Source organism: Patagioenas fasciata, chromosome 12, assembly GCF_037038585.1.
Source record: "Patagioenas fasciata isolate bPatFas1 chromosome 12, bPatFas1.hap1, whole genome shotgun sequence".
Classification (NCBI taxonomy): Eukaryota; Metazoa; Chordata; class Aves; order Columbiformes; family Columbidae; genus Patagioenas; species Patagioenas fasciata.
Window position 1 is genome coordinate 11,989,387 of NC_092531.1, and position 121,896 is coordinate 12,111,282.

The window sequence follows — 121,896 nt, forward strand, 5'->3', positions numbered from 1 at the left end:
TTGGGTGGCCTTTTAAAAATAGCCCTAAATAATATTTTTATTGTGCAAGTGTTAGGGAATTTTTGTGGTGAGCTTTCTAGATTACTATGGTATAACAGTTTTAAATATAGGCAACATAAGCATCACATCTTGTAACTTCAACTGCTAACTTTGAAACCAAAAATCATCCTACGACTACAGTTCTTGGACTTCGTTCAGTCAACCTTTGAAGAAAGAGAATGTGGTTTTTGTATAAATCAGGACCAGACTTAAACACATGGGGCAATTTGCATGCTGAATTTGAAGTTAAGATTTGACATAACAAAGGATATTATGAGAAACTATGGTGAAGTTTAAAAAAAAAAACAGTACAAAGCTGAAGTTTATTGCCAGTACTGTTCTTGCAGATCAAAGCTATGCTAATATGGTCTAGGGTTACTTTAATATTTTGTAGCTTCTCATTCCCTCAGTGCATGTTTTGAGCATGCATATCACTCACTTGCTTTTGTAATAAAATAACTTGAAAAAGCCTTCTGCTTTGTGTTGGCCTTCTGAGGTAAAAAGTCAGAGATGTTAAGTCTCACATTGCTTGCTCCAGTTTCATTATATTTGAGGAAAGAAATATGCAGTACTTCCTCAATAACTGGATTGCTGTAAGGAAGGGGTTTTTTTTACCTGGATAATGAAATTGTATCCTAATTATTTTCCTGGTGTTCTTTGTATGATATATATATAGGAGGTTGGCAACATGTTAACAACTACTGCACAGCATGATGGAAAGCTTTGAAAAGGAATTTTTTCTTTACAGATGGATGAGTGGAATCTTTGCAGTCTTCCTGAAAGATGTACTGTGCAGCTTTTGATTCTCTGTGCAGGAAGAGGTGTGTGTATATTCTGAATATAATTATGGGTCAGAGTGTAAATGTTAGGCTCTGTGAACACCATGACTAAAAACAGACCTATCAATTATGTCAGTGGGAGGTTACTGCCAAGATCAAAAGTAGTTTATAGGCCTGGCTAAGTCTGCACTCATGCAGCTTTGCTGGTGCAGCAATCTCAATCTGCTAGCCTGGCAAAGAGTGTGTTACTGCTGTGGATGCAGCATATTCCAGATAGCTGTGAGTGAAAGGTGCTCCCTAGGAAAAAAATGTTGTCCATATAACTGTCTCTGCACTATGGGTTTTGCTTATGCAAATAGTCATGTGTCAGTTTTGTCTATATTCATGTCAAGAGTATTTACCAGCTCTGATTCATGATCATAGGAGCGGGGCCTTCAGTAAATGGACTAACAGGGCTAAGCTGAGCCCTTGCCCCGTGTCCTGGTGAAGGGGTTGAGCATCCATAAGATTCTCTATGCCATATGGGCCAGGGATAGAAACAATTACTCACCTGAGACAACCCCAAATAATCCCAGGGCATCCAAATCCCCAGTCAGCTTTTAAATTTAAATTGTGAAGTACACTTTTCTTTCTGTTTTTTGTTTTGGTAAGTTAGTAGAAAAAGCAGAAAAAAACAACCCCGAGCAGAAACCTAAACCCTAAAACCATAGGATGGAAATTTCTTGGTCTTCCTCACATGTATAAGACAAAATTACTACTTTAAAAAAAAAAAAAAGGCTTTTCAGTGTACACACCACAATACAGTTACTCCGGTTTATTCATTTTTCCCATACTAGAGGACTGGATTTATAACTAAGGGATTGCAAGGCATTGAATGTAGAAGGATTGAAAGGAGATGGATGCAGAGTCTTTGTTAAAAAAAAAGAAGTAGAAAGTATTGATCAAAAATGCACTGGGGCAAACCAATTAGGGACCCATTGACAGCAAAATGACCTGCTCTTCCATCTTCCAAATGACAGGTAGAACTTAGGTCCACATCATTTGTGGCCATTTTAAACACTTGAACATTTTTCCTGAAGTCTGAATGCTGTTAATTTTGGTCTCCTGGCCAAACTTCAAACCAAATAATTATTCTGCTTACTCCTTTCCTAAATGACAGCAACAGCTTAATTGGGAACAAAAGCATTCATAGTTTGCTGAGCTAAACTGCTCTTATATTGCTATGGACTATTAACTGTTGCTTCATTTCAAACCATGGCTAGCTGCATTTCCATGGTGGATTAAATGACCTCTGGACAAAGCATGTATATCTTTAGCTTGTTTGTAAGGCTTTGGGACAAAAGGCACTGTATGTATAAATGCTATCCTAGAAATAATTTTAGACCCAGAGTGTGCAGGTGTTGAAGTGTGTTCACTGGCTGGAGGAACCTGTTGGCGTTCAGTGATGCAGCTGGATGGACAGAGACTGTTTGGGAACAGAGGGTGTGTGCTCGTGGGTTTGGAAGCTGGAGGCTGCTGATTATCATGAAAAAGGTACTTTAAGTGAGAAGCATTGCAAAATTACAGAGCAAACGGAAAGCACAGGGAAAGTGGTGATTTACTAGAAACAGGAGTCTCAGTGCTTTGTGGGTACCTGTTCCTGTATAATGAAGCTAGCTAGCGGAATGCAGTTAGTTTGTTGTTGTTGTTTGGTTTGGGGGTTTTTTTTCAGAAGTAAATGAGATTAAATTGTTGAGAAGTCGTCTGTTCCAGAAATTATATGCATGGTTTCTTAAGGTCCTATATTTTCTTCTAATTATGTTATAATTTCTTTTAAAAAGGTCCATACTCTGCCTGAAAAGTGAGGGAAAGCCCAAAACAGATATGAGCAAAAGGCTTTACAGGCTTTATCCTCCTACTGTGCTGTCTAGCTACAGCATCATCCTTGGTTTCAAGTGCTCTGGTCACAGCAGAACCTGAACTACTTGCCTGGAGTGTTTTTAAGCTTAGATACTCAACTGCACAGCTGTTTCTAGAAAAAACCCAGAATAGTCTAAACACAAACAGTTAAATGAATAAGTTATGTGAACCTGCTGTAATTGTGGGAGAGCCACCCAACAATGAAACACTCCACAGAATGGCTGCAGTGGCAGCAAGGAACAGATTTTAACCCAAAGGCCTTGGCTTTCATTAACCCTTGTCTCTGTGGTGCAAATAGAAGCTCTATCTAATCTTTTTATCCAGCCTGAAAGCAGACCATGCTGTAGAGCTGGAGAATTTTCTTTCTGTAGATAACTTGAGTTTAGCAAGTACAAAGCAGAGCTGTGCTCCCATTCTCCTTAGTGGAAGCATCTTCTTTCTTCTTCACCAGTTAGCAGATTTATAGTAAGGAAAATCAGAAAATTATTTTCAGCACCAAAGCTATTACTAAAATATTTTGAAGTGGCTAGAAGTCAGATCAGTACTTAGCAAAACTGAGAAGATACAACCTTCAACCGAAAGCTGATGAGATCTGACCCAGTAACTCAGTCCAGTGGCACAGCCAGGGCAGCTGCAGTGCAGCTCCCCGCCAGCCCGGATGAGCAGCTGCAGCCCGACTGCGCTCAGCGCTGCCACCCGTATGGTCATGGCCCAGCTGGGCCACTGCCTGCTGCAAATGTTTGTCAGCTGTAATACTCTGATGGTTTGAGCTCACCAGTTTGTTTCAATGTCAGTAGAGGCTGCTGTCTCCAAACTACAGCTAATGGTTTGAGGATTAGTCTCTTGGCTGTGTGTTTGTAAAGCATAGCACAAACCTGTGGGGAAGTGCAGTATTCAGAGAACAACAAAAATATATATGGATTTTTCAAGTATTACATGCTTTGGAATAAAGGTGCTATATTCAGGTGGTCATGGTGAACCTGGATATGACTATTCAGTATCAGTCAGTTGTTGGATGACTGGTACTAGAACTCTAAATCCCTACAATTTTTCTTTCCTAACATTGAAGCATTTATACCAGAAGTATTCAGTCCATTAGTTGTTACCTGAAATTATTATCGCACTTCTATACATTGCTAGGATCCATTCTTAGTGCTGCTAGTACGTATTGATGCTCTTTCTTTTTTATTTTCTCTCTTATGAAACTGTACTAAAAGTACAGTGTCCTTTACAAATAGGAAAGTGTAGGTTCTTTTCAAAATGTCCAAGTTTGACATCAAGGGAAAGAACACAGAAAATCATATTGTGCACATTACCTGTCAAAGGGACTGCTGACCATTGTGGATGGTCTCCTAGTCCCTACCAGACCGAAAAAAAAAGCATTTAGAGAAACAGAAGCATCTTTGAACAGTCTGCTCTGAGTAAAATGGGTTCATTTTGCAACAGACTTTATTTGCTGTGATAATTTGATGAGCTTTATTTAATTGGCAGACACAACAATAACCAATCATATCGCATTTCCCACAGGCTCTGAATCATGTTAGAGCCCTTTTACACTGTTACATGGTGACTAGTTTTCCTCTTTAAACATCTGTTTTAGTCAATCTTGTCAAGTATCCATTCATTGATATTTAAAATTACAAAACAGCTTTCAAATGGTGCCTGAGCAGCAATTACCTCTCTCTCACTTTGGATTTTTTACTTTGTATAACATGTACAGAACTTAGAAAAACCCCACAGAAATCTATTAGTAAAAGAAAAAGGGAAACACAGTGAGTACATCATTAACAATTTCAGCAGAATTACAGATTCTCATTTGGATTTCAGCAGAATATAGACATCTAAATCACATTGGAAAAATAAGCATTTTTCTATCCAGACAGAAACAATCCACAGCCTTTTCCTCCCTTTCAATAATAGTCCAATTTGCTGATGTGAAATTATGTTGGATAACCTACTACAGCCTATGTAAAATTTGCATGTCAGCAATTCTCATTCTGCTGTAGTAGCCAATGGAGACTCAACACGACATTATTTGGGTCCCAAGATGAGTCAGTTCTATTTGACTTGAAGGACCAGCCCTTGATACTAAGAATAACAGTAGATTCCTAAACCTCTTCCCTGTTCATGAGCAACAAGGGATCTTAAGCTGATTTTTAAACCTTCATTCTAACCTCTCTGTTAAAAGCAGCTTAGTAAAACAACTTCAGTCTGAACAGAATTTGGACAACAATGTACTTATTACATACAAAAAACATGTGCTTACCCAGCTTTGCCTCACTTGATGATATATTCCAGTTTGGCATAGACTGTTTTATAAAATGAAAATTAAAAAAAAGATGCTAATGAAGATTCCCTCTTTAGAAAGAGTAGATAGATATCACAAGCAAACATTTCTCAATTTTATATCCTCTTCAAAAAAAGGCACAACTCTGTCACATGTTTGAATGGCTGTTTTTTCAAAATTGGCATGTTCTTCAAAACATTGCTAAATAAAATCATTGTGTACCACATTCTTGTGCCAAAATACACAAAGTACACTATATAAGTAAGTCACATATGCATTTAGGCATCCAGGATGGGGTGCCAGAACTCGCTTTTTTTTAACTGTAAAATAATAAGCTTCTATTATGAGCTAAATGCTATTCTCTCTGTGAGACAACCGTAACATTTAGCTACCCAAACTCAGCAGAACCGCTTCTTTCAAATTATTGCAAACTGTCAGAGGGAGAAGAGAAAGACAGAAAAGATTTAGGCCCAGATTTGTCATTTCCGAAAAGAAACCAGTATTTTTCCTGTAATTAACAGTTGCTTTGAAGCTGGCTTTATGGCTGAAGGAAAGAATAAGGACCTGTGTATGAAGATCAGATTTCCTGTTACGACCAAGGGTAAGCTGATGTACAGATAAAAATGTGCGCAGTAGTCTTCTACATGCTGGATCTTGTACAGGAAAACGGGTCCATGTAATAAGATACAAATTTTGAAGGAAATAGCAATAAAAATGAAGCCCTGACTTGGGATTTAATTGATCAGATACAGGGAAAAATACAAATCTGCTATTCAAGGAAAGGTTTCTATGTTATACAGAAGCAGCTAGTGGGCTTGTTATCTTACTGTCAGTTGTGACTGAGAATATTGTAGGACTATTTTGCAGGATTTCATGAAGGAATAGGCTGAAAAGCATGATTTTGTGGAGGTTAATCAACCTGGGTTTCAGACAGAAGGGTTCTGCCTCAGCAATTTTCTTGCTTGCTTCAAGGATACAGTGTCACGACTGTGGCTGGCGTGGTTGATACAAGGGATGTAAAGCAGTGCATGTTGAAATGGAAGATGATTCTGTGCTTTGGTGAGAATGGCATAGCAGGAGGAAAAGCATGTAATGGATAAAAATCCATCTTTGAACAGAGCACTGAGTGTGATTATTAGGAAATTGTATGGTTCCTTAAGGATCTGAGAGATAGCTCTTTTATTTATTACAGCATCTAACAACATGGGATGGTGATATCAATTTTAAAATAATCAGTTGCTTACAAAACCAAAACTGAAGGGAAAGAAAGTGCAGAATAGTGCAGTTACGTCCTAACAGACTGACTTCTTTAAGATTATAGAGGAGCTAAATGATCAGCCAAGTACAATGCAGACAAACATATTAATACTCTGAAGTTTACATGAATAGGTACTGCATGTATGAAGAACATGTCACTTTAGAAGTGAGCTAGAGGATTTTATTAATTCTGGCTGCTTTCTTCTTGAAAATAAAACCACTTGAACAGCTGTCCAAGTGAGTTAGAGAGATGAATCCTTCAGAGGGTTTGAGGGGGAAAGGGGCTTAGCTGAAAGTTTCTGAAGAATGTATTTCCTAGCCTAGGGAAATAATATGAAAATGGTGCTTGGCTAAGAAAAGGACATTGTTCTTGTTTGCTGTCCCAGGGGAATCTGCCTGTTGGTTTAGATGAGGGAATCCATGGCTGTTTAACCAGAATTCTGGGGACCTTGCTCCAGCACAAAATGTTCATCTCTCCAAGTTGCAGGTCTGGCATATCCCTGGCATATCCCTTTCCATATCTCTTACAGGCTCCTGTTAGGAGCCAAATCACTGCATGTTTGCAGAGCAAAGTGCACTGAAGTGTCAATCTCTGAGGCACTTTAGTGAAGAGAATATTCACAGCAGGTGAGAGGGAAATAGAATGTGAGCAGGGAGAGAAGACAGAGGAAAAAACCAAGGAGACTGAATGGAAGTGGTAAACTTTCATCTCTAGTTTGTGGGATAAATCCAGGTCACTGTAGACACAGCTTTACCCCTCCAGATTTCATGAAGATGCAGGAAACTCAGGTTTATAGTTTCATTCATATCCTTGGATTTTACTCCCCCCCTACACTGCCCTCGTGTGGTCTCAGTTCCAGCACAAAAAAATGTGCTAGAAGCACAAAAAATTACTGTTGGGGTTTTGAAGTAGCGTAAGTCAGTCACATTAGATTTTAGACCTGACTCATTTGCTTAATTCAGGATATTTTAACCAATCCTGCTGTTCTGGGCTAAAATCTCACACTGAAAATTAGAAATCTGTTTTTATTTGATTGGAACAGTGGTAATGTGATTGTCAGTCCTGTGTTCTGAGAGAAGGCCTTACTGTGATCTAAATGCCAGTTTCTTGCCCTGTTTCAGCCTCTGGGTTTGTCTCCTGGTTGCTGTTGTGTGGCTTGTGTGAAATGACTTAGTGGTTCCAGTCCTGTGCATAGGAGATGGGTGGTTATATGATGAAAATCAATATTTCCAAGCAAATGGCATGATTAGTACAATCAGATCTCCAGAACAGGGGGGTGAAGGCTTTGGGGGTAGTGGGACTGTACCACCTTCTCTCAGATATGACTCCTACACCTGAGTCATTAGTTAATTAAGGTAAAAATCCCCCTAACTGTAGAATGTGCTGAATATGCTTCACTGATCTGTGCAAGAGTTTTGCTCTTTAACAGTTGTGTCCTTTCACAGCTCTAAACTGTCTAGAAGTGTAAAGGAAATTCCATGAGACTGGCAGGAGGCAAGTGTTTGTTGTAGCCTTGTCCCTCAGGCACTGGGGGGTGATTTTGCACTTCCCCTCACCCCTAGCAATGCCTCAACAAGATGTGACTAGAGACAGTTGGAGCCAAGCGGTTTGTGGCTGTGTGTAGGGTCCCAGGCTATTCTCCTCTCTTAAAAAGGCAGGATTGCCTGACTCACAAAGTCACCTCTTCTTCCTCCCCTCTGCTCTTTATTGCACCTGACTGCTGCTGAAATAAGGACGAGGCTTTCCAAGGATCGAGGGCTCGTATTGCCTGTGGTAGAGGCAAATGTAACCCTAATAAAGCCAGTGGCAATGAACTGGCTTATGCTGAATTGTGGCCTATAAATATTTCTCCACCAGTGATTTGCTGAACAGTATTTTACTTTAACTGCTGCCTTAACTAATACTGAAATGCAGCATGGAGAGGGCACTCGGCCAGAGCTCCAGGTTCTCTTCCTGGCTCAGCCACCGTCGTGCTCCATCTGTTTTGCTGTCTGTCACATGGGAATAGTAATACTGAAAGTCCCTTGTCAAGTGCTTGTAGAGCTACAACATGCTATGTAAGAATTAACTGTTATTACTGTAGAATTTGGAAGCCAAATTTTGACCTTTCCATGCACCCATATGTCATCAAATTGCCATAAGCCTGTCTAAAGAAATAATTTAACCAGCAGGCTGTTACAGAGCAAGGACTGCAAAAACCAATCGCGTCACAGATCTAATGGAAGGCTGCTGTCCCACCTTCAAAACAGAACGGGAGTGAACAGATCTAGACAACAGCAGGTCTTAGCAACCGTTTTACACCAACACCTCCTAGAAGAGGTGAAATGATGGAAGTTCTTTTGTGTTTGATTTGAAGAAAAATCTCAAAAAAAACAGGGGATAAAAGAAATGAGTGTAGTGGAACTGAATTTGATGAGGCCTGTTGGTGCCCATGGCCTTGGCTATCTCCTTGAATCCTTTTCTGTTTGTTAGTGAGCAACCCTTTCCTTCAGTTCAGGCACTTTTCTGTTTAGGCAAACAAAAATAACATCTATATACTTTGGTTCTAAGGGAGACAGCAAAGAAAGCAGAAAAAACAAAATGAATTTTTCCATGAGAAACCACAGTCTGATCTTTAACAGGCTGTGGGAACTCTGAGAACAAAATGGGTGATGCCTCTGCTAACAGGTACGGCTCTTACAGTTTTACAAGAGGGAAGCGGCACGGTGATTTTGTGGCAACATACCCCGTGCTCTGACTTCCACATTTAAGGAAAGGTGAAGGGTACTGGTAGAATATGTGAGGTCAATACCCTTAGAAATTAGTAACAGAATGTATAAAAAAATTCCTTTTCAGTTATGAGTCAGGATTTCTCAACAGTGCATCCATTAGACAATAAAATACTACCTAATATACCCTGACTGTCAGTAGATAGGGCCTAATTAATCACTGGGAAGCATTTTAACAGTCATAAAAATGAAGATACAATTATTTGAAGATGATAACTACTGGATCATGGGAAGAAGGTTGGATTTTGGCAACTCCATCCAAAGACAATTCCAACCTGGAGAGAATATGATTTTCAAATAGCAATGACCTGTACCTTCCAATTGTATCAGAAAAGAAGACATCTGAAATCCATGGCTGTGAAAGTAGAGATTTTACAGCTCTTCTATTTGTTCTCCCTAATTTTCTGCAGATTTCCTGTGTTTAAATCAGTGCTCCCCATTGTTGATGTCTGACCCCTTTCCCACTAGTGCTCTCAGATGTACCTTATTTTCTCCTTTTATGCTAAATTATATGCAAATTGCCACAGATACTTCTAGCATCCTCAGTCACAGGGATTACCAACCAATATGAAAGCGGATAAGCAAAGGTTAATAATTAAGCAGCTGCAGAAGCATACAGAGAGAGCAGGCAGCAGGAGAACTGCCCAGCTCAGGGAAAGGTGTGTGGAGAGATGCACGAGGCTTTGCAGCTAAACTACGCAATGTGTAAGTCTTCACTGTGGAGGGTACATTTCATTCATCACTTGTGGAAATAATCTGGTGGCAGGAAGATGAAGAGTCTACCACACATTTCGGTATTACCTAGAATTTGTAGGTATTTGTGGATTGTTTTGCTTTATGTTAAGTTTCTTAGGTGCATGTGAAGGTGTATGTACCTTTGTTCCTTAGAGATGGCCCTTATTATTGGTCCTCTCCTCTCTCGCACAAGCTACCATCAGTGAAAATGGTCAATTCTAATGAAAGAATTCAACTACCATATATTAATTTTAGATGAGACCTCAGATACACTGGCAAGTTATATTCCTATAGATCCACTGTGCTAAAGCCCATCTTTATTGTATCTGGACATTGTGTTTTGTGCTCTAAGAAATCTGACAGCAAAGCTTTTGACTAAATCCACAACAAAGCTCTGTTTAACCCTCAGCAATCTGATCTCCATTATCCAGTTACATTGTTCCTCTATATTGTGCCTGTAAGTTTTATTGCAACTATTTGGGCCTAAACTAGAGATCAGAGTGGAAAGAATTTAAGAGAAAGCAAAGAAAGATCACTACTTTTATTTATAACAGAAGGCATTTTAGTGTGTGCTCAGAAAGGGAACAATTTTAAATTGAGCCTTTCAAGATATAGCTTTGCATGTTACTTTAAATTTGAATCATACTTCAGTGTATTTCTATGACAGTCTATGCACCACTTTTAAAAGAAAAGTAGGTCGTTGCATCATATTCTGACTATGCAGGAGGGAAGCTTTTCTGATACTCTGTCCTGGTCCTACAACGAATTAACAAGCCTGGGCACAAACTCACTTGGAGCTGCAGTTGCTGTTCCTGCCCCCCACATCACACTGTGTGGGGAGGAGGTTAGCGCACCCAAGCATGGGATCCCACTAACGTATCCTCCACCAGTGAGATGATGAATTTGGAAGACAGAAAATGTCCCAAAGCATTTTACCTTTTGGACCACGGGACAAATTTTGCTTGGTTTCCTTGCTGTAAGTCAGAAATGGTTCAGTTACAACAGTGTAAATTGGAAAAGCTCTATTGGCCTCAGTAGGATGGCAGAATTTGGCCTTTTGCTTTACAACTGTGTTATTAAAACAGTCAATCTTCTGGCTGCAAAGAATAATAATAATAAAAAATTACATATGTTGGGATGTGCTCTGGATGGCGTTGTAACAGGATAGACTATCAGACTTCATCTTGTTTTGTACTACAGTGCTGACAACATATGTGTGGCACCACTGGACTAAAAAGCAGCCTCCTCCTCTTTATTCTCAGTACGTTTTGCAGCACACCGAGGCATCTGCGCAAGGAGACTCTCAGAACTGTGGCAGGGCTGGAAAAAATTGCCTGAAATAAGGTGTAAAGATGAATAAAGAATGATTTCCTTGTTATAGCTTGAAGAAGATAGTATTTTTTTCAAAGAGCAGGAAGACAAATTAGAAAGATTTGCATCTACTGTGAACTGTTACATGTATCTCCAATTAACAGAAAAAATACTTCAAAATTTATGATGAATGATACATCCACTTTGCCCTGTTCTCATTATACATACATCTGAAGTGGAACCAATGCCATTTATGAATAATTTAATTATAATAATGACAAGTATTATTTTTGTAGCATAGAAAACTGTAAACATTAATTTAATAAGGCTGAGAATCATGAAATGCAATCTTAATTACTGGAAACTAGAATAATCAGCTGAAGTGAGGCAGACAAGACAATTAACTCTTTAGAAAGGAGTTTACAGCTGCTAGGGTGGAACTGACATCCTAAGAGAGTTAGCATAGTCATTGCTTTGAAGTGCACAATGTTTTAGAATAAACCATAAAGGCAACATAAGATCTCTTAATTCTGCATGTCTTTTGAATATTTTATGGCCCTTAGAATTTCTCCCAATATTTTATGTTTCTGTTGGCCCCAGGGCTTAGCAAAAAATTCCATGCCAGCTCTCCTTCCTAGTGGTGGCTCAGCTGTCATCAGGTGACAGTGCAGACTAGATGATACTCCTGGATGATTGCAGGCATTTCTGTCATGTTATCCCTCTCCTAGCTATAACGATCGAGGTCTGCCTAATTATGAGTAAAGTTTCTTGCATCTTATGCTCTCCTGAGAGGAACTTCACTGACTTTCCATGTAGAAACCTCCTCCTGATTCCCAGGTTGTCCCCTACTTTAAGTTGTGGACATGCTTTATAGCCACTTCTCTGCTCAGGTCTTTACCCCTCGCTCTGGCGTATTTAAAGAAAACAAGCATACCCTTTGTACTACAGGATAAGCAAAGAAGTTGTTAAAGCCTCCTCTTGTAAGATGGACTCACCTTTCCTCCGATGATCATTTCTAGTTTGATTTCAACTTTCTTTAATATCGGTACCAAAATTGTGTAAAGCTTTCTGTTGGCTGTAGGGGAGAATGCTTTTCAAACTGCATCACCCTCTGCAAGGGTCAACTTTTAGTCCAAGTTCAAAGTCAAAAGCATAAGAAAGCTGAGAGTTATCGGTCTGAGGATAAAATAACTGGAGCTTTTAAACCATAAACACTGTGCTTGACAGCATCTCTGTTAGTTCCAGCAGGCTAAAATGACACCGTCTGCTCTGCAAGTGGCAGTGCTTTTTTTCTCAGTGTGTTCATTTCTCTGCTTTTCATTCTCTGGTGCTTCATTTCTGACTCATCGTACGAACTGAGCAGCAGAAGAAGGGGAACTGAGGCTTCGTGCTTTTATTCCAAAGTCACCGCACGCTCACTCTCATAAGCTGTGCTTCCCCAGCATGCCCAGGACCACACGTTTCCCAGGTGTGTAATTCATCACTTGCAACAGAAGCAGAAAAAAAGCAAGGCTATTACTCTTGTGGAGCTAAAATTCTGATCCCAAATTACAAATTCAAATGACATTTACACTTTCTGAATAAGAGGGTGATTAAACCTTTGCCACGCTGTTCTAAGAGCTCAGATTTGGGAATATGGAGTAATCATAATCATTAAATTAGGTAAAATACTAATCAGTATCACCAGTTCTCATTTAAAACGATTTAAAGTGAGAAGGAAATTAAGAAGTTACCTACTAATCCTAATAAAACTCACAGACCAGGGAAAAATCTTAATGAAGTGACATCTAGTGGCCACACAGCGACAGAACCAAGACCCTGAGAGAAGCTGGTCCCAGAGCAAGACTACACAGCCTGTGAAGTTCAAGGCACTACAGGTGCGGCAATAGAAGCAAATGCCATGTAATTTTGAAGGGAAAATACCTGGACATGGCTTTTTAAAAAACTCTGCCGTTAGCTGGCACTTGTCTCTCAGCGGACAGTGCATCCCTGGAACACAGGGCGAGTCATGTTCTAATAGAAGTGAGTCCCACTGCAGTCTGTGAAATATTAAAATTCACTTCTATGGGCAAGGATTTTCAACCCCAAATTTCAATTCTAGATTTAATCCCGACCAACTTAGTTCCTCTTGGCTCGAGTTTCTCTATCTGCAAAGTATGGACAATACAGGGAAAAATTTTTGTTTTAGTATGGCTTTCCAGCAGTGTTTTATTAGGTTAGTTCTTGCAAAATATTTGTCATTTTCAGATGGAAAATGCTACTAAGGAGCTTGATATTGTCAGGCATTTTAAAAATAGTCTTCTAATGACGGGTAATTTAATTGATCATGCACAGGAGATGGAGAACCTGATGTGCTACTCAGACTAAAGGGGAAGAAAGACAAGTATTGGTAAAACAGTTAAATGTAGTCTTTCTCTCTCAGGAGAGGTGCATTTGGAAAACTTTGCAGGGAACAATTCTGATTACAGCACTGTCCCATCTGCACAAGCGGTATTTGTTAGCCAGCGTGATTCACCTTTTCAAAGCTGAGATGGTCATGCTGTGTAGCCTTTTTTCTAAAGCAGCATAACCAGACATCTTTCTCTGTAGCTTCACTAAGAACATCAGCATGCAAGAATAAAAATATTTAATGCACCGTGTACCAGTATGGTAGAGCTGTCCTCTGTTTCAGACAGTGACCATGACCAAAGTCCAGTTTTCATGAGTGACCTGGAGGGCATCAGCCAGCAGATCTGACCCATCACGATCACATTGATTGACACATCTGTTCTGATAGACACCTGGAATGATAGTGCTGCTTCTCTCACCAATGCGCAGAGCAGTATGATGCTTCCAGGAATGGGCATGCTTCTCATCTTTGTATTCTGATGAGAACTTTTTCTTCTAGGTGGTTGGAGTTTTTGTGTGTGTTGTTGGGTTTTTGGTTGGTTTTTTGTTAGTGTTGTGGGGGATTTTTTTTTGGTTTTTTTGAGGGGTTTTTGTTGTTGTGGAGGACATTTTTTGTTGTTTGTGAGGTTTTTTTCATTATTTTGTTTGTTTGTTTTTGTTTTTAATTGCTGGCAGAAATTGTGCTGCTCTGCGTATTCTGTGTGTGTACCAAAGTTCCCCTTCCTTCCTCTTCCCTTTCGATTTTGTGTTTTCTATTTTCTTGAAAGCTAATAGTTTTTCAAATACAATTGCAGTTCAAGGGAATATAAGGAGAGTAGCATTTGGTGGTATCAAGTGCTGAAATACTGCAGATTTCAGTAATATCTGAAATGTGTCTTGCTCTTTAGTTTGAATATATAGTATCTTTATTTGGTTTTATTTCATTCCATGTGCATTCATCATCTTTGAGTCTCTTCAACAATGACAACTTAATAAGTCACATTTGCCAGGAGCACTGAAGTTGGTACATTGCCAAGAACAGTTTTTTATGGAAAATGGACATTCCAGGGCTCTTAAATATAATTTTTAAATTATTACTGTAGCTTACTAGATTTGCTGTTCATATGTAACAGAATTATGTTTGTCTTGGAGATAATTTCTGTAAGAAAACTTTTGCTTTCCCCGAAAGCAAAATATTGTTAAACAACCTTGCACACTAAGGACGGGATCATGATTTCTGGTGGTTTACATGGTGTATCTCTTATTTTAAAAAATTCTTGTTTCCATAGTGGGTTTCAATTATAATCAGTAAGGTTTGACAGTAAGTAAGTTTTAATGACAGAAGATAAAATTCACCTTTATATGGACAGACAACTGATTTCCTTATAAGCAAAAAATATCTGATGACACTTCAGAGCTGACTAATGGGGTTGCATTTGTACAGAATTAATCTATATTGAGCCATATAATTAAATTCAGACTTTGACTCATGTTGAAGTATTTTGGGCAACTGTGAATCCAGGAGGTTTCAGAGGGAAGTCTGTAGAAATGAGGAAATTCAGAAGGGTTAGAAACACCCACTTGACAGAAATGAGAATTCAAACTGCGTGGTGTTTTTTCTTCAAGTGTGAGTTCAAAAGATACAGCTCCTCCTCCTTCTCTGCCTTCATCTAGTATAAGATTATAAATGGAAACAAAGGCTTCATGCTGGCTAGAAGCAAATGCCCCAATTCCAGTTCTTCGGGAAGTCTGGGTCGGGATCATGCTTTCTGTTTCTGGCCTAGTGCTCGATACGTTGGGGTTCTAAGTCAGTCACTTTTAAGTAGCATTATGAAAATAGGATGGGGTATTAGTTTGTAAAGACTACCTACAGAATGTGTTGTAGTGGTGGCCAGAGAATAACCTAATGCTGGAAAACACAGAGAAATTACTTCCTATTTTACCACAGTGTCTTAAATGTTTCTCTGAAGCAGAAAGCCAGTGACTACTGTGCTAAGGACTTGAAGCATACTGGCAAATTGCCTGAGCAAACAAGGACATCACACAATCCGGTCTTCACAATCCCTCTTAAACAGGAGGGAGAAGTAATTTATTGCATTCTGTCATGAGACAAATATTCAGTTTTCAGATATAACAGTACTGAGTATTTTATTGAAACTTGTAGACATCAGCCTGCATTCTCCATATGTTCAGGGTTGTACAAGCTGTTTCCATTATAAAAAGAAATCAATGCTGAAGTTAGATAGTTAGTGGGTTAATCCTTTTTATTTACCAAAAAATGTAGACAAAACACTGTTCCCCTCAACACAGTAGGCAGATTCCTTGTTTTGTTCCCAAACTTGCTTTTCCAGAAACCTCTCTGTTTATAAAACTTCCTCAGAGGAGGATGATTCTTTCATGATCTCTTCACTATTCTGTTATTTTTTTTTTTTTTAATTGCGTCTCATTCATTAGGGCAAGAAGAATGTTTTTCAGCCATCGGTTACACTGCAGGTAGGAGCTTCGACTGCAGCATACACAAGCTTTCTGTACAGCAGATCCAGGAATCGAGGCTTTTGCAGCGGTTAGCCACTTGTGGCATTTGACTTCCCAAACGGCTGACGTGGTCTGTGCCACTGCTACTGTTGGTACCCTAACCAGCTCATATAAAATCTAGATTGCATCTGCTACAGTCACACCTACTGTTGGCACTGTGGAGGAACCAGTGCTGCATCACAGCCTGCGTTTCAGTGACTGCTGGGAGACAGGGACAGGAGATCCAGCAAATGAACCAGAATTTTCAAGTGTGCCATCCTTCCTCTAGAATGTCTGTCTCATAATTCTTTGCCCTGCCCTGGAGTTGGAGCAGCTTTATGTGTGAAAAGCCATTTTGTTTCCAGTTCAAAAAAGAAATAATTGAGAATTTATAAATTGCTAGGTATTTCTCATGAGGCAAATCCAAACATAAAATGTCTCATTACTGATCACAGTGGTGTAATTGCTATTGTGGAGATGTTTTTGTTTGTGTTTTTTGTTTGTTTTTGTTTGTTTGTTTGTTTGTTTGTTTTTGTTTGATGTGTTTTTGTGGGTTTTTTTGTTTGTTTTTTGTTTTTTGTTTTTTTTTTTTAATAAAAAGTGTCCATCTTGTTTGACTTTTCAGGGCTTTATTACCAGCAGAGGCTCAAGTATGTTTCAGAACGGTAATTTTTTCCCTTGTGCTTTTATTCTGTGAAGTGCAAATCAAAACCTGCTCTGTGAAGCGGAATAAGCCAAAGCCACGCTGCCAGCTATGGTCTTGTCTCAACCCTTTCCACAAAGTGCTCTTTGACCACTTTTTAATCTCATCTTTTCAGCACACATGGCACACGCTCTCTCTGAAATACAGGGCATGTATTTCCCATTGTGATGAGCACTGTTGTCTCTTTGAGACTACCTCTGAGTTTTGAAGGTATAATTCTGCCTTGCAAAATTTGAAAAAATAAGTAATATGGTGGTTTTATTTTTTAAAGCAGTATCACAGAATCACAGAATGTTAGGGATTGGAAGGGACCTACCTGGTGCTACAGATAATCTAGGTTCTACATAAGCTACTGTTCTGCTAATTAGTGGGCTGTGAGATTTCCTAGCTGGCTGTTAAGTCATCAATTTATTGAAGTAAAATGGTTCCACAGTTGTTTTAAAATTTAAGGACAGCAGAATGAATTTCAGTAGACAGAATTTTAAATAGTTGTGTAAAAGAAAAAAAAAAAGGCAAGGCAAAGGGTATAGTCATTCCTTTAAACTAACCTCTCCTGGAAAGCTCTTTGAATCTCCATTCAGCTGATTGATACTGTGTGGGAGAGTTTTGTTTAGAAAGGTGCAGCTGAAGTCTCAGTTCGTGTGCTGTTAGGTGTGTGCAGTTTTATTGAAGAGAATGGAGTCCTGTGCAGGAAGCAAGCTCCTAGATCACTGTAGCTCATATTATTTCCCAGTACCTACAGAAGCCCCTCCATCTTCCCTCTGTGTGCATTGCAGAACAAACAGGGAGAGCAAACAAAAAGTACCTTTGACTCTTCAAATACAGGCTGTATTGTTTGCAGTAGGAGAGGGCCAGCTCCACGTCACCTGGGGAGAAGGAAGGAGCACCCAGTTCTCTGCAGATCTTCCTCTGGCTGCACTGACAATCTGCAGAAGGTCACACTATGTTAGATTTTCTTACTCCATCTCTGTGATTCAAACAGAAAACTTTCATTTGTAATGAATATGAATGTTTCAATTTATTTCAATGGTCTTTAAATCAGGAGCTTGTTGTGTAATCAAACATGGAGACAAAATGGGAAGATAAACATTTAACAGCATGGTTTTGGCTATAACACAAAGGCTGAATTATATGTAAAAAGAAATCTGGTTGGCAGTTATGTAAGACTATTTTATGATGTTTGTTTCTGACTTGGGAGAGGAGGAGGGCTTGGCAAGGGAATGTTTTGTTCTGAATCCTGGCAAGCATGTTTATACACCAAAAATGCTGGTTTGTCTGCTTTTCTGAATTCTGTAGACATCAGAAAATGCCCACGTGTTTTTGTGAGCATTTATTCTGTTGTGAGAATGTAGATTCATCATGTGAATATGAAACCAGAAGATTAAAAAATTAGGTATTGCAGCTACTTCGCACATACATGTTGGAAACCTAAGGTTTTTTCAGTATGCATTCTGAAGAGAAAAATACCTGATAGAAATAGAAATATTGCTTTGATTTTCCATTCACTTCTATGAGTTTTACATTAGTGAAACCTTAATGCTTTCATTGGGCTTACTCCTGATTTACCACTTTGCAAATGAAAACAGAATCAGCTCTATATGCTTTTGCAGACTTTCGCTGATTTTTGGTAGGTTGCTGATTTAGTTGGAGAGCCATAATCTCAGAAGAACACTAGTCAAATTATCATTATCAAAACCATCTCAATTTCTCTAAGACATTTTTCATGACTTATTTGGCACCTTGGCTGATTTGTGCTCTGAGTTTCAGTCTGCTGTAGACTAATACGAATGATCCATAAAGAGCTAGAAATGAGGTTTTATTAGAAATTTGAAATTGCATTTACTAAAGGCAGTTTCCTTAACTGCCTTTGCAAATACATCAAGAGCCTGGTAACAGTAATGACATGTCATAGTTTTCTATATGGCCATAAGCATACGCTGAACTGAAGGGATTTTGTGTCTCAGATTTTTTTCACTCCTAGAGCACCTGTAGCAAAGATTAGTGTGAATGACTCATAAGTCATATCTACACAAACCGTTCTAAACACCTTCCCATACACTATGTGAAAAACTGTCTCCAAGCAAATAACATTAGAATTAGTAGAATGGCTATTTTTAAAGTATCACTGCTTTACATGTATTGTGTTTTCATTTTTGTTTTTTTATATGTATGACATACCCTGAAGAGGAGCTCCAAATTCATATTATAGTGAAGGCTGAAAGAAATGACTTGCAGTTCCTTCACAATCAGTGCAAAACTTAAGAAAAAAAAAAAATCCTTCATGACAATGTTAGGGTTTCTCATCTTAACATTGTTTGGGGAACCTCAGATGTAGGTTAGAGAGTTCAGAGTCTGAGATCTAAAGAAGATGACAAGTCTCCTTTAAGATGGATTTAGTGCATAATGTGTCTCACCTAACCTGGCTGAGGGGAACAGTAAGTTTTTGGTGTAATTCCTAGAAATCTCTAAGGGGAATCTAAGAGAGCTCTTGAAAATTTTCAAGCTTCAGAAAAAGTCTTTTGAAGTGCCAGAAAATAGCAACATTGGTTAAAGACACAGTTACCTTTATAAATCTTCAGAAAACATAATTTTTATATCTGTAAGCACAGTATCTTGCTTTATTTGAAAATTTGAGGCTTCATTCTGTCTTAGACATTCTTTCCTTCAATTGTTTTATTGTAAATGTTCTATGTTTCATCATGAGGAATTGCAGTTTCACCATCAGCAGCTTGTGATTTCAGATGAAGTGGAAGAAATTTGAACTAATGAACTTCAAGGAGAAAAAGCTTGCTGTCATGCAAGTCTTCTTAATAAATGAAGAACAGGGAAGTGGGGAAAAAATAATATAGGCTCCCAGCACACTCAGTGAGGTTATTTTCCATGAGAAGTCACTGGTTCTTAATGAATTACATGAATTTATTAAAATATACTGTTCTTTTTTCTGTGTATAATACCCTGACTTTCTGTACAACATACATGACCAGTCTGATTTGAAGTGATTTAGCAGGGTGCCAAAACAAAAATCACGTATAGAGACATGTGAAGGGAAGACGAATCTTCAAAGCAGTGCCTGTCTACACCCCATTATTTGTACCTATTTGTATGAAAATCCATCCCTACCTTTGCCCTCCAAAGTCTTGTTGACTGAAATGTTCTCCCTTCGTTCTTGTGCGACAGCATGACCCAGCAGATTGGGCCCCCGACCGAGTCTCTGCCAGGCCCTGCTCTTGCTTGTGCTCATCCAAGCATGAATTTCAGCAGCTCCGTTTACTTCTGCGTCTGCTTTCCCACTTAGGCAGAGCTCTCTAACCACTGTGGAGCACTGTGAGGTCTGTGAGCAAAAAGCACTACCTGAGTACTTGGTGACTAACTAGATATAACAGAAGGATACCTTCTTTGGGAAGAATTCTATTCATTTCAATAGACTTGTGCCTGAGCAAACCCTGCAGGTTATGCTAATGTGAACATTTAATAAATACATACTCCTTGGGGAAACTAATAACTAGATTTTCATGCCAGTGACTGATGAGTGCACCATAGGGCCTGGCATGGCTAACGGCATTTAAAATACTGGCCATGTTGAATAGTTACAAGCTGACATATGAATCTCTTGGGGCATATTCCTTCTAGATAGGAAGTTACCCATTGTAAATGGTTTCCCTGCTTTAAGGCACCAAACTTTTAATTCAGCCTTTATTGCAAATGCGTCTGGCTAATGTTAAATTAAAACACTTCAGGAAATCTGTCTGTACTTTTCACTGTATTTGTTATTTATGTAAATCTTTGGACAGCATCCACTGCTCCAAAATCAAGTTAATTGGAAACAGAGCAACAGGCATGAACCCAGTCCCAGCAGTGTTCTATATCTGATGCTGAACTGTTCATCTTTATTTTTCTTCTAAGACATTCGTCACATTTCCACACTGTGAAATCTTCAGATGCCAGTTGAAGGCACAGTCTTTTATACTGAAACTTGTCTTTTTTTCTGAAGACTATTCCTATTCAGTGAATCATTTTAAGTAAACGTTGTAAGGTTGACATGTAAAGCTAAATCTACGCTTTGTTGACTCGGGGCTTTGGCCTGCATTTGCAAGGTTTGGGTGGACTCAGAGGTCAGAATCCATATCTAGGGCCACAGATGCTATGCTGATTCACGTGTTGATGACCCGTGGAATGTATTCTCGGAATGACAACCCACCATGCAGATCTGCTACCTCTCTGTGATATTTCAGTCACATTTTATACTGACATAAGCCTTTGTAAACTGCTCCCAGGTTTTATAATAGAACAGCTCTCTGTTGCATGCGACCATTTTACCCACTTCAGATTTGCATAGTTTTGACAAAACATTTCTCTGCTTGGCTGGAACACTTACTTTCAGCAGAAAGCAGCCGAACATGTTTGCCCAAAAAACAGCACAGCAGCATCAGCAGTAACCATGGCTAGGGATACAGAGAATTAGGAACTAATGGATACAGAGAATTAGAAACTATCACCTGGCTACATATTTTCCTCCTATGATGAAACTATTTGAGTGAAATATCATGATCTGCATTGAAATGCTTTTACCAGCCTACTTACATTGATTTTAAGTGTAACAAACCACACGTTACCTGCCAGCGTAGTCAGGCCAGCAAAAGTTCTCATGTATGTGCACTTAACCACAAAGTTATCCAACTGTCTGTGTGCTGAGGCTGCGATAGTTCGCATGGTATTTTGATCAAGTGAAATTCAGGCAGAACAGACCACTGCAAAGTGGCTTTTTGGGACTGACCTCTCCCACATGTAATATGCCACTCATCTATTAATAGCAGAACTGCTTGAGAATCACAAGATTCTCGGAGACAACCAGAACTGAGATCGATCTTAAGTTGGTGTTTGTATCATAAAGTTTCCCATAAGTAGGCCGTGGTGATGACAGCGAGGGAGGAAGTTTATTCCTTGATTGCAGGCATTGCCATGGCAGTTTGCAGATGTTAGTTTTCAGAAACACAAGCTTTCATGGAAATGAGATGTATTTGCAGAAATGGGCTTTTACTGTATGAGGCTGCTTTTGAAACCAGTGCAGGGCTGAGGAGTGCCACATGTTAGACAGAGTCAGTAATTAGGAGTCAGATACTGATTGCTTAATCACGAATTTTAAATAGTACCAACAAATAACAGCATGTTTTTACTTGTGAACACGAAAGTTACCGCAGGACAGCCCAGCCCCCAAACGAGGGCAGAATTATGGTATCAGCAGGGTGTTGCTTGGCCAATTAACTCCAGCAACAGGTGAGGCTAATTAGCCATGGCTGAAGCTTCATTAATATGCCTGTATAACTCCTGGGATCCAAGCTGGTATCTTCAGCCAGGCATGCAAAAAGGTTGGTACCACCACTGGAGAACTGCAGCTTTTTTAGGTAACAAATCTTGCCCAGCTACCCCAGGACACATGTACGTGCATTCAGTCAAAGTTGTTAGCACTTCTGCTTTTGGGAATTTTTGCTCTGAGTCATGTAGTTGTCTGCCTCCCTTTTGGTCACAGCTACATCTTGTTTGCCTTTTGGCAAGTGTGCCTTGTCAGCCTAAAAAAAAAGTGGAGAGGAGGTCTTCTGTATTCACAAGGCAACTGCCAGGCTTGAGGAGGGTATCTGCCTTGTATTTCCCTGGGTTTTTATGCTCTAACAGCTCTTCCAAAATACTTGACAGTATATGAGCTTTATTTTGTCATAAGTAATCACAATTTTAGTGATCACGGTCTTTTTCCACAGATCTCATGGACTTCATTGTGCACTTTTCTTTGTGGATTGTCTTCTGCAATGTGGGCAGCTCCAACGTTGAGGAGACATACATACCTGCATTTTCTTTCAGATGTGATCTCCAATAAAAGGTATGCCTCTTAAAAAGTACTCAGTGCACAGAGTACATAGTTCTTATTTAAAGACTTAGTCCCAGCTTTTGATAAACTTTTCATTTAATGTAGAACAGACAGTGGTTGGTTGATGGCATGGACTTTGGAGGAATTTGAGAGTAAACCACAGGCTATTTCTTAAAAATCAAATTCAAACTGTGAAAGGAAAAGAGAATTTATGTCACTTATATTTCAAAACTGAATTGACTAGATTTTCTAATATAAGTGCATCTTCAGGTTTTGCACTCGTAAGGACCTGAAAGTTATAATCCTGAGAGTACTGGTTAGTTGGTTTGTTTGTTTTCTAGGTAGGGAAGATGAAAATGATATTTGAGGATGTCAAATATGGTTTACATATGTGAGGGCTTAAGTAAACTGCATCAAGATTTTTTGTACCATGTTTCACTGAGACTAAATACAACGTGTCATCGGGTCTTTATGGGCGAACGTTTCTAGAAAGTAGAAATTACTTTTAAATGAGGGCTGTCTGCAGAGGGCTAGCTGTTAAAATTATTTATCTCTCTGTTTAGAGTTTTCCAGATCTGGGTGGTTAACAGAAGTGCAGGCAATTCCTTTAAATATTATGTATTGTCAAAGAATTTGACTGAAGCACACTATTGTAATGAATTATTTACTGCTGACAGTGCTGGCTATTATCATGAGATAGCCAGGTTAAATATTGACTACTACATAATTTGAATTACTATGTTTATAAGTGGGCAACTACTAAAGTATGCAAGTATATCTTGTAGATCAGAACTATCTAGTATGAAAGAAATAATTATCCATGAGATGTGTGAATTGCTCAGAAAACAGTTTTAGCCTTGGAAGTATTGAGATAAACAAAGCAGATATTTTTAGGTGTGCCTATGGAGAACTTGATTCAAAACCCCCTAAAATCAGTGGGAATAAAGTCCTAAATTAATGCCCTGCATCAATTCCTTCAGCAAATATGGACCCAGTCAATTAATCATGACTGCAGTTTGAAATAATTACCCTCCAGTGGGCTCCATATGTTTCAGGAACCTAAAAATTCTATTGCATGTCTTGGATTTGGAAGTATGTTTGGTCCATTTGGTATGGCTCAAGTTTTAGAGCATTTTGAAGTATGTTTTAATTTTCTTATATGAACTTCCAACCATGGATAAGTTTATTTTTAACCATTTACAGAATTTAGAGAATTTTGGAGTATGTTTTCGTACTCTTACATGTACTTCGACCCATGAGTAAGTCTGTTTTTAATCACTGTTATTAAAGCTGAGGCAAATTTGTGAGGACATAATTGGATTTCAATTTGAAGTCCTTCTCTGAACATTATGAAAAAACACCCCAAACTTCTGAAATACAAATACAGAGCTTGCATTGTAACATTATTTTCAGCTATCTTGGGAACTCATTAATTTTTCATTATATCTTTGTTCTAAACATAATTTTCTTTTAAGTAATTAAGCAATGAACTTGCCATGCTCTTTCTCATAATAATATGCTTAAGTATATATAATTGTCTATTGGTAAATGGTACTGTGGAAACATTGCTCTGATTAAAAATCATTAGTTGATAAGAAAGAAACAGAGTGACAAGAAATTGTGGTCCCGCAAGATCAAGTGCCCTTTTGTTAGCAGCATTGTTCAATGTACTAAGACTATACGTTATCTATAGCTTTCAATATTAGTCTACACAATTAGCCTGTATTTTCATGTTGTGTAATCAAATCTCTTGATAGTGTTTTGCTTTCATAGTGCTTCTAATATGACAAGGGTAGAGAACATACAACTCAAACAATCTTTTTTTATTGCCTGGTTTACATAATTTTTCTTCTGTTTGGTCTTTGCAAGATATTTTCTGGCTGTGTGTTACTGTTTAATTCAGTGACTGTTGAGACAGAAGCCCAAGACAGAACCAGAGGCCTGGTGCCAGTTGTACTAGAAAACCAGGTAAAAGACTCAGAAGAAGAAAAGGCTACAGATCCACTTGTAGGCAGGGTAAATATTTTGAATAGATTTTTGTCCTTTGTTTTAAAGCAGCACTGCTCAGTATCTTGTGTTTTTCTAGTTTCAAAGAACCACCTGTTACAGCAAATGGGGTTTTTAGTGCCTTACAGTATTCTGTACCTTTTAGTGTTTTCTGGTTTTGTGACAGAGTAATTTGAAAGGTGTGTGTTCATATGCATATTTTGTTCAGCCATAGTATTTTCTTGGATCGGAAGTCTCTGAAGTGTTAGTGATGTCTGCATGTATGTTAGGTTTGCAGATGGCGTGTGTCTTTGAAGCATTCTTCTGTGAAGACTATTCACAGGTATGAAGACTGGGTTTCTGAGTCAGAGTTTGTCTGTTCTTACTTTCCTCCCCAAAGACTTGGTGGAGCAGCCTTCGCACTTGCTTTGTCCCCTGGGATTCCATGGTAATCTGGCAGCTGGATTAATGTCTCATTGTATTTGTGTTTCTGATAGCTGTTCTGCAGTGCTAGCATCTTCAAAAACATGTGTTGTTTCTATAGCCTGGAAAACATGGACCCACTGGGGATTACACGTGTATGAGATGAAATTCTCTCTGCACTGAAGCCAAACAGGCTTTCTTCCTTATATAGCAGAATGGTTACGTAGCAGAAGCTTTCTGCAGTGTGTAGCCATCAGTTGCCAATGTCTTGAACATCTGAGATGGAAATGAAAATAATACAATTTTGGTCTTGATATTGTGCAGTTTTAATGGAAAGGTCCTTTACTGCCACTTTTGAGGGGCTGCAGCAGGGTTGATAGGGCTGGAAATTAATTTTATAAAGTTACTACTGCTCTTTCCCTTTTTCTCACTGAGATTTGCTTTTTTTGAAATTATTTTTTTTAACTTGGTTACAACAATCTATAAGTGTTCGAATCCTCAAATTTTGTTCCATTACTATGGAAAACAACTCCACTGCAGTTTAGTCCTTTTATTCTCAAATATTATTTCATTTGTAAGTCTATTTAAAAGGCACTGACAAAACACCTGGCTTTAATTTAGCAATGTTTGTTGCCAAGCATGTGCTGCTGCTTTGGCTTCGTGTTTGTTATTTGATGCCTTGGTCATGCTACCAAAAGTGTTGCATCTGTTCAATTCTGGTTGAGATTATTCATTCCCTTCTATTCAGATGTTGACTTTTCAAGTCTTAGTGTATTGTTTGCTTTGTTGCTTTTCCATTTGCAGCCCTGTTAATAACCGGAAGGCAGGAAAGATTTCCGGAGAAGAGTTGTTCAGTGAAACAAAGTACTGTTATTTCTGAGGGTGTGGAAAGCATTCCTCACCTGTGAGACTATTATGTGCCTAATGCTGAGGAAATGATAGTATTTATGTGCACCAACAGGTCTTCTTTGTGATACTGCGAATGTTTGAATTTGCATCCAAGACAGACATGAGTTTTCTGATAGGTGAACAAAAAGACAATTTTCTGATGGTGTTACTTCATATTGTTGTCTCTGTATTTCAGTGTTCCTCAGTAAAGTGTACACTTTTTTGAAGTAACTAAGCATTTATCAATCAGCCTTTGGCTGACCTCTGGTCAAAAGGTCTTACTTTGTTTTACCAGCTTTTGAAGTTTTCTCTCTTATTTCTTGTTGTTTTATTTGCCAGTGTAGCATGATCCTTACTCTCAATTTCTGGACTGTTGGAGTGATGTTTGGATTGTGAAAGGAGAGCTTGATTTTAATAACTTAAAGCAGAGTGCTCAGTCCCTAGGCAGGTCAGGGAAGGACCGTATTATTCTGTTCTCCCCCATCATGGAAAAGGAGCTAACTGGGTCAGCTGGCCACAAAGCTGGATAACTACTGGTGTAAGGAGCTGAAATATTCAGATTTCTTATCTTAGTAACACCTTTTGAAGGAAATTGTGGTCAGCAAAGAGAGAAAAATGGCCTAAGTATGTCATGTCTAGCTTCATACTGCCTGGGTTTCTTAATATTTGCTTCAAATATACAAAGAAACACTAATAGCTAAAAATGTTTACCTACTACTTTGTCCTCTGAAACTATGCCATGAGAGTGTGCAAATCAGCAGGAAGACACTAACTGTCACATTACAATAATTAAAGTGTGTGTTTAACAAGTTGTAAGTGCAAAATGGAAGATAAAAATCCAAACTAACACATGTGCACAGAATACTTTTTTTTTCTGGACAATGTTGCACTATTTTTAATACTAGTTTGAAAAAGGGAGACTATAAAATTTTTACATGTTTGGAAGAGGGAATCTGTTGTGCAATAACTATTGTACTTACTAGAAGAAGAGCAGCTGTTGCTGGAAGTTACAGTTAATTGTTGTATTTTCCAGCACAAGGTTGTTTGGTGGGAACACTGGGGAAAAAGCGCGAGCAGCTGCCAAAAAACAAGTGTGTGAGGTGAAATTTGAATTTGCTCTCATGAGAAATGTATAAGACTCTAAGTAACTGGGAAAAGCATGCTGTATTTCAGTCTCTGGAGATGTGCTGTGTAGAGACAGAGCACAGCACGTAGTGTTGGCAGGAGAAAGAAGGGAGAACAAATAATTGGACTGATGGGAAGGTAGGGGTCCTTAGGATGGACAGAGGATGAAGTGCCTGCTGACACTTCAAATGTTGTGGGTTTTTTTTTTTTTTTTTTTTTCTGTTTTGTTTTGTGTTGTTTGTGTTTGCTTTTTTTTCTTTTCCTGTTTGTCTGGAGTTTGTTTGCTTGTTTCTTTTATGCCTTCCTGAGGGCCCTGGTCGCTCCTTGCGCGGTGCCCGCTGGCCCGACCGTGGCCGCAGCTCACACATGAGCATTGCTCTGCGCTGGCACCGCTTCCGTCCCGCTGAATCTGCCACAGGGCTGCGCTCTGGGAATACAACTTGTTAGTCAATGTGCTCTTCCAGCACACGGCTATAAAACATTGTAGGTCATAATAGGCAGCTATTTATTTCTTAATCTGTCCTTAGTTAGGTGCCAGAGGAGAGATTTTTTTGAAAATAAAAATAGTACTGGAATGCATTTATTAGAGATTGACTGTATTTATTTTGAACCACAACACATTCATTGAGATCCACGGTCAGAACTACAAGAAAGTACAATATCCACTAAACTCTGAGCTCGAGTCTCTGAGCACTTATCCTTGCCCATATTGCCTCCTGTTGTGAACAATTCCACTGGCTTCTATGAAACAACATGCAGTTGCCAACCTTTAACCCAGTACTATTTACATGATCACTCTCTGAATTACTCTAGTACTAAGTTTAGCTCTAAAGAACAAACACATTGCCTCAAAAAAGAAAAATAACAAATCCAGACTGAAAGTCGAGCAATGGTCTGAAAATGAATTTTTTCCAACATTAAAAATATTAAGTCTAATTAATGTTAGTTCATTAACCAGAACATTTTACAGCTGGAAAAACTGTTTCATGTTGCAAACTATATTATATTAATTCAACATGTGTGACCACTGAATATCAGTTGATATTAGAAAATTGCATAGTTTATACGAAGTAAAAATACTTTTTTGTTTTGCACAAAACAGATCATGATGTCTGTGGAAGCTTATGGCATGAAATTATTATTATTGTTCCCATTATATTATATAAATATTGGTCATGGCTCTGTAGCTAAGACTCAACTAAGTTTTGTCCCTAAAACAGAAATTCATTCTTATAAATGAAAATTATGTCAAATCTGAGACAGGGCTATAACACCTTGTTCCTGAATGAAATTCTAGTGTTTGTGAAGTCAGTACAAATTGTGATATTAGTACCACGTGTCTTCAAAGAATTTACAAAGTCTAAAAACCAGTTCTTTAAACACAGAATTGACAACAACTTGTTGAGAGCACAGTTTAGATATTGCTATGCTCACGCTAATGTGTCACTGCTTAGGATTTGCATGTTGATAACTTCAGACAAGTAAATATCACCTATACAGAAAGTCAGAGGGATGGCATATGTAGGAGAAACAAGATTTCCTGTCGATTTACAGGCCAAACCTGTTGTGATCAGAAGGATTTTGAGGAAATATACAGCTATATGTACCTTGGCCAATGCACAGATGCACAGCAAGTGTGGGCTGCTCACTCAGCAGGTTGTATAAATAAACTGTCCCTTTCTCATTCCTGACCTGTATTCTGTTTTTCCCAATGTTTTCCATGGTGTATTAAAGGAAGCAGTCCTGTGAGGCACATGAAGCCTACAGAGTGTGCAAAATTCTAGCACCATAAGTGATAACCTGCCCCTATTATTTCAGACAAAATCAGTTACTAATTTTAATTACTCCTACCAAAATAAAAATCACTCCCACAAAGCAGATAAAATCCCTCCATATAGATGAGCAACAAAAGGCCTCATCAAAGCTTATAGAGACATAGGCCTTCTGCTGACCTCTGCATGGCACAGGCCTATGTTGGTGGCCCATCTCCAGAGGAATTAATTTTCTGCAGAAAGCATAGCAGAAGAGGTTCAGATTAATATTCTAGGTTAGGATTTTAATTTTGAGCAGCATGAATGTCAAGTAAATAGTTTAAAATTAACAGAACATTACTGCTGTGAAGAACTTGTGCAGAAGTACAGCTTTGTCTTTTTGGTGTTGATCTCATAACACACAGTTTTTACCTGTTGCGATCATATTCTTAGTTACTAAAACTCATCACTGATTAGTTGATTGCTTGCTGTTCAATTAGTGGCTCCATAAAAATTCAGTAAGTTATTTAAACCTATTTCAATTGACATTTTGCAACTGGGGTATTTAATTTTCAGATGAGCCGTTCTAAAATAGTGGCTGTAAGAAGTGAGCAGTGCACACATGAATTTAGCACGAACCAATTAACTACCTATGCATGCCATTTTGTAACAACATCTCATCTATTTTCATTTACTTAGGCAGCATGATTAAGATAATTTATTAAATTAACAGGTCAGTGCATCATCTCACTACAATTTAATATAGGAGATATGGCTTTCAAATCAAGTTATGAAAATAACAATTTACCCTTCCTACCCTAAATTCCCCATTTTGAATGTGATCAGCCCCATGTTTCATGGAAAGAGGTCACCTTTGAGCTTGTAATCTACGTAAGTTTTTCTGCATTGAAATATAAATTTCTACTTGAGGCATACAGGTTTTATAAAATGGTCCAAACAAATCATTTGTGTAAAAAGTGCAACAAAATGAGAAAGTTTCTTCTTACTCCACATTGGTCAGTTCATGTTTACCATGCACAGAATTTTCTTCTACTGGCTGCGTATCTGAATGATGAATTTCAATTAGAACAATATATATCATTGCTCCAAGCACACCTCCCAGCATAGGTGCAACTACAGGGACCCACCACCAATTATTTCCAGCTCTGTAAAACATAAAAAAAAAAAAAAGAAGAAGAAAAAAGTTATTTGTTTTTCTAGTGAACACCCTATCTTGTATCTGGCACCAAATGAATATGGTGATGTGACACTCGCTGTACTGCAGACCTTGCTATTTTGTCTCACATTTCTTGTACATGGATGACACCCCTGTCTGTTCTGTACATGCCAAGTAACAACCTCCAGACATGTTGGTCTGTGTGCTGTACTCACACCTTAGAAAATAAGGCCTCTCTGCTGCATGTCTGTTTGGGGGCAGGGGATAATGTCTCCCTTGTGGAAAATGGGATTCATTGACTCACAATGAAAGGAACTGGGACATATTTACTGCACAGCAGTCTTGACTGATACTGTTGCCAGATGCTCATGAATAGGTTTTTGGAAGTGATTAATGCAAATGTATGTTGCAAAAATGGGTTATCTCATCTGCATGGAGACTTGCAAGTTTGGGCCTGCAATAGTATAAACAGTGTTCCTTTTGACAAGTATAATAGATTATACTCAATTTTGAGCACGATTACCTTAAGGAATGTAATAAAACACAGTGACCGTAAAGTGGATTTTACTTGACTAGAGCGGTCAAGATTTAAATTTCATGATGTAGTGCCTTTGTGTTTAAAATATGGGGTCTTTCAGTAAGAGGTAAATAAGTGTTTAGAAGTCTTATACACCTAAAACTTCATCTTTCTTAGAATTGCTGTGTTCAATAAGAAAGTCTGGCATATTGGCTTCACTGAAATGTTTACATTCACTTTGCATAATTACTAGGATTTAATTTTAAATGTGTAAGTTTCTGAACATTTTTAAAGAAACAAGTCACTACTAAAAATATAAAACAATAAATAGCAAACTCTTTGTTCAAGAGACCTGGGCTTGTAGAAATGCCCTCCCTGTCCTGCAGGTCCACATTCAGACGGTGAATTACTAAGCACTGGTTTCAGAGCAAGACTTTCTTAACAGCACTGGTGCATGAAGATGTTTTGATTTGATAACATGCGGTATTAATTGAATATGTGAGTCTGCACTGAAAACCCAACCACCTCTATTTTTGTATGTTTTGATGATAGAGAGGTAATATTTTTTTTCTCTCAGAAATAAAAAGAGACAAATTCACTGTGAGAAGAACTTTACAGGAAGCTTCCAGAGGAATTTTTAAACTCCAAGGATAATTACTCAGCACTCAGTTTTTATAAATTTATGCAGAAGTGAACTTGGGGTTAAGTCACAACACAAAAATAGAACAAGGGCTGATCTCACAGTGCTCTATTGATGATAATATTATTCCTCCTTCAGAAATGCTTTGGTTGTTTATGTTTTGCCTTTGGAATTATTTAGATTTTTCCCCTAGGATATAATATAACTCCCAATATTGTTCTACTAATTTTTATAGATCTGTTTATTGTTTAGTCATGAACGTCTGCTGAGCCCCTGAATTTCTGGAACAAGCATGGACCTGAGGTTTTATTGAATTAATCAGCACAACAGAATCTGTATCAAATACTTGCATATATTCCTCTGTGTATGTCTCTGCAGGTATGTGGGCAGATAATGAAGGTGTTTCTTGGCAGGTTTCTCTTGTCCTGTTCTGTGAACTGACATGTCCCTTGTTGGCTCTGGCATGACCACCTCCAAATCATGGCCTGGATTTGTAGCAGCTGCTGTCAGCTGTGCTTTGGACACCTTTCCAGAGGGCAATGCCAAAGCTGAAATGGGATCAGGACACAGCTGAGTTATGCGTTTCCATGACACTTGATCCTCCTTCATCAACACAGGAGCAAGAACTCTTTGTGACAAACAGAGATAGCTTCACTGAAGTCACCTTGATTCCATTACGCCCTAGTTTACAACTGTGCTGCCAAGTGAGCAGAAAGACATCCAACTATGCCTTTGTCATTGTCAGGTGGTTTTGCGGTTGGCAGAGCGGGACAGAGCTGGCTGTGGAGAGGAGGAGGCACAGGCCTGGCAAGTGGCACTTCAGTCAATGGCAAAAACTACCAGGAAACCACAGTGGCCCATTTTAGACTTGCAAATACACTTCTCACCTACCCAGCTGCTGCGGAACGGTGAGATAACACCGTTTGCTAGCAGCAATGCCAGGGTAGTTCAGGCATTCAGCAGAGTGGAAGGTGTCTGGCTCCTGTCCCGTGCTCTGCGAAGCACGCAAAATATTTCAGAGGCCACTTTGCCATCCAAATCCCTGTGCAGATAAGAGGTGCATCTCCCGAGCCTTTCCAAAATGCAGTTCGGCTGAGTCCGGGCGACGTGCCTCCGGCGGGGCCGGCGGCCACGAGGTGTCAGCGTTACCGCGCTGGCGGCGGCCGGAGCGCGTCCCCGAGCCGGCCAACGTCGCGTCCCCGGCCTGCCCTGGGCAGGCAGAGCCGGCAGCGCTGCGCGTCAACCGCGGAGAAAGATCCTACGGCTGGCTTCTCGTGCTGCTGTGGAATACTGTTCGGTAGAGCTGGTTCTCTCTCTCACTGCCATCTCATGCTCTGCTACACTTGTCAAAACCCAGAGTTGGTTGTATGCAAAGCTCTGGTGGTTTTCTCACTACAGACAAAACTTTACTATCCAAAACTTTTCTTAGACTTATTAGCATATTAAGCATGTGCTTAAGAAAGAGTGCTGGTTACCTCTGTGGTTTTAGGACAAATCATTACAAACACCTAGATCTCTAAAGTCAGCAGTTGCTCTCTAGTGATGAGGGCAATTGCGATATGTGGCACCTGCTTCCAGGAGGCTGAGGAGCAGTTGGCAGGAGCAGGCTACGGTGCTGACTGCATCTGTTGTGTGCGCAATGGTGCTCTCCATAGGGTACTGGGCAGACATCTTTCCACCTGCAGTGGGTCAGAACAGCTTCTAATGGGAGCCTCTAACCAAAACAAATCCCATTGCACTGGCTAGGGAAACCACACCATGCTGAGAATGTGATAAAACCAGAACTTACTGGACCTGCAAGCACAGAGAATGGTAGAGGGGATTTTCCCACTGAACTGCTTATCTCAATGTTTAGAGCAGTTGCTTGGGATCAGGGTGTAGTGTCTCATCCTTCTGTATCTGATATATTCTAAAGTGAGGCTTCCTGATGATCCCTGGCTGATTTGTAGGCAGCACTCAAACACCTTCTGACCCAGACAGAGTATGACTCAGTCACCTTGTGAGAGGCTTCCATCCTCACTTCGATGAATGTTCCTTGTCTTTTCAGTATTTCCTATTGCTGGGTTTGTGCAGCAATCCACGTCACTGAGGATGTTTCATGCTTAGGTCCCAGTTCCTGGACATACCTTTTAGTAGAGGGCTTAACCACCTGCCTCAGGTTGCGAATTCCAGTTAGGCTGAGACATCCAAGGTTTAGCTGTCAACTGTTGCTGCCTCACTCAAGTCTCTCATTCACATGTAATGCCAGCAGAGCATTTGGGATCCCAGTCACAGTCATTCAGACTCCTCCCATGACCTGTAACTGTTCCAAAGCTTCCAGCTACCTAACAAAAAAGTTCTTCCTAAGTCCCACCTGGATCTGTGCTGTAAATAGATAAGAACATATTCCTCTTGTATCATTCCCTTGAACTTTATATAGCTGTAACCTTATAACTGAAGGCAGGGAAGAAGGCTTCTTCCTCCATTTATACATCCCTGAGACTGCTGTAAGTTTATTCTGGCAATGGCCAGAGATCTCTTATCTCATTTTCTTATGTTCCTATTTTAAGATTTCTTAGTACAGTCTTTACAGTGATGAATTTCCTCTCTGCATACAAATCCTAAAACTAAATCAGGGAAGAACCCATATTGGTACAGATGTAGAGTTTTCTTGTAATATCTTAAATGTAAATGAGTAAGACCTTACTTGTGGAGAGGAGGGGAGTTTACAGGTATTCTGTGAATAGACCACAGTACAATCAGGCTTCCAAACTTTTTCAGCAATGTAATAGCCAACTTCACAATATATTGCAGATTATAGCACATGACATCATAATCAACATTGCAGTCAACGACTACTTATAATTAAATAGGCATGTGAGAGGAGAGTCCTAGGTGAGATGTAATTCTGTGGGCTGCTGGTTTTTTAAAAATTACAGTCTAATCTTACAGTGATAATAGCTGCTGGGGAAGAGGATTTTGGAGGTAACAGGGCTAGAGAGCTGAGCTCCCACCAGCGGCCAAACAGAGCTGAGTTACAGCTGAGCTTTGAACCTGGTGTGTGGTGTGGCTGTGTGCCTGTTCCTTCTATGCCCTGCCTAGCTTTTTTGTACAAGAAGAGCCTTGCTACTGCTCTCCTCTACTGAGACACATGATTTGTGTAGATAGAAGTCATAGTAAATAACTACATATTATTTGTACTTGGTGAAGTAGCTAAAATGAAATCTATTAACTAGAGCTCTCTGGTGGTCTACAGTACTTCTGGGGATTCCTACTTATAAATAACTGGAAAAACAAACTACACAAAAATAAGCCAAAATATCTACCTCCTGATGACAGATTACTCTTACTTAGAAGTCCCAGAGTGCCTCTTACACTGCATGGGTGTAAGCTGTGGATTTGATGTGCAACTAATTAGCTGTGCATTTGGCCAGCCAAGAGTGTGTGTGCGTGCACACACACATGCACAGGGACTGGAGAGCATGCTCTCAAGTGTGGGAAAACGCGGGGAGCGTTCCTGTATTCACTCCTTTGCTTCCAGGCAGGAAGTCAGGCTTTCAGATTGTTGTATATTTCTGCAATAACTCAGTAGTAATAATAGGCTAAATCAATCTGATATGTCTGTGTTTTTACAGCACTCAATAAATATTCCCACCTAACTCTCTCACGATTTCATTTTTTTTCTGAAGGTTGCAGGACAAGAGAGGAAAGCACTCTTATATTTTCAGTGACCTCTAAGAATCCCTAATATTTTGGGAAGGTTCTGCTTGAAACGATGATTGATTTTAGAGATAATGCTCATTTGATTTGCCCCGGGAGCAGGAAATCCTTTTAAAGCCCAGTTCCTAGAGGATGTCTGGCTTAAAGTGCGTGAATAGCTGCTTGTGGTATGCAAAGAATTACCTATATGTATATAAAGTATGACTTGGTACCATGTTGAATCAGGATCTTGCTTTCCTAGGAAGCAATTTTAGCCAAGAGCATTTTACTTCATATCCAGGGATACTTACGTGAATACTTCCATCCCCCATCCTGCGATGGCTGTGAAGAGCCTTGGGCCCAAATCCCTGGCTGGGTTCATGGCACAGCCACTGTTCATTCCCAAGGAGAAATTAAGAACAATTATAAGAAGTCCTACTACAATTGGCTCCAGGCCCTTTGGTACACCGTTATTTCTGGTGTCAGAGATAGCAAATACAGCCAGAAGAAGAACAGCAGTTGACATCACCTGGCCAATAGAAAGAATATTGAATGAATATGTGCAGATTCCTTCCAATAATGAAAAGAGGCGGCATGGCAGCTCTGTGGATTGTGGTGGCTTAGGGCTGGTATTTAGATTTCTCCCACTATACAGAATAGCAAAATTTGGAAACCAGTGCCTCTCTTCTTCACAGTAATGGAAAGTTTTGATACCTATGCTGAAAGAACAAGACAAGCAATGTGCTGAGGACACTTGGAAAAAAAAAAAAAATCTGCAACAGCCTGTTGTGGAAAGAATAGAGGATTTAAAAGGCATCTCCTGTGTGAGGTCTAATGCTTTGTTTCCACATTTTTTCCTATCAATTTAATAGTTCAGTTTACTTGAGTTTTGGTAGTTCTGCTATGCCAAACAACCAGTTACATTGATATGAAAGTGTTTTATGCGACTGTAGCTTGCAGTGATAAATTAGATTAAATATGCACTTCTTTATCCAGGCATTGCATAATGTGAGAAAAAAAAAAAAAAGTGAAGTCTACACAGTCAAAATCGAGCAGCTAAAAATTAGGAGTTACCTAAATTAGGGTTGCACGTGTAACTGTAATGTGAACTTTGTATTGCATAAGCTAATAGAGCTGATGAAGGAAATTTTCTTGGAATTACTTTGATGGAAATGCTGCTCTGCTTAAATCTAGTGCTTTGTAAATGTTGGTTTTGCTAATAATTAACTTGGGGGAAAACAGACAAAAGTTTCAGCAATGTCAAAACATTCAACTTCTATACTGACTTGATGTTCGGGTGTTTTAGAAATTATTTTTATTTCGTCTGGGTTTAATTTTAAAATATCCATGGGCAAAAAGATCTTATGGAAAAGTCTGACTGATGCAAAGCAGAAATCAGATTAGTCTTTCTTACAAAAGTTCAAAACAGTGTTTCAATTTTTTTGAAGCCAAATTTCACAATCTTTAAGACCTGTGCTCCAGCAATCTCTAGTTGTTCATAGTTTACTTATGCAGTATATTTGTTTTATGTATGCCTGAAAAAGACAGGTAAATTGGTTAGAAGTAGATAGAACATATGAAACTTCATTTTTCACAGTTGGATAAGTGGGATTAGAGGATACAGATTAGAAATGAAGTTTTTTTTCAGACTCAGTTATGTAAAAAATAATATATTACAAATCTATTTGCAAATAGATGGTTAGTGAGGAGGCTTATAGTAGCAGAAAACTCAGTTGTTCAAGGCATGTTAATTTGGCTGCTTACATATTGCTTAAGGAATAATAGGTCTACAAAATGGGCTGGACTTGATGTAAGTGGACATAGCTCTGCTGAAGTTTATGGAGGATTTATGCTGATTTATGCTGAGGAAAATCTCTTATATATATTGCATTAAAGAAGAGTAGAGTGCAACAATTAATATGATGTATGTGGAAAGAACTGCTTGAAATTATCTTGATTGTAAAATATGACTGAAGTGTAACCCCCCCACAAACAGCATTGCATTCTCATTGCTATTGTACACAGTGATGAATGACCAAAATGGTGAGATTTGTCATACCCATTAGAAATCTAGGTATTTTTTTTACTACTCAGTTTTACAGGTTTCAGTGTGTTTAATTTGTAGACTCAAGACAGCAAGTGCCCTTACCTGGTCTGCAAATCCATTAATGAGGGACAGATACGGAGCTGGATATGTTGCAAAGATATGTGCTGTTGCGTTAGGTCCTGTGACTTCGAGTATTCCATTGCTGTACTCCATAAAGGCATCTATAGAAAACAGCCATTACCTGGTTGTACTTCTGCATAAACACTAGGTTTTCTAGGACAAGAATGTATGTGATAGGTCTGTGCACTTCACGTTCTCAACTGAAGCAGATCATTTTATCTGGGAGCTTAGTTAATGGATTTGAGGTGATATACTAATTATACTTTTGTGTCTCATCTCTCCTCCTATACCTTGTTTAATGTATCACAGCTTTCAAATTGGGCTGTTTTATCCCCTGCTCGTTCCTGCACACTCAATGCCAGGGAGCATTTTCTGATCCTGGACCCAGTTGCATTATTCTGTTAGAGGTGCTATATTTGGCATGATGCCCTGAAAAATGCAGAGCATCCTGCTTGTACTGTTGTGTATAACCAGCACCAGGCCTTAGTGCTGTTCCATTTGACAGTTGTGCAATGACTTCTGGGAATGAACTCTCCTCAGAGACCACCTCTTCTAAAGGAGATTGAATTTTTCACTCTGCTTGGGCTTTACACCCAACTGCAATACTAGTCATCTGAGGGGAGAGGCTAGTTCTTAGTACATCTAAGTTAGTGTATATTTATATCTATAGTAGAGGTTTCTGTATATTATAAATACATGCATAGTTATGTTATTTTAAGTAGTATAATATGACTTCCATGTCAGAATAATTTGCTACTTTGACAAGCCCTGAAATGTTAGACACTAAGAGGAAGCACTCAAAAATCTACATAAACAGATGAATAACAAACACTGTGCCCTTATTTCATTAATGGATTCAGTGATGAGGTGATGCTTGTGAGTAAAGAAAGAAGCTCCCCATCTCCCATGGAAGTCATGCTGAGGGGGGTTAGCTTACTCTGAAGCTAGCAAACAAATCCATTACACTTTGCCCCTGTATTTTCTAGGTTTGCTCAAGGCTACAGTGTGGCTGCAGAGAATATTTAGTTGTTTACTTTGGTCAGGTTTCCTCTGTTGCAGTATCAGATTATTTTGTTGCATTTAACTATTAGAGGGAAAAAAAAAAGGATAAGGAAAAGAGAATTTCTCAGCTGTGAATTACTTTGTACACCTTTACAACGGCCTTCTGTTCAGCAGCCTAGCATGTACATGGCCTCACTCTTTCAGGGGTATGGCTGAAAAGGAAAGCATGTAGCTCAGGCACATGTGCATGGGGAAGGTGGAGGTGCTGAGCTCCAATGTCTGTTTTTCTACCAGTGAGTTTTCAGTGGACCTCAATGAGTACAGAACACTCTGGCAAGTTGCAGGAAGGAAAAAGCACAGAAGAGGTTTGGGAATTAGTAAGAACAAGAAGAGGGCGAAGTACTTGAGCAGGGATAGGGATATGAGAATATCCTGCACTTTTGAATAACAGGAAGAAGTCTGTAACCCTAACCCCAGCCCTGGGTCCCCTGTGGTGGCTCCCTATCTGCTGTGGCAGGACACAGTGAACCCGCCCCTAACCCCATGTGCATGTTGATGTACTGCTGCATCCCAGCCACAGCCCCAGTCCTGGCTGTCTTGGCTAGAGGAGGACTGGATTCAGATGGAAATTCTGTTCAGGAATCCCACAGTTTCCAAATTCTAACAGTAACACCTCCTCCTCAGACACAAACAAACCAACCCCACCAAACCCAAAATAGTTACCACAGTTCCCGAAGATTTTTCTGTTTGTGATTACTACTGATACTGAGTACCTAACTAGTCTACAATAGGCATTTCCATTTTCTTTTTCTCTCTGTTGCACCTAGACCCATCACTGTGTGGAGACATGGTGTCCATAAAAGAGAGGCTTTGGAGGGGATGGGCTGGGAAAGTAGAAGCAGAGTTTTGGAATAGGGGATCCAACTGATAAATAAGTGATCCAACTCTGTGGATTCTTCAAGTCAGGGAGCCAAGTTTTTTCCTTTTGTGGCACACTGTGGAAAGGAAACTTGCCTCAAGGATAGGGGCAAGATTCCACCCCACCCCCATCCCCTTCTAATATGTGACTGACTCCTTTATCACTCTACCTTGGAAAACTACCTCTTTAGGGTGGTCTGAAGTTTAGTCAGGAGGGACTTGATCTCATATCCTGTAACCTCAGTGAGCAACGCTGGTGATACTTGCCTACAGGCACTTGGATCAAGTCTTTAATGTTTCTAATTTGCTTGGAAGATGAATAGCCCTATACCCTGGCTATTAAGTAATTTAAAGTCCTTACTGAGAAATACATGATCTCAGAGTATCTGATTTCCCATTAATAATTTTTCTAAATTTCAGAACATTTCCTGGCATATTAGTGCTTCAGAAAAGTTGTAGGATACCTGGAATGTTTGAGTCATTCTTTTTTTTCATCAGACTCTTTATGCTTCTTCCTTTCTTCTTTATGGCTTTAGCTCCAGTCCTGCCATTAGCCCTGTATGAACAGTCCTCTGCCTGCTTGGTGTTTATTGAAAAATTGGGGCTTCAGAGACTACCTGACCTCTGGTTTGTCCTCTGGGTGTGTCTAAGGTGTACTCACCGTAATAAATCCCAAAGACAGCCACTGCTCCAACAAATGCTCCCAGGAATTGTGCTAATATGTAAATTGGTAATTTGGTCCATTTTAATCTTCCAGTCACACACATGGCTAATGAAATGGCTGGGTTTATGTGACCACCTGAAAAATAGATCACAAAATAAGTCATATCAGTGACTCAGATAATGAGAATAGGTGAAGGGTTAGTAAAAGTGTGAGCACTTTTGAGCACAAGATTAGTACATGCTTTTCTAGATGTTATTTTGCAGTTAAATGTTGACTGCAATTAAACTGAAACAAGTTGGACAAAGTTCAGGGCAGGGGAAAAGCAAGTATCCACCAAGATCCAGCTTCGTGCTTCATGTTCACAGACCATGTTACCTATCAGACTGCTGTCCTGCAGTATATAAACTATAGATCTATAGACAGCTTTTCTAGAAAAAGGCTAAATCTTCCCTATCGGTTGTGTTGAGAAGGTCCGTCATTCTGCACATATTCTCGTTCTTCAAGGGCTTGTGCCTTTATTTTCAAGGGAGTCCGGGGGCAATAGAACATTCAGTTTAGCAAGCATGTATTAACATTAAGGACTGTTACTGGCTTGCTCATATATCTTGAGGCAGAACTGGACTGCCCTGGATTTTAGTCATGTTTATGTCCCTGTCTTCAACCTGGGGTTACTTAGGAACTCAGTTTTCATGAACATAAAATAATGTATGGGCTGTTCAGCTTCATGCTGACTGTAGGTGACCTATGTCTGGATGGGATCTGAGGACAGCAACGTACAGTTCTTCATCACACATTTTCACCAAGCTTTTACACCCCCGTGATGGGTCCACAATAAGGAAACTGATGAAGTAGCTGTGCTGAAACAGAATTTTATTTCCTGTGGAGTTTCCTTCCTTTGTATTTAGGAGTAGCTACACCTAAATTCACACATGGAAAAGATTTCAGCAACATTGGAACTCTTCATGACAATTTTAGTTTCTAAAATGTATTTATTATTATGTCACATGCCAGTCACTTCCCTCAACATCTTTTATCAACATGGAAAAGTGTTGAATGGTTTTGGAAAACTTTGGTTTTTTACAAATGTGTAGTTTACACTGAAGAAATACAAATTGCTAAATAAATAAACAAATTAAATGATACTCCGCAGTAAAACCACAATAAGCCCCAAGTTTTGCAAGGACATAGCAGATCCATTGCTTATCATCCAGGTAAAGCTTCACTTCAGCCTGTATGGTTATCAGAAAAATATGGCCTTTGTCTTTAATAAAATAACTAAAAGAGCATGACCTTTGTCTATCAAAAGCTAGTGGTGGAGAAGGAGCCTCTAAGTACAGTTTCTGTGTTTGCTTGCACTTCAGGTCAGTGAGTCATTATCTTATGAAATTCAGGCACCTTTGATACATAATGAACAAACACAGATAACAAGCTGGATAAAACCTTCTTTGTATCATTTCCAAAACTCTGACCTAGTAGCACCGGTCTTGAATTAATTTTGAACTCCTCACTGTGTTTCAAATTCTTCAGCACGGAGCAAATGGATGGCACCTTATTTAACAGCCTTCATATGAATTTTGATAATTTTTTTGTCTTGTCTTTTGTTTTTTATTCTGTCTGGAATTAATAATTTTCCTTTCTTTCAACACCTGATATTGTTCCCCACCTGTATACAATACAAGGTGATTATGACAGCCAGGAAAAGTCAAAATAATGTTAGAGATGTCTGATTAACATTAAATCTGGAAAGGAGAAGTCTAGTTGAAGGCTCTCATGCTGACATATGGAAGTTCCTGTGCCACTGGTAGTTTCCTGGTTAAAAAAAGAAGTACACTTTGGACAGTGTGTTCCCCATTCTTTTGTAGTTGCAGTGATCACAGTCATGAGTTTGTGGGAAATTATCTAGACATTGAGGAAAGGCAAAAAAGGGAGTTTTCCTAGATAAAAGCTCAAATTCACCAAGTGTGCAGACTTAGACAAGAGACTTCATGGCCAAAGAACCACAGAATTTGCTAACAAATTCTGTATTGGAACTGATATTCTAAAGTGCTCATTAATAATCATATGTTGGACAGTCACATCCTGTTGGAATATCTATTCCTATTCTTCCACAGAGAAAATGCACTGCATGAAGAATCCTTTGTCATGGGAAAACAACAGGAAGCACAATACTGCAACATCTGCAGCTGCTCTGCCCTGCTGGGATTGAACTCTAATCTTCTATATAGTAGAGATGAATGTCCCTTAAAGATGCAAATGTAGGACAGGTAAGTGTGTTTACAGGTTTTTTTCATGATACTGCATTAGAAGAGTTTACCTGCCTACATGTAAACCAAAAGCAGTATTTCAAAGTTGTTCAGATAATAGAAATGAATTAACTTTGTGTGGTATTAAGGAACCATTCAACTTTGTGTGGTATTAAGGAACCATTCTGCTCTCTTTCAATGGCAGGAACAAGACTGCCTGTTTTGCTAGTATCTTGAGTGCTTTCTAATGGGAACTTAGAAACCTCTTCATGCATGGTGTCTCTAAAAGGATTTGTAAGAGAACAGAAATGGCCACAGTGGTTTCCACTACAGCAACTATTTATAATGGTCTAGTTACACCTAGAGATATCTGCCCAGATTGACTTTATGCACTTTATGAAGGGCAAGAAATGCCTCTATGAGAACTGAGTATCAGGATTCTGTAAGCTTTTCATGGTTATTTCCTTAAACGCAGTGCCTGTGCTGTCTGGGATCATGTCTATTGACAGAGTTTTCAGAGCAAGACCAAGCAGCTTCTGGTTTGCACAGGCCAGTTTCGATAAAGGCCAGAGGTCTGCCGACATTTGCACACTGTAGTTCAGACCAGAATTTGGTGGAAGATTTTGTAAAACTCAAAGAACAGAAGGAAACAAGAACACGAAAGATTTACTAGCGAAACTTTGATGCAGATTCTGCTGTAATTGTGTTTGCTTTTGCTAGATACATAATTGTTTATACCATGAAATGGAGGTAACTTAATAGGGTAGCCTTAGAACAATGGTAATAAATGCTATATAAGAAAAAAGGAGTCACTTACCAGAAACCCCTCCAGACACATACACTGCTATGGTGACTGCCATTGCAAATCCAAGTGATACTGTCATGGGCCCACCATAGGCTCCTCGGCTAAGGACATCCTGTCCCACACACCCACATCCAAGTGCCTGTGTTTTAAAAGAGAAATGTAAAACTGAGAGTGTGTCTGTCAAATGTTATTGGTTGATTTGCAACTCCTCCTGCTGTCCAGGAATAGCTGAAAATGCTGTTAAATATTGAAACAATGCTAGAATTTGAAATTAGCGGCATGTGTGTCATTGTTGCCTTTGCAGTGGACATTCACTCTTTATTTTCCCCTCATTTGTGACCGGGGATAATGTCTGCTAATAAGGACCTCTCCCTTCCCAGAAAACCATCTTCAGGTACAACAATGGCATACAGGTCAGAACTTGGAGTCTAAACAAGATCTGTCAGCCTCTGCAACTAAGCTCTGCATCTGAAAGTGAAGAGGGAATTAACTCTGTGTGGTAAGTTTGCAGTTCAAGATTGTTGTTATAAGCAACAAAAGGAATACTATAAATGTCAGGAAAGATATTTCAAAAAGCTTTTAATGTTCAATGCTGAAACTCTGGAATAAGACAACTGTTTGGAGATAAGTGTGTGTTCCTATTTTGCTGCCTATTGCTCTAACAAAATATTTCACTGACTCTGCAGTTTGAACAATTAACTGAAGTTGGGATAACTGAATAGTTCACATTGGAGTATTCTCAATGGATTTAAACTAGCTTCCAATTTGTGTTGGTTCCTCTCAGCCTGAAGTTCAGCAACACAATTAAATATACGCTTAAGATCATGTTTATTCAGTTCTAAAATTTCTGTTTAGCTTCAAGCATAGGTTTAGGTCCTATTAAAGTTTGTGGGAAAGATTTTTCAAAGGTACAAAAGGTTTTAGTTTGAGATAGGCTAGCTGATTCATTTCTGGCAGAAATCAATTAGCGTCCTTGAAAATCTCCTTTTACAATATATGCCTAAATGCTTCACTGAATAAGGACCCAAATAATATCTGTACTCTGAAAACTTCTGCTTTTCTGCAACTGTAAGTGATCTTAATAACACAATTTCTGGGATGTGACTAGGTTTACCTTGAGCAACCTTAATTACTTTGATGTTAAATTGGATATATATTTTTATATGTATATTCCTCCTTTGATGGTACATGAGAATCTGATTTTTTTTTTTCCTGTAAAATCATTCCATCTTAGCCAATGCAGTTGCTTTGGTTGCTTCATTTTAGTGTTCTGCATTACTGTGTCACCAATAACTGTATTGCAAATATTCTTCCTAACTATGCATATTTGAATACACAAAATTTAGTTCTTTTAGAAATGCCTGTTTTCAGTTACATTCAGAAACTGCAAAAGTAGTGGCAAAATGTCTCCTCTCAGAAATACAAAAAAATTTGTTGATTGCAGTTTAACAAGCAAGTCTTACTAAAACTGATGCAATTTAAACAAGTGAAATCATACTTTTGTTTTCATTATTTCCCCAAGGGTTTTAACAAATACCAAAAGGTGACAGAAAATCTCTCAATAAAATTACGCTCTTAACCAGCTTTGCAAAGCAGACAGTGTCTCTGAATGCCCTGAGACTGTGTCATGTACCCAGGTGCAGTTCTTGCCTTGAGGTTTTAATCATGCAAGCAAACAAAACTGTCTGGTGCCAGTTACAGCTGTAAGGTTGCATAAGGGTAGGGTGGTGTTAGCAGTGGTTTGTTGGACTGTGTAATTGAGAGCTACAAGACATATTCCATGCTGCAGCCAACTGCTGTGCAAGGGATGACACACGCTTACGTTGGGCGTTCTCTCCTTGCTGTTAATATCATGTACCTAGCAATTCAAGTTGTCAGCACAGATGTACATACAGATATACATTTTAGTTGTTCATAGCTGAGATTACAAGGCTTTTTAAAGCTTCATTTAAGACAATTTATGCATAATCTCTTTATATGTTTAATTAATACAGAAAGAATGGGTGTGCTGGAATTTATAAAGTTCAAGATTAGGGCACAAGTCTAGAGGAGGTGGAATTGGCATGCCCTAGCCCTCATTTTCCAGATTTCTCAAAGGGAGTATTCCGAAAATTGCACCAAGCAAGATTTAGTGAAAGACATGGCTCAGAGCTGGAGTGAGTTCAGTGGTTGCTCTGGGGCCCTGAGTACACTGAGGTGCAGTTTGCATTCAGGCAAGCAGATCCACACGTGTGCACTTGTGTTCTGAATCTGCACAGACAAAACTTTGCAGATTGCAAGAAATAGTAATTCTTTTGAAAATATTACTTTCTGTAAGGATGATGAAAAAACAGAACAGGAGTTGAGGAGATGGGTATAGAAAAGGAAGCATGTTTGTGTATATCAACTACAAATTCACAAGAAAAGGGAAGGAAATAACAGAGGAAGGCTCTGGCCTCCCCTTGCTGATTGCCAGGGCTGAGGAGAACGGTACAGAAACAGCTGTGTAGTCCTCTGGCATAGTAGCTTCTGCCCTGCACATCATAGGGAAATATGCAGCTCCAGACACTCAGTTTTTGTGTAACCAGTCTCAGCAGACTGACTCTACAAACAAGAGGGCATACAAGCCAGCTTCAAACAGCTGCACTGGCGTCTTGCTTGGTGGATGCTGGTAAGTGTCTGTCTGCTCGTGTCTGGTGAATGAACACTACTGCAGGCACAGCCAGTGTGTGCCCATTCTGGGATGGGGAAACTGGGAACTGAACTTGCAAATCCGAACCATGTTATGGTAATATTTTCACCTTCTGCTGTTGTTTTAAGAAGGAGAGGAAAAAAAAAATTCTCATACGTACTGTAGCTAGGTTGACATAACTGGAAACTATCACCTAATCATGTAATTACATGAGCAGCAATTTAATACCCTGTGAATCTTTGGTTGGCTGAACTAAGACTAACTAGATCACCAAGTTGTAACTAAATATTCTAAGTTTCTAGGCCAAGCTCAGCAATCAGCTGCACCCACACAAACTCATTGATAGAAGCACATGGAGTTGATGCGAGTTTAATTTACAGTAGAATATAGCCAGATATCTTTATCTTATGTTACCAGATTTTCATCTTAGCAGTTGTCTATAGTCTGATCTGCCTAAATTTACTGAAGTTCTGACTTTTTGTTCACAATTACATTACTGTCATAACACATTTGGGTGTGGAATAACTGTCTATACATTCTTTGCCAAAAAACTTGCTTCATAGACATTAGATCCTTCTCTTTGTCCTGAGTAACAAGGGTAATATTAGGAAAGGAAAACAACCGGCCTCCAATGAGCATAATGTGCTGTCACTGCCTGGAAGTTTGCAGATCTTTCTCTCTATCCCACTTATCAGGGAGACTGAAGATAATTTTGCCTCCTTCTGTGCTATTTTCAGGATTTTTGCAAGTGCTTGTAATAGCATTTTTTCAGTGTAAATAGGATTTCTTGCAAGATATGAATTCAGAACTTTATGGAATCTGTTTTTCTATATGGTCTGTAAAGCTTTAGACATCTTAAAGCAGAATGCTGATATAAAAAAGGCCCCTTATCAAACACATCTAGTGGTAGTGTGCATCCATAGCCATGCACTCTTACTGTACATTAGAGAAGCAGCCAAGTCTCCTGCTTTTTAGCAGTACAGAGACTGCTGTGTGTTTTGTTGCAGTTTGTACATTGGCAGCTGCCAAGCTGGGGTGAGTTACATGCCTGCAGTGGGTACCATGGGTGTCCCTGCTGACAGAGTTTGGCCTCAATGGCTGCACAACTGGTGTTGCTCTACAAGATTACAAGAATTCAGCACGCTACAAGGAATATGAAGTCAGCAGCACTTTCAGTCAGGAAATGCTAGGAAAATAGTTCAGAATTTCTATTTTAGCCAGTCTTCAGGGCAGAACCATACTTAAACAACCACAGCTAATTATGAAGAATCTCTAAGGATGCCCCCACCACTTCAGCATTTTCTGTGAGGATGCTTTTGCTCTGGGAAGGCAGCAACCCTGCCCCTTTCCCCCACCACACTCCCACCTAGGTTCTCCTGCTCATCTCCAGACAGGCGTTTCCTGCTGGCCCACACCTTGGCTGCTCCCTGTCTGCAGGCTGGATGGACCTGCAGCACTGCTCCTGGTTCTGCCACCCGTGCAGCCGTTCCTACGCAATGCTGTGCAGGGGCAGGTGCTTGGGCAGGGCAGCGTGTTTGACACTGGCTGTGTGCTCATGCTGAGTGTCCTGCTAGCCTGAAGTTGCCTGTTTGAGCCCTCAGAAGCAGAGAGATACTGCTGGGACACTCCAGGACATGAGAGCAAGCCCTGGCATTTCACTCCTTAGGGAAACCTCCGTGAGTTTTCCAAGCAGCAGCCAGACTTAGCACTGTGTATTTAGGCTCTTAAAAGCGAGTATACAGGCAGGAAGAGCCACGGAGTCCTTTGGATTTGGGAGAGGTGGTTGCATTTGCTCTTCACTGCAGGTAGGGATCTCGTTGACCCAAATTACCCATGAAAACATAGAGGGTTGGTTGTCATTTTCTGTAGTCTTGTCAGATTCTCCTTATCCCCCATTAACATTTCCATATAAGGTTAGTTTGGGTATTGCTTATAAAAGTGGTAAATAAACTTTTCACATGAGAGGCTGATTACAAACTTGATGGTGTCCTTCTAAAGGTCTTTAATTTAGAGTATATTTTAGAAATTAATTTCATTTACAATAACTTTATTTGCAAAGCAAGTCTGCTTAAGAATTTCCCTGTTAAATTTCATAATAAGTTGGTTTATAATGAATTAGAAACTCTTCCCAGGCAAAACCATATTTTTGCTAGTTCATGTATTATGTAGGGCCTTAATTCCGACTGGGCTCATAAGCATTCTCTCAGTAGGAATGATATTGTTAACAGCAACAAAACCAGAGACACATTAGATCTACTAAAACTCAGGGCATTAATTCTGCAAGAATTGAAGTTGCAGGAAACTCCTTCCAGGAAAGAGCAATTTTCATCTAGTTTTATGTTTAATATTTGCTGTCTTTTGTTAAATCAGATAGTACTTAAAATTTTTAAGGTGAGATAAAAATACAGCTTGCCAGTCAAGTAATTTTTAAATACTTTAAAAACAAATGGTTCTTAATTTATCATTAATTAAATATTTCAGTGGGGGCAGGGGAGATTTCTTTACATTATGATTTAATCAAACTTGGAGTAATAAAAAATTGCTATATCCATTCTCCTGATGATCTCCCGGGACACAAACAATATCCTCTTGGGTTCTAATGGATTTCCCTTTATTTTTTACAGACTTGCTATCTAATAAATTAAGGGTTTAAAAAAAAACCCTGAAACAAACAACTTATCATTTAGCTAATTAAATAGTATAGACATAAGCCTTAAAATGATTGCCATTTTGAAACCATTTTTTTAATGACAGAAAGCATTACTACTTGGAGACATGAATGTAAATTTAATAAGGCTTTGGATGAATTGTTTATGCAAAGCTTTTAAAACATAAAGATCTGGTTCAAATTGCTCTATGGGAAAATATACAGTGAAAATATTGAGGGACAGACTATGCTGTAATATATAAAACGATGCTTTTAAATTTTTATTATTGCTTTTGCGCACACAATAGGAGACAAATAAAAGCTTGAAATCACCTAGAGAGAATGCAAATGTCTGCATTCTTTCGTATTTTATTATGATTAATATTACCCTCTTCATCTAAAAATGCTGGTTTTCTTTCCTGAACTATATAGGGCAACTGGCTTGAGTCAGTTTCTTCAATGAAGATTATTTTTATTCTTTTACTCAGTTTTAGAAACTCAGGAGAAAAAGGAAATTAAATATTCAAATACAAACTTTCAGGAGTGAAATGTGGCCTCTTGCAAAGGGGCAAAGAGGTGGCTGGGTCTTTGCTGTGCCCTCATGTTTGGAGGCACATGGTTCTGAGCAATTGAAGCTGGGTTTTGTTCAGGAAAAAGAAGCTGAATGTCTTAATAGTAAAGAAGCCTTTGAGGAACAGGTTAGAGGAACTGAGTCAGGTTTGCCTTGAAACCTGACCACAAACTGGAGAGCTCACTAGAATTCGCTTTTAGCCAGAATGGTTTATTCAAGTGTTGAGATCACAAAGATATAAACTTCTGTATGGCGTGAACTGCGTTTATTGTATCTTATTCTGTTCTCCAACTGTTTATGACAGTTTTAAGAAGTTATTACTTGTATGACCTACTTTTTTCCAAAACTTTTGAAAAGACAGTCTGTAAATTCATGTCTGTAAAACATTAAATTCAAGTTTTGCACTTGCAGTTGAATGTTGGAAGGATGCAAGTCTTCTGTGAGGCTCAGGGAGAATGCCTACACTTTGGTCCTGTAGGTGCAAACTCTCTGGAAAAAATGCATCTGCAGAATAAGGTCTTAGAAAATTAAGTTCAAATTACTGGAACCTCTTGGTTGAACAATTAGAGCTGAGTTACATGTTGGGGCTGATGTTGCAGAGCTGGAGATAATTCTCTCTTAAAACTTTCATGCAACACAGAAGATCTGAGTCACCTGAAAGTTTAAAATGTCATATACTTGGAAAAGTTTGTATTGAAAACAAAAGCCTTCCTGTGACTTTTCAGAATTATTTGCTGTGATAAACATTTCAGGGTAAGAGAACAACTAGGTAATCTTCCTTTCAGTTCTTTCACACTGCTAACTATTCAGCAGAATTAAAGAATGTTGTCTAGGAAAATAAAAATGTTGATTTTGATAATAGTAAAATTGTAGAAATAATAGCAGTGTGCAGGAACACCTCCTTAACCTCAGCACAACTAAGGGTCTTGGTTACCACTTTGACTTCTCTGTTTGCAATGCTGATTTAATACAGCAGCAAGAAAGAGGAAGAGTTTGCACATCTTCAGCAGAACCGTTAGCAAAATGTCATGCCGCCAAAATGTATGCAACTGGTATGTTTGCAGAAACAGAACTCTGAGTCGATGATCATGGGGAAAAGAAGCATCTTATTCCCATAAAAAGAATGGTTTTGGTCTGGAAGCGGAGGGTTAAATTCTATGACATTTGGTTCATGAATGACTTCTATTGCTGTCCAATAGTATTGCTGCTAGAGATCCTAATGTATGGATCTTTGTGACATATGAGCTACCTTTCAGAGTGCACACATTGCTAAGGCCCATGGTATTCATAGCATTATAGAACATTTGAAAAGCTGTTGAGTGGCATAGGAAAATACCAATTACAAATCTGTTTTCATAACCTTTTTTATCTAGCTTTAACAAATATAAGTTCCCTAAGAGCTAATTATACCAGATTATGTACTCTGGGAAATTTACTGCTGATGGCAAACAAGGTAGCTGTTAGAGGCTACTGCTATTTAATTTCGTACCTTAAACAAAACTCATTGTAAGCAGTTTCATCACGCACAAAGAAATAGTAATTTTGTATTAAATGCTAAACACTTATTTAAGGAGTAAATGATCAAAAGCTGCATTTGCTTTCATGTAATAACATCGTGTAATGAGGATTCTAATGCGTGTTTGGAATAAGAGATATATATTACTGTACAGTATTGTAATTAACATGCATTGGACTGTAGGGCCACAAAAAGGAAGATAGAGACAGGTTGTTTAAAGTTTCATCTCCTGGACTCAGCAAATCTGCGGAGTGTCATACTTAAAAGATTTTTCAAGCAAGACTAAACTCCTCAACAAAGCAGGAGTGATAACTTAGATAATGAAGTGGTCAGAATATGAAAACAAGATGAAAATATTTTAATGAGCAAAAGATAATTAGCTTTCCTTCTCTTGAGTTGGACTGTTTGCAGCATGTGGTGTCATGTGGTCCATTCACTTCCATGCACTGCATCCTCTATGCACACACAGACATTTGCTTCAGTGGGAGTTTTGCAAGAGGCTGCCACCTCCACCTGGAGACTGAGCTTTGGGATAGGAATATTTCTACTACCCACTTGTCGTTAGATGCTAAATGGAAGCCTGTGTTCTGTTTCAGCAAGGAAGCGTACACTGCTCTGGACCTAGGAGATACTGGCTCCTGCACAGCTCCTTTCTGGGAAACTGTTTAGTAAGATGCTCTTGAGAGTGAAAATTAAATACAAACTGTGTCAGCAGAGAGAGGCTATGTCTGTATTATCAGGCTATGTCTGTATTATCGAGTCCTGCAGTGCAAGCTGCTGGTTCAGAGAACCTGACTATGGACATCTTGGGAGGGATTACTTAGGAGTATCTCCTCTTCATCTGCTGGACTGAGCATCCAGTAATGGTCAGCACATTTGCTGTGATTCTGGAGCTCACCTTCCACTTCAGTTTCATCTGAAAAGAATTCAGTTTATGTTCTCTGAGACTGTGCTGCAAGGCAAACCACAGCATATTAAGTAGGGATGACCAAGAGATGTTATCCTGTATACTCAGTGACTTTCTCAAGGTTTGTTGTCTCAAATCTTTTCAACATTGCAGGTGGAGCCCTTCTGACCCTCAGGCTGTTGCCTAATGAGCTATCTCACTTTCCAGATGTGCTGAAATTAATCTTACAGTTTGTGTATTTTTCCAGTTTGGAAAATTGTGTTGCACGGCTTGACAATTACCAAAGATTGTAGTTCAAGTTCTTAGTAGTACATGGTCTGTGATGTTGTTCTCCAGAAAAAATAGAAATAGGTAATTTGCGGGGGGGTGGGGGGGGACACCACAGAATTTCACCCAGCTGATGCCCAGAGGTGCCAGGCTGGCTGCAGATTTGGGAAGGATCAGGTAGCACTGAATTCCAGATGGAGCCTGTGGGTAACAGAAAGGTTCATCCCTGCCTTGCTCCTTGCTACAGGTGCTCCCCACAGGCTGTAAAACCCATCACAGGGACATGAAAAGGCTTTCAACAGAGAGCTGAATCAACTGTGCTTTAGGCCCTGAACTCTCATTTTCACTTTGTAGTAGAATTAAGACACAGCAATAGGGTGGTAGAAGAAAGCTGTCGCTTTTGCATACGTGGTGTCTGTTTTTCAAGGATTTCTGCCCTCTGACTTACCAGGGTGTCCCTTTCATTAGTTCAGATTTAAGTGAAGGGTTTAATATTTATCTCTTCTTAAAGAGAAACTACTTACTAGCTGACACAGCCTAAAAGCAATAGCAATCAATAACAGCAGAAAAGTCAGTTTCTTCACAATAAATACTTTGTACTGCTGCTATGCAGTCTCGACATAAATTGAGGTATCCAAGCACTGAGAAAGCTGCATTTTAATCCATGTGAGGCTCTTTTCTGCTTTAAACCAAGGCTGAGACTAGAAAGGGTAAAATAGAATTGGGAAACTCAGGTTATCAACAATGATTTTGTAGCTTCATTTTCTACTATATTCATATGGTGAATATACTAGAAAATGGGCTCTGGGTTTGCATTTCCTTCTACTCTTGTGCAGCAGGACATTAAATAATAGCATTTGCGGTCTAATCTGCACTTTAATACGTTTCCTTCATTTGCTTAATTGTATTAATGGAAAGATGAGGATGATCTTGTGGCGAGGACAGAGTACTGGAAGTCAGGTGATCTGGGTTATATTCAGAGTCTTGCCACAGACTTCCTGTGCAGTCTGCTGTAATGAGGTTTGCTAATATATAAAATGAAGATAATAACATTTCCCCTTCTTACCAGGGTGTTGTGACACTTAATTAATTACTGTTTGTAAAGTGCTTTGTGCTCCTTGCTTCTAAATGTTCTCCTTACTGTAAAATGTCTTATGGATGGTACTAAATTTGAGAATAATGTTACTTTAGTGCCTGTGCATTTCAGTTGGCTGAAGTGTAGTAAAGACCATTATTTTCATGTTATTTTATGAGCTACTGGAATTTTTTAGATTACTTACTTGAAATCTAGCTAATATAGTTACAGTTATAAAATATACTAAGTCACTACTATGCCTGCTTCTTATTTTTTTCTGTCCTTTCACTATGATGAAATATTTAGCAATAAGCAAGACTTGTTCAGAATAAAAGGAGGAAGAAGGTTTGGCATAAACATTCTAGCTGCTTGACTTCCAACTCTGTACTGAGCCTGCTCTCTACCCTGGTTAATCGCAGGGCAGAGCTCTGCGTCCCAGTGCAAAATGTGCAGAAAAATTGAGCAAGAAATTAAGTAAAACAAATCTGGAGATGTGACAATGAGGAGCTTTGGTGTTTACTTAAATTGTAGCAGTACTACAGGACTGAGAACTGTATAATTTGTGTAGTACAGTTAAAAACAAAACAAAAAATAGTTAACTTAAAAATCTCTGAAGGTTCAGCAGTGCAACTCCCAATAAATTCACTACACATCACACAGCTAAATTTCTATATTGCACAGGAAAATAAATCGGCTAAAATTCTCTTAATGTGCAAAGCAGTATGTTTGCTAAAGCAAATGGAAGTTGTGCATAGAAGTGAAAGTAGAATGAACTGTTAAGCTTTTAAAAAACAAAACCGAGAGTGTTATTAACATTCACTGTGCATATTGGCATTTTTCAGAATGTGGTAGTTACTGAAATTCTACTCCTACATGAAATCAAATGCTTATCAGATGTTTGTAATACATAAAGCTATCTGTTTTTTATAGCCAGTGATAATTACATCAGGTGAAAAAAGGAATTACAAACTTACCAGAAACAGGAGCAATTCATTCAAGGCTGTACAATGTTTGTCAGACAGTAACCACGCTGCTGGTACAGTACAAGAAAAAGCAGACACGTCCCTTTACAAGCACTGTCCAACATGAGATTAGTAGGAAGAAAGGAAAGCAGCTGACACTTACTATCAGTATAAAAGTTCCCAGGAATTCTGAGAGGGCTTCTTTAGCCAAGCTGTTCTTCAAGGCAAATTTCTCCTTTAAACTCCTCTTGCTTTTCCAGCTCATTTTGACTTCCTCTATTGCTCTGGTGCCCTAGTTATAAACACACACAAAATTTGTTCTGTATTCGTCCCTGCTTCAGCTGAACTTTGCCACTTTTACTTATACAGTGAAATATGAGATTTCATCTTGTACAGCCAGTGAAATCATCTGACTGCAGGCATTGACAGAATCAACAACATGCCCTAACAATTCATCATTAATTTTCCATCCTGTGCCTTCTCTGAGTACACTTCTATTTATACTGATTAGATAATACAAGCAAGTTCACGATCAGAACTCCTCTTTTCTTTCTTGCAGAATGGATTAATCATTACCTTTCCTGCTATGTTCCTTTTTTTTTTTCCTTCCAATGGTAAAAATGAATAAAATGTTGTTCCTGTCACCCTGGTCACAAAGAAAGGTAAAAAGAGAAACCACAAAGTAAGGAACCAAAATACGGTTAAAAATTTCTCTCTGACCTAGATTGGGATTTGAACAGTGCCGCTATTGGCTATCCAAAAACTTTTCAAGGGGAGACGGTAAAAGAGAGTGAATGCTTGCAAGAATGTTGTGCTGTATCCTGTAAACAAAAGCTCCCATCATGTCACTTCTAAGGGACTGCAGTGGCTAATGAGAAATCTTGCATTGGTAGTATGTTGAATTTTTGTATTAATTCACAATACTCTTTTTGAACTAAATGCTTTGCTCTGTAGTGACCTGCCCTCTTTACAGAAGAGTAGCGAGGCAGAATAGATTAGGAACATTTAATGAAATCTGCTTGGGTCCAGTGGCTCCCTATAATGTGGTGTGGGCACGCGAGGCCCTGAGTGACTATGCATTTCTAATACTTTAGCTTAAAAGTGCAGAGGTGCTACCATGGGAAGCATTATAATTTTATTTTTGGTAGTCTTAAGACACAAAGTTGCTGAATGTCTCAAAGAATTGGGCCTACTAGAGAAAAATATTACACTCTTACTCTCTTGAGTGTCTTGAATGATTTTATCAGATGTGATACTGACTTGACTAACACACTGTCTGGTTGATTTACAAGTATTTTCTGTCATTTGACTTTACACCAAAACATTAGCCCAGTTCTGGTAGATTATTTTGACACGTGCTGTAGATGCTCGGCGCCTTGATTTGTATCTGTCCTAAACCTTTTTCACCCTCACAGGAGTGGGCAAGTGGGCTACTTCTGGCATCCCATCAGTGCTCTCCCTTGCCTCAAGCCAGGACCTGATCCGTGTTCCTTGTAGCTGGAGTCACCACCAGCAGTTTCATCCCTTAACCACCCAGTTCACACCCACCACCCAATTTTAACTCATAACTGTTTTTCTGTGTTCACCTTTCTCTACCCCTGCTGGCCCGTGGCAAGCCCCATGGCTGGTAGATGATGCGCTGCCTGCCTGGGGCGGATGCGGCACGAGCCGTGCGGGCAGCAGTGCAGTGGCCAGCATGGGCAGCTGGAGCAGAGCTGCAGGGCCTGCCCGCGGTGTGTGTCCACGCTTGGGCAGGCAGCCGGGAGCTGCCTCTGGGAAGCCCTGGGAACGGCCTGTGTCCAGCAGTTTGAAAACCTCTATCCTACACCACTGCAAAACAAAGATATTATTCAGACCTGTAATTATCACAGCATGCTAAAGTATATGTTTATTATGTTTGTGAAAGAAGTCTTTCAGAATTATGTATACAGCAGAACTGAGGGAGGATGCTAGGGAGGCCATTCATTACAGCAGGAATGAGATAAACCACTTCCTCTCTTCCAGGAAAATGAGAAATAAATACGTTTATGAAAGCAATTTTTAGTCGTTTGTTCATGGCAGTTGTTTATCTTATGCGGATGCAGGTCTCCCTCACCAAGTAGAATGAAGATACCTCTTAGTTTAGTCTCACAACAGGTGTGAAGGCATTAATACTATTTTTCAACTAACAATAGGGCAATAACATGCCAGAGACAGAAATCCATACACATTTGTCCAGATCATGTTGCCTGCCTTATAACAATTTTATGTCTTTAAAGGGTGAGGAACTGGCACAACTATGTATATTTTCATTTGCTTTCTTCATATTTTCTTCAATACTTCATAGAAATCACATGATTTAACTACGTTAATAAGAACTGTGATGCCAAGTTAGACCAAAGGTGGTACTCAGCTCCATAACCAGATTCAAGCAGATGCTCTAAGAAAGTACAGAAGAACAGAGTACACAGAGGGTGAACGCTCCCTTGGTAAATCCTTCCAGCTTTTGATAACTGGCCATTTCAAATCAAGTTCACTTCAGAATAATTTTCAAACAGAAAAGGAGGCAACACAGAAACTTTTAATAAAGCTTATCCTTTTACTGTATTCAGAAAGAGGTTCTAAAGACATTTCCCAAATCTAAGAAATATGTACATAGCATTACAAGAAAGACAAATAAAATGTAGAGATAAGCAACATGAAAACTTTGACCTTAACTACTATCCCATGTGATCCATGTGTTACTGCATTTTAGTCCTAAGCAGTGGAACACCTGGTTGAGCAATAGAAAGAAAATACACTGCGATTACTGTTCTCTGCTGATCTCCCTCACCTGAGCCTTGCTCCCAGAGTTGTAACAGTGAGGTTACTGTCAGTGCTTATCCATAAATATCAACAGCTCTGGCATCTGAGGGAAGAAAATTCAGACATCCTTCAAAAATGGAAGTCATATATAGGCAAGGAGCATAGAAAGAACATAAACTCTGTCACATTACATGTAGAACCACAACAGAGCCTACCAAAAATATGTTAAGGTTTTGCCAAGAATGTGGAAGTAATAATATAAACTTTTTCAAATTCCTTCACCAGAGGAGTCCTACAAGACAGTAAGTAAAGCTCTAGAGGATGAAAGTGTAGAAGGAGCATTCAAGGTGGCTAACTCCGCAGCTAAAAAGCTAGAAGAATTATTTGCTGTGCTAGAGAACCGAATGTTTGGTGGGCAAGGTGGAAGGAATTGTCCTAAAATTGATTATCAGTAGGAAAGACTTCAAGAGAAACTGGTGAGTTAAACAGTAACTAATTGCTGGAGCTGTGCAGTGTTTCCACCAAGAGATTAAAATGTTCAGCTACTGAAGCACTAGTGCCAGTGGGTTGTTTCTTGCTGAACCCAATCCTAATGCCAGCAAAATAACATAGGAAATGCAGCCTCGATCCACTGGTCTTTCAAAACTGTTCTCTAAGGGTGATCATGGGAATGACAAAATTGTCAATGTGATTTCCATGCCAGGAAAATTAGATGAACTGTTGTAAAGAATAAAATCGATAGACACACAGATAAATCTGTTACTCTGTAGAAGCATCAAATGGATTATGTTAAGGGAGGTTATGCCTCACAAACTTATTGGCATTCTTTAAGGACATCAAAAAGCACATTGATATTATTGTTCATGCTTGAATGTGTGATCAATGTAACCTTAGACTGCAAGACTAAGACCCTTGGGACTTTTACCCCAAGGCAGTTTGGACTGAACTATTTCTTCTCTTCACCTGGATTCAAGCAGAGCAGGAATTCACACAGTGTATATAACCTAACTATTTTTATAGGAATCTTCACTCCTATAGAAATAGCGAAGTAGATAATAATACTTGTAGCTCCCACAGTTTACAATCCCATAAGTAACAGTATATACTGCACTGAATTTTTAATAGCACATTATTCAGAGTATCACATAAATTGTTTTACTGATGTAATAAAACCTAAACCAACACAGCTGGAGAGACCAAGGCTATAAATATACTATATTTTTTTGGTATTGTAATAATATGGACCAAATTATTTTTAGGTCTTAATCTGCTGATTTCAGTTGAATTAGACGAAGTCTGAATGTGTATATCTACTATAATTCACGTCCCTGGTCAAATGTCTTTTCCTAATCTATATATTTATGTTTTCATACAGAAACCGCTGCATCACCCTTAAACAACATTCTCTGTTTTATGGATTGATCCTGCTGCTGGGGAACTCAAAGAAAAAAAAAATCAGGTGAGGAAGATCTGAACACGCTGTAATCCAGCATTCTAAGCTTTTTGAGTACAAAAAATTGTATTTCTTTAGTTCTTGTGTTTTCTGATCATCCCTCTGTCTTTGCTGTAGTCCCTGGTGAAAAAGTGTGCACGGAGGCAAACAGGTCTGGCTGAGGCCACCTTGGAGGAGGGGCAGGGCACACGAGGTGACCCCTTGAGAACGTCTTTGTTCTTTCTTCTCTGTTTCTGTAAACTCAGTGTCTAGATAAAACATTGCAGTCCGGATCATGAATATGAGATCAAAATCACACCACGTATATGTGTTTTAAGCTTTTTGCCCCAGTAATCTGTAAGGCCTGTTTCAAAGCTTGTTGATGTTGTTCACTGTTGCTGACACTGATTTTCACGGAGAATTAAACTGGACTTCCTCTAAAGCAGGACCAGAAACTTTTCTTTGTTTTTGATTGGCTGGGCACGCTGTCAGGCCTTAGTACATAACTGATGTTACTACACCTGTATATATTACATATAGTCATATAATCGATGACAGTAAATTTTAGAATATATTGTACAAATCAGTCTGTGTAGAACATAGGCCCTGAGAGTTTCCAAGCCATTTTAATCTCTGAAATAGCCATGCTGACATAGTGGGGCACAGATAACATTCCACAGCAGAGGCCTCTGTGACAGGACTGTCAGTGCTGGCAAAATGTGAAAAGTGTTAGGGCAACGCTGTACAGAGGGTTGTGTGCACCAGAGCTGTCTGATCTGCTTCCTTCTGAATGTGCAGGATACGCTCCTAGTGTAAACTTATCTGGTAGCTTGCAGTATGGGTAGGTCTGAATTTGTGAATGCATCTTGAAAAAGGCTGTTTCAACACATGAAGCATTTTGCTTTCAAGGAATAAATCAATTTAGTACAGACAGATGCTTTGTTGCAGCCAATTCCCTGCTCTTTTTTTCTTCATAGCAGATTTTTCTCAAGCAGTTAATGTAAACAAGAAGTAAGTGTAAGGGAAGATTATTGTCTGTATTCTTTTTAAAATAACTCTTTCCTTTTCCAGATTATTTATAAAAAGCAGTCAAAATGGAGAAAAAATTTTTAAATTCACCTTTGCTATTACAACCAAAAGATCTCTCAGTAAATATATCCATGCGCCATGAAAAAAAACCTTGAAGCATATCCAATGGGCTCTGCCGTGATCTGAGCCCTATGTTTTCATAAACTGAGTGGGATACACTGTCAAAACCTTTCATCTTTCTAGCGGGCACAGATTTCCTTTAGCAATAGACACCCTGAGACTTATTATGTGTACCTGTAGGGTTGTGAAGAGCAGGAGATCTGAGCCTATCTGCCTAATAAAAGACATTTAACAGGAAAGCCAAGGATAATGACAGATTTGACTCCACTGACACACAAAGGGCAAGTAGAGTGTTTGGCAAACAAATAGATGTAGCTGAATAGGACAGCCAGTTTATGGTTGTGAAACCTGATTACTGTCAGGAAGGTGAGTGTTTCCTGCATATGACTTGCCAACGCATCTACCTTCAGCTGTCTCTCGCTCGATGTGGGCCACCAAGGATGCCATTCAGGCACATTTCGACTCTGCTGAAGAAGCATTTTCTGTGAGAGCTGCTGTTCCTCTCTTGCACAGAATGTCAGAGTTCTGTCCCCTCCCCCCCACAAGAGCGTGCATTTGTTTTGCCTCCATGCTCCAAACAGTCATCCCTTGTCCTTTAGTGAGGTGCTGGTCTGCCTGGTTTTCATTCTTTAAATTCACTTTCATTCAGAATGATTCACATTTGAACATCTAAATCCTCTGTCTTTCCAGAAGCATAAGCTTTGCTTCTGGGATTCCTTTTACACGTTAAATATTAACAATATAGATGATAAATTTATCTCAGGTGCCCGTATAAGAATATTGGATTGCCAGGCCCAGTTCCTTTGGAACTCCCCAGTCAAGATTTTTTAATTTAAAAAAAAAAATTGTTCTGAGGTTCATAGCAGACCCTTTGTAGGGTATACTTAGAGCAGGCCCAGACAGCAATCTTTCGTCACTTCTGTATGGTATCTACATTCATTAAGGTAATGAAACTATTAATTGAATATGTAAGTTCAGGTAATTAAATATAAGACTTATTTCTTTAGTTTCAAGGGTAATAATAAAAAATTTAAACTTGCAAACTATATCACACATTTAGTGATGATAAATGTGAGCTGGGAAGTGCAATATTCCAATATGAATTAGTTAATTGCTTCCATTCATTAGGTGATATACATTAGCAGAAGGTCAATCCATTTGAGGCTTGATGTGTTTTACAAATAATAAATTCAAACAGGTAAATTGAAGAGAAATTCAAAATAGAAAGGTGTTTTATATATTTTAATTTGGAATAGAATCCCTACAACCAAGAGCACATTGCCTATGTCTTCATGGTTACTGACGTGTTCTTTCCAGTGCTGTCTCAAGGCGCTGCCATCCACTGCCAGGTATGCTCTGCAGGAGAAGACAGGTCCTGGTTTTTGGGGACCAGGCTGAACCACCCACAGCTGTGGGCTACTGTGTGTCACCACGCACATGGTGGTGACCAGCCAAGGGGCAGCTGTGTGCTGGATGGTCCTGGGAAGTCTGCAGACAAAAGCAGTGCTACCCCAGGCTCTCTCCATGGCTAAACCAGCCTTCTGCACAACAGTCTGCTGAGGGACATGTCACATCTCAACCGCTGGCTTAAACTATAATATTAATTTTTGAAGCTGACCCAATTATAAAGTGAGTCAAACACTGATAGTCTTCCCAAGCATATTGTGCTTTATCACTGTCACTGAATTATTTGTGGCTTGCTTAAATCCTTAAACTTGCGTTTCAGTTTAGGGCTGAATTTACCATAGCAGCATTTTACAGTTCTACTGGGTGTAAAATGGCCAATATCACTGGTGAGACAACTGATCAATTTGACTCATTTATAGTAAAAATTATGTTAAATCAAGTTTTCTTCACCAGCCATTCCTGGATTTTCAGTAATAAAAACAGTTGTTCTTGATATCAACATTTATATCAGTTTTTACATTTAAGGTAATGTAGAAATAAGGAAAATAAAAGTAGATTTTATTTTGTTTCTTTAGAGCTTAAAATATATCCAGAGTAATTCTTAAACAATTATTAGTAAGACTGATAATATTAAGAGAATTAATTCACTGGGATATTTGAAAAATTTCTGAAATAATATTTTAATAGAATCATCATAGTATTGTGGGTGATGCTTTGCAGATAATATTGCTTATGTATATAACAATATTTTTACTTTATATGTATAAAATATCTTTGTCTGGAGCAAGGACTGATACCATCCTGCACACAATTCAAGGGCCATAATTCTTAAGAGATTTCAAACAGTGAGCCTCTTTCAAATGATGAGGCTTAGAGACATTTAGAGAATTGATTCAATTAACCTAGGGGGGAAAAAGTGCTATAATGTGTGATTTATGTTTGCAGATAAATTAAAATACAAGTATCTCCTGAAGAGCATTTGCTGCCATCATGGTCAGTAATTAAAATAGCAGGTAATTAAAACAGGACACCTGAGGCTGAAGCTTTTATTCTATATATCAGAAAATGAAGTTCCGATTTAATAAGTGGAAAGCTGAGTTGAAAAATAACTTAGTGGAGGTTTCTTTCTGGTACCCTATTTTTCTTCCAAAAGTGGTTTCTAAAGCAGATCAGAAACAGGAAGGACATTTACTGAGTCAGGAGACAAAGGGTGCAGAGGAGTAGGCTCTCTCAGTCAATACTGAATTTGTGTGAGGAACCAGGGATATCTTCGCTAAATGGTAGTGGGACAGCTGAGAGAAATATATGAATATATAAAAAAAGAACTTATGGGTCAGATTGAAATCATTTTGGGGCAGGTTTTGAAGTTGATCTTGTAAGGAATCACTGGAAGTATCTGGCAGAACGATGTGGTTCAGTTCCTTCACGTGTGACAAAGTGCTCAGATTCTAGAGCTCACTGTGGAGTATAAGAAATATTCACAGGTGTGAAGTGGTGAGAAGGAAGAGTTCTGTGTTGGTGGAGGTGCTGTAGCCACTGTCTGTTTCAGTGGTGTGTCAGTATATCCCTTGGTGCAGCTCCTCTGCCCAAAGGAGGTATTTGTGATACAGTTTCACCCAATCCTCTGGTTCTATGACTTCATTTAGGTGATGGGATCACAGTAGTATAGAACAGAAAAATACCAGTACTCTGACTGAGCAGCCCAGGAATGCCTTAATTACATCTGTATTCTCTTCAGCATCACAGCTCTGCCTTTCACACCCTCTCTAGCTACCAAAGGTCCTGTTTCCATCAGAGGGTGTTTGTGTAAGCAATGTCTATATCCTTCTCTATAAATATTACCAGTTCCTGAGGGTGAGTGGAGAAGCGAGACTGGTAAATGAAACAAAGGTTATTTCTTCAAATTATACATTCAGATTGATCTAAATATAAAAATAAAACTCCTCAAGAATGATTTTGGTCTTGGCTATATACTAGCCTAAATTGTAACAAAGAAGTAAGAAACAGACTCACTTGATTTTTTCTTCATTTTTTTGACAGCCGTTTATTCACAGAGCGTGAAGACAGTAATATCTTTGTCATTACAGTCTGAAACAGAACATATTTGTTTCCTGATTTGCTAAGTCAGAGTTTAATTAAAACCCACTCATGTGAGAGAAAATAAGCCAATCTGACTTAATTGCCAGTGAATTTAGTATTGCCAATTCACAAAAAAACCCACCCAGAAACTACAGGACTTCAATAAGAATAATTGGTTTCTCTGCTGTATGTAGGTGTTTAGCGACTGCAGAACTTGGGCTGAACCTGGGGTATTGTTTCTGTTCTTTCTCATCTTGGCAATTGTTGGACTGGCTTTTTTTCTTTCAAAAATTAATTACTTTACTGTTGTATTAATTGTTGTTACTAAGCTACTGTCCTAATGTCCAATGCAATAAGGGTATTAGTCCCTTCCACAAAGAAATTGTATTAAATATTCACCTGTATGATTTGAAGCCATGACTCGATTTGCTATCACAAAGTAGCCTGTGTAGTGCTGAACCGTTGAAGCCGTTCCCCAAGCTGGGCTCATCAGCGTGTCCAGCACAGCATCACAGACCTTGCTCCTGTTTCTGTTTGGCAAAGCTGCTCCTGTACTTGATGAGAACCCACCTGTGCTCTTGGCACTAAGGCCTATGTCATTGTCTTCCCAGGTGGTAGAGCAGGAACTGCAGTTGGTCCCTTGCTGTCAGGAAGAGCAGCGGCACATATCCACCATGTTCTCCTGGGGAGTGCCCTGAGGCTGGCCGCAGAGCGGGACCTGCCCAGTGGTGAGTGCAGCGCCGTGCTCCGCGTGGGGAACGCCAGCGAGGTGCAGGCAGCCCTTAATGTAAAGGTGCTCAGCTCTGAGTGCTTTTGCAAACTGAGCTGCTTTTAGCTGTAAAAGGAATGTGGTTGTACAACAAGGAGTTGATGGAGGTTGCTTAAGTAGCTCCAGATTATGTGGGTTTCAACTGCATCTCTGGATGCTCTGGAATCCCTTCTCACCAAAATCTCCTGAACTTTATTCACTTGATTTAATAATGAAACTGTTATACAGTCTCCTCATTCCTGAAACCCGTTTAAATGCAGTCCCCTTTTGAAGGAGCACATCCTCACTCTGATTTATTTAAAAACAGCTTTTAGAAGGTGTCGTCTCTGTGATGAAGTGTTAGGTCTGTGTTGCCAGTGTGCCATTAAAAATTGAATTTCTGATGTTTAAAAGTCTCACTCATCCCAAGTGTCACAGTTTGACAGCTCCGTGTGTCACATTACAGCACAGTATTATGGATCCATTTCCTGTGTCAGGGGAAAAAAATTATAGAAAAGAAAAAGAAAAAAGAAAAATGAAAGATAGCAAAATCTGCAGTCTCCTTCTTTATGATTGAGCTGGAAATTTACAGAAATATGCATGTTAACACTGAAATGACTTAAATGGTACTCTGTATCTTCTACTGCCTGTACCTGCAGAAGCAACTTTAGTCCCGTGCTCTTGTACGAACACTAAGAGAACGCTGGGACAGTCTTTTCAGTGTCCATAAACCCGTAAAACACAGAGCAAGGAATATCCATAGAATCAGCAAGTGGATATTGTAATAAAATCAAAACATGACCAGATTCTGTTGTTTATTCTTGACTAGGTCAATAAAATGATCAGGTGATATATTTCTTGCTGCTTTGTTTTGCCAGGTTTAGACAGCTGTAGGCTTTGGTGTCCTTTCTCTGTTTATCTATCTGCAATGTGATAACTTCAAAACATGACATCTGATCGGTTTCAAAATGTCGGGTGTGTTTGCATCAGTAAGCAGAACTTCATTTATTTTACCTAAAGTAACAAAAATGGTCAGAGCTTCATTTGTTTTCTGCCTAGCAGTTTTGACCGGAGAGAGCGTAGGGCTGTGATTGTACATTTCCAATGTCCATCAGCCCGGTCAGGATGCAAGCTCAAACCATCTGCTGCTTCATCCAGCAAGCCAGGGCAGATGTCCACCACACACGCGCTGCTTGCCGCACACAGGATGAGTTTGAGACAGTGAGTGGAGGCATCTGGCTCTGTTTGGCTGCTGGCTTTCCAGTAACCTGCTGTATGGCAGGCCGACCCTCTTGCATGATGTGGCCTCCTGCTAGGAGGTCCACTCAAAAAAAATACCTGGGAACAGGTGGTTGTTGCTTTAACAAATTATTCTGTCCTCAGGCCCCTTCTTTTTGCAAAGAACTTTCAAGAAAAGAGAAAGCCACAGCTGAGCTGTAGGACTTTCCCGGGCAGCAAGCACCTGCTCCTCCTGGTGGCTTTGTTTCCTGAGAGCAATTTGGAAACAGAGGTACACTTGGGTGCCCTCGCTGGAGTCCCAAGCCTCTGGGCTTCCACAGGGGCTGTCCATGCCTGCAGCTGCTGCAGCGCCCGCGGCCGTGCACCCACCTCCAGCCCTGGAAAATGGGAGAGTCTTGTCTAGGAAGGGGGAAAGACAGGACCGTGCATCCTGTCCCTAAGGCGGGGGAGACAGGAGTAAACGTGGGACCTTGCAAGGGGCAGCGAGTGAAGGGATACAGCGCTTTTCCGTGAAGGGAGGAGAAACCCTGGACAAGCAAGAACCCCATTTTGTGGAGATGGCCCCACGGACCCCATGGCAGCGCGGGCCTGCGGGAAGCAGGACAGGGAGCGCACCCGGCCCCGCCGGGAGGAGCGAGCGGCGCTGGGCGCGCCGGCGGGACCGCGAGGCGAGGTGCGTGCCGCGCGGCCGTGCCTGCGGCGGGCGGGGCGCGGGCGCGAGAGGCGGGCGCGCGATGGGGTCGCGTGCCGTAGCGGCGCGCGGCGGCCGGCAGGGGGCAGCAGGCGGACGGGGATGGCGGCGCGGGGGCGCAGGTAGGGCCGGTGCGGGCTGTTCGCCGCGCATCCGCCGCTGGTACCGGCGACGCGCAGTCACTTCGGTGTCAGTTGCCGCAAAAATAAAAGGGAGGCGGTCCGGGGAGCAGCGGGAGCGCTGCAGGCAAAGCTGGCGGGGACGGGCCCCCTGCAGAGCGTCCGGCGGCAGGAGCGCAGCAGCGCAGCCGTCAGGTGCTGCGCGGAGCCCCTGGCCGGGAGAGCGGGCAGCGCGGGGAAAGTAACGGGCGGCGGTCGATGGCCGGGGCGGGGGCGCAGCCACGCTGTCCCGGAGGCTTCGCCCCAGCGGCAGCACTGAGGGGCGGCCCCGCGCCCTGACCGCGCCTCAGCCGGAGACCCGTGAGGGGCCGCCTGCCCTGCCCGGCCGCCGCCGCCCCGCCGGCTGCGCGGCAGCTCCGCGCCCGAGGCGGAGCCGGCCGCCCGGCGCCGCGCTGTGAAACGATGCTGCTGGCTGGTCGCCGTCTCCCAGGTCCCCCCGCCCAGCCAGGGCTTCCCGAGTGTGGTCCAGCCTCCCCTCGGGTGTCCCCCGCCGCGGCCGGCACTCCCGAGGCGGTGACGGGCCGCGGCTGCCAGGGCTCCCCGCGGGATGTCCCGGGCGGGGCGCCGCGGGGCCGGGGCTGGTCTCTCACGGACGCGGCGCCTCCCCGCCGGACCCCGCCCGGCATGGGGGAGACGAGGGGACACGACAGTTTTAGTGACTCCCTTCGCCCCCACCTCCCCGCCGGCGCTGACCGGGTTCCCCAGTCCCGTTTCTTGGGCGGGAGGCAGCGGCCCGCACTGGGAACTCCGTCCTCCCGCGGGGTGGCAGAGGAGTCCCCAACGCCCGTGACGGGACGCGGGGGTCGGGGGGCCCGGCGGAGGCCTGCGGGCCCGCGGCTGCGCTGGAGTGAGCGGGGCTGTGCTGCTATCGCCCTAGGTAGGACGGACCTGCCCCCCTGCCTCTGCCCCCATGTCCAATGAGAAGAGACCCGGCTTGACACCTGCCTATATACAGGGGACGAGAGCAACATCTTCAGCGCCGGTCCTGGGGGGGGGGGGGGCAACCCAAAACACATCAGGTCAGAGCGGGGGACTCGGTGCTGCTATAAAACCCCCCCCAAGAGTATGACTTCAAGTAAAATCGAGATGCCAGGGGAGGTGAAGGCAGATCCTGCAGCTCTGATGGCATCTCTGCATCTGCTGCCTTCTCCCACTCTCAACCTTGAAATCAAATACACCAAGGTAAGTTGTGTTCGTTTGTTCTAGTGGGAAAATTCATGGCTTTCCATCCAAAGGAGGCATTTTGCTTAAAATCAGTTTTATTTGTCCCTACCCAACTTAAATGCAGAGATAAAAAACTACTAGAAGACTGTGTTGAATCTGAAGGAAATAGATTTTTAGCCCTGTAAGCATCTGAAAAAAACCCAGGATAATAGAAAACCAAATTAGATCTGCTGGGATTGGCTTTGTCACTACTCTTTAAACATGGCATTTTCTACAGAGCTGCTGGCGTTTATTTTCAGTGTAAAATCAGCAGTTCTCTAAAACATTTGTTTTTTATGTACTTAAGAGGTAGTTTCTATACATACCTGTATATCACAATCAGAAAAGGAAAGTGATTTCTTTCTTGAATTACCCTGTGTGCCAAAGGTACTCTTTTTACAATTCCTGGAGGACTCCTAATACTACCAGGTTGTTAGAGCACTGGAACAGGTCTCTACTAACTTCCGTGATACTTGAATTCATCCGTGAACAATGCTGGAAGAGGGCACATTTTTTCCTACTAGCTTTTACGACTAATTTTCATAGAGGGTTAAGAACAAACCCATGGGTTAATGTAGAAAATTCTGCTGGTTTTCTATGGTGTATTCTAGCACTAAATTGTTTTGTTTTGTTGTTGGTTTTTTTTTTTTTCCACTTAAAATGGGGTTTAAGAACAGTTATTTGTTTGTAAATGCAAGTTGAATTTTTAAAGTTGTTCATATATTTTCAATCTTTGCATCTTTAGTATCTTTAGTTACAGAATGTTTTCACTTCTGTTGGATAAGTTTCAAGTGTTTTGTACAACCAGATTACAATGTGTCTGACTTTGTTTCTAATTACTAACTTAATAGCAAAATATACACATCAACACTGGAAAAAGTGATAACATTTTTATCTACTGGAACTGCAACTTCAGGAGCTTTAAAGCTGATTGGAAACTCATTTTGGCCGATGTAGTGTAATTTTTTCCTCCATATCATCACTTTCAAAGCTTTTCATCTTTTCTCTTTTTTAAGCGGGTGCCAAAACCAATTTGTCCTCTAATTTGTTACAGCAATTCCATGTCCTAGAAGAATGTTTCAGAGGAAAGCCAACTATTTTAGATTTCATTACATTTCTATGCAAACTGTTAATATGCAAATTAAAATATGCATATTGTTTCTTGCATATGATTTATTTGAAAATAGTTTAAATAAGGAATGTAGTTACTTGATGTTGTGTGGTGTTACACTTTGGGAGCAATCCTATTGTGCAAGTAGTATTTGGCATTAATTTTGTTTATTGCTGGTTTGAGTGTAAAATATGCTGCAGGAGTGTTTGGTGGGTAATAGTTGAGAGTAATATCAGAGTCAGTCTGCACAGTAAGTGTTCTTGTGTTTCTCTGTTCTAGAACTAGAGAATTGGTTCTAAAAATCTTTGACAAAGATAACAGTCATCAGCAATCTTATCTTCCTACCTGTGAGAATGTAAGCTGGATAACTAACTTTTAATAATTCAGAAAATATAGTGCCATCATGTCAGAAATATGTAAGACATTACAGATTTTATGCTAATGGAACAAGTAAGTTAAATTTGTTTTATTTCAATATCAAGCCCAAATCGACAACAACATGTTTCTTCTAAGCTTGGTTTTGAGGTATCAGGTAACTCCTGGTTGCTTTTGAGAGAAATTTGGTTTAGGACAGGTATCAAATATTTCACTTGGCACATCCTCTGTCTCTGTTTTTCTGTCTGTCTTGCTCTTCCCTCCTTTTTTCGCTGCAGGAAATACAAGTGATTTATAGATAATGGGAGTCTTCAGCTTGGAGTCCTGTCTTGGGCAGGACTTTTAACTAGGATCCACTTTCCCACCTATTACAAAGAAAAACAATCAAAAATGAAATAATAGAATGTAACTGGATTCTTTCTTTTGGGGGAGTGGTCACTTCATGTCTTAAATGACAAACAACTTCCATAAACAATAAATAACATTAGACTAAAGCACTTTGGGGAAAAAAACAAACCAAACCCAAACATTGTAAAATCAGACATCTGTAAGCATTCCTAGCAGCCTCTCTCCTGCTTGTTAGCTGAGAATTTTAAATACACAACCAGGACACAGAATTCTTGAACTCTTTATTACAGCTGTCTCTGAGTGTAGAATCTTAACCATTTGGGAGTTAATTCTTTATGAAAAATAGAGGTACCTGTGAACATTTAAACTAAGTGAAGTAATTTTAAAATGTGTTTTTCCAATTAAATTCCATTTCTGGAATTCTTAAATGGGGAAACAGACAGTTTTGTAAAGATAGAACATGTTAAAATTCCATAATATGTACCAGAAAAAAGTAAATTTATTCATTAATCTTTAAAACACTCTATTGTCCTTGGAATTACTATGAAAGCTCCTTCCAAGAACATAGATAAAACAAATACTACCCATGTAATTTTCATGTATTTGATTGTTTAGCCAAATTATTGAAACTTGTGAAATATTCCCCTGGTAAGTTTACTGAAGTGAGCAGAAAGCTGTGTGTTCAGTTGTTCCGATCTGTACACCCGATGCAGCACACAGAGGCAATGTCATTTTTCATTGGTCAGAAAAAATATACTCAGTGATGAAAATTACATGATGCCATGGCTTTATGTTAGATGTGCAACAGTATCTATTATGACTTCAATATTGTGAGTCAGAATATATTTCTTGTAAAAAACAGCCATTAGAAATATTTTTCCCAGCTTTTTAATACCTTGGCATGATCTCTGTGAAAATACAAGTGCTTTAGATGCATGTAATAAGAATTGGTGAACAGGATGTGAGGCTGGCTAGTACTAAAGCTCCTACAAGCAAGATTATCTCTCTTTTCATTGTGATGGCTCTTTAATTCTCTACTTCTCAACATTAACATTTGGGGAGGCATTGCATCTGCAGAACAGGGGATCTGCCAGTATGGCATGGGATGATGTTATTCTAGAGCGCTGTGGCACAGCAAGCGCTGCTCAGACTGGGCAGGAGGTGTTGGCAGCGCTGGGCACCATGCGTAAGGGAGCACACAGGTAGGAAGGGGATCCAGCCCTCTCCCTGGCAACAAGTCATATTTCTACAAATGTCAACTTTATGCCTGAAATTCTCCTAGAATGTGCTGCTCCAGAAATATCAGATGTGTGAGATAAGCTGTAGTATGACATCCAGTAAAGACACGCTATTAGCATGTTTTATACAGGAAGCACAGCCGTCTGGGTTGATGGCCCTGAGAACCTGATAGCTTCTGAGGGTCATCAGAGGGTTCTCAGCTCAGCGTTATATTGATGCCTCCCTCTTTCATGCTCCATTCTCCCTCATGAGACTCGAGTGTCTCCCAGGATTCTGACAGTAGATGAGGAATCAGCCCAAGGGATTGAGTCCTTTGCAGTGTTTTCTTCCTGCTGTCTCCATTTGAGGGGCTAATGGTGTTTTCTGCAGGATGTGGTTAATCCTTCCTTTGTTATGGTATAATCAAATCTGCTTTACAAAGTATTTTCATAGTGGTTTTAGTAAGTCACATTGACTTTGAAAGACAGCTGGGTATAAAATGAGGGACCCTAGGGTTCTGTGCTGTCTTAGCTCTGCCACTACATCGTATAACTGAGTGAACACGTTCCGTGTTTGCATTATGTTGGGGACACTGATCCAGCTAGATGGTTTAAGTTCTGTTTCTTGCTTGCAACTGATTTAAGTCTGAGAAAGATCTGAAGGACTTTAGCATAAGGAAAGGTTGAAGAATGGTGGTTTTGAGAGCTTTTTATGAAGAGGTGCTCTAAAGGGGTGAAATTACAGTGCTGTGGCAGTGAAGAGGTACAGAGCAGTTGTAGTAATAGCCTGTGAATTGACTCACGACTGTGTTTTTGTCCCATGTAAAAGGGTTTGCCTCTACTTTTACACCATAGGCTAAAATCAGGTCAGCTTCTAAACACAGCCCAGGTGAACTACCCAGCACTGCAACAGAAAACTGTATGCAGCGGTTTGGATTCCATGCAGGCAAACTGCTATCAAATACATTTTAAATTCTCGTATGATAAGCATTTGGGTTTGAAGTGTTTTGTTATTAAGATTCTGTGTTTTCATTCCCATTGTGCTTTCTTGGCCTTGCCCAGAAATGAATGCTTGCAGAACACTATTACAAATTCTTTTCACCAAAATTTCCAGCATGTGTTTTCCAGATAGAATCCTAGACTGACATTAAGACAGGAGGCAGGAGATCTATTTTATTTAGAATAATATGCAGAAACTTTTAAAATTTTTTAATTGAAGACAAGCTTTGGCAAAACTCAGGTAAGTGTAGAACACGTGCTATTTCCCACCTGTCTTTCCTGAATGAGCTCTCTGCTGTAATGCCTTTTGAAGTCAGATTCATTGAGTGATAGCTGAAGAAATTAGCTCCCTTTTTTTGGGTCAGTTCAGTGACTACTCTTTAGTTACAAAAATGCGGCACGTTAAATTAGAGATGTTTGCATAAAGAGTAGACTAATAGAACAGCTACTTTTCCCCTTTGTAGAACACTTCAGCATCTGATGCTAGTGTCAGGTATGTCCCTTTGTGTCGCCGTATATATTGTATTTAGATTTACTGTTGTTTAATTCTGCAGTTTGAATTCTCTTCTACTGTGTTCATACTTTGTGGTTAGTATTACAACCCATATAGCAATTGCAAACTATTTATGCATTTGTTTCCAACTAACAGCCTGAATATAGGATTATTTCTTTCCTCCCAAATCTTCAAGGTCTTCTGCACAAACCCAGTTTACCCAGGTTTGCATGAGGGATCAAGAAGCAACTGTAGTCTTGTGCATATCCAATCCTCTGCTATTGTTTACTCCATTACAGCTGCTATAACCATGCAAGACCATTACAAATATGTAAACTACGAGGCTGAAACTGGCAACAACTGGTTACTACTCCAGATAACTGCTATATTGCTATATTAATGAGTAGGTAACTGCTGTAGCAGTTACTTACTGTTACTCTTACTGTGCTGAACTTTTAGAGAAAGAAAAATCTTTAGAGAAAATGCAAACTACCTTAATACATCAAGCTGTACAATATGATATTGTTGGTGAGGGGGAAATTTTCTTTCGTGCAGTCCATAAGGTCAGATGATACATTGAAAGACAAGGTATGCAATTTGTGTTTTTCTCATCTTCGCAAAAATGCTTACGATTGTAAGTATTCCAGTACAAAAGAGGCACAAGCAGAAGGTCAGTAATAATCAGAGCACTTGCCCAAGTTGAAGAGCAGCCAGATTCATACCTCTGCCTGCAGAGCAGAAACTTGAATATAGATCCCTACTTTCCGATGGTGGATAGGTGCCAGTTTTGGATGCTGTCCACCTCTGGCTGTCCTGGGAAAGAGTCTCACATTCCTTCCTGTTGGATAATTCGCTTGTATTTATGAGGCCTGAGAGATATCAACTTTGTAGCCCAGTGGGAAGGACACTCATGGAGGAAAAGTAGGGTTCAGGTCTTTACTCCAAGAATACTCATGATGTTGGATAGAGCAAGGATTTGATCCAAGATGTATAGCTGTCTAGGCATTGATCCTAACTATTGGACTATTGAACTACAGAGTTGGGATAATGCACCTGGAATATACACTTTCATTCTGACAAAACAAACAAACAAACAAAACCTAAAACAAAACAAAAAAACCTGCTCTTAAATTTTCCATTCCATTCTGTCCTTGAGAAACATTTCCCTCAGAAGTTCACCAATCCTGGTACATTTTCATATTAAATTTCTGTCTTGATGCATCCACATTTGCTGATTAAAAAACCCCATCAGTCCAAAAATTCTTCATGATTTCTGCTCAGTTTCACCATCTCCCTGTCCACGCAGAATTGTTCCCCACAGAACTTATTGGGCTCTGCCGGTTTGAAGTTATTTGCTGCCATAAACTGTTTTGTTCTTGAGAGCGCCACACAATGGAACCACCGTATTCATTTGTCTCCCCTTCTTTACAATGCACATTAACAGCTGCCTTCAATAAGCTGTCCATAGACATTACAAGTCATTGGAAACATGTCAGCATCTACAAGTAACTTGAACCCTTCCTTCCAACAGGCTTTGCTTTGCATTTAGTACCTTTGGCAAATTTCACCTACCCTTGAGTTGCCCAGTTGCCTTTTAACTTCAGCTCTTGTGATATTTTCTTCAGTATTCTGATTAGTCTGAATTTTTTTATCTGCAAACTACATACTTTACTATTAATGATCTGCAAAAGCAGGTGAACCAAGATATCGATTGCTAGTCACATTAATGAAGGGGCACCTTGCTATTAACCTCTTTCCAGGGAGAATTATCCATTTATTTCTAGTCTTTTTATCTTATCTCTTAACCACTTTTTAATCCATGGCAGGACTTTATCTTTCACCATATGGTTACTAACTTTCCTTAATAGCCTCTTGCTAAGGACTTTATCATCAAAAGCCTTTTTAAAGTCTAAATAAATTATATCCACTGATTCATCTCGGCTCCTCATTTCACTAACTATCTTCCAAGAAATCTCACAGGTTTACAGGGATAAACGACAAAAGATGAGTTCAGTGGTCTATATCATAAATTCTTACTCAGATCCTGCATAAAGTCACATTTTTTTCGTTTACAGTTTTGCAGCTATCTTTCCTAAGGCTGAGCTGTAACATTTTGCTATTTATTTTTTGCAAATTGTTTAACCCCACTTCTGAAAAACCACAGCTTTTATCTGATTGTTTAAAGAGCAGAACTCACTCTCTGAAACCAGTAACCAAAACATCAACTTTAGTTCAGCTGAAAGAAACAAGAGACAAAAAATGTATTAATACAGAGACATAAAGAAGCTATGTAAATATAATATAAGCACAGATGTGTAAAGGTTTAAAAAAAAAAACCTTCAGGAGGTTGGAGTTCTGTGCAGTCCTCTAGAGAGGAATCCTCAGACATGCAATGGCCTCCCCACTCAAGCACAAATAAGTGCATAAATAGCAATGTGAAGACTTACTACTAGACTATGAAGTCTGAGAAGTGATTGCCATCTGAGGGCCCCAGCATGGACTGCTTTCATTCTTACGCAAATGAGCAGAGGAATTCCTATTCAGACTGCACACACCTAATTATATTTTCCCCAAAACCTAAGTTATTTATTTCAGAATTTGTCTAAAAACATAGTTCTACTGACCAGCATTTTCAGTTACTTCTCATAGCAATCTACCTTTGTGACATGAATATAACACATAATTTTAAGTTATGCAGTGTAACTAAGCTTTAAATATAGGAGCACTTCATTACTTAAAGTATGGTACGTGAAGCCACATCAAAGTGTTGCTGCAATAGCATTGCTGAAGCATTCTCCAACTGACAAAAGAAAAAGAAAGGACTAGATTTTTACCTTATGACTTGAAACATAATACAGTCCAGCTTTGTTGGACTGAAATGGGAAAATACTTCAGAGCAGAGAACCATCCACATCAAATTCTGTGACCCAAATGAAAAAGTTTAAGGTCAGCTCAACCTCAGTTGACCTCGGCTGGAAGTTAAAACAGGGACTGCGCTGACCACTAGAGTATATAGACCTTAATCTGTGAGGGATTCGTAGGTAATGAAGACCTGGACCTGAACTCAGAATCTAAAGGGATGCCAGTGGGACAGCTGTGGAGAGGCTGACAGCAGATGCTGCAGTTACAGAAAGGATACACTTTGCTAATTTCCGCGTGGGTTTCCAGTATGCCCCAATTTAAAATAAGTTAGTTATACAAATCTATTTAGAAAGTCACAAAGGTGTAGGAAGTGCTGCACAGAAGAACAGGCTGCAGGCTCTTTGCTGAACTCGGATAGGAAGAGGATGCCAGGGAGACACTGTTCTCTTACCATCTCACAATGATCACACAAAATCCCTGCTTTGACTCGGACACTATCAGAAAGTGCCTTTTGCTACAGAAATTCCAAGCACACGTATTTACACAGGTAAAGGCTTTACTCTACAGTGAAACTAATTTATTTCCAAAGCAGATCTATTTACTATTTCAGTTAAATACAGGTATTATTTGACCATCATATAAAAGCTAATCTTATCCTCCTGTGAATAGGTCAGCATGCCTTAAGTCTGGCCTCAAGTGACTAAAGCTGGTCACAACCTCAGGTCTATGTTTCATCTGAAATACGATTTCTCCAGTCGGAAGGTCCTTCCTGGTTTGTGCTGTGACATTGTGTTCTCATGCTTCAGTGGGAAAAACACCACTTAATACCTCATCATCATGACCCCTACCACCACCCTGGTATATTCTTAGTGGCTTTTGTGGAATTCCTGATACCTCAGCTTTTGAAAACTGGAAGAATTTAGATGTGTTAGCATCTGGGATTTCTTTGAGCAACTTCATTTCAACTCTTTGCAGCACAGCTAGGACTGAAGCACCCTTGTGTGCTGGATGTGGCCTATTGCTGGTATTACAGTTTTAGTAAAGACGAGTATTTTACTTGTCATATTCTAGTGTTCAAACTAGTAGCTTTGCTTTTCTGCCCTTGGCCCTACAACACTCATTAGTTTTTTGTCAGAAATGTCATCTATTTCGGTATTGCCAAATTGAGAATCCCCCCAGTGAGCAGCCACTTCTGGAAATATTTTCAGTCTCTGTTTTATACCTTTCGTGGCCAGGTTGTTTTCAGAATCCACTGACTCTCCCACAGCCAATATTTGGTTATTTATTAAACTTAGGCTTCTCTTGGCTATTTTATCTCTGTTACCTTTTTGGTATTTTTCTTCAGAATATTTAGTAGCAACTTCCAATTTTCATTTTGTGTTTTGCAGCCTTTTAAAGTTAGCACTTTGTTCGTTTGTTGGTTTGCGTTTTTTGTTTGGCATACATTTCCTCTTGTATCTTCCTGCTTACCTCATTTATTCTCTTGCTTGTGCTTCCCATTTTTAGCCTTGGGAATGCAAATTTTCTTTGACTCTCTCATTCTTCAGCCTCCATGCTGATTCTATGGATTTTAATTTCCTAGCTTCAAGCAGGGAGTTTCTAAGTTACTTCCTCTCTTAAAAAAAATTGCTTCTTGATGTTTAGTATCCCAGAGAGTAGGGCTTCTTCATGTGTTTCTCTCCTGCAATGAAGCTGAAATTATTTATGTGGTAACCATTTCTCAGGGGTTCAGACACAATTTTTCGTCCTTGACAGGACTATGTCAAATGTTGTTTAGATTAGGAGAACTGTATGTTCTTTAGACACTATCTCAATGCAGCTCTCTCTGGACTAATACGCAGCTACTTCTGCACCAGTCTTATTCCCCTCATATTCTTTTTCCAGTTCAGTGCCACTTCAATGTCACTTCAGTTGCTCTTATCCAGAAGTCAGTACTTCACCCCTGCTATCATCCTCCATGATCTATGCTGCCCCTCTGTCTGTGGGTCTACATTCTTTGTTACATTTCTCTTTTAAGAAATATCCACGCAATTCCTTGCACACAGAGCTGCTCCTCCCTCTCTGCATCCTGACTTGTCCTCCCTATGTGGCTTATACCTGGAAATTGTGATATGCCTCTGATAATTCTTGTTCCCTTATGCTCAAAACAATCTAGTCTCCTTCATCTCCATGATACTGTCCAGAGCACCCATTTTCACACTCAGATTTCTTTTGCTGGTTTATAGGCACTTGCACTTTTATTTCCTAACTGTAAGATGACCTAGATGAAAATTAGGATCTAGCTGAAAAATCCTGTAAAGTCTTTTCAGCTTAACCACTAAAGCACTTCTCACAACATTGTAACTTATTCTCATTTACCACTCTGCTAGTGTAAAAGGTCCTTAAAATAGAAATTAGATTTAAACTTGCTTTAATACTTCTTTGCACTTTCAAATTGATTTGAGAAGCTATTTATGTTATTACCAGTTGTATACATAGATTTTTTTTTTTAAAGGAACCACTTAATTTTGTTCTTTGAAACATATTTGGGGTTTATTTTATGTGTTCTTTGCATCCAGGCATAAAAGCACTGTCCTGATTCCACTGGGTATTTTCAAAATCTACCAGTATACCATAACATATGCATTTTACATTTTTCAGCTGTAACAGAAATAGTTTGAGTTTACTCTCGAGTAGTTAGAAACTACCAAGAAATTACCACCTGCCTTTCCAAATCAGGGAGTTTATTTTATTCTCTCCAGTTGTGACGCGTGGTTACAACAGTCCTGTACCAGAACAGCCTGCACAGACCCTGGGAAATGTGCACATGTGTTTTTCAGGACATCTGGCTAAGCCTTCACTCCCTCTTCGATTGGTGCTTGATGGTTTTTTGTTGGTCTTCCTCTTTTTGTCCTTGTCACACTTTTCTTTTTTTTACACCACTGCTACTTAACGGCCTCTTCTGTCTTTTGTGACGTCTACGGGATGCTGTTTTCCTGAGAGATGAGAATCAAGCTCTGCTTTTTCACTTCTCCATCTGAAATTGTGATATGAGACTAACACTAAATGGGATAGCTGTGCTGATGACATAGTCTTGGTAGACCTGTCCTTTGACAGTGATTTTAAAATCTGTTTGTTACGTTACTGAAGACATCTTTAGCTAGTGTCACTCAACTGAAAGTGTTAATATTTTGCTCCTTCATCAAAGCTTTTAGAAAGCATTTAGTGATTCAGTCTCACTGTAAAACTGGTGACAAGGCTCCTTCACAGATGGGGGAGTTTAAATTTGTGGGAGTGTAACCATGACTAACTCAGACAGTAGGTCACTGTCACAGGCAGGATCTCTTGCTAAACAAGCCAGGATACTAGAAGATAAAATCTGTTCTTCCGTATGCACTACTCGTGAAGATGGAAACAGATGAATTTCAGAGCCAGGGTTTACATGCGTATGTGTGTCTTCAATTCTATATGGTATTAATTGTACACTTTTCTATGTACTCACCTATACATGTGCACACAGCCTAGATGAAAAGACCCACTTTATCAGGAGTTGTCTCTGTTGTGATTCCCTTGAGCGCTGTGTGGGAGGCAGTGCCCTCCTTGCTGGCAGATCTGCATAATGAGTTCAAACGAAGCTGGAGCTTGCCGTGCTGCTCCCCCCTGTGCTTTTCTGTTGGGAGGAGGAGTATTTATTTCCATTGGCACAATGCAGTGACAGTACTGCAAGTCCAGGTGGTTGTCTCTGGTATTATTTTTATTCACCTTTCAAAGGTTTTGTTTTAGTAAGGCTCTCCAACATGGAGGGAGAAGGAAAGCCCTGCTACTTAGATGAACCCAGTGCAGAACATGCCCAGCATGTTCCTCCCATCAACCAAGACAATTGGTTTTAATGTTCGGATTCTAGCTGAAATACAAAAGTGTTCAGGCTCTTGCTCTCTGTCTCAGCTCATTTCTCTCCTTGAGGGAGAGAAAGTTCTCCCTGATAACTTATTTCCTGGTTAGAAGCATTTACCTGCTTTCCTAGTGTGGTTCCCTGTGACTGGGAACCTTTGTAGTCAGCTCTTCCAGCTGTTTGCCTAAATGGTCTTCAGGGAGACTAAAAGCAGTGAACCTGGAATAACAACATTTTACTTCAGCTAGGTCCCATGAGAATTTAGTTATTACTTAATGGATTGAATTGGCGACATACCTTACACCAGATAACTGCCAAAGGTTGCATGAAATTAACCCTGGCAAACAGCTGGTTATTGGTATACTCCTTGCAGAAAGCTGGGCACGGGGTGACGTGTTTGCTGTAGTTAATATGGTCTTTCATACCTATACATGCCAATAGTATTTGCAATGTCTGGCTGAAAAAACTCTCAGCTTAAAGTCTTGATGGTGGTTTTAGCCATTTAGTGATTGTGTGTCATGTTCACCACACTGAGCATAAATCCTGTCTTGTAAACAGCAGGGAAACTAATGAGAGTTGCCCACATTCTGCTATCATTATGAGGGGTTCCAGCAGAGAAAATGGGAATTTGGTTAGAGAGGGGAAGGGAAAAGAGAATTTTAAAGGAAATAGTGAAAAAAAGAAATTAGGACTGCAGATATTAACATTTGTTTTCAAGGAAGGCTTTTTATTGATAAGGATTATAACCTACTTTGCTCATTTAAGGAAATATCTGTACAGTTAGGTTTTGGTTTTGCCTTAGTCCATGTTATTAATACTGCATGTTTCACAGAAGGTGAGGGTCATGTTTTCAATTTACATACTCAAGTTATTAGTCTGCTTCTATTTAAAGGTAAATAGAAGAGCTCATTTTTCATGCAGGCCTACATCTCTCTACAGAATAGCTTGCCAATCATATATAAAAATGTTAAACTGTATGAAATTTTGGCATTATTTTGCTATACCCTGAAGTGTTTTATTTCCTTGGGACTGTAATCAGCTCTTGCAAGAACGTTTCACATCCAATTTTAGTCTTAGCACCACAGTGTACTTCAGGGTGTAAATTTGTCAGGTATCCAAGCACAGCAGGATACTTCGACAGCTTAAGCCCAGTTCTCCCAATCAGCCTTATGAATACTAAAAAGTTGAATGACCTGTTCCAGTTTTGTATATGTAAAATCAATGGCTTATCAACAGAAAAAAAATGGAGGAGAAATCAGAACTTAACTCTGAAGAAAGGGAATCTAGTTAAGGGTTCTTGTCTTCAGAAGACTATTCTAAAGTAAATAAATGAGTATTTCCCAAGATTTTTATTGAAAAGAATTTCCAGCCTGAGGGATTTCACTGCAACATTGAATGAGAGGTGTTGGGTTCCTTTGCATCTTCTTGAAGAGCAAAAAGGGTTTATAAATCAGACTTCTGGGAATTGTTATCACACAGCTTCTCCTAACAAACACAACAATTTGTTTTAAAGGCTTTCACCAAAGATGTCATAAGTGGTAATCTCTATATTGTAAGTGGGTCCTTAATGTGGTTTAACTTAATGCAGATGATGCAAAAGCTATTCTCTCCCAAAGCCCATTAAAAACATCCAATTTTCTGGTAGACTAACACTCCTGCTTACTATCATAGAGATAAGTGACTGTTTAACCAGGACAATAAGGAATAGTTTCAAACCAAGGCCACAAAATTGAGTGGCCACAAAACTGCTCTTAGTCAGAGTTCAGATTTTGAATGCAAATGCCACAAGCTGGATTTTTGTTGGTTTGTGTTTTTTCTAGGACAAGTTTGAATTTCTGTATGTACAGACATGTACATATAGGCACTTTCAATCACCTTAATGAGTAGTACTAGTGAATATCATTATTTATTATATTAGTAAGCATGGTCTAGATAGAAGGGGGCCGGTGCAAGCCATTCATGTAAATTAAGTAAGAAACTGATAAATACTGAGTATTGTTTTATGTTTTCCTGGAGTGCAGATCATTCTAATAGTTTATCCAAGTTAATGCTTCTCATGCTGCATGCTTATTTGGTCGTTTGACTTTTTGTGGATTCTGTACATGCAGAATGACATGAAAGGAAATGTCACTGGTACCACTTAGCAAAAAATACTAACGTTAATATTTGAAAATACTCGGAATGCAAAGTAGAAGTGAAAGCAAACTTTCCAGGAGCTTATGGTTGCTCACTTGGGTCTAATATAGAGTTAGCACTTTGCAGGTCAGTGGCTCTGCTATTTGTCTCTGACCTAACAGATCTGGAGTTCTTCACATCAAAACCAAGTCTTGCTGAGCTGAGATCAAACGTGTTAAGGTAAGGATCTTGCCAGTGATTTATCGTGCCAGGGAGGGTGATCAGGCCATAAGGGGCCACTGCAAATGAAGCTGACATTCCAGCAATTTCTCATGTGTAGTTATAAGGTAATTTTCTCAGAAAGAGCTTTTAAGGAAAAATATATTTGCCTATTGTATTTTTCTGTCTTGCCTTTAGTGTCGGAACTCGTAGTATTTATTTATGCAGCAGCACAGCTAATTTCTAGGTAAGACCTTCTTGTTCTTTGGTGATAAACATTTAAAATAGCAGTTACCTACATGTGATGATCTGCTAGATTCTTTCAAATGGTAGAACACATTTCCCCGTACAAATAAATAGATCACGCTCTTCTATGTCACACATAATGAGCACACAAGACCTGCAATGCACAAACGGTGCAAAACACAGGAAAACTATACACACTAATACGAGTCTTGTTTGTACAAATCTCTCCTCATTCCTAGCAGTTCAAATGAGTGCTTGTGGAATGGTTTCCAGGATCAACATCTTAATAGCCACAACTTCATTAAAGCCCATTGACAGCCCAATAACTGATTCTGTAAACAAATACTCCCTCCTCTCCACTCTTGATTTAATGGATTTTTAGAAATCTTTCATTATTTTGTAAGTTGCAGTAAGTGACATCAAGGATCACACTCCATTAAAAAAAATAGCCATCCTTAGCTAAATCATTCAGTGACAGCTTTTCTTTGTTACTAGTGGAAATGCAGAGCATACTTAATTTTGAGTCATCCTGGCTTCAGAAACAGTGTCTTCTAATGAAGACAGTAAATGTTCTTCTCCAGCAATTCAACAGAGCCCCCTTAGTGAAAGGATAAGTAAAGTTTAGGAACTTAGTTTCTTAGGAAAACATGAAATATTACCTCAGCTATGGGAAAATGTTGTTGTGCTCCTGTGTTGTGCTACTAACAGCAGATAACTTCTTCATTAGCTGAAAAAGGTAATAAGGCAGCCAAAAGGAGTAAAATGTTTGAGGTGCGTATAATTCAACAGACAATACAATCTGAAGTTTCTTCTCTTTGGATTAATTTTCCTTAAAAAACAAGTGCAAAAATAATCCCTTTAATGAGACTGAATTAAAATAATGGATGCTATATCAGCATGTGGCACAGTGAGAAACTAAAACAGAAAAGGTACCATCGCAGTTTGACAGCCTGAGTTTTTTGCAGGAAATACTTGGGCGGGAGGAGGAAAGTAAGCATGCTACTGCATGTTTTTAAGACTTATTTAATCTTCTTAACTAATTACTCAAACTTCCTAAATCAAAATCATACAAACAAAAACGTTTAGATAAGCCGGGAGTTTTTTCAAATGGGTGCCCCCTACAGCTCAGAAAATAAACATGACAGGTTTCCCCTGTCTGATGTGCTGCCATTTGCAAAAGAACAGACCCAGCTCCCAGAGAGAAGACTAATTAAGACAGGAAGACAGGCAGGTCAGACATTTGGTGTGAGGGATTTGGGACATTGGGGAGAAAAAAAATCATGTTACATTCCACTTTCACAGCAGACTGACAGGGACTTCAAGGCCTTTCTCTGATTCCATTTGCTGCTCAGAGACCCTGGATTCCCCCAGTTTCTCCTCCTAGTCACACCCATTTCCTAGGGTACTGTTCCCCAAACCTATACTGACTGAGCTGGCTTAGCAGGGTACTCGCTGTATCTTCCTTTAAGCACCTCAACAAGATGTCTCAATGGCTGGGCCTGTACAACAGGCACAGAGGAACAGACCCTTATGGGGTGACAGCCCTCCTGAGGGGGGTACTGCTGCTCCTCTCCTCCCACCCCACCAGGACTGGAAAGAGATTGAGCTTCTGCATCAGATGCCAGCATTAGGTGCTAGATCACATGAATCCTCTTCCAGTTGAAGTATGGCTTCATTTATGCAAGCTGAAATGTGACCAAGACCTTGATGTATTCACCCGTTTTAAATACTTGGTTTCTGATCCAATGTCCACTGATGTCAAGGACTGGTTTTTATTTCAGCAGGCTTGGCTCAGGCCTTGCTACTTGGAAGTTACATCCAGAGAAGCTGATTGGTCTGGTCTTCTCATCCAGACATGTACCCTTGGCCCAGGACTCGGGTTGCGTAAACATAATTCAGCTAGCTTTTGACGTACTGCTGTGGACAGCGAGACCAGAGCAGCCTTGTTGGCTTTCTGTGCATTTTCTTTTCAATTTCACTTTTTTATTCTCCTGCTGTAGTATGTTTGTAAATGTTTAAAATTTTCCAGCCTTCTCAGTACACTCTGAAGTTTGGACTCTAGGTTTCTTGAATGAAATTTCAAGCTTGGGATTTTGAAGGAAACTCCCATTTATGGTAGACCATGTCTAAAAGCCATTGGCTCTGAGGTCCAAACGAGTTTTAAGCAAACCAAAAACCACAGTTTTAGAAAAGAGCTCTTCTTTCTTTTCAAATCCATAGGTTGGTTGGTTGGTTTGTTTTCCAGCGGTGGGGGGTGTGTGCGAGGCAAGGAGAGGAAAAGAGCCAGGATAATAATCCAGCAGCCAAAGAAGAAATATAAAAATCAACATGTTCTTGTCATTTTGTTTGGCCTTTGCAGACCTCGCAGGCTCTAGAGCAGACATCAGTCTTCCAGTGAAGCGGCTTTGTCTCCCAGTACAAACATCCCTATGGAGGCTGTTGCCATTGCTTCCTTTTCATCAACTGGGGCCTGATTCAGCTCCCACTGAAACCAGTTGAATTTTTCCTTTTGTTTTACTGTGAGTTGGATTGGACCTCTAGTGGCTGAAAACCAGCTATGTCCATAGGAGCCTGCTTGCCAGAATTAAATTTAGTGCCTAGTTCAGTGTTACGTACAGTTCAGTTACTCTTCTTAAAACAATTACAGTTCCTGCACAGTTGAAAGGCATCTCATTCCAAGAAACAAAATCTGGGTAACTTCTGAGGACTTGTACGTGCTGTGGTAACTCAAACTACACGATGACCATTTCTGCTAGTGCGCTCGAGGCAGACAGCCTGCCCTGCCGCAGGGAGGTGTAGTGTTGGAAGCCATGCGGTCACTGGTGCTGCCTGGAGACAGGCTCATTCCTGGACTGCCTCGAGAAGCAGGATTCTGCATGGAGAACGTATGGGGCGGTTGGCCTCAAAGTCTGTGGCTGATTACTCAGACTTTGTGACCTGCCAGCAAGCAGCAGTGACTATTGCTGCTCTTGCCTGAACAAGCCTCTTCTAAAAATAAAAGAGAACGGCACTGCTGGTGAGTTGCTGGGCAGACAGCGATCACTCTGCTGGGGTTGACTTTTGCTTTCCTAGTGCCTACTCATAAACCAGGTTTTTGCTGATTCTGTAGCCAGCTGTTGGTTTCCAGTCACTCCCAGGAGTGCCCCTCAACACGCTCTGGCTAGAATGTGAGAGGTTTGTTGTATCAAGACAGCCATAAAAGTGAAGGAAAACAAAGCTTGAGAAAATAAACAAGCTGCACCTCTGACTGGTAATCCCTTCTGCTTCATTCCCTTACAATTGTACTAATCGTTAGGACTCTTGAAATGTTTCCAAAGGAGAGGAAATGAAGTTGCTGAGATGGGAAAGGATATGAAATTTCCTGACCAGACTGAGGCACAGGTGCCCAGTATCTGTGATGTTATGCAGTATTTACCAAGGGAAATGCTGCTGCTGGATTTTTTGCATGCCTCTAAAATTGTATGCCCCCTCCTCCAAAAAAGAGTACCATTAAGTATTTCTTAATGCCTCCAGCTATGAGAAGTTGCTGAGGGCTGAACAGCTGTGATTCTTTCATAAAGTACTTTGGCATCTGATGCCCCTTCCCCCAGCGTTGCAGATTTAACGTCAAAGGCTCTCTAAGGAGTAAGTCACATATGAAAAAAAGATCTTTGATGGAATGAACTATAATCAGCTACTAAATCAATTGAGTTAGGAAATTCCCATTCCTTCCTCCATTCATCCAGAACCATATCTCCTGTGGGAAGCCATTATTATTTGGATGTTAAAATCCTCTTCCTGTACTAAAAAATATTTCTGGAGCTGCAACAGCACAAAAACATTGTTTATTAAATCCATGGGAAAATAATTCCACCTCCAAAAAGCAGAATGCTAGGCCACTGTCTGGCCACTGGCTGAAGTTCTTACTTATACAGCTGGGGAGGCTGAAGAAAATGTCTGATGACATCATCACTAAGCAATAACGAATTAAGAATTTAGGTCATCATTTCACTCCCACATCATCTGAGAACATTTTCAAGAAAGGAAATGAAAAGTTACATTGTTGCCACCTGTGTTGATTACTCTTATGAATTAAAGGAGCCCAAATTACTTTTTTCCTTTTGTTTTAATGGAAGACAATACAAAACAAGAGGGGCAGTGAGCATGCAGGAATCCCCTGTGAATTTAAAAATCAGTTTATTTCCCAAATCCAGCACTAGCCCCTGGTGAATGTCAGAGGGATTTGTAGTGCCATGAAACCAAATCTCATTCATTGAAGAGGTGCAAAGGAAATACTAGTTCTGTGCTGCATTTGAATTAATCGTATTTATACACACACTCATAAAGACAGTTGGTTTGTACTTCCTCATTGGTAAATAGTGATAAAAACACAAAATCCTATCCATTTTTTCTCTGCTCTGAATTTTGCTGCTACTATATTGCGGATTAGATTGTTCAGCCTGGTTTTGGACACATCCCTTTCTCTTTAAATACTTACCACTGCAACTACCTGCATGGTTTGAAATGAACGTTAAGTAGTGAATTATAAATAAGCCAACCGGGACAGATGGTTACTTAAACAAGATACTGGAGTTGTTTATTTGCAAAGCTTAATTCGCTTTGCTTTATGCTAAAAACATTTACTCTTGGCTTGATTTCAAAATCGATGAGCATCCAAAAATGCTATTGAACTCAGTGTATAACGCTTTTGAAATGCAGGTCTTATGCAAAATGCAATCTATCATTTCCTTCCAACTACGTCGGCAGAGTCTCAAAGTAACTTGAACTGTTATGTAATAATGTTGAATTTTGCTTTTTCTTTGCATACTTTTTTGTGTGATATGGTAGCTCCAAGGCTCTGAACAATCATGTGCCCTGTAGGATGGGTCATATGGCTTCCTTGATTAGTCTGTGGAACTCTGTCCACAGTGGCAGTATGTAATTAACCATGGGCAAAATTTGAACCTAGCAAATATGTGGTAGGACCATATTCTTGCAAAGTTCTATCAAAAGCTCTATGAGAGCATGTGTGTGTGTGAGGATGAGGTTATTGTCAGCACCAGAAGGGATGTGCCTGTTCTTTCAGGAAAATGCCATGCCCTCTCTACATTTCATTTGGAAAGGAACAGAAATTACCTAAAGACCTTATGATGAGATCTCATGAGAATGATGACACTCCAAGGGCATGTTCACAGGGGCAACTGGGAGCTTCCAACAGCACCTATTACGCTGCCAGGTCTGCTTGAAGCTTCCCCAGCGCACGCACAGACAGCCCTCAGCCCCCGCTGCCTCTGCTGCTGGCCTGTGCTATGGCTTGCCTTAGGCAGTGTTGCTGGTGAACAAACAGTATTTGGTGTCCTCCTCAGAGCACTGTACCCAAGCACAGCCAGATTCCTCACTTGCAAGAGGTGTTCATTGTCTGTTTTGCTAGTTGGGTTTGTTCTTGGCCAGATCACTGTCCTGACGGGACACCTCAGTGAAATGGGAAGGTTTGCCTTTTTCCCTCCTGCTCTGACCTTACTGCAGTAATTTGCTCTATTGAGAGTAAATGGCAAACTAAATGTTCGTTTGTTCCAAAATCTTTCAAGTGTTCCCTTCTTCACTTTCCATTTTGGCACAGTTTTGTTGATAGCACCCAACAGGCCAGATTATTTAACTACTCACAATACCACATAGCAAATACATGACACACTATGTGCTTTTCCTTACTGCAAATCACAAAAGGTAACACTAGGACTCAAACAAAAACAAATTACCTCAGTAACTCCTGGAAAACTCAAGTGGTTAATCAGTTACCTTTTATTTACATATATATGCTTAATGCTGAATTAAGCTGTAAAAACCAAAGGCTGATTTATAGCCCCAGTCAGCCTTAATTAACATTGATTCCAGGGGAATAGTAAATGTGAATAGCCTTCACAATTGAGGTTGAACAATGAACTCACTGGGTGTTGTCCAATTTGTAGCATGATTTACATGGAAGAAAGCCCTTCTTTTTTTCTAGGGTTACCCCTTTTTCATCTGGTGTTTAGGATGGGTTATATATAATCCATAGATAGGAACATTTGCTGTCAAATATTCTCCCTGATTTAGAGTTAGCCTTTACCATGGTCACTATAAATAAGGCAGGAAAAAACCCAATTTGAGGCTTTGCAGGGATTCCTTTTTCTTGCAATGTGTCATCGCTTGTCCATTTCATGGCATTTTTACGAAGTGGCCATAATGAAAGTCAGATTAAATGTACAGGATATATACATTTAATCAACAGCCATTGGAGTCTGTAGTGCCTGAAGAGTTATAAAAGCCCCCGTGAATGCAAATTTATTGCAAAAGAATATGTGTCTTGGTGGTAGGAATATCTGCTGAATGGTACTACCTGACACAGAATACCTAAAACTTTCAAAAGTGAATTATTTAAGTGTAAGGTTTTGCTTGTAAAGCTGCCAGCTGCTGGATTTCAAGACTTGAAACTGTTCCAAAACATGGGACTAGGTACTTTATTTGTGCACGAGAGTAAATACTCTGATTTTACTGCCAATTTAAATGTGCTCAGTTTACAGTAATGAGCTTGTATAGGCAATACCTTGTTTATACAAAGTGGAACAGGAAGAAACTAACATTAACCATTAACAGTAGCAATTTCTCTTGCCTTCAACTCTAACTTTATGCCAAATAGATCCTTCCCATGTCCTATATGAAATATTTGCTATTACTGTTCTTTTTCTAAATTTATTGGATAAATGGAGCATTCAACAAAATAATACCTTATAGTTCCAGTGAACTTAAAGTGCAACACTCTTCTGTAATTCCAAGGCACTATTTCTTATTCCTACCCTGAAATGTGTTTTAAGAACAAATATGTGTCTTGTGTACTAGCAAACCTGACAATTGGTGTTCATCCCAGCAGAATGTAGGTAACATTTTAAAATGGTTTTAAAAAGAACACACCACTTCTCTAAGGGAAGACAACTGAATTGCGGTTGTTACCACATCTCAGGTTGTTGTACTCAACCTGTTTTATTCCGTCAAGACAGATCACACAAGGAACCAATGTGTTTATGTACATATTGTAACCCTAAACAAACATCATTACATTTCCTTTGACGGCCTGTGCCTGAAGCTGCAAGCTTTTCTCCCTTCCCTCCCTCCTCAGCACACCCCCACATACTCTGGGCATGGAGTTAACTCCACCAAACTCAATGGAGAGGATGACAGTAAAATCCTACTTCCACACGTCACTGATCTCGGAGTTTCTTTGTTTCACTTACAGTCTAGAAAGTGACAACAATACACTGGAGGATTTTGGCTTATGGTGTTAACCACTAGAGACCATACCGGTGATTCTTTCATTTTCTTAGTTTGGCTGGGTTAGCTCCAAAATGTCCTAAAGGGGGCCACTACTTCGGTTTGTGAAGCAGCGTAATCACGGAGCAGGGAGACACCACCCACGGTCTGAGGAGCTTACAGTCCAAGGGCACAAACAGGTTCAAAATAAGTACAGTGTGCAGAGAAAGTGGTAGGCGTGGTAGGCCCTGGGTCAGCTACTTCTGAAAACCAGAACAAAAAGGGGGAGAAAGCAAAGAAAGGACAGACTCTGGAATGGATGGAAGCATGCACAGCAAACTGGCTTGTGCTAGAGGGACCACGGAGATGAGGAACAAAACAGAAACACATCCATAAAAGCAAAACCAAATGTAATTGTTATTTCTATGCACAGTTGTTGTATCACCAGGGTCTTTCACAGGTTCCTTCTGCCCATGTCCTGTGTCAGCGAGACATGAGTCAGCTCTGAACCTGGAGCTATGTCACTGCCGTCAGTGTGGCACTGAGCCTGAGCTAATAAGCCCTCCTGAGTAGAACACAGCTGCATTGCTTCTACTTGGCTTGGAGAATAGGTTGAGCGAACTCAGGTCTGGTCTGTCTACAGATGCATCTTTGCCTTCATGTGCAAATGTGAGCGTACAATTACTTCACTTTCTTTAAAAAGCACAGGCACACCGGTGTCCTCACCGTGTTCTGTTCTTTTACAGATGCTTTTACACTTTGGTGTTGCAACTGTTCATCTTGAGCTTTCTGACTGTATTTTCTCTTGGCTGTTTTTTTTTTTTTTTTTCTATAATAGAATAGCGTTCTGGGTTTTTTCCTAGCTCAGTTTCTTCTCATCAATTTATGACTAGCTCTCTCCTTGTTTCCTTCCTTCCTTCCTTACAGCTATGCTAAATCTCTGGTGATCCTCTTTCCTTAAACACTGAGCATTTTCATGCTGATGCCTTTTTTTTGCCATCGGACAAGTTGTAAACACTTAAGTTATAGTTAGTTTTAAACTACTTAGTTGGCAGGCTCGTGTGGCTATCCTCATTGTACTACTTCAAGCCTAAAACAGCAGCAGCTGATCTATAATCTCATCATACTATTCTTTTACTAGAAAAGACAGGCATTACATTCCATCCATTTCCACATGAAAAACACATAATTTTTTGTCCTGGTTTTGCCACATCAAATTTAAGCAAAGTCCTTACATATGAACTGTCCATTCCTTTGTCTCCCCGTTCTCATCTGGCTGACCCGACCATCTACCAGTACAAAGGTAGCAGCTTCTTTATTGCATGGCAGTAAGACAGCAGTAAGTGCAAGATTAAAGAGGTGGCAAAGTACTACTCTGGACAAGTTGGTTGTGAGGTTTAGTCTGCCTCATTGGTGGGACAGATTTTTGACCCAGCATCTATGGTGGTTCTGTGAAGGAACTGGACCAATATTTACTATCTCATTCATTCTTGTTCCATAGCTATGATCTAAAAAGATTGGCCTGTTTCTAACACCTGAGTATCTCTGATTGGAACTGAGAGTCCTGAATCTTTCAAAGGGTCCCTCAACTTTCTGCTCATCATAGGATCTGTATGGGTATGGGGCTGTGCTTTGCTTCAACCAGAAGAATGGCCCTGTCTCCATAAATGCAACTTAACCCCTCATGCAAAAAAGGGTGGTGAACATTTCTTCTGTCTAGGGGCAAACTCCTGCCTCCAGTGAAATCAGTGGTAAAAATCCCCATCGATTTCATTAAGGCCAGAACTTCCCCTTACACATTTAAAGTTGTACTTCATGAAATACAATGAAAGAACATTGATACCTGAACTCCAAGGAAACCAAATGGTGCCTGGACTTTTTGACCGCTTTCGTTCTTGGAAAGATTTCAAGGGCAGGAAGAGTCTGAATACCTGGAAAACCTTTCACTCAGTCATTCTACTAGAGTGACTTATTTCATATTTGCTCAGAAATAACTACATCCTGTTCTTGAAAGTCATTCAGCAGAAAATACCTGGGCACGTGCAGCTACCAGTAAATATCTACTTTAAATAAACTCATCTGTCATTACCTCTCTCAAGACAGCTGTTGTCAGCACTATTAAAATTCAGATTTGGTTTGCCCATGACAATTAAAATGATGTCAATACTGAGAGAATTTAACAATTTCCATTGTTACAAGCAGATAACAAGTTAATTCTGTGCTGCAAGCCATCACTGTAGCCATAATCAACTGACTGTGTATTGAAGAACTGTGATGTTTGAGATTATTCAGCCTTGACTGGGTTGTATCAGTGACCAAATGTTTACTTACTGAATTGAATGATTACTCCAAATCCTTCTCTTGTCTCTAGCAGTTTCAAGGCTTTTTGTCTGATACAGGTATTTCTTTTTTCGGTTTACTTGTTACAGTTTTTGAACCAAATGTGAATGTCAACCAACTTATTTAGAGTTTGATGTTGCTGCTATAGTGATACTGCCACAGAACACAGACAGACATCAGGGGCTGACCCTTAGCCTGAACTCTTAAAAACACTTCATTTTCACAGGCGTAAGTTTCAACTTTCTTGTATTAGAATCTGCAGCCTTTCCTAGGAGTTTGGTGTTATATACATTCCCGTTTGTTCATGCAGGAGCACTGATGACTTTTTCTTCCTTTTCTAGATTTTTATCAACAATGAGTGGCAAAATTCTGAAAGTGGGAGAATATTCCCAGTATATAATCCAGCAACAGGAGAGCAGATCTGTGAGATCCAGGAAGCTGACAAGGTAATGTATCTCGTGAATGGGTAGAAATATATAAATAGATCAAAGCGATAGCCCAGAATAGCACTGTTGGACAGTTCTTTTATTAATCACAGTTCTAAAACCCATAATGTGACTAAGGATGTACAACAGCAAATTTCATAAGCCTGGTAATGTTATTTACCTCAATACCTTTCTTCTTTTTTCTTCCTTCTTGACAGGCTGATACGGACAAAGCCGTGAGGGCAGCTCGCCTCGCTTTTTCTCTAGGTTCAGTCTGGAGGAGGATGGATGCATCGGAAAGAGGCCATCTTTTGGATAAGCTAGCAGACCTGGTCGAAAGAGACAGAGCGATTCTTGCTGTAAGTGGCACAGTCAAATCACCTGTCAGTTTTACATTCTGAGAGCAAATTAGTTCATAACTCTGCTAATAGGGATTATATTTGAAAACTATATTCAGCTTGATGGCTAAGATGGCTGTCTACTTAAGACCTGATCCAAAGCTCATAAAAGTCAACAAGAGTCTTCCAGTTGACTCCAACGAGCTTTAAACTGGACATCAGACAAATGAATGGGTGTGCACACACACATATGCCTGTTATGAACACTTGTAACTTTTCTAAAATACAAAATGGGAGACTGCATAAAGTGATTTGTGCAGATACTAGTGAAAAGGCAGGTGAAATGCTTACTGATACTCAAGTGGTAACATGAATTCTGGGTACCACACTGTTTCGCTCACGTATGAAGCCATCTAAACAGTGGCATTGTTAATGTTGTTTTCCGCATGTCAAGTGCTTTGAACTAAGCTGGTGAACATCTTAATTCCAGCTTTGTCAACGCTTAAATCATCTTACCACCAGTGTGTACTGTAAAATCACCACAGGGAGAAGGAAGTGCACAGCAAATCAAGTTTACTCTGCCTGTCATTTGATTTGTATTTCTAGAGCCAAGTTCTTTACTGAATTGCACTGCAGGCAATGCCATTAATTGCTCTTGGGGATAAAAGTCAGTGCAGAATTAGGCCTCCATTCTTCTCTGTAGAAACTCATTTGATGGTTGGTGTGTTACACATGGGCGTACTTTGCCCATTCTTAACGATTTCTATTAGACAGCTATTGAGAATGAGTTAAGCTACTCAGCATCTTAGGATATTTTATTGGATTCTTTTTGCTAAATGATCTTAGGAACCCCTAAGAGGATAGCTTATAAGATACTTTAAAAAATAGGAATATTAACTTAAAAATAAGGACATTAGCTTGTTAATTTATCAGCTTCCCTAGAGGAGAGTTTGTTTATTTGATGGCAATAAATAAACTGGCTGTACAGTACAGATATCTCAGACCTCAGCAGGAGACTTGGCAGCCACATAGAGAAATTTTTATATTCACATCAATTATATAAAGAGGGATATGTCCATTCTTCTCTTTATGGATTCAGATCATTAATATGGGGTTACAAGGAGCCCCTTCTCAGCTGTTATCATTAACATAACAGAACCTGGTTTGACAGGCATTTTTATCTTGGCTCCTGATGAAAGCAATTTAGCATTTATATAGCTGGACCAAACACAGTGGCTATTAGGTCCAAAATACACACAGGCACATGTACGTGCATGTGGATACACAGACAAACCCACAAGACAGACAGACACACGCACTCATGTACACATTCTTAAAATCATAGGGGTTTTTTTAAGGAAAATGCTTTTTGTTCACATTTGCAAAAAAGAAGTAACAAAAGGGATAAGATAGTTGTTCTGAATCTTTTGGGTTAAGACTACACCAAGGCGTAACTGGTTGGTCTTCACTAAAATCTGTGTCATAACTGAAGAGCTGATAAGACACTGAATACTTAAGTGCAATAATATAAAATGCTACTGTGCTTATATTTCTTAACTTTTTCTTGTTCTGTAGACTATGGAATCACTGAACAGCGGCAAACCTTTCTTGCAAGCTTTCTATGTAGATCTCCAGGGGGTCATAAAAACCCTGAGGTATTACGCTGGTTGGGCAGACAAAATCCATGGAATGACCATTCCTGTAGGTAAGGCGGATTAAAGCACAGGTATGCACCTACCCCTCCTCCTGCCCAAATTACTTCATAGATTACAGCTTTGTGAAAGGTAAAGGAGGATCTTGGTTTGGTCTCAGAGTGTGAGGTATGTTGCTGAAGCAGATGCTTACAAGTTGGCAAGGGCTAGACTAGACGACCTGCTACTGTTCTGCCCTACAGGCACATGCCAAAGAGTGTTTCGGTTTTTTTGCATATGTCCATCTGAGAAGGAGATAGCCCAATACCTACATTTAAATATTGGTACACTTAAAAAAAATGGGTCCAGTATAAACCTGCCAAAATCCTTGGAATACATGAAAATATTGTTAGCTGCCTGTTGAAGAAACTTTATGCTTATCTTGTTTATATACGTCTTCTTACTACCTATGCATATCATTTACTTGGGACTAACACTAGATCCAAATTCATTTTATGCTTGAGAGAGTTTGCAGTGTTACTACAGAGAACTGTACATACATATCAGATATATTTTGTTATATATACTTCTTCCAGTTGTTCAGTGGGATGATTTTTATATTGTATGTGTAAGATAAATCTTTGAGAGTGCTAGGAAATTATTCTGCTGGTATCTTTTCTAAAGAGATAAGAAAAAAATCCTTACTATTTTTTAAAAATTTATTTAATGAGTCCCTTCCTCCTGTCCCTCCCACCCAGCTTTTTAACAAATACAGGCTGCATTTTCTGTTGCAAACATATACATTTGTAGTCTCGACTAGATCTACCAACTGTTACAATTGTACAAAATGGCACATGATAGCCAAGAATGATTTTATGCAGGTGCAGTCATTGAGACAAATATACTAATCTTTTACCTGCATAAAACAAATATTTGGAAAAACAGTAAGGAAAACAAACGTTTATTCTCTGGGTTATTTTTAGCTTCATGGTGCACACTACTCATTGCACATGCATGTTTATTACACTTTACTGAAGGAGACTCACAAGTAAATGAATGTTGCTGTTGCCCATCTATTTCCATAAAATTACATTATGCAGTATGATATCTGCAGTACACTAGCTTGCCTCTGTACAGCAAAGCACAAACCTTTCAAAGTTAGGTATAAATTGAAAATGTGGCCCCAAATTCTTCCAGAGGAAAACAGATCATGTAATTCTTACTGCAGTGTTACTCGTTGCAGTGTTTCACCTTATTAAAGCTGCAGTGCATACTGACTGATGTTTATCATCACGAGTATATTTTCACCAAAGAAATGAAAATATTAATATTTCAGGTGTAGACTCTCCTGCAAGTACTCCTTAAGATTTGCACAGTCATTTGGGCTGAGATTCATAAATCCTGGTTTTGCTGCTTGCACTTCATATTTAAACATGCAGAAGTGCAGAGCATGCCATAAATTCATATATTCAGCAAATTTCCTGTTCCCTAATCCCTTTCTCCCTGGTCAGTGAATGCCTCCTTCTCACTCGTCAGCCCTGCAGGTACACAGAAATTAGGTCAATCACCAATGAGCATTGCTGGGTTGAGGAGAGTAAATATTCTCTGCTTATTCTTGTCCTCAAGTAGTGTATCAGATGAGAACCCTAATTTTTTTCCAGTGAGATGGGCTACGCTGCTGCAGAAGGCACATTTTCAGCAGGCCCTCCTAAATGCAAACTTCAGTGCTAACACAGTTATCAGTAGTGTAGAAGCGTAAGTCCTCTCACATTGTCGGAGTATCCATTAGTTCTTCCTCTTGGTTTAACACTCCTCTGTATTCCTCTAGTTTCACACCATAAATTTGTCAGTCTCATAAAGCTATTTTAGAGCAAAGTGCTTTCCACATTCACTTACCATCAGCTCATTACAGGAAACCAAACAAGATGAAAACCCCAAAATCTCCTATTAAATCTCCTCCTCTTTCTGCTCAGTGTGCTAATAAATCTGGAACCTCCCAACCTTTCCTATATTTCTGTTGAGGTTTTCTTTTCCTCTAAAATAAAAATAGGCAAGTGATAGACAAGTAGAAGAACACTGTGTTTTACAGTCACATTCTTTTTTGTCCCAGAGCTGCTAAAACCTTCAGACTGCCCTTTGCTTGCTCTCATGTGTAAAGCCTTGATGATTTAAATTAAAACACAATGAAGTTAGACTAGAAACTGTTAAACTAATAAGCTGAATGCAAGCAAAAATGTATCTTGAAGTCAATATATGATATGATACAGCTTAAAGACTTAACACCCATTTGTTGGTTGTGTCCTGCTATTTGAGACATGTGACTGTACTATGATTGTTACACAAAATATCCGTGATGGAGACTCCTGATGGAAATCTGAGCAAACACATCTGTGGAAGGTACTGCTGTCCCAAAGTGAGAGATCCCTGGATAAATGTGGCTTGCTTTCTGATTAAAACATAAAAAATCTTTGGGCCAGGTGCTAAGCAGCTACAAATTGATTTGGCTCTATTAATATCAGTGATGACTGAAGAATGACAGTTTACATCAGCTGAGAATATTTAAAAAAAAACTTTTAAGACAAATATTTTAGATTGGATGAGGGATCAGGCTGTCAGAGCCCTCTCAGGCTGCCAGCTAGTAGCAGGATAAGAGCAACAATCATCAGCAACAGCATCTTGGAATATGTGTCATTAGCATGACTTTTAAAACATTTTAGAGTTTTAAGATTAGTTTATACAAGTCTCATATTTAATTTCTGAGCACAGGGAAGCTTTCTATGCTCCCTGTTCAGAAAAAAAAGGGATTCACTACATCAATCCTGAGTTATTTTGCTGTGGTAATAGCTTATTTTACATTCTTGACAAGTTGGCTCTTAAATACATCTTTGGCCTGTCCAGAGACATCTAGAGCTTCTGAATAACTTCAAGTCACAGAAGTTCACAAAGATATTGTTAGAAAGCAACCTCAAGAACCCCATCTGAACAGTAAGTCTGTGGATGATGAACTTTGGAAGCAGGTGTCAGAAAGGGCAGCTGTCTAGAGTCTAATGGAAGAAAGCAGGGCAAGTAACTCTGCATGGGAGCCATCGCTCTGCAGAAAGAACATTCTGCCTACGTTTGGTAGAATTAACCACCATTTGTCTGCCTTGGCAAGCAGGTTCAGGTTATCTATAACTTTCTGTTATGAAGCACGCAGAGACGTGGCAATGATTATGCAGTGACAATCTAAAGTCAGACAGTGCTAACCTGTGTTACTGTTACATTGTCACCATCCTTCTGGCTGAGAATCCACCTCTCACAGTATCACCAAGTACACGCTGGTATTTTTAGCTGTCTCCTCTATGTGCTTCTTGAGCACTTAGACAGTTTTGCCTGTATAAATTCTTTCTATTTTGACTTGTACTCTACTTCTGTCTGGTCTGATGACTTTCTGTGGTCTGTGAACCACTTCTGGCATCTGTAGAAGACAACCTGGAAAATCAAACTGATCATTTCAATTTGTGAAACAAATATTCTCCATCTTCACTGGGAAGTTGTGAAGCATCTAGAGATCAAAATGGTGCAATGACATTTTGTCAATGCAAAGCAAACCAACGCATCAGCTATTTTCATCCTCCTTTTCCTTATATGAACCTTTTCTCTCTCCTCCTCCCTCTTTTATTTCCTCTGTTCTGCTCCTTGTCTTGGTTGCAGACTATTGTTACCTTTTTTCTAATTATTCTGTATTAGCTACTCTGGCTCAGGTTTCTACTGAGCAAATCCTGTAAAGTAGATGTACAGAAATAAGCAGGCATGAAAATAAGTTATTTCTAATCGAATACAAGTTGGGGTCTTTAAACCCAAGGAGCTTTATGGACTAACCACTTTATTGTTAACAGATATCTAGTACAGGACATCGCAGCATGTTTCCAAAATGCACTCTCTGTTGTCAAATTTAGGTCTTTCCCCACTACTGAACAGGGCTGGCTGCAGCTCCAGCCTGAATGGGGTGAGGCCACAGGAAAGCACATACCCTGCATCAGACAGTGACCATGGGAGCAAAAGCACTGTAACTGCTCCTCCTGCTCCCTGCCTCTGTCTGACCCCTTCCTGTCCTGGTAAATCATCTCCTGTGATTGAGCCGAGGTGACCTTCTCATCATTCTCACATACTTTGTTAAAATGATTTTTCTAAGTAAAGATATTCAAGTTTTTCTAGATGGCCAAGCACTACCAGATACTACTAGATGACCAAGGGGCACATTCAGTTCATGCCTTTAGCGTAGCCCTTCTTTCAGCTGTAGCCTCACCAAAAAATATTTGACCTAAATTCAGAGGTGGTTTGAGTATGGGCTAGTTTATACAGCTACAAGAGTCAACTTAGATACAAACTGCACAGATGCAGGCCAAGCACACTATCAAAACTGATGGTCAGACAATACCTTAACTGGCCCCCACACAGAGCAGGTCCTTTTCCTGCTCTTTATCAGTTGTGAAGAAACCTCCATCGTATCACAGCATGTGTAACCTCAGCACGTACTCCCAGACCACAGGCAAGTGCTGAAGCAGCAACAACCACGCAGGTTTGTGAAAGAGCACGAACTCCATCAGCCCGTGGCAGCACAGACCTGCCGCTCTGAGCGGGCCAGGCCACCTGAAAGGCTCCCCCAGACCACAGGCCTGACCCCAAATCACAGATGTGTTTATTTTGTGACCTGACTCAGGCTGCCCTGAGCTCAACAGTGCTTTAGTTAAGGACTGCAGACCTAGCACAACACTCACTTTAACTAATGATACCTCTCACTCCTCAAGTTTTTAGCTTTTTTTTTAACCTTAAAAATAATTCCCAGATCAGAGGATCAGAGTTAATTAAATAATTCCTTTTAGCCTCATACCATCCACACGTGCTATTTGCAAACATGCAGTCTGCTTTTTCTGCATCTTTGTTGTTACAATCTTTCTTAGTCCATATTCTTATTTCTTTCAAAAGTCCAGTGAGACAAAAAAACATTCTCTCAAAGTTTACAACTTGGTCCCTCCATTTATTTCTTCATCTCTACCTTGCCCAAAAGATTTGTGAAAACTTTTCTTATTCTCTCTTATTGTGTTTTCTAGCTACGTCCAACTTTTACCTGTCAGCTTAAATTGACTACCTGTGTAGCTTGACGCCATTTCTGATACAGGCCTTGTCCTACAAGTCAGCTATCAGAACATGGCTGTACAATGACCGCTGTTTTCTCCTCAGTGCTGTCTCCTGCAGTAAATTATGCTCAATTACGCATCAGTCACAGGCTTCCTCTCTCCATTCCACATCTACAGATTGTGGTGTATCATTCCATCACTTCAAATGGAGAATGAGTGAGATGTATGTTACTCTATGATCCCTCATCTGCTTGTGTATATACCTTTACATTGCTGTGTTCCCGTCATGCCTTTCAGGAAATTGCCTTGGTGACTCTTCCTTCATTTCTCTCATCCTGAGCAGAGGCCAGTAAGTGGCTTCCTTGCTGCTCCCCTTTTTTGTGTGGTACAGCTTGTTCTCTTTCCCAAGGAGCAAAGCAGGTTGCTTTCTCATGGGACGCCTGCTTCCTTTGTTCTACAGAAAGAACAATTAGGTTGCTCCTGAACCTGGGTTTCCCATGCTGGCTCATGAAAAAACATTTCCATTACTTCTTTATTTCTTTTACTGCCATCAAAGGCTGATCCTTAGAGCTTTCTCCCTTGCTCCCTCTATTTTATTTTTTTTTTTGTTCTGCCAAGTAAAACTGCACTTGAGAGTAACCATGCTCATCTGTTTCAGATGGAGATTATTTTACGTTTACAAGACACGAACCCATCGGAGTGTGTGGACAGATCATCCCTGTGAGTATCTCTACTAGCGCTTTCTATTTATTTTCATTTGAACCAGCTCTCTTTAAAGGCACATAAAACATGGTCCTCAGCTATGTGTGTTTTCCATTACGAAAAAAGCTGAGCTCATATTGTTGACATATCTTTAACAGCCTCCCTGCAAATGCTTATTTGAACATGCTAATAGGGTTTAGGCTCTGTTATTAGGAGTTAAGTTCTCAAGTCATAGAATTCTCATGATTAAAACAAGCAAAGCAAAACACAGTGTTAATATGCTGTCAGTGGTTATGGATGTTCACACAACTTATGGAAAATTGATGCTTTGCTGTGGTAGTCTTTTTATTTATTTAGTTTTTACTGTGATTTAACAGGCTCCTCAGTTCCTGGGAGAATGTGATGCATTTTAATTCCACTCTTTGCTGCTATTTCTTTTACAAGGCTGGAGGAGAAAGGAAACTCCAGGAGACTTATCATTACAATTAACATTGTGTAGCTAATAAAAGACATGTTTATTTTATTTGTTATAAGATAGAAACACAGCATTTCATCAAATCTAATACTCCCCTTACACCCCAATATACATCCTTAATATACTCTTGCTGAACACTGCATGGGAATTACACTGAGAAGCTAACTTTCTCAGAAGAACCAGTTAACTGGCTTTGACAGAAGTTTCAATGGGAGGCTCACATATAGCTATTACAATGTTGTCTGGAAACTTTTCTCCTCAACAAAGCACTGGGGAACTAATCAGGACATTCTCTGAAATTTTTGTTGATGTTGGTTTTTTATTTTGTTCACATTAACCACAAAGCCAGCAAACAGCAAAATGCAGCAATTCCATTAAAAGAGGAGCAGCCAGGAAAGATTAACCATGTTAAGTCCTTTTTCCCTATTTATATTTGCTGTTATTTCATATCTTTGTTAAGGGGTGGCTATTGTGCTTGGCACTCCATAGAAACTCAGAGAAATGTGCAAGCAGCTTAGAGAGCGTGTGGCTACACCTGCCCTGCAAACACCTGTGTGCTCTCATAGCTTGACCTGCAAGTGGTCCTTAGGAAGGAATGATTTCACGGCTCTGTCCCCACTCTTCAGCCAAGCACATGGAAAAGCATTTGCAAAATGACACCCTCAACATCTAACCCCAAAGCTGCTAGACACCCTCTTGGCTTGTCTCATTGAGCTTAACTCGCAGATATGTTGGAGAAACATGGCCGTGGGCTGAAGATCATGCCAAAACCAGGATTTATTTCATTTAGATTTGTAAAAATCTTTGTTCGGGGTACCCTGTCATCTACCATACCTGTTCATTTTTTCCTCCAGAACATCAACATGGCTGTCACACGCATCTATTGTAACCCTGCTGCTCATCTGTTACGTATTTCCTTCACAGCTACCAGTCAGAGTACAGCCGCTGGGCTGCTGCATGCACTTAGCCATTACACTAGAAAATATGTTATTACAAAAATAAAATTAAACAGCAAGCCTTAACACTAAACTCCTCATCCTCTTTCACATCCTAGCTTCCATCAAAACATACACTCCTTGGTAGCTTTGTAGCATAAACAGGGCTATATACTACCCTATAAAACTTGTCAGAGCTATCCTTGCAATAGCATTAGAAGTGCAGGCTGTCAGCACACTGTTGGCCCTATAGCTCCCCTCCCAGGTATACTGGAGATGGAATTAAAACATCACTTTGTCTCCAGAGTTTATAAACAACGGAGCAAGTAAAAAATTGGGTGTTCGGTGAAGGAAAGACAGTTGTGTATTTTTTCAAGCTAGCCAGGGGCTAGAGGGATGTCGGTGAGAGTGGCAGCTGATATGCATCAGGCAATAACATGTTCTGGCCAGTGGCTGACTCATTGTGAGTGATATTTTCAAGTTTCTTTCCAAAGAAGATTATTATATACATTTATATACGTTTATAAGAGAGACTGAGCAAACGCAGTTATTTTATTGCTCTGTCATGTCCACTGAAATCAGGACTACGCACTTAACCTGTTAGGATCAGGCCTTCATGCAGAAAGGCTGGTTACTCTTATCCACAACTTGTTTGTGCACCAAATTAATATAATTCACTACATCATCAGCTCCAGTCAAATGAAGTTTAAATTAATGATGATACAAAAGGCTATATCAGCGAAGTGTTTCTCAACTTGTTTTTTACTCTTTTTTGTCATCTTCCAGATAAATTGCTCAGTAAGATGTTTTCATGAAAATTAAATGCTTTGATTGAGCATTGACATTTATGGGGTTTTTATTGTAATCCTGTCAATTAAGGATTATATAATTTTGAGTATAAATTTTGTATGTTAATGTGTATTCGAGGTAGGAAATTTACATCCAAAAATGCTTCAGCATAAACAAACAGTGCTTTCCAAGAACTATTTGTCATGGGGAAATTAAAAGTGCCAATTGCAAAACAGTAACTGAAATTAAAAAACAGTGACTAAGGAAAATTAACAGATAACAGAAGATACTTTTAGGAAGACTGCAGGTGGGGCCTGTATTTCTTTGAACAGGAGAGAAAACTAAAAGGTCACTGTTGTTGCCTTCTTAATTGCAGTAATTAAAGAAAAATCCTTTCTTTGTGCTAGCAAAGACTTAGGCTGAGGATCAGCCTGAGAAATAATTGAAGTAGCAGCTTGATATCTTGAAAACAAACCACCACTGCAATATTTTTCCATCTATCAATTTTTTTTTCTTCCTACAGTGGAACTTCCCCCTGCTGATGTTTGCGTGGAAGATTGCTCCAGCTTTGTGCTGTGGCAATACAGTAGTTATTAAACCAGCAGAACAAACACCACTCAGCGCTCTCTATATGGGAGCCCTCATCAAGGAGGTAAGACTAATTGACAGAAATAATGCCTGTCTCTCCTTGTGGAGAAGGATCTACCAGCACATGCCTGCTTTAATGTGCTCTGTCAGTTTTCATAAATCGTGCTGCCCCTCATTCATTTCTATTTTGACAGGCTGGCTTTCCACCAGGCGTTGTCAATATTTTGCCAGGATTTGGTCCAATTGTTGGTGCAGCCATAGCATCTCATGTTGGCATTGATAAAATTGCTTTTACTGGATCCACTGAGGTAAGAGGATTCACAGATATGTTGCTGTAAAATGTGAATGAATACTTAGGGCAGGGCTGTGGGGCTGATGTGGCCCCTGATGAAACTGCATTTGACACCCCTCACTTAGGGCGACAGTATTAAGTCCTCGTGCTACATTTGTCACCAAGTAAAAGAGCTACATCTAAATAACAGTGGTCTGTCCTTGCCAGCTAAGCTTATGTAGCACAGTACTTCCAAAGCAGAAAGCCTTTCCTCTGGCCCCTGCTGTGCTCAGCACCTCAGCACAGGAGATATGCCTGGAAAAATATTGCTGGGATTTCCTGTGGGCTTATGGGGATGTGAATCACATGCAAGTAGGCAGAACATCCCATGTATATCACAGCACACATAAATGCTGCTTTAGCATCCGTAATTTGTGTATCTTGGCGCACTTGGGGAAAAAGGGAGAGGAAGGGGGCAAACGTACTTCAACTTTGGTGCTGCATTCAAGTACATTGAGGATGAGGAGGAGGTCTAAAAAGGAAGGAGTGCAGGGACAAAAGGTGTCTGTTCCCAAAACGAGGGAAAGAAGCTGTCCAGAAGATGAAGGGAGTCAGTTGTGTCCTGAATGCCAAAATGTCTTGCTATGAGTCTACAATGCAGATGTTACAGAGGAGGTTCAGTCTGAAGCTGAAGGCTGTAATCTAGAGAAAGAGTAACAAATCCATCAAAACTCAGATCCTGTCTTGCTCTCAAATATGTGCAAAGCCGGCTGTTATCAGGGTTGGGGTGGGGATGATAGAGGTACTCCAGACTGAAGTCACAGGAGAAGGGGCCTTATCTCATTGTCTGAAGGCAGACAGAAAGGAATCTCAGTGGGAGTTTCAGGGCTGGTTATATTTAGAGAGTGCTAAACCCAGCCCTTTTCAATTCAAAATCTGACAAACTATTGTATGGAGGGAGCTAAACCCCAGGGATCCAGTCTGTCTCATATCTGTGACTCCCACTCGTGGCAGTGGGAGGCTCTGGGCATCCCAGGGACACAGCTGTTCACAGGCAGTCAGTTTGGGTTTGTTTGAGTGGATCAAGCCACTGACCAAGCAGCCCTACTAGATAGGTGTGGGGTGGGTGTCTTCCTAGTGGGCCGAGGGATTGCAGAGACCAGCTCAATTATTTCAGATAAATTATTCTGTGGAATTATCCTGTAATCGAGTTTGGAAGTCACCATACATGAGCCCAAATTCCCAGTAAAATGTAGCTGCAGTCATATTGATTTATATACACACAGTTGTTTTGCAATTACTTTATACTTGTGCATGAATTTTTTATGGCAATTTTAGATTATAATACACACAGGTTACATTCTAAGTCAATGGTAACATCAGTTTTCAGATTATTCTGTGGAATTATTCTAGTAATTACACCTCCTGTAACCAATTTATTTTAGCATCCTGGAATACTGAAAACTCTAATATGAACTGATTACCCCCCATAAATTAAGTTGAAACAATTGTTTTCATAAAGATATGTGGTCTCTGTTTAAGATAAATATTCTATTATACAGGATGTTGCACTGTTTGGAGGAGGAAAAATACAGATGGGTTAGGTTTCAAAGTTGTCTTTTGTAGCCAAAATAAATTTTTATTGTAGTTCCAGACAGCTTTAGTTTTAATAGGCGTTTAAACTCCAAAGCTGTGGGTTTTGTACAAACTCAGTGCCTACCTTTAAAAGCCTTACTAATAGGAAGTGAAAAGCATTACAGAGATGAAAAAGCAATTCTCTAAGAACCTAAAGCAAGAACAGATGGAACGTCTTAATGCAGAATTAGTGTAAACTATTCCATATTGTTTCTGATTTCCTGTAACACTGATTTTTTGTAACAGCAAGTCAACATTGTAACATTTTAAACACAACGCTGTGATATGAGCTGTACTATAGAGTCTTTGGCTTTTCCAAAACATTTCAATTTCTAATGAAATAATAACGGAAATATTTTGTCTCTTTGGTCTTGTCTGCAGCATGTCCAATAGCCATCAGATATGTAAATGCCACAATACTAACTTGCATTCCCCCATTTCATCCAGGTGCTCATTAAGACAGTTAACACTTTCAACTTGAGCAAGTTAATGATAAAACCTATCAGCACAAAAGCAAAGATCTTCGAGTTTAGGTGTTCGAAGCACAGGTTTTTCCCAAGTTTTCACCATGAGGTTCTTTTGGAAAAAAATAGGAATTCTTTAACTTTGAAGTATATACTTATGGCTAATGAAAACTCCTTATTTGCCTGTAAAAATCACAAAACTCAATCTACTATTATCTATTTTCTGCAGAGTCTTTTTAAAGGCAGAAAACAGGTTGCTCTTCCTACAAAAAATGTGATGTTAATGTTTTCCAAAATTTATAGAACCTAATCCATAGAAATATGAGCCAAAAGGCCAAGTTCATGACCTTAACTCAATAAAGCCTGACACAGCCACACTGAAGCTTCATCCAGCCTACCACCCTGTCTGGCAACACAACCAGTACCAAGTGCTTACAGAAGAAGAGAGCTGCCCTCAGCCCACCTGCTTCTTATGGAACAGCCTCCCATGGCTCACCCCTCTCCCCATCCCCTGGCGCATGGATCTCAAAAGTCTGGCATGGGCATTTTAACAAAAGTATTTCTGGCTTCACTGACCTTTCTTTTCCCCTTCCCTTCCCTCACATGAAACTTAAACTGCTAAACCAAATCTTTCTTCCAGGCAATCTGATCACATCAACACTTGCTCCTGTCCCTTTCCTACTTTCCCTTCAAAGCCCATAATCAATTTAAATATCACATTATGTCTTACTATATTTCTCCTTGATCTTTCTGGTCCCTAGCTGTGAAACTCTCGCTCACCAGGACCCTGGGAGTGGTTCTCTAAAGCTCAGCTTCCTCCCACACTACCCCAGCTGTTCAGTATGCACACCTTTCCCTTTTACTCTGCCCGCTCTGCTGCAGCTTCTTCACTGTTCAATGTACTCCTGTCTGATTTCCTTCAAAAAATTACTGGCAGCAATTTAATTAAAATAAAACTCAGTCATTTATATTTTCAGAGCATAAGAACAGATTCAAGCTCAGGATGCCTGGCTTAGCCATGTGTCTGCTGTTGGGCTGCAGAGCTCAGAAGTACAGGAGGGGTTATAGAAGTCTCTTCCCCAGTTAAATGAACAGCGAACCTTATTTATTTCCAGAACAAGTGCTGATGAGAGGACAATTTTTACACACATCAGAAATACAGAGAGGTTCTTCATATTACCTTATTTCCTGAAAGAATTTCTACTAAGTAAGAAAGGTGAGAGGCCTTCAAAGAGCAGAGAAAAGCAGCCATCAGAAACTGCTTTATTCTTCATTTGCCTTTATTTCCACTCAAATCTGTGAATTCAGTTACAGGCTTTGCAAATACAGCCATTTTGACAGCTGTGAGCCGGCTGGCCATGTCTGTGTATGAGTGCTCACCTGAAAAGGAACTGGGGTACTCATAAGCTCCTGGTGCATGTGGCATAGTTGGGTGCAGCATGTTCTGAGCTTAAGGTCAGAGATTATTATGGAAAGCAGGAAGTTAAGCATTTAAAAACATGTGCATTTAACACATCGGCTGGATTAAAAATTGTATTTTGCTTGTTGCAAAATTTTAATTAGTTCTTATAACTTCTGTTCAAAACCAAATGTGTTACCTCCAAATCAGAGTGGCTTACAACTCTCTTCAGTTGTTAAACACTTTCAGGATGAGAATTATAGATAGCACACAAAACATTTGAAGCCCTAGCCAACAAGAAATGTATCCTAAGTGGCTGGTTTTCACTTTGTTCAAACTATTGCCCATTAAAATGCAGACAGATTAGAGATAGGATTCAGGTCTGTGTTCATAGAGTTCTGCAGAGTAACCCAAATAAATATCCAACAAATTGGTCTGGATGCCTGTGTAAACAAAAGGTCTATAAACAACTGCAATAAACCCCAGCAAAAGAGTCTGCATTTTGCTTGGCAGAATGTTTGCTTTATGCACTTAGATTAACAAACCATGATCTCATCATTAGTCAACAAGATACTACAGAGAGCATCAAAGCAAACTACAGGAGAGTCAAGATTGATTCATGCCAAACAAATGTTTGTAGCTAACAGCTGTATTACCACTGATTCTAATTTACTCAGCAGGATTCTCCTTTCATTTCCGAAGTGAGATGAATGTCACAGTGCATGATGTAGACAGGATGTCTACCTACTGCACGAGCAGTGAGTTGTGTCAGCTCTTCTGGATCACACAATCTCTTGCTGGTTTTAGATATCATGAAGAATTACACCCTGGCATTTTTCGACATTAGCAACAAGAATCCTAAAGGTGACTTGACCTGTTCCAAGGAGTCTATTAACTTACCATGCTACACACATGCTCTTCTTCATGTCAATATTTTAAAATTCACTTGTCTTTGCTGGAGACACACCCTGAACATGCTATGCAGTCCTAAAATGCTTCTCAGAAAAATTTTGCATACAATCTGGAATTAAAAAAACAAACAAACAAACAAAAAACCAAAAACTAAAAATCAGAGAGACTAAGTGAGCAGTACCGTGGGTTTGAAGGTTTAGCCAAACACTGACATCCAGTGCCTCAACACCTGGAGAAAGAAAAACTGCAATTCCAGAAAATACAGAAATTTTCTGTCTGATCATATCATCCCCCAAAATTTAATTAATCTCTTGTAACTTAAAACACTTACTGTTCTTCAGATATTCTCTCAATATCCCAAGAGAGGTAAACCAGCAAAGATGGGCAGCCCAGTTACTCAAAATGCCTATGTCACTGAAGATGTGTATCTGTCAATTTTTGCACTGTTCATGGAACCATTCAATCTGCACAGCTCCCTGTGCAGTCCTACCCTCAGAGTCTTGTCTGTGGCAGCAGGCAAGAAAATCACCTGCTGTTCAGCTGGACTGCCGTTCCCATTCAGGTGATCCTAATGACTTAACTTGTATCTGCAACCAAGGAAGGTTCAAGCAGAGGGAAGCCAGACATTCTGATGGAGCTGTAGAGGAAGTATTGCAAACCTCGGTGGTTTGCTTTTGACTCCTGAGGCTTCCAGTGCTTTAACAATAACAGGCAAACCCACCTGTACCATTGAGAAGCAGATTTCTGTCTGAAAACACAAAACTAGGCAAGAGACTTTTTTGAATTTCTGTACAAAGTATTTAAATGTGACTGCATTAGCCTCCTCTTGAAAGAGACATTAAACTTCCAAATATGGGAGGCATAAATAAGCAACAAACAAGTGTTTTATATCATGCTACACTCTCAATGCCTAACGTTGTGCAGTTCATAGTCCAGAAACAGACCCTTCTAGAAGGATTCTTCAAATAGCTATTTTGCACAGGGGTGCCACAAAATGCTGCTTTAATCTTTGTTGTTGTTGTTCTGAATAACAAATTGTTTTCTTTGAGATGGGCCAAATTACATCTGCCTCACCCTCCATGCAGCTTACAAGGTTAAGGTACTTCACAAGCTATCCAGGGATACTCCTGATATCAATCTTGAAGCCTATTCAAAACAAGGATGGGGAGTCAGGGCTTTCTCTGCCAACATTCCTGCTGAATAATCGCACAGCTCCATTATCTGTGGGGGAGTCCTCTCTGCCAGTGTTCCCTGCAAAGCTGTGCTGCCTGGTGGGAGCTCACACAGAGAGCTGAGAGACACCACAGGAAGCATGTCCTGAAAGACCATACAGATTGCAACACTATCACTTATCCCTTTCATGCTGTCTTTCTCCATAAAGGGTCAGTCACAAAAGGCTGCCTTTGTCACTAAATAATCACAGTTCTGGTGCCTTCCCTAAGATTTTTCTCAACCTGTAAGTGCATAGGGCACAACAGGAGCACAGTGCACAGAAATGCTGAGCAGCATGAGCCCCACCATCCTGATGTCTACGTTTACAGTGAAGCTGTCAAGTGTAAACTTGGAAACCTGACAACAACCTCACTGTATTAACAATATTGTCAATCATATTTTTCCAAAAGAACATCATTGTCTCCAACCCATTTGGACTTTAATATTTGTCATGTACGTAATATTTGGCCTTGCATATGTGCCACTCACTGTCTGCACAGAATCCTTTCAAAACCTTTACCTACATGGACAACAGAGTTTTGCCATTAAAGTGGCAGAATGGAAGGTGAAGAGATGGAGGGCTGGACACATTGCTCTCATTTCCTTGGTCTTTTCTGCTCTGCATATTTTTGAGGGGAAATAGGTGGTGGCTTTTCCTTGAGAGAGGGAGGTTCAAGGCAGTGGGGGTGTGAATGGCATTGGCTGGCACTGGCTATAAACACAGCACTCTCACTGCTTTCCCGTGTACATTTTCAGCACAGTTTGAGAGGCTGGAATTTCCAGATGACGTGCTCGATGTATGTGGTGGGGGTGGAGGGCAGAAAGGGTCCTTCTTTTTTTGTGTTCACTTCTGGCTGTCAGTCAAACATAGCAATAAAATCAGCTCCAATTAAGAGGATATGCAAGGAATTTTGTGATAATGTCAACACCATTCCACCAATAACGGGGTAAAGAAGCTATTTTATTCTTTTTTCTTTTTTTTCTTTTTTTCTTTTCTTTTTGAAGTAAATAACCTCTATCACACTCAACTGTGGTAGCACCAGATAAACAGTTAATTACAAAGGTACAATCATTATCCTGTGGGGTTTTTGGCTTTTTTTTTTTTTTTTCCCCTGTGGGGGCCCTGGTTGGTTTCTGTTTCGTTTGCTTTCTGATTACTCCAGTGCTGACTTAACTTTCTCCCGCAGACTGCCTTCAGTTCTCTAAGAGGTTCAGTTTCTCATCCATTAACCCCTTACTGCAGGGAATCTCACCCACCTGACTCGGCAAACAGAAAACAGCCAGAGAGAACAGACTATGACACGGCGAAAGGAGTCCAGCTTTGGACTCACTCCCATCTCACTTCACATCTGACTTTCTGTGTGATCTTAGAACATGTCCCAGATAAAAGAAAGCACTTATCAAGGTTTTCAACCTTCTCAATCTTCAACAGATACTTTTAATCCTGTGTTCTACCACGTAGGGGCCGATATCTACTTGTGATTACTTCCTAAACTGCAAAATGGGTGTAGTTACACTGCAACAGTATAAAATCTGATCTATTTTGGATTCATTGAGCCAGGGAGGCACAGCTGCCTCTCCAACTGTACCGATGTGGAAACATGTCCAATATGTAGCTGTCAGATTGCTGCTCCATTTCATCTACCCTCATGCTCGTTGGTGAGATCTGCAATTTACGGCTGCTCCAGCCACAGGGCTGACCCCACAATCTACAAAGACGTTTTGGAGGTGCTTTTGACCTCCTCAACCCATATTATCTGTGGTGCAGCTCAGGGTCAGGTCTGGGATGGTGCTTTTGTAACTTCGTGCCCTACTTGGTATTTTGCTATGTTCTGTTAATCCTGCAGAAAAAACTGATGATTTCATCAGAATTTGACATATTCTGGATCACGATTTCATGGTCAAATTACTTAATCCTTTGGGAACTAAAACCTGTATTTTGAGGAGAGCAAATGCCCTCCTACAAACAGGTTGCCTAGCAGTTCAGTAACTACAAGTAGTAAGAATTAAATAAATTCTAAACGCAGTGACCATCTGGGATTACTAACACCTGGACTATATGAGAGCAGTTATTACTAATGAACAGTAGGAAGTTCAATACATGCTTAATACATACTCAGATATCGGATTTTTTTTTTTTTTTTCACTAAGAAGTAAATAACTAAACCTCTTAATAGTATCTAAAACCTTGTGAACATGCCACTAGTTTGGCTGGAAGTAATTCCACTTACACCGGTTTCAGATATTGAACTCAGCCCTCCCAAAGCACCCTAAAAGCAAGCCCCAAGCCATTTTCACAGAGACGGTCAGGTGAAGGGTACAAAACAGTGTGCTGTGCCTTATCCACTCTCAGTTTCTAGAAGATACCCTGGAAAGCTGTCACTGCTGAGGAGAATCTGTCTGGATTGAAGAACCTGCTGGATTACTTAAAAGCTCTGTTCCAGTGATAGCCAGCATTGGCTGTTAAAGTGAACTGTATGACTACAATCCCTGTAAAATGTGTCTCCATTTCCTTTCAGGTTGGGAAGCTGATCCAAGAAGCAGCTGGAAGGAGTAATTTGAAGAGAGTTACACTGGAGCTGGGTGGGAAAAGCCCAAACATTATTTTCGCAGATGCTGATTGTAAGTCAGCACTTCCATATTTTTCTTAAAAACATGTTTGTGTGGTGTCTTTTTTTTTTTTTTTTTTGATTTTAGGGCATATCTTTCATATAAAGTGAAAAGGACCAGTATAGCTGTATCTAATTGCACGTTTTAATCTTACAGAAGCAGCCTAAACTGTGATATTTTTTTAGAAAAAGACAATATTTGAACCCACAGATTCACAGACAACAGGCAAACTGAAAAAAGTTATAACCAAGCATATGGAAACAGTGTTATTTACAGTCATGGGCCCATACACATTTGTCATCCTAAACTGCAGCAAGGTAGTTTAGTGCTTTAAATCTGGAAATTCTGTGACTTTTTTTGCTTCACAGCAATTATAAGAAGGAAGGGCTTTAATTGATACTTGAGTCGCTAATCTAGTCAGTGCAGTATTCCTTTGTTAAGGCATTCTGACAGTAGCTATAAAATCCATTTTTTAAATTTCCACAACTTAGGAACTGTGTACTGAAATATCCTCATTGCCACTGCCAGCAGAGAGCTGAAGATTTTGGCAGCTGGATGATGTTGTGCAGCTGAGATTTTTGGCACCTGAGAAGGTACAGGACAGCAGTTTAGGATAGGATAAAAACACAAACTGGAAGTTTCTGCTGAAATATCAGCGATGAAATAGTTAAAAATGTTGATATCTAAATTGTCAGCAGGAGGTTTTGAAGTTCACACCCGATTAAGATGAATGGGACAGTTCACACCTTGCTTTGAGCTATTGTTTCAGGCTGAAGCACAGGCACACTGTACTCAATGCATTTTCTGAGAACTTTGTAACCCAAATAAATACACAGATAAGGATTTGGTCTTTTAATTTAAAAGGGGAAAGTGAATAGAAGAATTATTCTGAATAGCATGAATTGCAAGAGTTGGTCACAGTCATGTATTCATTTTCAAAGTTACCAATATCTGAAAGACCAGGGAAAGCTTGGGAACTTTGGGGAGCTTTTCTACCTAGAAATGTTATGAAGTTGAGGTCTAAATTACAGCCACAGTCATCCTGGTAAGCTAAAAAGGCTCCTCCCAGCTAGAGTCAGATGCAGATGTTACAGCTTTCTACCCCAGTTACTCATCTCCATCTCCCATCTGAAATCACCACATCTCAAACGTCCCTAACCTACTAACTCAAGCTGGATCACCTGAACACTTCTAGCAGAGTCATGCTGGGGCAGGTCTGTGTTATGGCCTTGCACAGGGGATGGGGGACAAATGCTCCCAGATGCTATGCAGAGCTGTACGTGATCTGTGACTTGCCAAATACAGTTGAGGACCTGAGGAGAAGCTGCAGGCAATGAGGGAATAATAGGGCATAGAGGTGAGCACAGTCTTCTTCAGGACTGTCTGTTCCACAGTACATCATACTAAAGCTCTCTGGTCTTCCTATAATTACAACTACCAGCACTTGACCTAAGATTCAGACTTCAAAGTCCTGATTATTGAAGAACAGCAGACAATTTGCTCACCATTTCAAAGGGGCTGTTTGTTCTGCTTGAGGAACACCATGTGCCAAAAGTTAGCAGAAAACATGACAAAGCTGTTGAAAGTTCAGTACGCCTAAAACCAGAGAAGAATGGTTAGAGCCCCACATGGAGAAAAACTGTGTTAACAATAGAGGAAGAAACATCAGTTAATCAGTTCTATCCACTAGTGTGTTAATTCTCCATAGAGCTGCTTGGGAAAATTTGAATGTGGTCCAGGGAACACCCTATGTAATTTTTTTTCAGGACCACACTGAGGACAGAATAAGACCTTTCTGTTACATGAGAGTTGTCTAGGATGTGCTTAAAATAAAGCACTGTTGCCTTGTTTATGCCATAAAATATTATACTTTAAGCAATGTTCCAAACTGCTACAACTGATAACAAACGTATTACAGTGCCATGTGGCATCACTTTTTAAGGATTAATTCAATATTCTTGTCTAGTCAGCTATTATACCTAATGGGAGAATTTAGCTCTGAATGTCTATATATGACAGGACCCCCTCTCCTGCTTAGATAGAGGATGTGTTAGTTGTACCTCCAAGGAAATTAACAGTAGAAATCAACGGTTGTTTGTCCTATAATTGGCCTGTATTTTTAAAGCCATACTCAGTCATCTGTATAGGCCAAAAAGATGTTTTCTCTCTTGCAGAAGAATAATCTGGCTTTTTGGGAAAGACGGGTCTTGACTTTATCCAAGTCAAATTTTTTCAAGTTCTTGGTTGGCTGGAATTCCCACACATGCAGTATTAAATCAAGTGCAAACTTGGTATCACAGACTAATTTTCTCCTCCTCTACTGGTCCCAGTCAGATGGATTTCTATAATGTGGGGCACAATCCATTTACTAGGGTCTCTTAACAGTTTTAGTTGATAAATTGCATGTTGCTGGCATATAAGACATTGGTGAAGTTGTTCTTGCATACCCTACTCCTATAGACTTCTAAAGCACTGTATTGATTTAATTTTTGCAGTGGGATATTAAGAAATATTTTGTGGCTTGTGTCACGAGAGGGCATGTGGAATGTATTATGTATGGACCTTTCATTACAGAGACGATGCCTGAAGTCCCAAGTGGTCCCTTGCAATCTAGTGTTTCTGAAACAGTTGTTAACACTCCTAATATCTCCCCAGTATAGCTGCATTCAGGTTGGAATACATGGGGAAAAAAATCAACTTTAGACATGTTTAAAAACTCTGTATTTTCACAGGAATTATGACACAAAATGAAACAAATAATCTTCCTTTATGACCTAACACAACAACAGTATGTTTTGATTTGGCTGCTGTTCTGTTGTTGTTTGTTAAACCAAATCCGACTTCTGCTTTTAAGTTTTAGAAATATGGCACTATGGAATACACGACACTGGTGCAATGGCAGATGTGTCTGTGATGTTTCAGAGCAACATTTGCTGTCTTGGTTTTTTAGTGGACTACGCTGTGGAACAAGCTCATCAAGGGGTCTTCTTCAATCAAGGTCAATGCTGCACTGCAGGCTCACGGATTTATGTGGAAGAATCAATCTATGAAGAGTTTGTTAGAAGAAGTGTAGAACGCGCAAAGAGGAGAGTAGTGGGGAGTCCTTTTGACCCAACTACGGAACAAGGTCCACAGGTACAGAAACAGTGCTTTGGCTCTGCAGCCCAGAAAGTGGCTGGAAGTGTTTGACTTTTATTAGGACAGAGGTCAGTGTGTACTCACTCACAGTCCAGGGCAGCTGACATGATAAATGCTTTCAAGATTAAAATTCTAAAGGAGGAGATAATCTGTGCAGCTCAGAGGTGTTTCTTGTTAAGTAAGAACTCTCATCTTAACTAAGTTTGCCTCCCAGCTTTAACAGCAAGATTCTGATCTTCAGCCCCCAAGATACAGCTGTAAACTGTAAGAAGCTCTCAAAAGTCTCTGTGGGTACTTTCAAGAATTGTCTACAATGATAACTGTGCTTGTAGACCACTAGAGAAATAGGAATTCTAAGCAAAAGAGGCAGGATTAGAAATAGGTCTTCAGAAAATGTTCCTGCCACTAAAACCAGCTTGGCTTATACCATTTTCAGGAATTTAACCTGGGACAAAGAATAATTATTTACTTTGTACTTATAAACCAGATAGCTTAGCCACATACATAAGGTGACACATGACTGAGCCATAGGTTACAGTCAGCAGCTATTTGTAGATTTTTGGCATCTCCAGCCCAAGGAGTAGTGAACATCAGCATGCGTCTACTCATGGGGACACAACTTGCCCAAAAAAACTATTTTGACTTGATTGTCAAGTGCATGATCTGCAAGTCAAATGACTGCTTCTCTCTTTCAGATTGATAAAAAACAATACAACAAGATCTTGGAACTGATTCAAAGCGGCATTACTGAAGGAGCAAAACTTGAATGTGGGGGTAAAGGCCTGGGAAGAAAGGGCTTCTTCATTGAACCCACCGTGTTTTCCAATGTAACAGATGACATGCGGATTGCCAAGGAGGAGGTATACACACACACACGGGCAAGATCATTTTAGAATGTCCTAGACATGACTATTTTTCTTTTGTTTACCTCCTGGGACAACAGCTTTAGAGTTAAAAACACCACTATATCAAAAAAAAAAAAAAAGAAAAAAAAAAAGAGAATATTTTCAGAACTCGTTGCGCACACAGCAACATCAGCTGGGTAAGGAAGTTCAATTTTTACCATTGGCTTTAAAGTCTCAGGCCTCAAAGAAGAGATGAGGGAAGAATGGATGAATGCCACTGAGTCAAATGCCTTGGGAAATTCATGCAGTTTTACAGACAGCTAGTATCACTATTACACTTTGCTGTGGTAAAGAGTACAACAGGAGAAGACAATTAAAAAAGCAGAATAAAACAGGAATAAAATGCCTCTGAGCGGGTTAGTTTATTAATTAATGATTGATCTTTCTTGCAGATTTTTGGGCCTGTTCAAGAAATACTGAGATTTAAAACCATGGATGAAGTTATAGAGCGAGCCAACAATTCTGATTTTGGGCTGGTAGCTGCTGTCTTTACAAATGACATAAATAAGGCCCTGACAGTCTCTTCAGCAATGCAGGCTGGGACAGTCTGGTAAGGCAGAAGTTATCGCACTCCTGCTCTTGGAGATAAAGACTTTGACTCATTATCATTATGGCATCTCAGTTTTGCACCCTTTGTCTGAAAAGTGTTTATCTAGGCCATCCTAGTGGTGAATCGCTAACCATGATAGGGAACAGCTGCAGGGTGGTGCTGTCACTGCTCACTGCGGGTGAACTGTTGAAAAGCGGCGAGTGCCTTAGGCAGCGCTGCCAACGAAGCAAGCAGGGTACGAGCCATCCTTTCTGTGGGGCAGGCGAATCCTGTGAGGTTTCTGCTAAACGCACAAAGAATCGCGTACTTCTACAAGATTAAGGAACTGAGGGGACACCTCTAGTCTTTAGTCCTTGGGTAATGCCACTTTTAGAGTTTAATAGCTTGCAATTTGGTATATCAAGCCTCTGTAAACGAAAGATCCAAGAGAAATCAGGGAGAAAAAGAACAAATTCACATCTAATAGCTCTTGTGTTATAAACTGGCACTGAGGTTTGTCAGCAGATTAACAGTTCATTACTGAAACTGTGTCCAAGTGTTCGGTGCCCTCCTCCAGCCCTCACAGGCCAAATCCCATTCTCCTGATGAGTAAGGAGCAGAATGTTGTTTTTGTGGCATAAATCCCTCATTTCCTTTCAACACAAGACAAGTTTGTTATTACTCAGAGTTATACAGTTTCCTTAGCTCCCCAAGTGTCAGCTTCTCCCTGAGTTCTCCAAAGGTCTCTCTGACAGTGCAGTTGGATTTAATGCCTCTTCCTGTTACAGGATAAATTGCTACAACGCCTTAAATGCCCAAAGTCCTTTTGGAGGATTCAAAATGTCTGGCAATGGGAGAGAGATGTAAGTATTCCACTGCTGTCTTCTAAACTCTTTTCAGTTCTAGAACTTAATAAACATAAGTGAATCCTTCCATGCAAATTAAGATCAGAAAATATTCCCATCTGAGGATCAGGGCGTAATATAAGATGACTGATAATGGGTTCTAAATGCAATTGATTTGCGTGGTAAGACCATTTGCTTTTCTTTTTATTTTCCCTTTTTTTTTTTTTTTTGGACATAGTAATACAAGTTACTGGAACTACTTATTATGAAAGGAACTGAAAATTTCAGAGTCTTTTTCTGAACTTGAAACCTATGTTTTCTGTCAGTTTTTCTTTGCCATATTAACCAGCACTTTTACAGAGAGATTCTCTTTTTGGTACTGCTGTGTGCTTGTTGACAGGTTTGGTGTACTTGTTTCAGAGTTGTTTTGCCATATATTTTGCCTCTCTTGCTATTTTTTCTTTTCTTGACTTTTTCCTACATTTATTAATATAGGTGCATCTGAATTTTATTAAAATGTTATCTATCTCTTCCAGATTTATGAACAATGTTAAATGAAATCAGGCCTAGAGAAGGACAGACAATTGTGCTTACATCCCTTTCAAAAATCACCTTCCATTACAAAGCTTTCTGACTTCTCTTATTCCATTTAGAACCAAGTGCCAAATATTTTGAAATGGAGCTCTACACTCAAATACTGTCCCATGTACCTAATTTAAAGCTGTACCAGTTTTTAATTCTCATTACAATCACAGGGAAGTTTAGCAATTGCATCAGCCCCAGATTGGTTACGCGTACACAGGATTCAATTAATTTCTGTGCAGGAGGCATGTATACCAGATATGTGTCACCTAAGCTTTCAAAATAGCTTATGGCTAATGGCAAACCCAGCAGTAAAACTAAAGTAAGGTCAAACTCTTTAAAACTTTAAATATGTGGAAGTATACAACTTGATCTATAAAATCAGCTCTGTGTAGTCTGAAATATTTTCCCTCATTAGGGAGTACTTTGAATAACACATTCATACTATTCTCCACATTCATGAGTTATGAGGTGATCTCACACTGGCATAAATATGTCAGCTCATCTAACTCTTATCATTGTGAAAATATTCTTAAACTACTAAGCTCGATAGAGCATATGAGTAACTTGACACCCAAGAGTGACCCCACTGACTTCAGGCAAGTTAGCTGAGCAAGCAAAATATTCACATATTGATATCATAGAGTTTTGGAAAGGGGGGGAAACCAGGCAGCACCCCGCTCCCATGGAGAAGTCTATGGTAGTTGTACACTTGATTCCTATCTACAGCTTTGAAAATATTAACCATAAACAACACATGTTTGGAATGGCGATAATCTCTGTCTCACAAAGATGCCTGAAAACCTACTTATGAGTCATTATTCTACTCCTTTCAGAATCTCTTTTAGCAGATATCACTTCCTAATTCACCTCCTCCCTGCTTCCACTAATATCTGCATACTTTTAATTAAAATGTTGTGCTTTCTTAGATCCCTGTTTTTAGGGCATTTTACAGCACAAATAATATTGAGTCAGGCAATTAAAGTAACAAAAAATAAAGAAGGGAAAGTGTCCATACATATGCGTGTCATTGCTAAGCTAATACTATGTTACAGCCAGATCATAATTGTACCGTTTGTGCTAGCACTCTATTATCTGGGACTTGTTTTGTTCCTGCATTTAAACGCAGAGATTTTTATCACACATGGGGAAAAAGAATGAGCATAGAAAGTTGAGATCTGCTATACTCTTTTTAGACTCCCACAAAATGTAGCAGGGTATGTGCATACCAGTAGAGAACCAGAAATCATGTGCATAATACAACTGATTTCTGTTTACATTAAAGCTACTTATAATAATCTTGTATTCTTTATAGAGTCTAAAAGAGGGATTTTTTTTTTTTTGTTACATTTACACTTCTCTAAAGCTTTTTATCACTACCTGAGTGGTATAAAATATAACTCCTGTAACTAAAAATCAGGTGACTCATCCCAGATAGCCACATGTGGTGTTTTATATTAGATAGAATCCCCCAAAATTCTGGTCTCTGTCCAAATGTTTTTCAGAGAAGGAGGTGTCATTCTACTTCAGAGCTATCCTTTAATGTCATAGGAATGATTATTGTCTGGATAGCTCTGAGATATACCAGTGCATAGTTGCATTCCCCAAAAGAAAAGCAAGCAGGAGAGTGGCTTAGAGTTATAGTTCTTTTCCTTTTATTTTTTCTCTTGGATTGAGGGAAGAGAGTATGTAATATTTCTTTTTGAAGAACAATTTGCTCCCCTTCCCTCACACCTACACAACCAAGAGACAGCATCATGCAAACTTGACCCATGGGCCCTTTCCTTTTCACAGACACAACCCTCGTTTTCTCCCTGATACCAGACTGCAATACAAGAGGACCCAAAGTGGTCATAGAACAGGATGTTATTGTTCCTTACTTCCCTGTATTAAGCTGAACACACACTGGCTCTTCTGCTCTACATGTCTGGAAGAATCCATCTTCCTATTCCACAATAACAACTTTTTAACTTTTGAAAAATATTTGCCTTAGAATTCATCACAGTTGTCCACTTCCAAACTTTTGACCAGAATACAAAACGCGTAAGGCCCTGAAGCCTTCAGCTGAAGAAACAGGCAATAAATAGATATAATTTTGTTTGCCGGACCAAGATAAGAAACCAACTGCCATCTAGAACATACATAAAGGCACTGGATACTCTGTTGTCTAGGTGATCTATTGACTTGCAAAAATGTGTCCAGGAGGTGCCTGAAGCCCAGCGCAGCCCTGTGGAATCAAGCAGGAACTTCTTCCACCCAGATCAACTCACCAGCATCAGTTACTGGGCTTCATTCAGCTCCCAGTGGCACCTTCCCCTGAATCATAAGGGAATTGTTCTGGGGCTCAGCTCAGGCTGATAAATAGCTACAGTTTTTGGTCTCTCTGGTGGTGGTGTGGTCCAAACCAACAGGAACTTTTCACATGTCAAAAAAGTCTTTATTAATTTATTTCCTTGCATGTACTTAGAGTCTGGTAAATCTTAAAATGCCCACTGAATGATCAGCCTGAGTTAAATATCAACCCCTATATCACATGTAAGGCTCACCAAGTTTTCAAAACTGCATGTGGAGTGAACTGGCCTGCTAAATACTGATATTTCTGCCCAAATGAATTGACTTTCCATGGAAAGTTACAGGAGTTCCATCAGCGTTATATTTTGTGTAAAATTTACAGTGTAGTGGTAAATACAAAGCAGACTACGCAACACCAGAGGCATGCACAGGGGTTTAATGGCTTTGAACAGTGGCCCCTCACTCCATTCTGAAAACAACACTTATTAGAAGGAGGTTCTGAGGAATTCCCCTGAAATGTTCTTTATGGTGCAGTTGGCATGAGATTCTGCACAGGGGATCCAGAGGGAAGGCAGTGTCAAATAGTAAACATGCTAACATGATATGCAATTCAGTGCTTTTTAGATTTTAACATAAGTAAGGGAGCAGTATAGTGTGTGTTTCAGGCATGGAGATAATTTAACAAATGTCTGTAAGAGCTTCACTTTAACAAGGAATCACTTTGCAGGTTTTTGCTCAATAAAGGATTCATGTTTGGTGTAAGCTGATGCTGCAATTTGTTTTTTTAGGGGTGAATGTGGATTGAGAGAATATTCTGAAGTTAAAACCGTAACAATAAAGATCCCTCAGAAGAACTCCTAAAATGATGAAGGACCACGTTGTGCAGAAGAGCACATGATGCCACCCTCTCTAATCCTTATGGAGATCAGCACTCAGGAATCAAAGTGTTACACAATATATATTTAAGAAATTAAGTTGCAACATATATACTGGGCACATAACTCCGAGCGTAATGCAAACCAACTCTGCATGTTTTCATAAAACTCTCCTAAGAATTGTTACATCTTATGAAACAAATCATAACAAGAGAGAAAATTGGTACTGGGCATCATTTAATAACGGTTCGAGCTATAAAACTGTTAAATGCAAATGCATGCACACACACATTTATCTCTTCTTAAAACAAACAAAGTAAGTCTTAATGCTTTCAGGTTGCGTTCTCAAACAGACCTGCTTGTACTTACATTCTAGTTTCAATTAGGGCTTTACAAGCCAGATTTTACCCGAAATGCTAGCAATGGACAACATAAAAAAGTATAATTGACGTTCCTAAAAAATAAAAGACTCTGAACTGTAACAAGCCCGAAGCTGGTATACTGGCAACTTTCCAATTAGCATGCTCGCATAAAGAGGTCAAACTGGGGAGGGAATTAAACCATTATATTGGCAATGAAATCCAAGTACTTATCAGTGAGATTTGGCTTTCTTGAGCAAGGTAATTTGGTTTTCAAAGCTTCTTTTCATAATTACTTTATGTCTCGCTATAAGCAAAAATCCTCCCTCACTTCCAGGAACTTGAAGGGTTTCACCTGCCTGCCAAAAGAGCATGGTCAGACAGGGTGGGAGGGTGTTAAGGAGAACAGGAACAGATTCCAAGACTTCACAGAATATATCAGCTTTCAGTGCTTGTCTAGTTTTGTCGTTGTTGTTACTGTTGTTGTTTTCACCTTCTTTCTTTTTTTAAACCAGTATATGCACATGCAGACCTCACTTATTTGTATGCTATTAAACTGCCTGTGATTACACTGGGAATTATTATGTGTTCATTACAGCAGGAAGAACCCAGCAAAAGCCCACTTGATAAGAAGTAAGCTTGAGTTAGTTTTCATACTAAATGCTGGCTTCCCATCCTTACCGTGCTTGTGAGCCTCAGGTGAGCTTAGTGGCTGGCACTGACTTTCCAACTATGTCTGTTCTTTTTTTGGCCCAGGACAAAAATATGAGTAAGTTGTTTTAGAAGTGAGGTGTTTAAAACCTGTCACATTATTACCTGCTGCCTACAGAATCTCTTCCAATGTGTAACTAGCAAACTAAACACCATTTGTTTCTTCTTTCCAGCTGCAGAGCTCACCGATTCCCCAGACTTTTTTTAGAGAGGTTTCACTTTATGTTTTAACTTAGAATTAAGAAAATTTATTTTAAAACTACAGTAAATCATCTACACCGTGTAGCTACATTATCTGGGCTGTCAGGACAGAGTTATGGCCTCAGGTGTAACAGCATTCCGAGCTGCAGAGTCCATGCTGTGAACCATTGAAAACTCCAGACCTGATCAGCAAATCATTTCTACACATTCTTAACCTCCTTTACTCTCCAAGGAATTCCTCTTAAGATTTGAAATTATGTGTGTCCTTAAACATACTGCTGGATCAGAACAAGAGTATCCAGCACTTTGTAGTGTGGTGGCCCTCAATATTTTGTATATCTAACTCATGTCCAACTGTGTATGTGTTTTTAAAGCAATATGTATACATCATGTTATTCAGAAATGACAGTACACTCACAGACACAGAGATGAATCGAAATATTCCTGAGTTGTTAAATGCAAATGCCAGGTACTTCTACTGTAGTGTATGTCAATGAAGAAAAATTAAATACAGCAAATAAGAGATTAGTTATCTTTTAAACTGCAATATAAAATATGAAAAAGGAGATTTTACTTCTTTTCTCCTATTTACTTAAAAAAGAAACTTTCTGTGCTAACAGCATTTACACCGTGTACCCTTTTGTATTCTTTTTGTGTATTTTGTATGTCTGTGCTTTCTTCTGAGTACATTCAGGTAAATAATATAGAGATGCCATTTTTTTTCAACCCTGTCACTGCAGCTCCATTTGATGTACATGGATTTGTAAAATCCTTTTTTAAATGTACCATTTGCATGGATCCAACAAAACATTCTTCCAGTCCCTGCAGCTTTTTGTTACAGTTTTTAATCATGTATATAGTTATATGTTATTAAAAAGTAAAAGAATATTTTCTATGAAGTTTTTTTCCATTAAAAAGGTTTAGAGAAAGACTTTAGACTGTGAGACTCCTTTATTGTTGACAGAGCTATAAAAATATTTAAAAAAATATTTTGTTAGCAAAAGATCTGCTCTCACAGTAGCTTTATTTTCATTTGCAAAAGTGAATGAAGTAAAAGGCCAATTACATTTTCTGCAATATTATTGCAGCTGTATGAAAAACACTTGTGAATTGCAGATCTAGGTCATAGCCAAAGTTCATCCTCACCCTCATGGTCATAAAGTTTAGCTATTGGGGAAGGTCTGAAATCATCAGAACCAGTGGGGCACCCTTGCAAACTGCTGCATCACAGCTTGAGTTTGGGATAATGTTTTACAAAATCATTACACCTATTTTTTCTTTAGTAGATGAATCACAGAGATGATTAAATTTACACTCAGATCTTTTATGAAGTGATTTTCTACTTGCCTTTAATTTCAAAATGCTAAAACAGGAGAAAAAGACAGACTAGATGTTGACGGCCAGTAAAATTCATATGGCCAGGTAGTACACAACTCTCCCTCAAGCAATCCCTTTATTCCAGGGTTACTTTCATAGCTGGGAACAGCATTCCTCTTTTGAAACTCTGCCTATTTAGACAGAGTAACTACTCAGTTAATAAGGCCAAGTTACTTCATTGTATGGCAAGGAATTGTTATACCTCAGTGTCACAGAATAATACTGCTGGTTTAATCAACACTCTACAGGCAACCACAATAGACAAAGTAACTTGACTAAAACAGATGGGATAAAAGAGAATAAAACTTAATAATAGGAGTGAAATTGCATTCTCAGAAAGGAGTACTGTTCCTGAAAGTCTGGGATATCAGGAATATGTTAGGCAGAGTTTCATTTCTATTTAGTTAGTGGCATGCACAACACTCTGTCATGAGTCCATGGGTGGACAATTCCGTATTCTCCATCTCTCTGAACTGTTTGCAGCCTGTCTCACCCCTCCAAGGAGTCACATAGACACAAGCAACAGAATGCTTTTCTGAAAGCAAAATGAAGGAAGGTTGTTCTGGAAATCACTTGAAAACAATGAGTGTTATCATCTAATGAAACCAGTAAAGTTCAGTCCATAGTAAATAAGCATTCTGTGGAGCACCAGCCAATGAAAATATATGTATCGGCAAATGCGGATACAGATATAGTAAAGGGAGTTTGGAAATAATAGTGCATTTCTCTGGGAAAAGGATCTGATAAAAAAGCAAAAAGATTTTCAGTTCTGTGGCCTTCAGACAGAGCGATGGATATTGGTACTCCTTGACCAGCATTCATACATTCATTGGTGCCCTGCTATGAAGAACGCTCTTCCTCTTTCACCCCACAGAGGCCAGGATGAAAAAGCTCGCCTTGCACACGCAGAGGCACCGTGTTACAGTGCCCTCTTATTTCTCAGTTCTGTACTGTAAAAAAGAGAACCAACCCATAGTAACACTGACTTGGGGGCATCAGTTCAGCTAGAGGGGAAGTCAAAGACAAGTGATACACTGTACTGTTTACTTATGGCTCTCTGCATCGTCACACCTAGAGCTCTGGAGA

The 121,896-nt window shown here is 39.8% G+C and overlaps 2 protein-coding genes and 1 long non-coding RNA gene across 6 annotated transcripts; 1 reads left to right on the forward strand and 2 right to left on the reverse strand.

Moving 5' to 3' along the window:
- Positions 1-27,521: 27,521 nt before the first annotated feature.
- On the reverse strand, positions 27,522-53,801 carry AQP9 (aquaporin 9). 2 transcript variants are annotated; one of them, XM_065847043.2, is made up of 7 exons: positions 53,697-53,801; positions 53,284-53,412; positions 42,517-42,643; positions 39,454-39,591; positions 36,855-36,973; positions 35,017-35,234; positions 27,522-29,859 (listed from the first exon to the last, which is right to left on the reverse strand). In XM_065847043.2, the coding sequence occupies exons 2-7, from the start codon at positions 53,383-53,385 to the stop codon at positions 29,697-29,699; spliced, it is 867 nt and encodes a 288-aa protein (XP_065703115.1). In that variant the 5' UTR covers positions 53,386-53,412; positions 53,697-53,801; the 3' UTR covers positions 27,522-29,696. The 2 variants fall into 2 exon arrangements, with proteins under 2 accessions (XP_065703115.1, XP_065703116.1); XM_065847044.2 differs by lacking the exons at positions 53,284-53,412; positions 53,697-53,801 and adding an exon at positions 53,133-53,261.
- Positions 53,802-65,444: 11,643 nt separating this feature from the next.
- ALDH1A2 (aldehyde dehydrogenase 1 family member A2) lies at positions 65,445-120,364 on the forward strand. Of its 3 annotated transcripts, XM_065847041.2 has the most exons (14): positions 65,859-66,010; positions 89,580-89,718; positions 89,832-89,936; positions 90,134-90,274; positions 91,829-91,958; positions 97,663-97,724; positions 100,429-100,557; positions 100,688-100,801; positions 108,906-109,008; positions 111,947-112,131; positions 112,830-112,994; positions 113,432-113,589; positions 114,357-114,431; positions 118,076-120,364. In XM_065847041.2, the coding sequence occupies exons 4-14, from the start codon at positions 90,200-90,202 to the stop codon at positions 118,146-118,148; spliced, it is 1,269 nt and encodes a 422-aa protein (XP_065703113.1). In that variant the 5' UTR covers positions 65,859-66,010; positions 89,580-89,718; positions 89,832-89,936; positions 90,134-90,199; the 3' UTR covers positions 118,149-120,364. The 3 variants fall into 3 exon arrangements, with proteins under 3 accessions (XP_071669972.1, XP_065703109.1, XP_065703113.1); XM_071813871.1 differs by lacking the exons at positions 65,859-66,010; positions 89,580-89,718 and adding an exon at positions 65,445-65,705; XM_065847037.2 differs by lacking the exon at positions 89,580-89,718 and having other exon boundaries at positions 65,712-66,010.
- On the reverse strand, positions 67,594-90,240 carry LOC139828928 (uncharacterized). The gene is made up of 2 exons (XR_011741009.1): positions 90,097-90,240; positions 67,594-67,882 (listed from the first exon to the last, which is right to left on the reverse strand). It is a non-coding gene; the product is annotated as an uncharacterized lncRNA (long non-coding RNA).
- Positions 120,365-121,896: the final 1,532 nt, after the last annotated feature.

Excerpts from the sequence above, each read along its gene's own strand:
- AQP9 (XM_065847043.2), bottom strand. The coding sequence starts at position 53,385 with ATGAGCTGGAAAAGCAAGAGGAGTTTAAAGGAGAAATTTGCCTTGAAG. Across the intron at positions 42,644-53,283 it reads TGGGAACTTTTATACTGATA|GCACTTGGATGTGGGTGTGT; the intron begins GTAAGTGTCAGC and ends TTTAAAACACAG. Across the intron at positions 39,592-42,516 it reads TGTGTCTGGAGGGGTTTCTG|GTGGTCACATAAACCCAGCC; the intron begins GTAAGTGACTCC and ends TCTATTTTTCAG.
- ALDH1A2 (XM_065847037.2), top strand. The coding sequence starts at position 65,894 with ATGACTTCAAGTAAAATCGAGATGCCAGGGGAGGTGAAGGCAGATCCT. Across the intron at positions 66,011-89,831 it reads TTGAAATCAAATACACCAAG|ATTTTTATCAACAATGAGTG; the intron begins GTAAGTTGTGTT and ends TTCCTTTTCTAG. Across the intron at positions 112,132-112,829 it reads CTACGGAACAAGGTCCACAG|ATTGATAAAAAACAATACAA; the intron begins GTACAGAAACAG and ends TCTCTCTTTCAG.